We start from the raw sequence: 144,179 nt of genomic DNA, 5'->3' as shown, positions 1-144,179 counted from the left end.
TGCATTTTGTCCTGATGATGGCTGTGTAGGGGCAGCGATGACATTGTTGGAAAATTTTAAAACTAAAATGCCTGACCAGGTTCAGAGACATTACCTAGATGTGTTTGTTGTGCTTTCTATGATATGTTCATTTCTTTTATTTTCAAAAACGATAAGACAGAAAGAGCAACTTTTTGTTTTCTATCCTCTACTGTCCCAAATCCTCAGACTCCATCAAAGCACACCTTGAGCTCCACCTCCCACATCGTGTTCCCCACTGGTGCCAATCTTCCAGCTAACTCCATTTCCCCTTTGTAAACGCTCGATGTGCTGACCTATTTAAAAATATAACTCAGGTGCCTGGCGAACCATGATGCCTGCCAGCTCTTCAGATAAAGAGGATCCACTTATTAATCTGCTCTGTCTCCATCTGCCTGCTCAATTGGGATTGACTGCTTGCTGTCCAGACTGATACTGAAGAAATCTGATTGAGGACAAGAATCTCTTTGTACGTTTCCCCCACTGATATGGCACAACAGGTCTGTTGCAGCCAGGGAGTTAAGCTGATGTGACATGATGTCAGATGGCCTGCCATTGTACGTCAGAAATTAAAAAGAAAATATTCTTTCAAACCGGAATTCCTTATGTGATTTTTATTTCCTTGGGCTTTGAGCAGATTGAGTATTGAATTGCTTGACTGGAGCCCATGGATAATTTAATACCTGCAACATTCGTCCCCAGGTGAATTTCAGCCACATTTGACTTGTTCAGCATGGCATCTCGGTTCTAACCATTTCATGGAAATCTTGTAAATATTGATTGATGAAATCCCAAAGAAATACTTTTTCTAACTCTGATTCTGAAATGCTCCAGAAGGAAAGACTTGATCTCTGTTTTTGCCCTCTCTATTCCACATCTAGTAGTGTGAGAAACTAAATAAAAATTGTGGACCTTCTTTTTTACATCTCAAATTAGAACAGTCAATTAATATAACTTAAAAAAATTAAAGTGATATAATTTGATCCACTAAACTAAGACTGAATAAAAATAAACAAATGAATAGCAAACAAGTAAGCAAATAACAAATAAACAAATAAGCTCAAATCATATCAGTGGGATCAAAATATTATTTCTTGAGAAGTTTTTTGAGTCTCTTGATTTGAGGTATTGGCTGCATAATGTTAATTATCCAGAAGAATGTAAACCTAGTGTATATATACATGGTTCTTGAGCACTAAATAGTTAGAATCCCATGTGTAAAGTATTCATATTTTAGTATGTGGTTGTGCTTTTATTGAAAATACAGAGAGAACTACTCTAGGTCTCATCTACAATCAAAACTGAATGACTTACAAAATTTCTAAAAAGTATTTATTAATAAAAAATAAAGAGGATCCACCTGAGAGAAAAGAGACACACAAATAAGAGTTAAGGATCTTACAGGAATTCATGTTCGGTAATAAGGAAAAAAATATTATCCTTTTTTTAATATTCAGCTTTTACTCTTTAGTCGAGGCTAATCATTTGTTAATTTCTATAAACTCAATGCTTGAAAATTTACATGTGAATGAGATGTGCGGCTGATCCTCACTCTTTATTACAATATTAAATAGTATGCAATGTAAATACTATTGGAGAAAATAAAAGCTCATTCATTTAACATAAATAACACTGAATAAATTAATAAATTGACTGCCCTCTCTTTGATAACCACTGTGATGAGAGTGTATGTGTATAATTGTGTGTGTTTGTGTGGGACTGTGTGTATGTGAACACATAAGGTATTTGAAGCACTGAAGAGAAAAAGAACTTGCTTAAACAGATGAGAGTACCTTGCTACAACAAAAATGACATACATAAAGAATATTTTTTAAAAATATAGAAATTTTCTGAACAAGTAATAATTGTATTGTAGAATATTTGTCCAAGATATGTACAGAAAATTTTTACTATAAATATTTAAAGACTACAATATAGGAAAATAAAGTCACAAGAAGATTAATGAGAGAAAACAATTCTTTTTTCTTTTTTTATGAGGTATAATTGACATAACATTGTATTAGTTTCAGATGTACAATGCAATGACTCAATATCTGTATATATTGCAAAATGATCACCACAATAAGTCCATTTAATATTCGTCACCAGATATAGTTACAAATTTTTTCTTGTGATGAAAAGTTTTAAGATCCACTCTCCTAACTACTTTCAAATATGAAATTTTCTGTTATTAACTATAGTCACCATACTGTACATGACATGCCCATGACTTATTCATTTTATAACTTGAAATTTGTACCTTTTGACAGCCTTCACTCATTTTATCCACCCTCAGCCCCCGACCTTAGGCAACTACCAATCTGTTCCCTATATCATGAGCTTAGTTGTGTGTGTGTGTGTGTGTGTGTGTGTGTGTGTGTGTTGGGTTTTTTGTTTGTTTGTTTTTTTTAGAATTCACATATAAGGGAGATCATAAAGTATTTGTCTTCTTCTGTATGACGTATTTCATTTAGCATAATGCTGTCAGGGTCCATTCATGTTGTCACACATAGCAATATTGCATTCTTTTTTATGGCTGAAAAATATTTTATATGCAACACACATTTCTTTTATTCATTCATTCATCGATGAACATTTAGGTAGTTTTCATGTCTTGGCTATTATAAATAATGCTATAATGATAACATTGCAATGAACATGGGGATGCATATATTTTTTCAAATTAGTATTTTCATTTCCTTTCAATAAATACCCAGAAGTGAAACTGCTGGATCATATGGTAGTTCTACTTTTAATTTTTTGAGGAACCTCCATTCTTTTTTCCATATTGTCTGGCTGTACCAATTTACATTTACAACAAGAGTACACCAGGGTTCCCTTTCTTCACATCCTTGCCAACACTTGTTATTTCTTGTCTTTTTGATAATAGACATTCTAATAGTATGAGGTGATATCTCAATGTAGGTTTGATTTGTATTTGCCTATTTTAATCTTTTCATATTGATGGAAAATTTATTTGAATGTTGAGTGTTCCTTATGGCCATGGACTCCATTTCCATTTTCCCTTAATCTAGAGTAGAAAAAGGTAGTTTGCACAAAGCATATTCTTTATACTACTCAGAAGTTGGGTTATGCACTTCTGAACCTTGATGAACTGAGCTGAACAGAGGAAACATGGGAGGAAATGATCTTTAAACTGCTCCCTAGAGTCACATACCCAAAGTCCACTCCAAGCATGCAGCTCCTTGTTTATTCTCCTCTGAAGACTGGAATCAAGGGAAAATTCCCAGTGAAAACAATCTCAAACCCCAATGAGAAAAAAAATGACAAAAATAAGAGCAGTGGGAGAGGTCATATCACTGGAATTATGAAATCCTATAAGTTCTTAGGGAAAACAAAGATGTCCATGAGCTATAAATAGCATTCAGAATGATCTAGAACAAAAGAATTGATGCTATAAACTATGAAAATGCCCCCAAATCCATAGGATGCAAGACAATTAGCTTGTATTTTGTAGGATGAAGTTAAAATACAATTGATTGTTTAATTGCATCATCAAAAGTAAAAAAATCCTGTCTGTTCCATCTTGTTTACAAAACAAAATATGTACCTTGATACTCGATAAATATGAATCAAAGTCTAGCATGAAGGAATCAAAGTGACAAGTTTCTTTTTGAAGGCAGTGACATACCTATCTAAACTTAGTAAATGAAACTTAATTTTTTAAATACATCTAAAGAGAAAATTACTTTGCAGACCTGAAAAAATAAAATCATTGAAAACAAGTAAATGTTATTTTCTGGAGAGGGAGTGGAAGAGAGAGAAATGAGAAAATAAAGTTTGCTCATTAGTAATTTGCCATTTGATTCAAGCAGGCAAAGTTGCTAATATCTTTAACTGAATATTTTTCACATCCACATAATATTCTAATCGTCTTTTTTTTTTTTGAATTATGTTTTCTCCTGATCAAAACACTTTCCTGAAGCCAATCAAGGTGGCTATCAGAGGTTGATAAGGAGGCCATTATAACTCAAAAGGAAGATATAAAACAACTCATTTCAAAGAGCAGGGACTATTTCCTATGAACATTTGCAATGTAATTGATCATTTAGCAGCTCTTCTTCCCCTTTTCCTCTATTTCTGTCCCCGAAGTGTTCTGTAGTAGAAAACTTCGACCTTGCTGAGCGACATAATAACACAACAAATCTGCACCGTCTGTGTGATTAATATCACCCTCTGAAAGCAGCACCTCAACTGGCAAAATACAACTAAAATGCATGAACACACCAAGGAGCTGCTCTTTGCCTTGTTCACCTTCTCTCTAAATAATTCATCAGTTTAATGATAATGACATTCAAATATCATAATTACAGCCTACTCTTTAAAAAACATCAATTTCAGGACCAAATTGGAGTAACCAGCCCCCACTCCTTTTCTCATCATTAGCTGTTAATGCCAAAATATGATCTTTATTCATTTCACTGACATAATATAAAACCAATGTAGATTTCCCATTTTTCATAAAATTTTCATCTGCACTATTAGTTTCACTGATAGCAGACTGCAAAATGTTGTTAAGCTACAAGATGGAAGACACTGCAAAAACCTCAGCATGTTAAGAAGCCATAAAATTTTATTCAGTTCATTTACTGCTACAGTCCAGTAACCCTATAGTAAGAGTGTGCTATTTTTATTGTGTATTTATTTAAAGGTTGAATATTTTGTTCCCCGGACTCGACATCTAACTGAGTTAATCTGGATTCCTAATACACTGAGTTGTATTCTACTTTGGGGTTTATCATTTTCTTGAAAGTGTTTTTATAATTTGGTTGTGTGGAAGAGATGATAACAGAATATTGCAAACAAAAGCTTGGCTGTGCATAGGTGGCTCATTTGTGCTCAGAATTAAATCCCCAGTGTATTGGCCTTACATGCTGCTAAGGAAAAAGACTCCCTTTCCCCTCCTCTCCTTCCATCTTATGTCTCTTCCAAAGCCAATCTCGGGGCACAGTGCAATGAAACACAATGTAACAGACCTTGTATCGGATGATCTGGCACTTGGCAGAAGTAAGCCACATTTTGCATTATTGCTTTGTCAGTATATCTTAGCATTTTGACATAAATAGGTAAGATTTTTTAAAATAGCATGCAGTAGAACCTGTTTTAGGTCTACTCATGTAACCATGGACATCTAGAGTTAGCTTGTCTGTTTTCATACCAAGATATTCTATTCTATTCTGTTATATTATATTATGAAAGTTGCAGCATCAGTTTTGCCAGTATATGGAACATATCTAAATATCCCAAGAAACTTTCACAGATTTCCCTACCCATGGAGCAATGACAATTACACAAGTGGTAACTCCACTATGAAATAAAAAAATTGTCAAGTAAAGCCAGAAAAGCACAAAGAAGGAGACTAGAAGGGGCAGTTGTTCTGCTGGTATCTGAGCTCTCTCACTTAGGACAAGGGTGTTGCTTTCACTCGGCAGAGCAAACTCCCAGGCTGTGCATATTTCTTAGGCCTCAGGAGTGACTGTTCCCTGCTCAGTCCCAATTAAAGGCCACATGGAAACTCCAGGTGCAGTAAATAGATAAACTAGCAACAAAAACTACAATAGCAAACAGGCCAGACAAATGATCTACAATATCCGTAATACATTCATTCCTTCTGTGTCTGTGACTCGCTAGGAACCTAGAAGACAAGCCTGTTCCTACTTGGTCCCCTCATCTATAATACAGGCTGATAAGAGAACCTATGCCTGTTCCAGTGTTTTCTCTTGAAAGTGCAAAATATGGAGCTGATAAAAGCAAAGTGTGCATTTTTAAAGGCACATGAGAGAAAGATTTAAATCACCAGAGATAGTCTGTATTTATTCATTCCAAAGAGGTACAAAGGCTCTGTCTGGGTAGCATTAAAGAGTAAAGGTTCAAAAGGAATATGTGAGCATCCCCAGGAGACGGGAAACATAAGAATGCATTAAAATGAGATGGAGAATGTGTCCCAAAATAGCCAAATAATGACTATTCGTAGTTACTATCTTGTTAGCATCGATTGTGGAATATTTGAGTGCCTGGGAGAATCAATGTATACGGTAAACAATCACCTCTTAAACTGAAATGTCAGAGATACGATACAGAATAATGAATATAAAATCTGGACAAAACTAATGAACAAACAAGATAAACAAATTAAAGCAGATAAGCCAGGAAGGGTGAGTGACTAACGACTAAGTTAGGCGTAATCCCAGTGAAGATCTGTCCATTTAAACAGCCTTGGCTGCATAGTGTCAACGGGGGCTGACAGCTGAGCCCCACGTGCCTCCTTTTAGCTTCTGTGATATAAAATCTGGGCTGTGGATGTGAGATGCAGGAGCCAGGTATTCAGGCAGTGTTGGGGAAAACCATTTCCAGATTTTACAATTTCACGATCATCCATTTATCATTTCCAGAGATGAAAGGTTATGTCTTTCGCTTACTCTGCACCTGGTACTGGATCTTGTGCTCAGAGAACCACACCCCCCACCATCCCCCCAAAAAATTCCAAACAATTTTTTTCTTTTCCTTCTTTTTTTTTTTGATTTGCTTTAATTTTTTAAAAGAGTGCCAGAAGGCTTACATGATAACTCTCAATTCTCTGCTATTTTGTGCATCTTTCCTGTTTTTCTATTTTGAATTGATTTGGGAACTTCTTTTTGTAGTTAATGAGTCAGCAGAGATGGGATGTTGATGGATCTCCTTGGACCTGGGTCAACATTGTTCTAAAATAAAAGGAGCCAGTATGCTTTAATGGTACACTCCATCACAGAAAAGTCTCTGCTTCCGGGTGGCAGTCGTTTACAATTCCTCGCATCCTGAAAGAGCATTATTAGGCAAAACTGAGATTTTGACACAATCTGATCTCTACAATGTTTTTCCTTTATTTTTTGCCCTGGTTGGGGGAGGCGAGTGTGGACTTATCTCTTGATACCTTGTATCTTTAAACTGTAACTTTCGCTATCCTCCTCCTCAACCCATACAGTCCTCCATTTTCATATTTACCCCATTAGACTTTTCTCTCTTTAGTATACTCTCTTCGAAACTTATCTCTTGTGGGCCTCATTTCATAAGAAGTTTCTTTTAAATAGGTGCTGTCACAGTGGAAAAGATCTCATATTAACTGAAAATATGTGGATAATAAACACTGACTAAGAGCATTTCTCTTATTAAGGATATTTATGTGGAGCAGGAATCACTCCTTTATATAAATAGATATAAACAATATATATGTATGTATATTGTTTATGTGCATATATACACATATGTAGATATAAACACATTTATATCTAATGGTGGGAATTTCAGACACAACGGCAGGCAAGTGACAGGAATTTATTTAGATCAGAACTGCTTATCTGCACACATAATGGGAAAATACCTATTCTGTCTGCAAATAAGACTTGCCCAATTTGATGTTTTGTTAACATTCATTCTCACTTTTTTTTTTTTAATAAAGGGGCTAGGGATTACAAAATAGTAAGACTTTTACTTAGCAGCCTTGGCAGAAGAAAACCTTAAATTATAACATTTAGTGAAATACATAATATATAATATTTTAGTTTGGCATTGCTATAGCAATTTTATAATCAGATGAATCTCATATTTGGTTATAAAATTGTAACCAATAGTTAGAGAATTATCTTTTGTCTTGTTATTTATGTGTATCTTTGGCCTTATGAGGCATTCAGATCACCCTCAACTCATAGGCCATTTTTGTGGATGATAGGACTGCCAACACGTGCTCCTTGCAGGCCAAGGTAGAATCTGTGCAACCACTAAAACAACCTGCTGTGCCTGCATTAACACCTTGGGCCAAGTGGAAAAGTCAATACAGAAATGTAAGGAGAAAGCCACCTGACTTTCTAAGGTAGACTAATGGTTTGATCTTTGATCAGTTGACTGGGATCAAGAACCTGGGGATATGGTTGAGATCAAATATTACAGGTTGATACTATCCTGTTGTTTCTAATCCTGTTGGATTCCTTAATTAAATGCTATATGAGATAAATTGAAAATTTGGTCCCAGATTAATCGAAGTGGTTGGTGGAGTGGCTTACTCTTGGGAGATTTTTTCAGAAACCAAGATGGTGTAAAAACAATGAGTACTTATTCGAGGGAGACTTATTTTCTCCATGGGTCTCACATATTTCTGCATGTGTTAGGAGCAAGCACACTAATTGTCTTTGTTCTGGGTTATCTTTTCGAAGATGTTTGTATAGTGAGCTGCTTTAAAAAAAAAAAAGCAAGTTTGCTTTCTGCCATGGAAGACAGAGATAGCATCTCCCTCCAGAGCAAAGACAGTCATGCTTCCTGCCTAGTGTAATAAAAATAATGACCCCCTATGGGGCTAAGGGCAACCTTGCTTATTGTCCATTATAAAAGACTTGGCTTCCCTAAGCTAAGGGTTTTTCTCCTAAAATGCAACCCATTGCATGTGTAGGGGCCATTTGACCCTCTTTCCATCACCCTGTGGAAATTGGGGCTTCAGGAACCAGCACAAAAAATGTTGATATTCTCACCATTCCTCTTGCTGTGAGTAATAAAGCCTTTTGTCTCTGACTCAGGAGTGTCATGTCTTCTGCCCACATCCATGAAACGGGCAGGCTAATTTGTTAGCTGGCAAATGGGGGGAAATCATGTCCCATTCACAATTCTTGACAGTCCTTGATGGAATAATATAGGACTGTCTTCTTCCAGACAACCACAGACATTTTGAGGCTCAAGTATTATTATTCCTTATAAAGTATGTCTCTTATACATGCTATCAGGGGAAATTCAGTCTGGATGTGATCTTAGAGAACATCCCTCATTCTACAGATGAGAAAAATTGAGGTTCAGGTTTGTTTACCTAAAATAAGATTGCTATTTAGAAGCAGAATTTGACCAGGTGCCAGTTTTTCTTATTTCCTGTTTAATATTCTTCCCAGTACATTTCATTAACTATAATAAAAATTTAACTCCAAAGTTTACTTTAGTTTCAAATAGATATCTGATAGAAAATTTTTCATGAATAAAATATGAAAATGGTGAAAGAATACTGTCTATCCCGTATCGCGAGAAAGGATTGGGTTCACTTACATCCTAGGTTGGCACGGGCCTCGGGTTGGATCTAGCAGTGATTTTCAAATCATGGATGAGAACACTTTCGACAAGGCACATTTTCCTCTTGGCTAGCTACAGCAACATTTGCAAATGCTCTGAAGTATTTGTTGGACCTTAAATATGTCATATGCATGGACAACAGGAATTGGCGCTCTCTGCATTCATCCAAAATACAGGATTAGTTTCAGCCATCTTTTACACTCGTGGGGAAATCTTCCTTGAAGTGACAATAATTTAACCTCATTTTTCATTTTCTTTTGAGCCTCTACACTCTTATCTGTGAAAACCAATAGCTTATTTTATGTTTTCTCTTCTTGGTTACTATACTCTACAGAATAGGCTGTTATGTACTATGTAACAAACAACCTCCATATCTCAGAGTCTTAAAACGAATTTTATTTTTGCTCATTTTACATTTCTACCACAAATCTTCAGGAGGTTTTGCCCTGCTTTATCTTCACTCTGGGACCCAGGCTGACTGAACCTCCAACATCTTAAACGTTGTAGATTATCATGGCATCAGCTCTTGAACCATTTGTCTTTAAATAATATTACTGCCACTCTTATTTTCCCTGCCTACACATGCACTGATGGTCACACCAGCTTAAGGTGAGAGGGAAACTCAACATTATTATGTGCCAGAGAGAAGAAGTAGGACTATACAGTGAGCGGTACTGATGACAACGCAGCTATATTGACTTGGACTCTAATGTTTGCTTAATGTTTTAACTGAATGTCCCCTCTCTTTCCAGGGCTTCAACTCTTATTTTGGCTGTTCTCATAACTTATGTTAATGATCTCTTCCTTGTTGCAAAACATTTCAATGTATTGCCATGAGGAATGATTGTATGAAGATGTTATACAAGAAAAGTTTGGCTGAAGATTTCTAAAAGAGTGAAATTAGAGGCGGAAGGAAAGTTAGAAAGAGGACTGAAGAAAAGCAAAGGGAAAGAGTGATTGAAAAGAAGACTTAGAGAGGAGAGGGGATGAAAAGAAGGAAATGGAAAGAAAGAGGAAAGGCTTTGAGACTAGAAAATGTTGAAAAGAAAGAAAGCCAGTGGGAAATGAATACTGAGAGCAAAACTTGCACATTTCAACATGCTTAGAACTCCCTGGGAAAAAAAGGTATGAAAACCTATAAGACATTATTTAAATCTTATGATGTTGTGCCCCAGGGCTGAAACCAAGTCCTGGGCTCATCATCTCCAGTTCCCTGCTGACTTAAAGAGAAAAAAAATTTTATATATATATATATATATATATTAAAGTAGCAATAGAATAGAAGCTCTGAATCTCAAAGCAACTAATGAAAACACACAAACTCCTCAGATTTCCTCTTCCCCAGGGCTCACTTTTTCTTAGAAGGAAAAAATGTAAGAACCCAACTGAGATCTGAATTTTTTCCCCAACTCTACAGAAAAAGAGGTAGAACATTGTTGGCCCCAAACTTCAAATACCAGGAGACTAAAATGACACTTCAATAAGTAGAGAACTTCTTGAATATATTCTTTGGTTGCAAGGTTTTCTTCTCTATGCATATCTTTCTTTCTGATGAATAGATGTATGTGAGAGAGAGAGAGAGAGAATGAGAATGAGGGAGTTAGTTATACACTGGAGCCTGTTTGTACATACTCACACAAGCCAAATTAGCCATGATGGGAGTATTTCCACCATGAAAATCAGCAATGCTGCAAACACAAATCAAATTGGTTGGTTGGTTGGTTTTTCAGAATGTTGGCTGCTGTATTACCAGCACACCCCTGAGAGAAATAAACTATTAGATAAAAAGAAAAGGGGGAGGGAAGAACATGTGAAGAAAGAGAAAAGGGAACTTTAAGAGGGAGAAAAATAAGGTGGGTTTGGATTTAGAAGAAGAAGAAAGTTGAGCTGTCCTAAATTCCAACCTATGGAAGTCTTCCTTTTATTAAGAGTTGTTTTGTTTATTTGTTTGGTCTGAAAGTTTTACATTTCCTTCCTTCCTTCCTTCCTTCTTTCCTTCCTTCCTTCTTCCTTCCTTCCTTCCTTCCTTCCTTCCTTCCTTCCTTCCTTCCTTCCTTCCTTCCTTCCTTCTTTCTTTCTTTCTTTTCTTTCTTTCTTTCTTTCTTTCTTTCTTTCTTTCTTTCTTTCTTTCTTTCTTTCTTTCTTTCTTTTCATTTTGCTTCTCTTTTCTTTTTAACCAGTAATAGGCAAGTGAGCATCAAAGAACTAATAAGCACGTGCCTTCCTGGGAGGCAAACCCAGCCCTCTGCTAGTACAGAATGAGTCTCTAAGGATGAAAACTAGGCAAAAACTCTGCTCTGGATACTTGTGCCTGGTCTGACCGAGCATTAGGAGCATTAATCCTTCCACTTGAAGGACAAGCGGATTGCCCCCCTGGTCTGGTTTCAGAAAACACTAGAGCACAATTCAGTGATGTTTATAATGCCACCGTGAGAGCACTGGTTCTTTCAGGATGATTTGATCTCTGTATTTAAAATGCAAAATCATCTCTTACTTATTAATGCTTTAAACATACATACTTGTGTGTGTGTGTGTGTGTGTGTGTGTGTGTGTGTGTGTGTGTGAGTGTTTAAATAAGCTGCTGATATTTTTTAGATTGGGGGAAAAATGATGACTGAAAGATCCAAATGCCAAATTTGACAATTTTATTATTTTTCCCTAGGTCATTCAGTTGCCCCACTTATAAAAATTGAGGGGAAGCAGAGCTTGCCACCCTAGGATGGAATATAAGCCTAAACTGCCCAGTGTGTCCTCGGGTCCTGTATTCTTAGAGAACTTCCATATGTGCATACATAATAAATTCTGTCTTTTTCTCCTGTTAATCTGTCTCATTTTAATTTATCAGTCCAGCCAGAAAATCTTAGAAGAGTAAAAGAAGAATAATTTGTTACTCCCCACAATATCAAAAGATAACAAAACAAAAGGAGAGGAAATATAATTTTTGATTGCAGTGCCTTAGAATTACACGCGGAGACCTTAAAAGTTCCATTTCCTTGCCTCCAAGCTAAGCAGGTGAGCATTAAACAAACAAACAAAAAAGAATAGACTCTCTATCTTCCTCAGCTAACACATATCAATGTTTAATGATTTCCATATACATTTTTACATTTTCTTTTCTGTTTCCTTCTTATTGCAAAAGCATAACGCTCAGGTTTTCTTTGTCATCCTTTGGAGAGGTGCAGAGACCTGAGAATTCTCAGTGTACATTGGATGTGTGTGTGTGTGGTGTGTGTGTGTGCGTGTGTGCGTGTGTGTGCCGCATACTAAACAATTGAACCTGAACTCTGCTCCTGGCGGGCTGCTTGGATTGCTTTGATGGTTTCTTGATCATTCAGAGCTTGGTAGCCATCTCCATGTCCCCTCCCTGTCCAGGCTCCCTCTACATCGCCTCCATCCATATAGGTACATACATAAAACATGCTTGCCTCTCTCATCCCTAACCATTCCTAAAGGTCTCCTTTAGTCCCTATTGCATAATTGAAGCTCCTGTTCCTAAGTATTCTGTCTTCCTCTGAACACATCTGCAGTACATTCTCTTCTTAGAACTAATTGGCCACCTATATTCTGCCTCAAGCTACAATTTGACTCTGTTTTCATGTGGGTCTTATTTATTTTATGAGAACTGCAGGAATATACACCACAGTTTGTTCATCTTTGTACCCCCACAGTTCCTAGCACAGCCCTGTATATAAAGTAGGTGTGCAACGAACATTTGATAAAAGAATGAAAGAAAGAATCAATTCATCACTCAAATAATTGGGTCTTTAACTCAGTGGCACAGGGTTACTGTTTCAAAGATGTAATAATTGTCTTTCACACATTCTTTTTGTGGAGAGAATACACAATCTCTGTGTGATTAGGAAAGTATTTCTACCACTTGATTACCTATTTTTGAGTGAAATTTACATAATTTCTTGAGGTCTCCTTCTCAGATTAGAGCAAATTCAATTGGCACCTTGATTTACACTCCTATTAGGCTGTTGCTCAGTGCTAGATATTATGTATATAAAGAAAAATGCCGCAAGTTTTTGCCCTCAATGAACTCACGTTGTAATATGGAAGATAGGAAATAAATTATTGCAGTACTACAAAGATGCTTTTATTTTATTTTAATTAAGTTTATTGGGGTAACATTGGTTAATATAATTATATAATTTTTAGGTGTACATTATCATTTGACATCTGTATATTCTATTGTGTGTTTATCACCCAAAGTCCAGTTTCCTTCAGCTACCATATATTTGATCCCCTTTACCCGCTTCTCCCTCCCCCTAAACTCTATATTTAACTCTCTTTACCCTGTCCACCTTCCCCCTCCTCTCCCATCCCACCAGTAATCACTAGTCTATAGTCCATGTCCATGAGTCTCTGTTTGTTTGTCCTGTTCATTTTGCTTTTAGGTTTATATCCCACATATCAGTAATATCATGTGATTTTCAACTTTTTCTATTTGGCTTATTTCACTTAGCATGATTATCTCGAGTTCCATCCATGTTGTCACAAATGGCAGTATTTCATCTCTTCTTATGGCTGAGTAATATTCCATTGTATATATGTACCACAGCTTCTTTATTCAATCATCTATCATAGGGCACTTCAGTTGCTTCCATGTCGTGGCCACTGTGAATAATGTCGCTATGAATATCGGTGTGCAAATATCTTTTTGGATATGGGTTTTCAAGTCTTTGGGGTAAATACCCAGTAGAAGGACTGCTGGATCATATTGTAGATCAATTATCAGTTTTTTGAGGAACCTCCATACTGTTTTCCATAGTGGCCATACCAGTTTGCAGTCCCACCAGCAGTAAGATACTTTTAAAAAGGCATGTGAAACGAGATGTTGGGAACAGAGAAAGGAACGCACCCTAGGCTTCGCCTTGGAATGGGAAAGGAAGGGACTCACAGAAAAAGGTTAATCATTTAGTTTATCTTCTTTCCTTCCATATAAATGGCACCTAGGAAAAAATCGGTCCATCGATCCACACCTATCAAATAAGTAAGTGTATTATTTAATGAAAGTTCTAAAATTCTGTAGTCTTGACTGGTGATTATCTCATTTTTATTTTTCAAATATGTAGCCCAATGTGTAAAATAGTGAAAGTGGAAATGCTCTGGTTAGATTAGGAGGAAGGGACTCATTCCCCCATCCTTCCTGTTTTTTGCCTTGACCCTGACAAGAGAGCTAGAAGCACAACTTAAAACTCATTGATCAAAGACTTAGAGTAAATAGTTAAATATTCTGTTAAATCATGAAGACTGAATAGTTGAAGTTAGAGCATGTCCATGTAATAATGAAGTACACAATTTGGAAAATAAATGACCCTCCCTCAGTTATTATGAGATCAAAATAAAGCTTAAAATTAATAAAATATATAGAGATCTCTTTGATTATTAGAAAGTAGGGATAGATCTCATAGTCGCAAAAGGTAATAGAAAGTAAATAGTAAATATATAATCAATTAGGATAGCTTAAGATAACACTAAAATAGATCATCAAGAAACATCTCCATAAGAACACCTCTCCAGGTGTTGAAGTTGATGCCAAGCATAACAATCAGTTCCCAAAACAAGAGTATGACACTCGAGAGAGTCATAACCCAAGTTTGAATGAGCTATAGCGCTCACTTGGGGTCATTTTCTATGTTTCTAATTACTCAGAAATTGAGAAATTAATATTGCCATGGGTACAAACATTGCCACAGCGTTTTTACTCCCAACTGCTGTTTCCTCCTTTCCTGCATGATACTAATTTAAATGAAGTTGCCTTTTCCTATCGAGGTCACTATGTACAGAGTCAGTCTAAATCACACATTAGTTTCCATTCTTGTCCTCTCAAACTCTCCCTGGGTCACAAAAGTTTTAGATTAAGACTCCAAGTTTAGTTTGGCATGTGCACAATTCATAAGGTTCCAAAGGAATAACAGTCAGCTACTTTCCTAAAACCGTGAGACTTGTCATATTCATCTGAAGGAGGTGTGTGTCTGAGATTTTCTTTCATTATGCTGTGATTAATAACTCAAGGGAAAAGGCACGAAGATGTTGGACTGAAACTGCAAATTCCTAGGAACAATTTCCTGTTTTATTTTCAGCTGTTTACAAATTGTGTGGAGAAAAAAAACAAAACAAAAAAAACTATAACGACCTATATGGAATCTTGAAAAAAGAAACAGAAGGACTGAGGAGAGCTTTGTTCCTTATTTTACAAAGCATTCAAAGGCTCTGAAAGTGAGAGAACTTGGATTTTTTTTTTTTTCTGTTTTGTTTGTTTTTGTGTTTTTCCCTTCGGGCCATCTGCAAGTGAACCAGTCTAAATTGGTTTAATCAATCAATAGGAATTTGCAATTCTATGCTAAGTGCAGTGAGAGATAGTAAAAGACTATAAAAGACAAAAAGGTATTCTGTGAAATTGGGTTGTAGGAGAGGCAGGATTCAACTGATCCTTTGATCAAGCTCTCACACATCCTCTACCTTGGGAGGCTGGTAACCAGACTCCCCACATCTAAACATTAACTGCCACAGGGGAGAGCTTACACATCTGGTCAGTAATTATAAGCTCAGTCTTTAGATTCATAGACTAAGTGATAAAGGTCCACATAAAGTGATAATGGTCCACAAAAGTTATCTATAATATGCAGCAAACAAACAAACAAACAAATAAACCTTTTTTAGGTAACTAAGAAAAGTCTGCTCACATTTAGATCAAGCATAAGTTTTCATTGCCTTGAGTGAAATAACATCAACTCATTGCAGCAACCCTGGTTGAAGTAAGTTTTCTTATGCTAATCAGAAACTTTGGCAAGTAACTACCTATGATTAGTAAAAATGTCAAAAAGCACATTGTTAAATAAAATTAAAACATGGAGACTTCAGGGGAAAAATTGTGTGTGTGTGTGTGTGTGTGTGTGTGTGTGTGTGTGTGTAGACCAGAACCACAACCTTAAGTGCATCATATTAAGCTCTTCACATAATTTCCCCAAACACTCTAGCTCAGATATGAATTTAAAGTTTCTCCCATCCTGAGCCTGTATTTGTAGACCATATTCCTAGATTCAGTATGACTGATCAATAAAGATCACTCAGACTCTGATCACAAAAATTCATATAAGTAGATGGGAACATCTATCTGTGAAAACGTATTAAGGAAATAGTCTATTACAAGAGATGATGGGTAAATATGGCAAATATTAGGATGTATCCATCCTCTTATCTGGAAGATTAAGCATGTATGTCACAAATATGAATGTTACATTGATATTAACCAACAATATTGAGACTGGTCTCTCCTCTACATCCAAGCAACTGATTTTGATGCATGACATCCTGGGTGGTATGGAGCAGACTTCTAGATAGTACGTAAAACCAGAAATTTTTCTTTAAGCGTCAGCATATCCCATTATCTGATGGGGAATAATTTTATATCAACGTAGATCGCTATGGAGAGAAATAAAAAATGCACGGTGTTTTAAAATTTAACACAAGACTTCAAAAATCTAAGTACTTATATCCAATTGCTCAAGTCCAAATGCCTGAATCCATAACAGTGCATGTTGTCTCTCCTCTAACTTTAAGCTCACAGTATCGTTTATTGATTACTGTGTGCCAGTCACATGCCTAATCTCTCCACACATTCATTATTTTACTTAATTCTCACAACAATCCTGGGAGATGGTAGCATTACTTCCATTTTCCAGGTGTGGAAACTCATAAACATGTTAAGTAAGTTACCTGAAGTCACTAGTGATGTACAGTATTGAGATTTAAAACCAGGTTTGTTTAAATGGAAAGTACTTTTCTTGGTAAAATTAATTAATTTAAGAACCTGAGAATTACTGCTCAACTCACTGCAACAAAAATCAGGTGGCTATATGTCCTGAAATCTAGATTTAGAGCCATCATTACCAATTTTAACATCTTGACAGAGTTGTGTGTTGGTGGACAACTAGTTGAGGATGATATACCAGGGTAAGTTCTCATTTTCAAGTGACAAACAAGAATTCTGGCTGTTAAAACATTTTCTTATAATTTTGATTATTGTCAATCAATATGTCAATCAATAACCGTAAATCAAACAAAATGATTAATTTAAATCATGTAATCCTAGGGACTAAGGACAAGACTTGTACTCATGTTAACTCCAGTGAAAATACAAGAAAAATAACTTTTTGTTTGACTTAACCAACCTCTTTGCATGTTCTTGGGTTGAAGGGTTTCATTGCTTTTATAAGTGAATGTAGGTCATTGTCCCTTCCCAATATACACCCTCCTGCATCCCCCAATTTCATCTAGTTTCTTTGCATTAAAAAACATCTACATACTATTATTCCTAAATCTATATATTCCATTTTTCCCTTTCCAAAACACCAAATGTGAACATCTCACTTCATCCTTGGTCTCTCCACATATAATCTAATAATCATCTATTATGAACTGAATATTTGTGTCCCTTCAATTCAAATGTTGAATCTTTAACCCCCAATGTGATGATATTTGGAGGTGACTTCAGGACGTAATTAAGTATAAATGAAGTCATGACCGTGGGCCCCTAAAGTGGGATTATTGTCTTCGTAAGAAGAAGAGAATGGAGCTCTCTTTGTCTGCCGTGTGAGGATATGGTAAGAAAATGGCCATCTGCAAGCCAAGAAAAGGGATCTTATGGGAACCTGGTCATGCTGGTGCCTCTATCTCAGACTTTCAGCTTCCAGAACTTTGGAGAAGTATCTTTGTTGTTGTTGTTGTTGTTGTTGTTGTTATTTAAGCCCCTCAGTCTGTGGTATATTGTTATAGCAACTGAGCTGACTAATCTATGCTGAGTGTAGCCAAAACAAGACTCTTAATAACAGCTCTCCCTTGATCTCTCCCTTCTTCTACATCTCCATTTAAACTATTCTAACTTAAGATTCTTACCCAAGCTGTTCCATCTGCCTGAAAAGTTTTTCCTAATATTTGCATGACTGATTTCTTCTTAGTACTGTCAAGGAATGATTGAGATATTTAGCTCAAATGTACTTGAACACTTAGTCGTGTCTGAAGGAGAACAATCCTATTGTCTCTCCAAACACAAAAGTTAAGTTTATGAAAGTAAAACTGAAGACCCTCTGTGGAAAACAGTCCTGTGTTTGTTAGTCTGTTTTCATTTTTGTTTTTTAACCCTTTGGATAAGCTGATTGGATGATGGTCATCAACAGGGCAGTTTGCCCTTGAGTAGGCTTGACAGAGTTGTCAAGGAATGGCAGATTTATTTTTTCTTTGGTTTGTTTATCAGAGTGTTCTGAGAAGCCTTGAGATTTCAGCTGTTGTGTTACATTCCTGTGTATGGGTGACCTACTGTATTTTGTTTTCCTCCATGATGATTTTATCATGCTTATTATCATAACTGGTGTCACCTTTTCAGAAAGGCATTCCCAATCAGCAATGTTAGCCTCACGTTTTATCTTCTTTGCATCCTCTTATTTAATTTTCTTCATAGAATATAACTTTATCCAATTTAAAATTTTATTTCATTTCTAATTTACATATTGTACACTCTCCCCAAGTGGAATGCATGTCCCAAGAAATTTCAGCTGTTTTCCCCCAAAAAAATACCTGTGACAGAGTCAATGTTCAAACAAATTCATCATTTGTTGAAAAATGATGAATCATTTTATGAATGGGTATAAGCCCCTGTTTATTTATCTTAGTCAATGAGTTCCCAAACTTAATTTCATATCAATTGTTAAACTTGAGTGCCAATTCTGTTACCACAACATCCGACTACCACTCCCTCCCTAATGGAATCCCAGCCACTATGCTTTTCTCACCATGCCCATAGTGCTGTGTAGACATCCAGTCCCTGCTACCTTGTTGAAACTGTCCACCTGGACTATAAACCATAACTAATTGTTTTTCTTATATCAGGAACATATAGATTGGTTGATATTTTATTGTAAAAATCTCAATAGCTGAAGGTGTACATAGGGCCTACTTGAAGTGTCTTCTCACTCGAACACCGAAATCGCACAGATCTTATTAGAGGAAAGTACTATTAACAATCTAGCTTTCATTCTTCCAGTCTTTTCTTCAGTGAAAGGTTTATTTTTCCATCAGTATTTATCCCATACAAGTTTCTCTTCCCAAGAAAATGTCCTTAATCTCCAGAGTTCAGAACGGTGTCTCTCACACTTGATTGAATATATCTTTTCCTCTATGCTATTCTTTTGTCACCGAAAGGCATACAACCTTGAACTGGAAATTAACTTTTTATATAAAAAAGTTGTTTCATCCCAACAAGTATGCAAACCTCACTAGAGGTAAAACAATCTCATCCACTCTGAATTTCCCACTGTCCTGGGCACAGTGATTTTACATAAAGGAAGTTGATGATTTGGACTGCCTGTGAGATTTTTACAGAGGAAAACTGAAAGTATGAAATAGAATCTGGAAATCACAAAGAACGCATCGACTAAGCCCACACCTATTATGTGCTTTTATTATCAACGATTGCTTTAGACTCTGTGGGCCACTTTTATCTGAAAAAGAGGCGATAAAGAATGTTTTTATATTCCCACCAATACATGTTTAATCAACACATTCTTTAAAAAGTGAGACTGAAGTAAAAATGCATCTTTAGAAAGTTTAAGACTTTTTGTAATCAAACCATTTCTATTCGACTTTCAGACTAAAGTCTCTGAATAGCTGTTTTAGTACAGCTTATATTATAGGCATTGATTTCGTTAATTTTTTCTCTTAGAGAAAATATGGTTAGTTTATTGTTGTTGTCTTTTTATTTTATTATTCTATTATTGGCTAAATCATCAGAGAAAATCCGTGAGTGCACGAGAGAACTGGAGATTTATTCAATTTAATCAAAGTCTAAGTAACTTGGAAGTTGGGGAGTATACACATACATGACATTTAAGACTTTATATGTCTATATTTATTCATACATACAGGCTGTCATGTGTGGTAGATTTGAGTAGTGAAAAGAGGAACCAACATTTGAAAGTTCTGTTGTCTCATTCTAGTGCTTGTATTCACTGGTCTTGTGACCATGGACAGCATCTCTCTCTGAGATCCTCATCTGTATAATAGGAAAGATAGGACACCAGTTGGTGAGGTAGCTAACTTTGCCCCCACAAATATTCAGTATAAGTGTAAGCATATCAGTATGAATTATCCTGGTTTCTGAAAACACACTTATGGAGCACAGATTTTGACTGAAGGTACTGTTGTTACCTGACTTCTGCAAAATCCTAGGCTTGATATTTTTATATCACTTCTTTCAAAACTAGAAAAATAACCTTTTTTTCCCTCTTTGACTTTTGGCAAGACTACTGGCTACAACTCACTGCTGAAGTGCTTGAGTAAATAGAGAATAAGAGATTTCTTAAACAAGTGAATTATTTAAATCTGCATATGCAATGAGACCTGTTAGGCAAAACTTCTGCTCAGTAAGACCCCCAGGCTCTTAGGAAGATATTTGATATGTAATTTCCTAAACTGCTTACTGTAGTTTTTGCTTCTTATTGTTTATTTTGCACGAAATTGTATTGTCAGTAGGAAGGTTCCCAGAGAGAGTTTTGATTGAAATATGCTTGGATGAGCATTAGGCTTTATTTTTTTGTGCATGTAATAATATTAAATTTTCAAGTTATTGCAAGTTGGATATTTGCCAAGATTCAAATCAGAATGGTTTCTTTTTTTTTTTTTATGTCATCATTCAGTTTGGTTTTTAAAAATAATACACATTTTCTCCTTAGTTAAGCAAAAAAGATGTAAAGGTAAATAACATGTATTTAATTAGTAATCACCGCTTTTTCTAACACATGCTTGCTCCATTTTGGGGATAAGAAGGAGTTCTCTAATTTCCTTTGTCCTCACAGTTTCAGCATCATTTGTCTCTGGGTTTTCCTTTCAAGTTTGTGGTTCCTGGCCTCAAAGTCAACTCATTTTGGTCTAAAGGAGAGCTTACACTGACCCTGTGTATTCAAGGCAATAGGTTAGCAGGTACCAAGCATAGGCAATGGGGCCAGAATTGTGTTTGTCATTATAGTGAAACCAAAAGACATATGACCCTGCTACTCCTGTTATATAGCAAGCAGAAAAGGTTTTTCTTCATGGTACCAATTTTTAAACGCAACCAGCTGTTGGAGAGAACAAAGTTCCTTCTAGTTCCGTTCTAGATTCTTTGACTGGACTAATAATTAAATTGACAAAATCAGGTTAACATAATCAGGTTAACATTTTTGATTTTGTATGTACAGGAGCCCTATAAAAATATGACGCCCAAGGGCAAGACAGGCAGTTGAGGCTTATATGTCATCCTGAGCTAAGGAGAGAAAGAAAGGCCTGGGGCTTCAAAGGGGAGGAGGATAATTCACAGGACAATAAGAAAAACAGATGTTTGGTAATTAGACGTTTGGCCTATGATACTGCTAGGTCATTCAGATAAAAGTTATCTCTGGTAATAGCTCTCTCTCTGATCTAGGACCCGTATTTAAATTATTTTAGGGAGATAATGGAGAGGAAAAAGTTTTTTCTTGAGTCTGCTGGGTCTTGACTACCTTCAGCTCAAAATAACCTGCAAGTCAAAGTGGCACATTTGGCGATGACATATTCTGCTCCTCTTCAGTCAATCATAGTTGTAAAACCAAGCACACATAAGGGGAGAGATCAGTTAGAGAACTTCCAACACATACATAAGGCACACACACAAACATATACACACACAAACTCACAAACACACAGAATGTACTTCTAAAACATAAAAATTCACACATAAAAAAACAAATATTTCAAATATCCTAACTTTTCCTTCTTTTTAATTTTTTATTTTGGTTTGATTTTCTCCTCTCCTTTGATTTTCCTCCTTTCTTGTCATCTCTTTTTTCTCTCATTACTTCCATGTTTCTCCCTTTCTCTGTGCTTTTCTATCTGCTTCTTTTTTCTCTTCGTTTATAGAAGTTTTCGAAATCTACAGCTTTATTAAAATTCTAACTATCTGGTGCCTTTCTACCCAATTTCTTGATTGATGAGAACTAAATTTTAGATGATGTATCCTATAAAAGACTAATATGTATCCTAAAAAAGACTAATATAATAAAATACAGTCACTGGTGAGATGATGGTGCATGAGATTATGGCCCAGATGGTTTTCAAGTAGACTAAAAACTTGGTGCCCATTTTTGTAGGTTTGCAGGGAAAGTACAAGGTGAGAGCAGAGTCTTTGCTGCAATGCAAAGAATTTCATATCAAGTCGAGTTCAGTTTCAGTATTTTTAGCTTCTCTATCTATGTGATTTATCTCTCTATGCGCTTCCTTATTATTTGATAATCTACAGCTCATACTAAGGCACTTAACTAGGCTATGATTTGTCAAGTGTCTTAGTATTAAACTCACCCACCCCCACAATGGAATATGTATTTTTTCAGAAATGGAATGATACCATGACTTGCTTGGATAATGACTAGGCCACATTTAGGAGCCTAGTAAGAACTCATTAAATATTTTCTCAGTGATTAAGTGAGTCGTTAGTTCACTAATGTCCTAATTATGAAGGTTTTAATGATATGGGTAGTATAAGGAACAAATAGACTCAGCCAAAGTTACTTAATCCTATGCTATAGAGTCCTGAGCCCATAAGTAATTTCTTAAGAAAAAGAAAACTCCTCTCTCTGCCTTTAAAAAAAAAAAAAAAAAAATTTGACAATGCAATGGCTTCTTTGTTCCTCCACCAGAAAGAGATAAAAAATAATAACCATATTTATTTTAGTATGGACCTCCAAGTCCCTCACAGTCACATTTCCTCTCTGAGACAAGTCAGTTTTCTAGATGACTTGCAGTAAGAAAAACAACTTAAACAAAAAAATCTGCCTCTACTCTGTAGAGACTGGAGAGTTTTAAAAATTATTTAAGGAAAAGTATACTCAGTTGGCTCTTGGAATGAAAGCCTTAATAAATAGAATGCATTGTGACTTAATTTGAATACTATGCTGATTAGCTTTAGGTTTGGGTTATTCTTGATAAGGCTCGTCCCCATTACCCTAGTAATTGAACACTGGTTCCGGTAGTAAAGCTAGGCCAACAAGGCAGGTGAGAATTAAGCACTTGGCAAATATGTTGCACCTTAGAAAGTATGAGTCTTACATTTTGGGGGAGAGGCTAATTTCTTCAAATTAGGAACCCATGGCAATTTTTGCTGTGTGTTTTTCTTTCACCGTGAGTTTTAAGACTGCGCTAGTGAGCTGTTTCAATGTTCTCATCTCCTGATCCCTCATTACTTTGAGCCAAAGATTTATTGTTCACTACTTTGGAGGGTGTTCCTTGTATGCAATTATGTTGGCTTAATTGTAGCTCATTCTTCCTCATATATTGTTGTGTGACCTCATGCTCACTTTATTGTGGGCTGTCGCTGTCAAGCCTAATCCCTGGAAAGATGTAAGTACATTAGAATTCATTACAAAAAGAAAGAAAACACAAATTGGGGTGAAAGAAAACTCACAAATGGGGAGGCAGCTTAAACTGCCGCTACGGCCTTTAGAGACAGAAAAACAAAAACCCAGGATAAAATGGTCCCCGGTGCAGCCCTAATCCAGGTCTGCAACCCATTAGTCACCAGTGTGAAGTTCTATCATGGAAAAGACTAGTTAGCTAGAACCAAGCTAGAAAAAATGATAACGTATTTGTCTTCCTTCCATCTCAAGCATTTTTGTTCTTTTGTCTCTGGACTCCTTCACACTATCTACATCTCCCACTCCATCTCACCTCACTCACCTTCTGTCACTCTTAACTCTAAGCATTGGAAGCTTTTATTCTAGCCCTTCTTCCATGACATCAAAATATGATTTCAGGAAAACATCAAACATCAGAAACTCATTAACTCTTAGGTGATTATCTGAATCTACATATGGGGTAAGCCTACAGTGGAACTGCCGTGACGGTCAGTGTTTCTTAAACGTGAGCATGAATTAGAATCACCTGAAAGGCTTGTTGAAACATATTATTAGGCCCCAATTCCAGGATTTCACGTTCAGTATTTGTGAGGTAGGGCCTAAGAATTTGCATTTCTACCAAGTTCTGAAGTAATGCTGAATCCATAGATCTAGGGTGCCACACTTCGAGAACTAGTGAGCTAATGCTCTGACTGCCATCCTAATGCTAACCTTGTGGAAAACAAGCTGACCTCGCAGCATAGCCTCATCCAAACCTGGCCTTTCCTTTCTTTGTCCCTTACTGTAAGGTTGTGAGCTCACCATGCGTGAGGGTAGCTGTCTAATAACCTAATCCATATCTCCAAAAGTCACTTCCAGCAGCTTGCTGCTCCTCCTAGAAATACCAGTGTTTGCAAGGGAAGTGACTATGGTGGGCCCTGATACAGGAAAAGAATGAATGTCTTGGGGTACAATTCAGTAGCAGATGAAGATAGGAGATGTTTCTGGACAAAGAAGACCTGACAAATAGCCTTTCCATCCCAAGCCTGGACTCATTCAATAATACCTGTCTTTCTGAGGCTTTCCACACCACTGCCTCATTGCACAGGAGAATAGATACATACCTCTATGCTTCTGGAAAGGACTGGAGTATGGTGGGATATTGTGTCTAAAATTTTATGTGATTATCACTCAGATATTACAGATACACACTTAATATAGATATGCTCTTTAAAAAATATAAAACAATACTTTGAATTTCTCATCATTGCATAAAACTACATTTCATGAATGTGTTTATCCTTGTTGCCAATCTCTTTGAAGAAGGTTTATTCTTATTTTAAAGCTTAGACTTATTCCTTCTATACTTTGTGCATGTACTTCCTGCATTTATTTGCATGAAGTTGCTGCACTGACTCCTCAAGACTTTGTGTGTCTCTACTATACCCTTCTCCCTTCAGAGTTAAATTTGTGCTGTTCCTCCCTTTGTTTCAGGTATAGTCAACTCACACTGGTCAATTGAACTTGTTACTGTTGTTAAACTACCAGTGTTCTAGACATGTAGTCAAGATAAGAGAAATTGAGGAAATAATGCATTGTAGTCTGATTTCAGAGGAGAGTAAAGGGCTTGATATCGCTATCCTCCAAACTCACATTTCTTAACTAATATCTGGAATTCCAGTTTGCCATTTATAGCTTCTATTGATATGTAACAATAAAATCTAGCCTAGTGCTTGGCATGTAGAAGGTATTCAATACATGACTGAATAATACATAAATGAGAGGATTTATTTATCACAAAGCTCTGAGTCCAAAGAAATTGCCTGGTGTTCTTAGACTGCTGGCACCTAATGCTAGTTTCACTTTCATGTCAATGTGAAGGCTTTAAGAGCCAGTCTTCCTATACAATTGTGCCTTGGTATACAAGGTAGGAGAAGTGGGAAAGGCAGAGGTACAGACACAGAGACCCTGGAGTTTGCCCTTAGGCCTACCTCTCCAGCTGTTCCTACCTGTTATAATCCTGCTCTGGTTTTCTGCCTCAGACTTGAACCTGAGACTATGCCAGATAGCCTCTGGTTTCTGTCTATGCTTGCTGAGAATATAATTACTAAGAAGACTAATTAAATGCTGAATAGAAGTTCTATCTGAAATTGAAATTACATGTGAAATAGAAATTATATGTGAAATTCACAGCACAGCATCTGATCTACAAGTAGACACACTTGATTCATTTGAATGAAAGCACCATCCTCCTTACATTGTTGCCAATTCTCTTTCCTTGGCTTCGTTTTTGTTAATAGTCTTACTTCCAATCTAATTTGTGATCTTCTCTGGGGAAATTCCCAGGATTCAGCATGAAGAGGGTAGTAGGGTAAAGGAAGGTGGGGGCCTAATGCAGTGAGGTCCAGCAGCTACCCAGAATGTTGCTGGGCATCACTGATCAACAAGTAAAAAGCAAGTATATCTTTTGGGCTAAGCTCATAATGAGGGGTGGGACTGTGGGAACTCCTGCCTCATCTTCAGGGAGCTTAAGTGGGAAGATGACACTTACCCTGTGTTGTTCTTAAATACTAAAGAAAATAACTTTTATGCACCTTCTCATCTCATCTATCTGTCTCCTTTACCTTCCCACCCCTACTTCTGTCATCTCACAAGCTCAAGTCCCACTCAGTCTCATTACTTTAAAAATCAAGCAATTTTATTCTCCCATTTTCTCCTGCCCTAGGTTATATAAGTTGTCTGACTCAAATGCTTCTTTATTTTTCCCTCAAATGGATCACATACAGATTCCATGCTCCCTTTCTCCTCTGTAGTTTACCATTAATTGTTCAGGTATTCCCCCATCAAACAGCTTATCACAACGTAAACACATTCACTTCGGTTTTATTTTTTCCTACTCTATTTTTAAAAACTCTTTCCCAGTAAGCACAATATATTTTCTCTCTCCCTTTTTTCTTACTCATTAACTTTTTTATGCTCACCCTTATTATTGCAATCATGATTTGAACAATGGACTAATCATAGCTTGAAATTTTGAAATATTATTAGTGATACACATGTATTAAGGCAAGGGCATCATACAGTTTGAAGTGGCAATTAAGAATAATTAAGATCCACTGCCAATAACATATAAACCCTTGAAAATGCACATAAGTTCCTTTCAAAATATCTGCAAAATCTTTACCTACCTTCTCATTCTTCTCTAATTAGAAAGGCTTGCCTTAGTATTAGCTTAAAATATACATAACAAATATATGGTTTGAATTTCAGGATTTTTTGTTATATTGAACTACTAGGTGTTATATTGAGCTAAAGATGTTGTATTTTATTTTATATTGTTTTATTTTATATTGTTTCATTTTGAACATACAGCTTAATGAGTTGATTAGGCATTCAAATACTCTCCCAGAAATCTCAATCAGTATGATATTGTCCCAAAGGAGAAATATAAAAGATTTTCGAACAACTGATTTATAGAGAAATTTTTAGAAAATAACCTATCAGCAATTGTATTCTGCTGAGCACATAAAGTTAACTTCCTTGACATTCCTTTTGGATTTGATTGCTGAAAGATTTTTTTTTCTAAAAAATAAGATTATATTGTATGTTATAGAAACAGTAAATGATTTTTGAACAAGTTGAGTATTAAAAATACAATAAAAGCAAATAAATTATTGAGCAGAAAATGTCTTTTGACTTCTTAGCTCCAGAAGATATAAACCTATAGTTGGAATTTCTGCTCTAGCTAGAAACAGGGAAGACAAAGTCAGCATCAGTAATGGATGTATAACTGTATAGAGGAAAACTGAAGGCAGGTTTTTAATTGACAGTCTAACTCAGAATAAAAAATATGATATTTGTTTCCAAATGAAGTCTGCAGAATATCTGTATAAATACCATTTATCAAATAATTCTGTATCAGTTTGAGTTTAAATGTGCCCACCATACTCGTTTTATCCAATGAAGTATAAACAGAAAAGATGGGTGTCACTCCTAAGTGGTGGTTTTAAGAGCTAGTGAGAAGTTCAGCATATTTTCTTTTTTCCAATTAAGGTGAATGTTAACATTTCTGCCTTGGTCCTAGAGAAGAGCCTCTAGCTGACCTGTGCTGTATATTTTGTCAAGAAGAAAATCAACTTTGATTGTTCAAAGCCCATAAGATTTGAAGTTTTGTTTGTTATTGCAGTGGAACCTAATCTGTTCTAACAAAAACGTTCATTTAAAGTATAGATTTCTGGGCCATATCTCTTGAATCAGAATCTGGAGCAGGTAAAGCCTAGAATTCTCTATTTTGCAAGATCCTAAAATGCTAGGCTTCCTAAATTTTTAGAACTAATGATGTATAGCGATGTTAGTTTTTAAAAAAATTTGAAACTATATACCAGATCCAAATTATGAAAGGTCTTAAGTGCTAGACTCGGGACTCTGGCTTCTGTCCTGAGGACAGGAGAAAGACTGCATATAATTGAGCAAAAGACATTTGTGCTCATGAGGTACTACGGAAGAGAGAGTTTAGGTGCAAAAAACCAAAACTAAACAAACAAGCAAAAAACAACAAAAACACAGTACCGCAATTTGAAGATATTGCCACAACTCAGGATAGAATGCCACGAATGTAGACATTTTAACTCTGTACTTGATTATGAGTCTTTGAATACAGAATAGCCTCTTAAGTATGCATGTATATTGAAGGTGTGTGAGAAGAGTGATAACTTATTGGCAATTAGACTGAAAAGTTAAGATATAAGTTTTTTGTTTTTGTTTTTTTAATCTCATGTAGTGAAATATAATATTGAAAATTTCTTAAATAACCAATCACTAGAACCTGGGACAATCGATACTCAGAAAAGCAGAATTAACTTTTAGTTTTGACTTTGCCTTTAGTCTGAGAACTATTTCCTTAGGATCGTAAAGGCCAAGTTTCTGAGACATAAGGAATAGATAGATTAGATAGATAGATAGATAGATAGATAGATAGATAGATAGATAGATAGATAGATAGATAGGTGATAGATAAAAGATAGACACATAGATACTTAAATATACTTTGGTTTATATGTTTCTGTATCTTGGTTCTTCCAAGTATGTAGAGTGAAATTAATGTAAATTAATGATAAAATAAGGCATTCCACTGTATCCATTATGCAGACTATGCATAATCATGTATAGTCTGTAACAAGTCTCTTCTTTCTTATTAAACTCTCCTCTCCAAAACTCTGTTCATGTTGGATGGAGCTAACCCCTTTTCTCTCTCATCCTTACCACGTCTACCACATTGACACTTGACTCAGGTCTGGCTAGTGAGGGTGTTCCATTCCCTTTCCAAAATGATAAATTCGGATTGGACATAGAATCCACACGGAATCACCATGACTCATGCTCATGACTTTACTAAAGCCATCAAGAAAAAAGAATTCTTTTCACTGCACTACAGGATTGTTTATGTATTTTTTCCTTCTTTCTAATATGGTGTCTTTCTAATATGGTGTCTTCTTTCTAATATGGTGTCTTTCTTTGCTGCACTTATGCATTTCTGTCATCTAGGAAAGGAGAGGGTATTATGTAAAAGAAATTCATCTCAGAAAAGAAAGGGGAATGAAAAAGGCCTTAGATTCTTGGAGGAAGACATGAAATAAAAAGCGCATGGTCATTGCTTTCTACTCATCCAGTGGGATTTGAAGCAAGGAAGAAAGTACTTTACAAAATATTGAGGAAAAAATCCAAAACAGGGAGTCCTGCCTCTCATTTGGAATTGGTGGAGGAGATTGACTCACCCAGTGCTTGGAACCAGCCTTGGGTGGAACAAGCAGTAGTAGCACAATGGAAGAACGTCTCTGGTGAGAAGGAGCTGTCTCAGGACTTCATGTGTCCGTTCCCCTTGCCTGTCCATAATGTGGAGTAAGCTTTGGTGAGTGAGGCAGGAGGGAGCTGGAAGTTAAGCACCAGCAGCCTTGGTCAAGCAGGCAAGGAAAATCCCCACAAAGGTCAATGAAAGTAGCAAGCAAACTAGCCACCTCTACCAATCTCCATAAGGATGTGTGAGCTTTCTCTACACCCAGTCACCATTTGGGATAGAAGGAAATAGATGGGCCCACCTCTGAGTTGAGAAAAAATATTTGAACTTTGAATCGATAAAAATATTTTTTGTAACATCTTGAAATATGCTAAAATAGGCTGGTTTAAAGTGGCAGAGACCGTGGTATTTTTAATGTGTTGATAAGGTGGGGGAAAGTGCCAACTTCAGCATTAATAGAGACTCCAGAGCAAAATTAGAGCAGTCATACATGCAACACACTTTTATTTCTTTGCATCTCTGAGATTATGTAATGTCTATCTCTACAGATATAACCTAGGATGCTAGTGATTATCATGTAGGAATCTTTGCCTTGAAAATGAGGACCACAGAGATGGAGAAAAGAGACTGAATCCAATGATATATTTGCCATACTGAGGGTACATCTACTTGCTAGCTAGTTAATCTCAAGCAAATTACTTATATTTTTGAATCTCAGTTTTCTTATCTGTAGAAGCACCTCACAATGTTTCTGTAACACTTAATAGAGATAATCCATGTAAATTAGCACATTGCCTCACTCAATTTGTAGTAGTTTTATTACTACTAATGATAATTCTTAGTCGTGTAGCAAGGCGAATCTTGAGAAAAATATAACCTTCTTTGTATTTTTCTGCCAAACACACATAACTTTTAGAAATATTCACTGTTTACTTTCTATATAGAAACAATCACTTTCTAAATAACTATATGGATGATAACGATATGGCTAAAATGCTGTTTTTTCTCTAATTTCTAGGTCAACAAAACTTTCTGGTTATCATTCCTGAGACATTCCTGTTGGCTAAAAAGACATTCGTGTTTTCTTGAGAGCTCAATGTTTTTTTTCATATCACTGAAATCTGAAGTGCGGAAAAAAACACAGTTTAAATTATTTTTTCTGGCTTCTCACTGCAGTAAAACATAATTTGGCTGAAATAATGAGATTCAATTGCTCATAAGTAAACTGCAGCTTAAACAATGACAGTTGGGCAGTATTTGTTGTTGAGCCTCCTGTTTCAGAGGCAAGCTTTGTTATTGACTCATTTTCGACATATTTTCTACAGATTAAGAATTTGGGAAATGGGGCCAAGAAAAAGCTACCAGAGTGCTAAACTGAATTCTTATGAAGTGCAAACGCTTGTACATTAAGTTCTGATTTTCTCTTCAAGTACTTCTCGACTTCAATTTACTGACACCAACTAACAATGTTTTTTCTACCATTTATTTTCCAGTTATGCATTTCCAACACTCAAATATTTTGATCAGCACAAATTCCAATTAAGTCTGATTATGTTTCTTTGGAAGAGTTAATTAAATTATTTATTTTAGTGGTCTGGAAGGCAAACGCCAGCCATGTGGATTGCAAAAGACTTTTAGAACACTTAGAGATTCGCAATACATGTGACACACCCATTTCTTGACATTCCCCCTCCCTGCTCTCTTTGAGGCATAGAAAGAGCAAGTAGATTTCACTCGAGTGACACTTCTAAGAAGGCAAAGATCATTTTCATCATCTCCAGCATTCTTTTGTAAACCCATCTCTATGTTACTAAATGTCCTTATAATCTTGTCATTTAATAGCCATTCCTCTGGCATGGTTATAAAAGTCAGAATTGAGAGTTCTGTTCCAGAGCATCTTTCTAGGGGGAAAAATAAAAAAGCAAAAACCTGTAAACTTGGGTAGACAAATGAGGATTAAGGACCAAATAGCTGTTTAAAGGAGCCAGCCATGTATCTGGATTCTTGGAGTCTTCTCTTGCCTCCCTGATGGGAAGAGGAGACTCTGCTTCTGTTCATTACTTGTTGCTTATACGCTTCTTTGGTGGTGGTGGCTGGTGGTAGATGAGATAATCACTCCTTTAGGAAATGCTGACCTTTGAAGGTAAGAGAACTGAGTGTGTTACCAGGGAGGCAGAGAGAGTGAGGACCAACCTGCTGGCATGCTACTCACTTCAGTCTACTGTGGCCCTGGCTCTTGACCTTGCCCTTTCAGTCATCTGCCAAGGTAAAGCTTAACTGTATATTTTGTTTAGTCTCTCAGAATTCAGCACTTTTCTCAGTGAAAGCTAGCTAGTATTACCAACTAGTACATTCTGATAAAGTAAAATATGTTTTTTCATTCAGATAATAGATGCTAATAGTCTGTCCACACTTCATAGCCTAACCTTCTCTGACTAGTCAATATAATGTGACTCCCATCCCTCCCTAGACTTCTGTAAGGCTTATGATTTTCCATCTCTCTCACATGCTGCTTGATATTGTTACTTAATATTTTTGTGAATTAAATATGCTATCTCACTATTTTTTTGTCACATCAGAACTTATACCTTCGAAAAACTTTTGTCCCTTGGGCAATTATACAATTATTTTAGTGATGCTGCTATAGCTCAGAATTCTGTTTGAACTCTTCTTTTTGGAATTTTCTTCAAAGCCTATACCACTTTTTTTTTTAAAGATCTCAATAGTGGTAAATCTTTGTCTCTTACAGATGGATTTGATTTCTGGAAATAGCTAAAAGTCATTCAGAGCCAAGTCTAGTGAATAAGATGAGTGATCAAGCTGGTGATGCAGTTTTTGGTTGAAAACAAGATTTGACTATCACCTAATGAGACTGATATTTTTGTGTTGCTCATAAATTGACACTTAGAGGAATTCCAAAACAGAGGTCTAGAACTGAACCATAGCCTTTCATGATGACTAGGCTTATACTGGATGCACAGAAATTGGAAACTGAAACTTTCGTTTTATGGATGAGAACACTGAGACTCAAGAAGGTGGACTCGCTTGCCTATGTTCATCGACTAAGAAAACAATGTCTAACAATTGCAACGATCCAATAATGAAATAAGGTATCTTTGGAAGTGGTGAATAATCACTTCCGAGTGTATCGAATAATAAGAAAGAGAGATTATATATGTTGCAGTATGTCAGGTACGCTTTATAACTAATGGGAATGCTAAGACTTTGATTGGGATATAATTTGAAGAGCTCCAAAAACATTCTATACTCACAAATCATGGAGCTAGCATCTAATTCCAAGAGTTGACATGACTCTTGTCACCTGGAGTTTGATCTGTTTTGCTATTGAGGATCACATTAATATTTTCTCTATTATAAACTTTCTAAGAATGGACAACTCAATATATTGAGATATCCAATTGTAGTTTCATTTATTAAAATTTTCTTTCCTACATTAAGCTGAAATTGCTGTATTGTTTAGGTGTGGTTCTTACTTCTGACCACTTTGTGACCATAAGATACATTCAGAATAAATCTAATCACTCTTCTATAGAGTTGAAGATAACCATCAAAAATTCCTAAGTCCTCTCTTCTTAAAGTTAAATACTTCATTATCCTCAAACATCCTTCACATTCAGCAATTTCAAAACCTCATTCCCGTATGAGCGGCTTTTATAACTTGAAATTCTTTTAGGATTTCGATACATTAAAATTGTTCTGGCCTTCCTCAGGGCAAAAAACAGTTTTTCCATTTCTCTCTTGAAATGCGTGATCCCGAAGTATGCATACCGTAAGAGGAATTTGGCTATCCAGAATGAAACTAGACTGGATTTTTCTTAAATGGGGATTGCGGCCTCTGTCAATGCAAAGCATTCCGAAGTAGTCTAAAGGAATCAGAATCTTTTTGAAAATTTTGCCACATGTGTCAGCATTTCATATTTGATAATACTGAAGGCCAACCAAATCCTGACACTGGCCTCTATTTCATAATCTTTTCTCTGGATTCATATTGTGTCCCATCCCAAACACTTTGTTATTTTCGAAAGACTTCATAATTCTAAAATTCCTTTATTTACAATTTTTAAAAGAATTTTTAAATTAATTAATTAATTTTTTATGGTGACATAGGTTAACGAAATCCATTAAGTTTCAGCTGTACACTTTAACAGTAAGATATATATATTTACACTGTGTGTTCATCACCCATAGTTAGATCTCTTTCTGTCACCACATATTTGACCCCCTTTACCCCATCTACCTCCCTTCTTCCCCCTCTCCCCTACCCTCTGGTACACACTAGTCTATAGATCATGTCCATAACTCTCTGTTTATTTATCCCGTTCATTTGTGGCTTTTAGGTTTATATCCCACGTATCAGTGATATGTGATTTTCAACTTTTTCTATCTGGTTTATTTTGCTGAGCATGATTATCTTGAGGTCCATTCATGTTGTCACAAATGGCAGTATTTCATCTCTTCTTATGGCTGAGTAATATTCCATTGCATATATGTGCCACAACTTCTTTATCTAATCATCTATTGTAAGACACTTCGGTTGCTTCCATGTCCTGGCCACTGTGAATAATGCTGCTATGAATATCGGTTTGCAAATATCTTTTTAGATATGGGTTTTCAAGTCTTTGGGGTGAATACTGAGTAGACGGATTGCTGGATCCTATGGCAGATCAATTCTTAGTTTTTCATTTGCAATTTTATTTCATTCTATTGCATAAGGAAAATGAAGCATTATTATCTTTTGTTTTTAATGGGTAAACTGTATAAGAGTTGTGAAAGCTATCAGTGGTTCAATAAATTATATATTTTATACATGTTCTTTAGTAGACACTTAGAGAAAAGAAGGCAATAGGAATAGCAGTTTAAATCAAAGAGCTGTTTTTGTTTGTTTTTATTGAGGTAACATTGGCTTATAACATAAACCAATATAAGTTTCAGGTATATAACACAATTTAATATACTTATACAGTATAGTGTGCTCACCACCAAAAGTCTAGTTTTTATTTGTCACCATACATTTGACCCCCTTTACCTATTTTGTTCTTTCATATAGTTACCACCAATCTGTCATTCATTTCTGAGTTTATTTTTGTTTTGTTTGTTACTTCTTTTAATGCACGTGCGAGTGGAATTGTATGGGTTTGTCCCTTTCCTTCTGATTTATTTCATTTAGCATAATACCCTCAAGGTTTATCTATGTTATCACAAATGGCAATACTCCATATTTTTTATGGCTAAATAGTATACCATTGTGTGTGTGTGCACGCATGCGTGTGTGTGTGTGTGTGTGCGCGCGCTCACGCGCATGTGTGTGTATACCACATCTTTATCCATTTACTGGCCAATGGACTATTACATTGTTTCCATAATTATACTAGAAAGCTATATTCATCAAAACAGCATGGTACTGGCAGAAAAACAGACACACTGGCCAATGGAACAGAATTGAGAGCCCAGAAATGAAATCACACATATATGGACAACTAATTTACAACAAAAGAGCCAAGACTATACAATAAAAAAGGAAAGTCTCATCAGTAAGTAGTGTTGAGACAGCCACATGCAAAAGAATGAAACTAAACTACTATCTTATACCATACATGAAAATTAACTCAAAATGGATTAAAGCCTTGAACTTAAGACCTGAAACTATAAAATACATAAAAGAAAACATAAGTACTAAGCTTCTGGTCATTAGTCTCAGCAATGTTTTTGTAGATTTGACTCCAATGGCAAGGGAAACAAAAACAAAAAATAAACAAACGAGATTACATCACACCAAAAATCTTCACATCAAAGAAAACCATCAACAAACTGAAAGAGAACCAACCAAATGGGAGAAGATATTCGCAAATAATACTTCAATAACGGGTTAATATCCAAAAATATATAAAGAACTCATACAATTCAACAAGAACAACAAAACAGACAACCAAACCAATTAAAAATTGGCACAGGACCTGAATAGACATTTTTCTAAGGAAGACATATAGATGGCCAACAGGCACATGAAGAGATGTTTAACATCATTAATTACTAGGAAATGCAAATGAAAACCACAATGAGCCTTACACCTGTTAGAAATAACAAGTGTTGGAGAGCATGTGGAGAGAAAGGAAAATTAGTGCAGCCACTGTGAAAACAATATGAAGGGTCCTCAAAAACATTTAAGAATAGAGCTACCATATGATTCAGCAATTCCTTTTCTGAATATTTACCTGAAGACTTTCAATTGTATAATTCCATATCTTGCCTTGTGGACTTTAAACAAGTTTTGTCATATATATGAATTTTATATATGCTTTAAATCTATACTATTATTTTTGCTTTAACCAGTTCAGCATATTTTAAAGAGATTCAAGTAATAAGAAGTGTCTCTATTTATCCAACTAATTTTTAATATTCTTAATTTCTTTTTCTTTTTGTATATCTAGATTTTTCTTCCGCATACAGGGCTTCCTTTAATATTTCTTATAATGTAGATATTCTGGTGAATGGGTCTTTCAGTTTTATATAACTGTAAAGGTCTTTATTTCTCTTTCATTTATAAAGGAAATTTTTACTGGATAAATATTCCTAGATTTATTTTTTAAAAAATATTGTAAAGATAGTGTTCTCTCTTCCCTCTTGCATGGTTCCAACAAGAAACTGTCATCCTTATCTTTGTTCTCTGTCATAACATCCCTTCCACTTCCACACCCCTTGCCAGCTACTCTAAATTATGATTTCAAGCAATTCAATTATGATGTGACTTGCTAGCTTTCTTCAATTTCGGTGGTTTGCAGGGCATTGAAATATTTGGATTGTGTGTTTTTGGTTTTCATCAAATTTGGAAAATGTATGACTATTATTTCTCTAAGTATTTGTTTATTTTGGACTTCTTCAAACATTCTAAGTATTGCTCATTTATCCCCACTTTATTTTTTTTTATATAATTCTCAGTCTCTCTCTCTCTCTCTCTCTCTCTCTCTCTCCCTGCTTTCCTTTTGGAAAGTTTCTATTTTAATAACTGTAAATTCACTTTCTTCTGCAACGTTAAAGCTACTATTTATACCATCTAGTATATTTTTTATTGTGGACTTTGTACTTTTCATCTCTCAAGTTCCATTTAGGTTGTGTTTATATCTTTTATGGCTCTGTTAACATTTTCAATATTTCCTTCCACTTCTTGAACTTATGAGATGCAGTTATAACTGTTTTTGTGTCCTGTTCTACTAATTCTATCATCTGTGTAATTTCTGGGTTAGTTTTCTTTAATTGCTTTTTCTCTTCACTGTGAATTTTATTTATTTATTTTTTGCTCCTTTGCATGCTTGATAATTTAAAAATAATTTTTAAATTTTTAAATTACATTTGGCATATGATATTATATTAGTTTCATGTGTACAACATAGAGATTAGACATTTATATAACTTACAACATGATCACCTGAAAAATCAAGTACTCATCAGACACCATACATAGTTATTACAATATTATTGACTATATTTCTTATGCTATCCCCATAACTATTTTGTAACTACCAATTTATACTTCTTAATCTCTTTACTTTTTTTACCCAACCTCCAAACACCTCTCTAGATGGCAACCATCAAAATGTACTCTGAGTCTATGAGTTTGTTTCTGTTTTCTTTGTTTGTTTATTTTGTTTTTTGGATTCCACAGGTGAATGAAATCATATGACATTTGTCTTTCTCTGTGTAACTTACTCCACTCAGAACAACTTCCTCTAGGTCCATCCATGTTGTTGCAGATTGCAAGATCTCATTGTTTTTTTTTTTATGGCTGAGTAATATTCTAGTGTATATATGAACCACCTCTTTATTCATTCATCCATTGATGGACCCCCAGATAGTCTCCATATCTTGACTACCGAAAATAATACTGCAATGAACATGTGGATTCACATGTCCCTTCAAAGTAGTGTTTTGGGTTCCTTTGGATCAATACTAGGATTACTGGGCCCTTCTTTGTCTTTTGTTACAGGCTTTGTTTTAGAGTCTGTTTTGTCTGGTATAAGTATTGCTACCCCAGCTTTTTAGTTTGTTTCCATTTTCATGAAACATCTTTTCCATCTCTTTACTTTTAGTTTATACAAGTCTTTTGATCTGAACTGAATCTCTTGTAGGAAGCATATGTTAAGGATTTTGGTTCCTTATCTATTCAAGCACCCTATCTTTTGATTAGAACATTTGACCCATTTACATTTAAAGCAATTGTTGATAGATAAGTAGTTATTGCCATTTTAATGTTCATAATTTTTATCTTTTTTCTTCTTCTTAAAGAAGTCTCTCCAACATTTCTTGTAATAGTAGCTTGGTGGTGATGAACTCCTTTAGCTTTTTCTGTCTAAGAAGTTCTTTATCTGTCCTTCAATTCTAAATGATAGCATTTCTGAGTAGAGTAATCTTGGTCGTTGGTCCTGACTTTTCATCATTTTGAATATTTCCCGCCAATCCCTTCTGTTCTGCAAAGCTTCTGTTGAGAAATCAGCTGACAGTCTCATGGGAGCTCCCTTGTAGGTAACTAACTGCTTTTCATTTGCTGCTTTTAAGGTTCTTTCTTTGTCTTTAACCTTTGGCATTTGAATTATGATGTGTCTTGGTGTGGGCCTCTTTGGGTTCATCTTCTTTGAAACTCTCTGTGCTTCCTAGGCTTGTATGTCTATTTTCTTCACCAGGTTAGGGAAGTTTTCCATCATTATTTCTTGAAATAGGTTTTTAATTCCTTGCTCTCTCTCCTCTCTTTCTAGTATCCTATGATGTAAATGTTCATATGCTTGAGGTTCTCCTAGAGGCCCCTTAAACTAGTCTTATTTTTTTTTTTTGCATTTTTTCTTATTGCTTTTCTAACTTGTGTTTTCTGTTACCTTATCTTCTAAATAGCTGATTTGATCCTCTGCTTCATCTAATCTGTTGATTCTTCCTAATGTATTCTTCATTTCAATTATTGTATTCTTCATTTCTGATTGATTCTTTATAGTCTCTATCTCAATTTTAATGATTTTTTTAATCTCTTTGTTAAAGTTTTCACTCAGTTCACCTACTCTTCCCTGAAGTTCTTTGAGTCACCATATAACCAGCATTTTGAACTCTGCATCTAGTAGACTGCTTGTCTCTATTTATTTACTTCTTTTTCTGGAGCTTTGTTCTATTCTTTCATCTGGGACATGTTTCTTTGTCTCCTCATTTTGGATGCCTCCCTGCGTTTGTTTCTATGTATTAGGTAGGGCTGCTATACCTTGCTCTTCCAGGGGGAACTCCAAAGTGAAACATCCCTCCAGATTCTCAACCACCACACACAGGTTCTGCATCAGCCTGTTCTGCATCTTTTCCTCTCCTTCTAGTCTCAAGGTGTCCTCTTCTGTGTGTCCCCAGTTGTAGGAATTCTGTTCAGCTAGACTTCAGGCAACTCTCAATGATGGCTTTTCTGTAGATGTTGTAATTTTGATGTAGTTGTGAGAGGAGATGAGCACAGCATTAACTTACTACACCATCTTGCTTGGAAGCTTCTACATACTTAATAGTTTTGATCCTATGCCAGATAGTGTAGATTTTAACTTGTTGGGTACTGAATATTTTGTATTCCTATATTCTTATGAATATTATCAAGTTTTGTTCTAGGATACAGTTAAGTCACTTGGAAACATTTTGATCCTTTCAGGTCTTGCTTTTAGGGTTTTTAAGTAGACCAAAAACAACATTTGTTCTAGCGTTAATTATTCTCTACTACTAAGGCAAAGCTCTTCTCCACCTGATGCCCTGGGAATTACAAAGAATTTCACTCAAGTTGGTGGATACACAAACTATTTCTGTCCCTGTGTGAGCTCTAAAGGTTGTTCCCTCTAATCTTTTGGAGCAGTTTTTTTCCAGCTTTAGGATGTTCCCTCACATTCATGTGCTGCTGATCAGTACTCAGCTGAATACTCAAAGTAGCTCCCTCTGCTGAACTCCATAGTTGTCCTTCTGTGTAGTTCTCTCCTCTCAAATATTTTTTCTCTGCAAACTTTAGCCATCTGGCTCCTCTGGACTTCTACATCCTCTTCTCAACTAAAGAAGTCCACTGAGCTCCTTCTGAGTTCTCACTCTGTGCATTGCACCCCAGAAGTTCTCTCTCAGCAGTAAATAGGGACAATCAAAGGGCTCATCTCATTTGATTCCCATATACAGGAATCACTTTCCTTCATTATTTCCTTCAGCATGTTGAGAACCATTATTTCATATATTCCATGTATATGTTAAGTTGTTTCAGGTGGAAGTATAAATATAGCCATTACTAGCTAGATGGGAAGCTACCAAGATCAGTATTTTTGACATGACTTCTTGATAATCCACACCCCACCTGGATCACAAAATCAACCAAATATTTATTTGATTTGCTAATAAGTTGCTGTATTTGCCATCAATTTGTTGAAGTATTTCTTGAGAGTCTACTAGACTGCCTGATGTTTGTTGAAAACAAGCTTTCCTTCCTTCCTTCCTTCCTTCATTAAATAAAATTTGAACATAAAGTCAATGTAAAAATTCTTTTTAATGAATGGTTAATGCTGTATTATCCAACTGAAAAAAATCTTTAATATTCTAGGAAAATTAAGAAATTGGCCAGACAAGTTCACATTTTAGAGACAAAGGGGAGCTATGAGATGGAGAGTTTAGATTGTGAGAGGCCTAGGAAAGTGAGAAAGATGGACTCCATATGGCATAGTGTGAGTGACAGACTTCAATATTGCTAGGTACACAGAACTTAAAACTTGACCTACATTATTAAAAAAATTATAGTGCAGTGAAGTACTTTGTAGGAGGATTTACCCCTATATATATTTCAAATTTGCCAAGTTATAAGTTCCTGTAAAGTATGGATGCAATCCAAAAAAAAAGGGAGTGTATTAAATTGGTTTTGATCTGTGCTGGGAACTCTTTTCAAACTTAAAATCTCTCCAAAGTAATGACTCTCCAGCTCTTATTAAAATAGTGCCTTGAAAAGTAAGCAAGGGACAAGTCATTCACCCTTGGCCCTTTGTTCTTGGGAAATCTGAAAAGCTCCTAGTTCTTGTTCCTTCTTCCTTTTGCATCATGCGAGGTCAAAGTACTTCTTGTTCTAACATTGTTCCCACCCCTTGCCAATATTGTATATTTTATGGTTGTCAAGATGTGTGTTCAAATTCAGTGGCAGGAGATATGTGGAAATGATGTGTTGTGAGCCCTAGTGTTTCTCGTCTTGGCTTGGTTGAACGGCTACCCTGGGCAAGCTGAGGATCACCGCCCTCAAGGTGGTTTACTGGGCTCCCTGGAATACTGTTATTGTGTCCCCAGTAGATGAGACTCCTGAGATCAGCTTGGGGGAGTAATGGAAATCATGGCAGTTTATTGTATTTCATTCATCATGTCATGCTTGTTAGCATGCTGTTTTATAGCCATATTGCTCCACAGTAGAACTGTTTTAGTGTGCAAACTCTACATTTTTACTTTAATTTGCAACAGATATGATATAAAGATAAACGAGTTTGTTTCTCATTCACCAACAGGAATTGTCCCCAGTAGTTTACAGGTGATCAATCAAGATGAGACAGGAATCCTCCCCAATGCATATTAAATATGATATTTTCAAAGAGGGAAATGAACTAATGAGCAAGCACTACTAACAAATGTTCAATTTCATTCAACTTTATAATTTCCAGAGAGATATGTCTGAAAAGTCACGGACAGATACTGAAACTTCAAAGAATAATCGCTGCTTGGTTTCTTGGACAGTCAGTGAGGACGGGGCACACCACTTTCTAAAAAATGCCTTCTGTGTCATATGATTCCTGGTCAAGGCCCAAGTGAAACCTTTCCATGCTCTTCCTAAATGGCTGCATATTTTTGTGAATTTCAAGTAAACTGATACTGATAGATCATTCTCTCTCCCTGTATTTTTTAAAACATGAAGAAAGAGGACAGCTTAGGTACCTGCTATTCACTTTCGCAATTGTTTTCAAAACCATTACGTCAATCTAAAAATATTTATTGAGTATCTGAAGTGTGTGCATTCCAGTAGTACAGGCAATGTAAACTAAAAGTGAAGTAATATACATTGTGACTCTGATCTTAAACAATATTAAAGTTAAACATAGTTAAATGTTTTAGTAATGAGTAACAATGTTAACAATTTATTGAATACATATCATTGCCAGACATTACATTAGATATTTAAAATTTATCTCTAATCTTCATGGTAACTTTTTAGAGTATATATAACAATCCTTATCTTATAAATGAAGAAACTAATTAGTAGAGATAGTTAAGTAACTTGCTTTATTACACAGTCATGGAATAGAAGAGCTAGAATGCAAACTCCTGTCTTTCTACTGCTCAGGTATAAATTCACCACACCACATTAAATCTTTGTATTAGTTTCTTAGGGTTGTTATAGCAAGATACCAAGACTTGGTTGCTGAAAACAACAGAAATTAATTTTCTTATATTTCTGGAGACTGGATGTCTGAAATCAAGGTGTCAGCAGGACTGATTCTCCCTAGAAGTCTGAGAGAAAAATCTATTCCATGCTCTTCTAACTTCTAGTGGTTGCAGGTAATCCTTGGTATGCCTTGACTCCTAATGCATAACTCCAATCACTGTCTCTGCCTTCACATGGCATTCTCTGCTTTGCTAGTGTCTGTGTCTCTTTTCCTCTTCTTATAAGGACACCAATCATATTGGATTAGGGCCCACCTTAATCCAGTATGACCTAGATTTGACTTAATTACATCCACAAAGACCCTATTTTGAAATACGGTCACATTATAAGTACTGAAGATTAGGATTACAACATATCTCTTTGAGGGACACCATTCAACTCACAATATTCTTCATATCTGCTCTATACTGTATTCTTCAAATTTATGATTAAATTGAAAAAAAAAGTTGGAGCTCTTTAAAACCCAGAATCTTGCACGTAATAGACACTCAAAAAATTCCTGATGCACATCATTATTCTCATTAACACAACAACTTCATGCAATAAAAGTTGAAATTATTCCCAGCATAGCTCCTGAATCTATGACTATGAAGGAAGATCAAAGGGTTTTCTGCTGAGGAAAAAAATTAGCTTATACTCCTGTGATTCAATACCATAACATTGCATTAATTTTTCAAAAATAAATGAACAATTCCAGACTAGACTCTGGCCATATGGAACTTATAATGAGACATTTAACAAATAGGTGCACATATAGTTGTACTGTTATGAGAATGACAAATGCTATAAAGAAAAAACACATTGCACTGGTTATAATGAATAAAAGTGCTGGGTCACAAACATATTTAATTTGAACAATAAACTTTGGCATGAGGGAATACAAGAAATTAAATATATATATGGATTTGAAAGTATTCTCTTTAGAATACCTCAGAAGTTTATCATTGTAATTAAATGAATTTTATGAAATGTATCTCCTGACATATTTTTGATGATTTGTAACAAACTGAACTATTATGACTTCACCAAAGCCTCATATTTATTGCTTGCTTATGCAACTAAATATCATCTAAAGATTTTTTTTTCCTAAAGATTGATTGTGTCTGAAAATAAAATGTGATAGTTAGCAATGTGAATGTAAGCCCATGTTGGACTTTTAACATCCTGAAATTAAGCAAAATTAGGAGAAAAGACAGAAAATAGGAGTCTACATATTATCTATGGTTAAATAGAAAGGACTCTGGATTAAAAGTAATATTCAGCGAGGCCAAAATCACTTTGATCTTATTTTGTGACTCTAAAAATGAAAGTGGTTGAAAGAGATAATCACTAAAGATTCTTTCAGCTTAAATATTCCATGATTAAAGTTTAATTATTCAAATTAAAGGACATACTATTTATCTCATTGGTATTACTTTTATTTGAGAGACTAAAAGAGAGTGGGGGAACTGGACAGTTAGAATATGCAAGGTATTCAAATTACGAGAAAAAGGAGAGAGCCCATCAGCTACAGCCAGGAGAATGCAGAGCAACCGAGGTCTCAGTCTAGTCAAAGTCTGAAAAGGCAGGCTCTACTTCAGGTAAATCATAAAAATAAAAGTGTTTTGGTTGTTGTGATTTTGTTTTAAACCTACAACAGATGTTCGGCTACACTTTTCTGTTAGTATGTCTGAATAAAAAGAATGGATTCTTTTTCTTTCGCTATCTCAATTTCAGAAGTCTTAATTAGGACACTGGAGTAGAAGGTTATTTTCTATGTTTGAGGTTCAATTATCATGGAACCATTCCCAGAGGTCCTCATCCTTGCCCCAGCTGCTAAGGAACACTTATGCCCAATACACACCGTTCATTGTGACACGAAGGCCATAATTTCATTCCCTGGCAGAGGAGGTGTCGAGCCATGAGGTTTTGTTTGAGTAGTTTAAGTCATTTTCCTAAAAGCCGCTGAAATCTCCGGCCATATATATGATCATAATAGAAACATAATATGAAAAGTGGTTCCTTTAATGTCTTAGTCTGCCAGTGATTGGTTTACATTGCATTCACTTCATAGAAATAGTTAAACGTAGAACACAGTGAGCAAGTCCAACACCAGAAATGTCTAATTCAAAGACTATGCATATATCTCATTAGCTGATTACATGTGTAAATGGCTCAGTGCATCACATAAGGTAGGAATTTGGGAATTTGTGTCACTAACTTAGGTACTCTAAGTCTGCATTTTCCCATTTGTAATATGGAAAGACTCAAATTACAATACTGTGAAATCAGTCTCAGGAATAGAGAACTATTCAATAAGGCTAGCTCTCTCAGAATCTATTTCAGTTATTCCTCATTCAACCCAACGGTACTGTAAACGTGGAATGTTTCAAACATTATTCTTATACTGTGGAGACAATGGAATCAGTATGATTATAATCATTGGTGTATCACAATTTTCCAGCAATTCATCTTTGTTTATAGCACTCAGTTTGTTTTCTGCTAGTGTTGATTGGATGAAACTATAAGTCTGACAGGCTGTAGTTTTTACAGTACATTGCCTTGACTGTATGGACTCAAAAAAGGATATGCTAGTTTTATACTCTCTAAGAGGAGTTACACCCCTGCACATTGCTGCCTTGTGTTGCCAAATTCTAAACACGGTTTTAATCTTCAAGAATCAGGAAGCCTCAGGAATCCCTAAAATCATAAAATTCTATATTTTTATAATAATTTACTTACATATTTTAGAATTGTAGTGAGCCACAACAATAATAAACAAAGAATCATTTTTCCGTGACAGAGTTACATAAAAATTTACAGGATTATCTGTTAAAAAAGATATAATAATGCATATTTTTATATTATGATGAAACAATACATTGTGACAAAATTATATATTTCAGTAACACGTAAAAATGATGGCTAGCTGATATTGTCATTTGATAGCAGAAGTCATTAATAGCAGCAACTTTTTCCAGTAACTCTTTACACGAAGTGAAGATCAAATAAAATAATTTAAAATAGTGAAAGACATAAAACAAATGTTTAAAAGTCACTCAAAATAAAAATTTTAAAACATGGGAAGTGTTAATCACACTGTTCTATATTCTTGATCTTTGCATTGTGACAAATATTGCCAATGTGGAAAATTTTATTTCATTTTTCATTGTGGTTAAACTATTAAGAGTGAATCCAAAGCCTCTTCAAGTTGTATACAAACTCTGAATTTGTTTCCTATTGCTGTTTTAATGAATTACCACAAAATTACTGACTTAAAACAACACATTTTATTATCTTACAGTTGGTAAGTCAGAAGTATCACTGGGCTAAAATTAAGATGTCAGCAGTACTTTTTTTTTTCCTGGAAACTCTATGGGAATCCATTTCTTTGCCTTTTCCATCTTCTAGAGGCCACCTGCATTCCTTAGCTAATGGTCCCTTTCATTATCTTCAAAGCCAGCAATGTAGCATTTTAAAATATTTTGTTTCTCTGGCCATCTGCCTCCTTCTACCTTTGTTTCAGGACTCCTATGATTATATTGGGCCCACTTGGATCATACAGGATAATCTTCCCCTCTCAAGATATTTAATTTAATCACTCCTGCAATGTCCTTTTTGCCTTATTAAGTAATATAGTCACAAGTTTTAGGGATTAGGATCCAGGCATCTTTGGGGATGCCATTATACTACCTACCACAAGCTCCTTCCCTTTTTCAATGATGAAAGTATTGCGTCTTCTTTCCAAAGAACTGTAGCTTATAGCAAACATTCAAACACCAGCAAACATCAGTGGACAACATTCGATAACACAACATACAGATGTCTTAGCATTATTAAGAATACCACACAAAGTTACCTGTTGAAATTGCCAATTAATTTTTGGAATGTCACTCATTGGATGTGTATAATATATGTGATGTATGTAAATTTCTTAATATATTTTATTTGCAAGAATGACATGCCTTATAATACAGTATTAGCTACAAGCAAGAAGACTGATTTTAATGTGACCACTTCTCTCCTGACTCTCAGGAATGGCAATAGTATCCTTCCACCGGCGAGTCTTCCTTCTTGCACTTGCTTCTACTTGACATTAGTAGATTCTTTTGAATAAGTAAGGTCTCAGTGCTGGTTGTTCAATTTTAAATTTCACACAAATTCTTAACTGATATTTCTCAGAATATAGAAAGTCATATAAATTTTCTGAGAAATGTCAGGCTGGCTTCCCACACAGAAACACTGATTACCAGAGCAACCAGATCCCTGGATGACTGGCTGCAGAGTTCTTCAGACTTCACGGTCCACAGTAAATTATTAATTCCTTTGTAAGAGAATCTTCATTCGCTTGAACTAGATATTTGGATATCTCTCCTTTGTTAAATTTCTGGGGTGATGGAAATACTATTGTAGAGGTGTTTCTGGATCAGCTAGAAATATGTTCATATTACCTCACTGAAACATTTTATCCATTCAGCACAGTGTATTTTAATAATTAAGAGCATGGGCACTGGAGTCAGATAGCTTTAGTTAGGATCCCTGCTTTACCCCTAATTACTTGTGCAGTTGTAGGGCAGTTACTTCATACCTCTGGACTTTAGTTTCCTCTCTGTAGAAAGAGGGCAATAGTATATTATTCACTTTCCAGAGATTTCATTTTTTAGATTTATTTTATAAGTAAAAAATAGAGTAGTTATATTTGGCTCCCTCCCCTGAGGTAACTGCCTTCTTAAAATTGTTATGTAACCTTCCCAAGCATTTTCTGTGTATATTTACTATGTATTTGTAGCCACAAAATACATATTTGGTGTCTTTTAAAATATTATGTAAATATTATCTTATTTGTTATTCTGCAGCTTGCTCTTTTTACTCAAAGCATTATTTTTATTAAAATTGACACAAGTAGATCCCATTTATTCTTTTTAATTGCTATATAGTGTTTCCTTATTTGGATACAATTCAACTCTCACATTATCTCTGGTTTACCTGTACAAATGTTTCTTTAGGATTTAGACTAGAAATGAAATTGCTAGTTTCTAAGTATATAATCTTCACATTTATCATGTATTAGTAAATCACTGTGGCTTTCCATTTACATGTATTCTCACCAATGCTTGATATTTAATGTTAGGTTTTTATTTTCCAACCTGATGGGTATGAAATAGCATCTCATTGCTGTTTTAATTTTCATTGTCTGATTCCCGGCAAGGTTAAGCAGGTTTTTATAGGTTTATTGATGATTCAACATTTCTCTTTAGGGATTGTTTATAGACTTAGGCCATTTTTTATGTTGTTTTCTTTCTTCTTAATTTTATTCAGGAATTCTTTTTTTACAAATAGTTGCCCTGAAGTTTAATTTTGGCTTCAGTATTCAGAAAAACTATGATATCTGGTTTCAGCCTCAGCCTCAGACTTTGAAAGACAGAGTAACCAAATACCTACTTTATTTCTAGCTCTGATAATCTGCTTGCTAAGTGGGGGCGTGCTCACACACCCTCCCATCATCTCTAATCTGCACAGCGATGCCAGGGATATGAACACCGTGTGGCTGCTGAATTGATTGCTAATATCTGATATTGATTAATATTCATTTTCAAATTTAAGTGTACTTCTTCAGGCAATTGAATCATAAGCATATTTATTTATTACAATAATAAAATATTAAAATAATGCTGATTTTGAAAGCTATTAATTCAGTATACAGAAATTATTAAGAATTTTGAAAGAGTTAAACAATAATAGCAGTTATTATGAATAAGAGAGTGCATTAATTAGATAACATTAACAAAAACATAATATCCGTTTTGAGCCAGCACGATTATAAAAATGTAAATGCTAATAAAATGGCAGAATAATAGAAATTAGATTATATCACAATGCAAATCTTTAGAAGCATTAAGAGCTATATTTAATTTTTAGTTATTTGATTCAGCAGAGGCCAAATATTTTTCAAGAAAAAAAGTCCTCTTTGAGGAGTCTTTATATCTCATGAGAATGAATAAAAGAAGCATTTCACCTTGCTACCTCTAAATATCATGATGAGGGAAAAGTGCAAAATTATGTGTAACAATATCCATGATAAATCACTTTTTTTCTCAACATAGTGAAGAATATAAAGCATATAAACACTAGAAGAAAGAGTGGAAGGAAAGTAAAATAGCCCAGACAAATTTTCTTCTCACCTATACAACTTCGAAATATCATCCTTTAAAAGTACACTTTAAGAAGACAATTTCTTATCCCTTTGAGTCTATGGAAGCCAAAATTTTTAGCATCGTTGAAATAATTTTTAGAGACTTCTGTTTTCAATATCTGCAGAATTTTTGAGATGTGTCTAAGCTTTAAAAAATTCCTCTAGAAATGTTACTGATTTTTTCCCCTTGAATTTTTTTGGGTGTGTGTAAATATATTAGTGATGTTATGACATGTCTATTGCAAATGAACTTTGCTTTTAGTGCATTAATGTGAATGTAGGCCCTATTAATAGTCAATAGTGCAGAGAAATTACAGTTCCTGCAACATAATGTCAAACTTTTGAATTTGACCATTCAAATTCTCAATAATCACCACAGTTATTTATTTTTGAAAAAAAATTACATTTAATCTTGTACCTAAGAAATTGATTCTATGGTATTCACATTCAAAGCTGGTCAAATATTTGTTACTTAACTACAATGTGTATTTGGTAAACTTCTATCCATTTATTTCCTTTTCAAATATCTTCTCTAGTCTGTTAGCTTACTTTAAGATTTTGTTTATATCATCTTTGTGGTAAACCTCGGCATTGATGTTTCGATTCCATTTTCTTCTGTTATAGCTACAGAAACTTCGGTTGTCAGTCTAATTTTATTTCCATTATAGATAATCCAGAATCAATTCACAATCAGGCCTTATGTTGGTAGTTCAGGGTTCCTGAACCCTAGGCATATTGTAGTAGTAATGAAAGTCGGTCATGTTGTTTATTTTTCTCATTATTCATACAGGGGTCCAGCATTGCCTTACTACTCCCAGAATTCCTGGGCCCCTTTGGTGTGCTTCTTCTTGCTGACCCTGTGCATATCATGATATGTCTGCAATGCTCTAGGTACAAATGCTGTCCATTGCATAAGTGAATAAGACAGGAGCACCGTCCTCCATATCAGATAGCCCCATTGGAGCAATAAATGACATGTAACAGTTAGAAATCAACATGTTTCCTTTAAAGTAAGTGTAGATGTAGATAATTATGATAATTTTCCTATGTATGTCAATACAGAATCTTATTCCTGATTGGGAAAATTAGCCATTCTTGGTACTGGGTCTAATTCATAAATACCTGTCTTTGAAAGTTTTAAAAATCTCTGAGCAGTTTGAGATTTTGCAAGCGCTAGGATTACCCATTGCATCATTTACAATTGTAATACCTCCCAGCTCATTGTCCCTGTGAAATCTCCAAACTTGCAGCCAAGGTCTGCGAAGGCATCCTACTTCAGGGAAATGGCCCTCTGATGCTCACTCTCCGATAGCAAACTCTGGGATTGTTTTTGCACCACTCCGCTGCCCATGGTGAGCAGGATCACCGTTACAGCGTTTCTACAGCAGCCAGGGAGTAGGGGGTGGGGCTTTATAAACCTTTAGTGAAAATAACAAGCACAAACTTCTTGCGCCTGACTGACTTCTCACTCACTGCAGTGGTAGCAGCAGCATCTCAGTGTCCTTATGGGAAATTCTAGGGCTCCCAGAAAACATGTTCCTCCCCCCTGGGATTATGCTTCTTCTTTGACTTAGCTTCTCCATATCCTTTAACTTGATTTCTTGGTGTCTTTCCATCAGTCATCTCAATGTCCCATTTCTGCTACCACTATATACTATAGCTAAATATTATTTACCTAATATGGTCCCTAGAAGATAATAGAACCTTAATAAGTACTGTGGAAATAAATATACAGTTATTAGTATAATCAAAATCTTCATCATTGTTAGATATGAAAAGAACCTTAGACATGCTGCAATAAAATTCCATCTGGACAGTGGGTCATTCACTTGAGGACTCTGCTTCCCTAAGCAGCATGTTTTAATTTTGTCCAGCTTTTACTGTTTAGAACATTCTTCTTGTTATTCAACCAAAATCTTCCTCCTTACCATTCAACCACCAAATCCCATTTTTCTGTGTGTATGTTTTCAGAGTAAATCTAACTTTTCTTTCTTCCCTACATAAGTCCTTCAAATATTTAAAATATAATCATCTTTATCTCTTCTTTATTTCTCTTTTTTTATCATTTTATTACAGGATTCATTTTCCATACTGTTTAATTCCATCAGGCCCCCTTCAGAGTACATGATAATTTCCAAGTTCTTTTCATAATATGTTATTTAGAATCTAACAGCATCCTTCATCCTTCTTCTGCTCTGACTGCCTGAGGACTGTGGGATTGCCAGCATCCTTCTTTCCCAACACTTTGCATCCTGGAATCAACTTCTGTTTCCAAGGACCCCTGATTCATTATAATTTGCCTACTGGTGACTAATACTGAGCTTTTGCTTTTGCCTAGCATTTTGAACTTGCCACTGTTTTCTGCTCTTTATACTGTACACCAGTCCTTAGTCTAAATAGCAGTGTGTGAGATCCTTGAGGAGAGAGGCAACACGTTTATCACCTGTAAATTTCTAGTATCTAGCACAGTGAGAGGCACCAGTCTGTTTATCATGCATGCTTAATGAGTGTATGAAAAATAAATGAATCAATGAAAGACATGTTTTTTTATATGAACAATTTCCAACATGTTTATGACTATTCTGTATATGCAACTCCATTTTTGCTTCTATGACAGAATTTTATCATTGAGTTAATCATGCTCTACAGTTAATGGCACACCATTGTCATTGACCAAGGTCAGACTTTTCATTTGTTCCTGTCAAATTTTAGCATGGTTTCTTGCATCCATTACTCCTGATAATTGTACTTTGCACTTTCTCTGTTTAGCCATCTCACACAGCTTTATATCATTTGCAATTTTGTTAAGCAGAGTAAGAGGATTAAAATACAAGAAACAACAACAAATAATAGATGATATATTAAGCGGTGAATTGTAAGCTACAGACGTTAAGTGCTCTAAGAATTTGGCAGAGAAGTAGAGCTTGAGCATGTGAACTAGATAAGAAAAGAGCAGAGTCACCTAGATGTGAGCTGGATCAAGAATCTGAGTGGGGCTTGAAAAGAGAAGAACCTGTGAGCAAAGGGAAAATAACACCCTCGTATGTTTGCCAGATGAAATGGAGTAGGATGTGTGAAGGAAAGTGGTAGGATATTCATTTGGAGAATTTGAATCCAGATTTCTCTTTCTTCTTCTCTTTTCTCTATTAAGGCAGATGAAGGGAGAGACACTATGAAGATGGAGACTGCATCTTCTCAGGGCTGTCCAATAGACAATACTTTGGAATGTTTGGATTTGTTTTAGAAAGAATACAGAGAGAAAAAAGAGGGCAAGTAGCACACAGAGTAGTAGAAATGATCTCTGTGTCGCTTGTTGCTGCCTGCCCCTTCCCTCCCTTCCAGGCGACGCAGTTTTCAGGAGAAGACCTCATTTCTACTTTTAATCCTAATTCATGCAGTAGGTCTGAGGACTCTTCTAGTTGCTACCAAAAGAGAAGCCACGCAGGCGGCTACCGTCTACGGAATCTGGAATCTTGTAAATCCCATATTTAGCTGGGAGTGTGGAGACCATAACTTGATATTGGATCTTTCCCTACCAAACACTGTGACATGGTGAGACTTATAGGTGCTGGACTTCCATCAGCTCTGCTTCTAACACAGTAGATTTTCTAAGTAACATGGACTTGTTTTTCACTTCACATTAACTGATAAAATATATAAAACTAGGTTTGTTCCTATTTATCATCAATGTTGATTTGATATCATCATATAATTCACTTTTTAGCTGTATTACCTACATTTCTTAGACCTCACCCTTGTTTTACTTTTACCGTATTATTTCATCATGATGTGATCCCCTAATCCACCTTGACATCTTGGACATCCTATCTGAGAACCACTGATCTAAATAATTTTGTCTAAAATATGGGCATCGATCAAATGACTTGTGGCTAAAATAAATAAGAATTGACTAATCAAATTATAGATATTAAACTTTTATTAACATCAAGTTTTAAAGCTCAGCTTCCTTTATTGCATTGTATTTGCATTGTATCACATTGTATTAATAATTTGCAAATGATAAATTAATAAAGTTACTAAAGAGCTACTGTATGGTTTTGTGTATACACATGGAAATATTCTAAAGTACTAAAACAATAAAGATAAGAAAGAATTTGGCATGATATTTCTTTTCAGCTTATACTACTTCCTTAACTATAATCAAACCAAGGTTCTGGAGTTTAGTTCATGAATTATGTGATAGTGACATTTCAGAAACAGATGACTCACATCCAGATTTCTGATTCTCTTAGGGTGCTGTTGGAGATTTTCAATAACAAAAGCACGTTGTAATAGTCAGTTTTCTTTCATCAAAAAGTCCACACAGAGTTTAGATACACACAGTCTATTTACTCCAATCTATGAAATACACTTTTTGAGGATGTCCTGAACTTTTAGAGCTTGAAATAAAAACACAGATGATAAAATATTCTAATTTCTGTATCTTTCTTTGACATCTGAAGTAGCTATTCAATATTTGTGACTTCAAAAAACCACACAGTAGTTTGATTGTTTCCAAGTAATGTAAATTCTACCTTCCCAGTTACAAAACTATAATAAAAATAAATAAATAAAGCTGTATTTTCTGGCTTCTTCACAGCTGGGGTAACGCCAACTTTAGGTTCTATCAATGAGATACCTTTAAAAAACTGATTTGTAATTGAATTATGTGGGGAAAGTACAATTGTGCAGAGAATTCATTTTGCTAGTGTGTATCAAAGCAAAGTTGGTGGGGTAAGAAGCAGCCTTTATCCAAGCTTTCTGATTCAGTAATCATGGGCTCATGGCAGAGGTAAAGTGCCCCACTATGATTCTGGAAACTAAAGTGTCTTTCTTTCTATCTAAACTAGCAGGAACAAATTCTGTTATTTACAAAAAGAACCCTGCCCTCTTACAAGCTTAAACCGTGGATCTATCACACCGGAATTTGTTTGCCAGTTTTATCGCTATTGGGATTTAATTTCTGATGTTTCCTACTAGACATGTAAGTACATGATTGTTTTCTCACCATAATGCCCTCAGAACTTAATGAAACATACAGAATAATTTACACATTTAGAACCATAAAATACAGACTAAATTAAATAATTAAAAATATATATATATATATACATATATATATTTGAAGAGTATTTTCGATGTACGTATACTTTGCTTCTATTACTCTACAATTACAACCTAATCTTCACATTTTACATTTTTAAATATCACCATTCTCTACAAACAATAATTATTACATGCACAAGTGGGCATAGTTATATGAGGTCATTAGACTATACTAAAACAATCTATAAATTAATCAATAATCATTTATGGAACACTATTGTGCAGCAATCTTGGCCATATACAAGTAGTTCAATACATCATCTACTTTACATTCCAACTGAAAGATTCAGTACACATGAAACCACAGTTCTGGCAGCACCACTATAAAAGGAGAAGCAACTATCCATACTAGAAGAGAAGAATAAGGTTCTATGCCTGGCTGCATCACTTACTAATGCCATATTTTGGAGATAGTATTCTGAATCTAAATCATGACATTTCGAACTGAGAGAGATATGATATAATATTTGGAATATACCATTGTGTTCTAAAATGGCTTTCCCCCAGCTCACTCACCTGCAGATACTTCGAATTGCAGTTCTAGCCCAATCCATTTTTTGAGCCAATCTTGGCCCCCCAAACTAAGAACATTATAACATCATCATGAAGACACAATGGGGAGTGGGATCGTCCTCAATTGCCAATGGCCCAGTACTTGGTGTATGTAGAGTGAACGTCAGACATCTGTTTACCAAGCCACAGCCTTCCCCTAAGCACCACTGTATTCGCTTTGGATTTCTATTCAGCATTTTATTACCATCCCCTGGGGGCTGGACCCCATCAGCTCAATTTTCAGCCATGGATATGACCCTTTGCCAAAATACCATCTGGAGCCATAGTGCTGCCATCCACCTGATTGTCATTATTGTCTCTGCCTGAAGCCTGCTGTATGCCCCAGCAGGCAGGGCTAGACACCCTTGGATATGGACATTGGCTTAAATCAAGCCTGATATAACAATACATCTTAGAGCATTGCAATGGATGCTGCTTGTTGCACTCTTCAGGGTCCAATCCAACAAAACCGCTAATATTTTTAAGTATATGCCAAGCACCATTTTAAATACTTTATGTACATCATTTCACTTAATTTTTATAATGACCCATGAACTAGATACTATAATCATTACTTTTTTTTTTTTCACATAAGTAAATCTGACCAAACATGCTTAGGTAATTTCCCCCCAAAATGGTGAGCCATGTTTTGAGCAAACTCTTAATGACTGGGCTGCACCAATTAATACCTCATCTCCTGCCCTGTGTGGTCTTGGCTGCGGCCACATTCTTCCCCACAGGTTGGTGGCTGAGTTTTCAGAATTCCATGCGTTTTATGAAAGATACTGATTGCTATTATAATAGTATTAAACAAGGCAACAGCATGTATATAGTACAGTACAAATACTCTTCCTTTAAAAAATGGAAACCAATATTTATTCATACTGAAAGGACTTCAGTCGTACATTGTATAACTGAGATTACTCTTTTAAGTATCAAAATATTTTGAACCATTTTCACTTGAAAATTTTCTGAACTATACCATAAGCTTTCCAACATTGAAAAAAAATGCTATAATGAATGGAATGCATTATTTTCTGATCTCTGAGTAAATGAAGTAAATAGACCTTAAGAAGAGGTACTTTGTGAGGGTATGAGATTTCATGTATTTACAGTGTATTGATTACTCAGAAGTTGTCCTGACTCTTTTCCTGGTTCTTTGGTCTTTTCTTGGAATTGAGGTGCCACGTGAAGTAGGAGAGACATCAGTGGCCATGCCAGTACCAAATGTGTACCTTGAGGGAAATGTCACAAGAGTTTGGGTAAAGCACAATGTCCCTTTATTCTTCTCCCTTTATCCTCTTTCTACTAATCCATCCTTTCTTGCCTACTTACACATGCAGCCTTCTTTTGCAACAGAAAGATTCTGATATGCATTAACAAGTAAATTAATCTTTAAGTGTCCCAAATAACCAAAATCAAGTAAACATTTTAATATGAATAATAAGGTGAATATGAACAGAATCCAACAGGAGCAAATTTCTTCTTTTATCTTTAATTCTTTGTGCATTGTGTTTTTCTTCTACAATGATTTTTTTCCCCCCTTTCATCTCATGACATAAATATGCTACAGTGGATCCTGGGGTATCTTCCGCATTAGGATACCCTAGCCTTTTGGATGCCAGAAGGGATGAGTTTTTTGGGGTGAGAGCATTCAGTAAACCCCTAAGCCTAATGTTAGTTTAGTTCAAAAAGCAAATAATGTCCTCAAGGTCCTACTCAATACAAGAAAATAAAAGTTTAACTTCAGTTTGGAGGCTAATATCACAGCTGGTAATAATATATGATTGCCTAAAGTATTCTTTTTTTGCATATCTCTCCTAAAATATAAAGATGGATTGCAAAAGAAGATAGGTAGCTTAGGATTCAAATTCTGGTCATCTTTCCACTTTGTAAAATAATGATATGAAAATTATATTTAATACATGTCTCTGCCAAAGGCTTACTACAAGCTCATGTAGCAATTGGGTGACTCCTGGAATCCTGATAGATTTTTAAAAATTAAACAAAAGACCCAACAGACATGTGCCATGAAACTTTCTGGCTTATTGGAACATGAACATGAGCCAGAAGATTATTGTACTAGGGGAAATTTAAATTGAGTACAAGAAGCACTAGCTAATAGTCCAAACCAAGTTTATGATCCAAACCGATGAACATGGTGAAAATGGAAGAAGCAAAAGAGAGGAACAAGAGACAGAGAGTGCGTGTGGATTGTGACAGTCAGACAGGAAAGCAGGGAGTTTGAAGAGTATCTGGCAGCATGAGGACCCAGCTGTATTAGGACCCAGCAGGAAAAAAAAATAAAAAATCAGCATTTTCTGAGTAGACTGGATTTCTGATGTGCCCCTCCTCTCATACTACCAGAGGAATTAGAGGATGTTTCCTGGCTATCTTAGCACCTCCCACATTTTTAAAAATCACACCTTTATTTATCTGCCTGCCAAATTACACACCACTGGACGAGAAATGTGTCTATAGGTCCAGCTGTATACTTATGCCTGGAGCAGGGTAGATATACAATGAATCTTTGAATAAAAAATAAATTGAATTCTAACGTTCAAACAGTGTTGATTCCTTGGGAGCCAGTGAGGATTTGTCCGTTTCTAATTTCTCCTGGAGCACAAGTGGCCTCAGAATCTGAGGCAGAGTTAAAACTATAAATGTGGAAAATGATCCTTACTATAAAGTTTCAGAGTCCCAGAAAACATTCCCTCCCTCCATGGAGAATATATACCATGCAGATACACAACAAATGATTAGAAGAGACCTTCATGAGACTAGAACACAGTCTGGATTTAAAGAAGATGGCTTTGAATACTAAGCACTCAAATAAATATTTGTTAAATGAATGGACAACCCTATACAAAGGGGTTAGGCACTGGAATGCTCAGAGGAAATCTCAGCAGGCCCTTGAAGGAAAGACAGGATTTGAAGAGGTGGAGAGAAGGGTGTGGGGGGTATGCTAGACAGGAGAGTGCTAGACGGGATCAAAGCCAAAGTTTTTCATTCAGCATGACATATTGTAAATGTCCTCTCTGCTAAGAGGCATATGACTATATGGGCAAATTCAGTTCTGATAACTTTTTTCAAAACTTCTGTTACCTTATGTTGAAGTTTTATTCTAACTCTGCCCTCTATGTTATACTGTGGGGATGTCTTAAAGATATGATTGTCTTATTAAAATTCTGCTTCGGATTTTGGGACTTTCACACCTTTGGATGGGGATCTAAATAAGACATGAACTAATCATAAAGTAATATGATTTCTTTTCATCCACTTTCTTTTAAACCCAGAAAATTTATTGTTATTGTTGCTCTTTGATAAACAAGGAGATTAAACCTAGTACTGGTAAGGAATCCGAAAGTAGCTCTTTTGAGGCAGGCAATAAAGAACAGTGTTTTGGACACACCTCACTCAAACTCTTTCTGTCTTTTGGCATCCCACCAAAACAAAACTTTCTCCATTGAGCCATTAGTTGTCACTCCATCTGAAAAAGACCATTCTCTTCCAATATTGTGTTACTTTGTTTCTAACATAGAGACTACATTCTTATAATAAGATGGAAACGAACTTAACCAGTGTGAAACAAGGAGAGTTCTAGAAAACATGTAGCAATAACTTGCATAAGGTTTTGAACAACAGCACCAAGAAATTCTTTGAATTCACTGTGTGTTGCAATGTAAGTTGTTTTTTCACAATGCCTTGAAATGACATGTAGGATGAAGAATCTATTTTTAAAAAGAGAGACAGTTCTAATCTCCTGATCAAGGCACCCTTTGCTGCAAATTTTCTTAACACATTTCCCTCTGAGAAGTTTGCAAACAAAGGCAGAGACAGACAAAGAACATATGCTAAATTGATCATTTTTGTGTCTGAATATTCACTATTTGAGAGACAAGAAACTGTTCAATCTGATCTGGGGTATGATTATACTGTAGTCCAAATTGAAGTGTCTGTGGAAATGGATTGGGCGAGCTTCTCGGTTGTCAGTCATATCACTTATTCCGTGCAGAGTGAGATGAGGGCACTCATGGGAAACAGTAGAAGTGGTTCTGCGTTACACCTAGACAGATGGGTGTTCCTTTCCTGTGAGGAGGCCCTCGCTGCCTCTGCTCCCGCTGGGGAGGAAGAGCAGGGAGAGCCCTCTCCAGCACTGCCACTCACCGGCTCCTTGCTCAGGGAGAGCTCTCAGGCTCATTCCAAGAGCTGATTCTGGATCAAGTGCCCTTCTCCAATCAAATCAGCAAATGTGTGTCTGAAAGAACTGGGCTGGAGGTGGGGGGTGGGTGGGTTGTGCATGACACAGCAATATGGTTAGAGAGATAAGGATGTAAACGTAAAAATTTAAATAACGAAAGATTCCAGTCGCAGCTTAAGATGACAAAAGAAAATCAAAATAAATATTTGCTGCATCAAAGAGTGCTGTGCAGAAAAGGAGGAATTTCTGTGAAAAATGATATTTTTGAAATCTATCCTCACATTACCAAAAACAATTTAAATAATATCTGTTACTTTTAGCGAGAGATGTAAGGACATAGGTTTATTTGCTCGCAGGGCAGTGGATGGAAGAGTTCCTCTTTGCTTCTCCCTTCCCTCTTGGTTCTCTAGAGAAACAGAACCAATAAGAGAGAGAGAGAGATGGTAGATAAGTACATAAGTAGATAGGTGGGTAGGTAGGTAGGTAGATGATAGATAGACAGGCAGACAGACAGATGATAGATAAATAGATCGATGATAGAATTTAAGGAATTAGCTCATGTAATTATGGGACTAGCAAGGGTGAAGTATGTAGAGCAGGCCAACAGGTTGGAAACTGAGGCAGTATTTGTATTTTACAATCTTGAGGCAGAATTACTTCTCTGGGAAACCTTAGTTTTTTACTCTTAAGGCATTCAGCTGATTGGATGAAGCCCACAGACATTATCGAGGGTAATTTCTTTTACTTCAAGTCAACGGATTATAAATGCTTATCACACCTGCAAAATACCTTCACAGCAATATCTAGGCTCCTGTCTAATGAAACAGTGGGGCATCACAGGCTAGCCAAGTTGATATGTAAAAGAAACCATCACGACCCCCATAAAGAGTACACACACGCACGGGGGCACACACGCACACACACACACTCGCGTGCACACACACACTCAGCAGGCTATGATGTAATGTAAGTCCCTTAATAGATATTTCAGTTTTTCCTTCTTCATACCATTCTTATCGTTATTCTTTGCTGTGGTTAAATATTTAATAATCACTTCCGCCTCTTTCATCACATTATTTTTTCTTCATGAAACTGGTGAGGGTTCTTCCCATTCCTTTCTCGATAACATCCTCAGGTTCTCCACAGTCTGAGCCCACCCAGCCTCTCAGTTTCCTGCCTGCTGTCCACTTCTCTACCTCATAGCACCCTCTGATGAGGCTCTTCCTGCATTGCTGTTTTGGATTTCTCCACTTAGAGGACCTTCATCTTGTTTTCGTCGTTCACCATGGATTCTTTCCTGATTTGCTAAGTACACACTTGTTACTTTATGAAGCCCTGGTGAGTGATTTTCTAATTATTTTTGCCATCTCCTGACTGGTATATAATTATTCATGGGTGTATCCATTTCCTTATTTTTTGAGCAGTAAGAATCATGAACTATTAACAACTTTCCATCTTTCAGAGTCTCTCACTCAGAGGCCTTCAGGATGTACTTTTAGAATAAATAAAAGGGAGGAAGGAAGGAAGGGAGGAAGAGAAAGAAAAATTAAATGGATAACTGAATATCAGAGAGCAAACACTGAATCTTGAAATTTCAGAATTTTAAAGATGAGAAAAGGTCTTTAGTGATCATCTAGGTTTCTTTTATCTTTTAATAAAGAAGGAAAATAAAACTCAGAGATTTAAAATAACTTGTCTAAACAGAAGATTAATGTCTTGGGTAAAGTTAGCAGAGGTGGAAGATACCTGACCCAGAGTGCTTTCTATGACACCATGCTGCCAAACAAATAAGAGACGAACATCAATGAACCACTAAATTACCTCTTCTAATAACCTTCCAAATCTGCAGACATTTCATCATTAGTTTTCCCTTTTATAGGGTGTGGTAGTTTAGTCATAGCACTGTCCACAAATATTCCAGTCCCTCTTCTTCCTGAAAATGGAAGCCCTCCTTGGAATTGGGCCTGGCCAGGTGACTTACTTTGGCCAGTGTAATGGAAGAGAAAGTGATATGCCAAATATCACTTTGGTACCTTGTCTTTCCTTCACCGGAGCACCTCCCAGTGTTTTAAATGGTAGAGGTTCTGTAAGTTGTTATTCGAGTAAATATCACATAGAACAGAGCTTCAGACTGACCTATGAAGAGATCCATACAGCATTCAAGAAATAAACATTTTGTTTTTAAATTATCTATTAAGAGTTTGAATTTGTCATTACTGAGACTTTGCTCATCCTGTCTGATACGGTGAACATGTTGAAGGTGAGCATACTAATTTGGTATGGCTGCCATAAAAAAATACCACAGACTAATTGATTTAAGCAACAGAAATGTACTTTTTCACATTTCTGAAGGCCAATAGTCTAAGATCAAGGTGTTGGTGGAATTGGCTTCTTCTTAAATCTTTCTCCTTGATTAGCAGTTGGCCGCCTTCTTGCTGTGTCCATACCTGTACTTTCCCCTTGGCACACATGCCCTTGGTTTTTCTTTAAATGTACAAATTTCTTCTTTCTAAAAGGACTCCAGTCAGAGTGGATTAGGACTCACTCCACTCATTTTAACTTGATCACGTCTTTAAAGTCCCTATGTCAAAATACATTCACATTCTGAAATACTGGGGTTTAGAGTTTTAGCGTACGAAAATGGGACAAACACATTTCAACTTATAGTGATGAAAAATATCATAATCTCTTTAAAATGTTAAGAAACACATTAGCTTATGAAAGCAATGCAAGCAATACATTGATTTGATTGCCTGCCCTGGCCTCCACTAAAAAAATATAGCTAAATTTCATTTTAATTTGATAGGATTCGTTTTAGTGTTACTTCCTGCTCAGCTCTGTTTTAGCAGAGGCTGGAGATAAAGCATGAGGCATAGATAGGTACTACTCACTAAATATTTGTAAATTCTCCCACATTTTCCAGCCTCCTTATGATTAGATGCAGCCACGTGACTACTTCCTGTCAAAAAACTGTGAAGGAAAGCAATAAATCTCCCTTCTAGCAGCCCTGCAGCCTCTTTTCCTGTTCAGAGTGACTGTGGGGCAATGTGTCAGGATGGCAGAAGAAAAGATGGAGGCTGCCTTAGTTTCTCAGTTAGCCCTTGGAGGATAGTTGTTTTGCAGAGTTGTTGGACTTAGGACAGATTCGTGTGAGCTAAAAATATTTTATGGATGAAGCAACTGAAATCTGGAGTTCTTTGTTACAACAGCATATGCCTAATCCAATTCTTACCCCATAAAGGAGCAGAAGGGACATGTGCAATTGTTGGGTTGTGTGTGCAATAGCAACTATGGGCAACAAAAATAGAATGAGGACACTTATCACTTAGCAGGAGTGAACTTCCTTTATTTTTGTTCTTTTCTTTTTCATTTAGGATTGAAAGATACCAAGAAAAATCTTGATCTGCTTCACTATTTCACCTAGGGTTGGTCTAGAATACCAACGTAACAGAACCATCGTTTCTCTCTGGACAATTTGCACTTCAGAACAGCATTTGGAACTAAGTTTTCATAAGGTAGAAAGTAATTTAATGTTGAAAAGGTAAAGCCAACCATACATGAATAAATGCATATCCATTGCATATTAATAATGCAATATAATAATCTACCTTCTCACTTTTAGAAGACTCCTCTGAGCTTTTTCCCAATGTTAAGATGACTCTGAGCTCCAGGCCAATTCTGACTTTTTTCTCCTTGTTTCTAAGAAGTGTTCAAGAGAGTTACAAGCAGACTCCAGGAAATCCATTTGAAATGGAACACTGACAAAGTTCTTCGGGACCAGAGGATGATGAATTAAACTGTGTATATCTATGTCATACCTGAAATATTTTAATGCACAAAGGTTATTTATTCTAGATAAGAAAGAACTTAGAAAGGGCATGATTACTATTTTTAATTATCTCAGAGAGTGTCATGGATATGATTGTAATGAAGAAATTACAAAATAATTTGAATTCATCGTTTGTTTTGTAGCAGTAGCAAACCGAATACCATCAGGATTTAAAGTAAAGGAGAAATGACTGTCTCTCAAGGCTCATAAAAGAAATTTCTGCATTTGAAACTACATGTTTGGTTCAATGTAAGAGTTGCCCTCTACTCTTTAGGATCTTTGGCTCTTTTCATTATTCATTCAACAAACATATGATCAGTATTGAGTTCAGTGCTCTATTTATAAAAATCAAACAAGTTTTACCCCCTGATCTCAAATAGCTTAAGTAGCTTATATTCTAGTAGAAGAAACAGGTGGATGCCCAAAAGTTCTATAATGGAGGGAGAGATAATGTATTCTGGCACATAAGGAAAGAACCACAAATTTTATTGGGTGCTGCTGGAAGGTACCTTTGAGAAGGTAGCACTTAGGGTAGGACTTCTAAGAATGGCAAGGTCAAGAACAGACCATTGCAGGAAAAGTAAAAAAAATGTATTTAGTAACAGAGAATATGAAAATATGTATTCGATGTGTCATGATTAGAGAAATGTGAGAAATGCTGCATAGCTAGAGCCTTCACATGGTACAAGATGAGGCTGAGATGGTAGAGAATCCAAGATGTGGAAGCCTTGAGTGCTTTGGTTTGCTGTGGTGTGGTGTGGTGTGATGTGGTGTGATGTGGTGTGGTGTGGTATGGTGTGGTGTGGTGTGGCTTTATTATATAGGCAATGAGAAGCCATGGGAAGATCTGAAACCCATGAGAAGTTTAAACAACTTTGTACAACCTCATCCATTCCCAGAGTTCATGATTCTAAGAAATAATGAACTATTACTTCCTTTTAACTTCCACAGCTCCTGCTATATATATCTCAATAGTATATATTTTCCTGCCATAAAAACCTTCAAGTATCTTCTTTTTGATCTAATTTTACTACTCTAACAATACATAAGTGTCTTTAAGACAAGGACTGTGTCCTCTTATTCTTGATATTTCTTATGGTGCCTGGCATATGCTTGACAAAAGGATGTTGCTAAGGCTCTGCCTTAGGCCTTATAGAGATCAACTTATGTCATGGGGACAATGTCAGAAAAGAGATATGAAACTCCCATAGCAAAGTTTGAGAGTACAGCAGGTATTCAATGAGCATGTAGTTTAAGGTCGAACATCGAGATCAAGATTAAGCCATGCCACTTGCCAGCTAAATTATTTACCAAATCTATGACTCAATGCCCTCTTATGTAAAATGGTCATTGTAATATACTATTTATCTCACAAGGCTTTTGCGAGAATCAGAGAAGATAATATAAGTAAAAGTGTTGCAGAAATTGTGAAATAGTATAAAATTGCTAGCAGTGTTAACGAAGACAATGACAGCAATGATGAAGAAATGACAATGAGTTTGCAAGCGATAAGACATGCAGAAGTGTTCTCCACTCATATAAATTACATATAAGCCCTTTAAAAATAAGCAAGTCTTTCTTCATCACGTTAAGCAAAGAAATATTCACTCTCTAAACCATAGTCTGAATTGGGCCAGTGGTACTCTCTCCCAATGTAGTTTCCATTTGGAAAGTCATATCGGATATTGAAGAAAACAGAATGGGGAGTCAGAATCTTTAGGTGCTGGTCCTGGCTCCACCCTAAACCATCTTTTTGGCTTTCACAGTCATGAAATGGACAGTAATATAATTTTGGCCTCCTCTACTGGATTAAATTTCTGGTCAAATTAAAAGATGTCAAAAATGCACCATCTTGTTTATGCAAAGGACTATACTCTTCTTGTATATATAGAACTGCTTAGTATACATGAAACTCATTCAGTGACTTCTGTGGACATACTTAGGCCAAGAGTGGTGAAGCTGGGCAACTCACAGTTATGACCATTAACCACATCATCTATATCCACCTACTCTAAGCAACACTTGTACACACAGAAACTTTATGCATAAAAATATTTTTCCCAATCACCAGGATTGTAGGAGCGAGGTTATTGCAGCTGTATGGGCACATAAAAAGGACAGGAAATGAAATGTCAACAGTGAGTGTAATACTTTTCTAATATATGTCCTTCAATTATTGAGACAGTTAGCAGGCTGTTCTTGAAAGAAGAACGATTTGTTTATAAACCAGATACATTATTTCAGCTCTTTAGAGGAGGAAAAATGTCTTCATCATATTTTTCTCTCTCCATATCATCCAAGAATATATTTCCTACATTTCTTTGAATACACATTTATTTATTTATTCATTCACAACTAATTTCTGGGCACCTACTATGTGCAAGTTATATATGGGAGTATCAAGACTAATTCAGTTTTCCTTGCTCTCAAGTACCTTTTAAATTTGTGAGGAAAGTCAGTCATGTAAACAAATAAGAGCAATAAAACATTATAGTTGTTATGATAGAAATATATGCAGCATACACAGGTAGACACAAAAGAGAATGTTTAATTTTGCCTGGGGAGAAAGAAAAGACTTTATGAAGGAGGTGGCATTTGATGTAATTCTTAAAATATGAGTGATTTTATAGGCAAACAACAAGGAGAATAGCTTCATTAGCCAAAGAGAATGGGGAACTTAAAGTAGCTCAGTGTAGAATGGGTCAGAGGAGGGGATGATCAACTTACTGAGTAATTCATGAAGCTAGGCTGCACAGGGCAGATCATGAAAGAGTTTTGGGACCATCTGGAGAATTTAGACTTTATCATGTGAGCAATGAGAAAGCCATTGAAGATTTTAAGCCAGAGAATGACATAAGCAGCTTTCCATTTTAGAAAAGGACTATGGTGAGATAAGGAATGGGAGTAGACACTAGGACACCTGATAAGAGCCCCTTACTGTGGTGCACATAAGTGAGGATGGTCTCCTGGACCAAGGCAGTGTGAATGGGTAGGGGACCACATTCTGCTGACTTAATCCCAATTTTATTTCTACATCTCTAGCCTCTGTTTTGGTTCTAATATATCAGCATTTAAAGAGGCTTAAGGACTTCTCATCTTAAATACAAAACAAACTTTCAGCCACCCACACCATTCTATCTTCCCTTCATTGCTAAACTTCTTCAAAGTATTATCTTTTCTCAAAGTCTTCATCACCAATTAACCTTTCCAGGCAATTGGAAACTCTCAGAAGTCCTCAGGCTTCTGCAGGGGCAGGGCACAATGCAATAGTTAAAAGCTCAGGTTCTACACCAAAAAGCTCAAATATGGTTCCTGGCTCTACTGCATCACATCTAACTTTACAAGTGGGGACAACCTATTTTTATCTCTCTGTACCTCTATTTCCTTATCTGTAAAATGGGGATAATGATATCTCTTTAGAGTATTGTTGAGGTTTTTAAAGTTTAGATACATTGAAAGTGTTTAAAACAGTGCTTGGTACTTGGTAAGTGCTTAATAAATGTTTGCTAATTTGGGGACTGGCTCCCAAGAAGGACAGTTGACAGCATAAATCTGTGTGTATCCAGAAAAAGAGAGAATAGGGTGGGCTACTGTTGTTTTTAAAGTTTTCCTAGAAAAAGGGGCTATGATAAGTCCTTAAATAATAACAAAAATACTAGGCGAGACAGCAAAACAAAGCAAATCACTCATATTTTAAGAATCACATCAAATGCCACCTCCTTCATAAAGTCTTTTCTTTCTCCCCAGGCAGAATTAAACATTCTCTTTTGTGTCTACCTGTGTATGCTGCATATATTTCTATCATAACAAATACTAGGAGAGACATCAAATCAGTCTCTAATGTTGACTGAGTAAACATATATAGAATATTACTCAGATGTATAGCACTGTGCTAGACCCTGTGACAAATGGAGAAATAACACAGACACAGAGTCTGCTGTCCACAGTATGTCGCTCACCCAGGAGGATAAATCTCAGTAAAAAAAAAAAAAATTTAAATAAATTCAAAAGTCATATGTGGAGGCATAGCCATAGTCAAATATCTAAAGACGGGCACAGCATGCAGGAATGTACATCACAGTGGCCCACCTCTGACTCTGGCGCTGAGCGTCGAGGGCAGACATCAGTCTCCCAGACTACAGCCATAGTTCCTGGTTCTGTAATTGGAGAACAGTGACTTAGTTAATTCAGTCATTAGATATGGTTGTTGGCCCACTTGTTTCTGCCATCAGTGGCAGACATAGACACTGGTTCTTTATTGAAGAGGGGTCTGTCCTTCTCTAGGGCATGTGCCTCTGTTTAGCTGGTATCACAAAGTTTGCATTCAGGTAGATAAAGTCATCATTTCTGGAACAAAAATAGGATCACACATGGCAGTCTTTTTGAATGGTTGGAAGGCAGTGTTGCACTGTGGTTAAGGGCACAGAAGCAACCAACAGGCAGCTTATATTCAAGCTCTAGGTGTCAAAGGTAAGATCCTTCACCTGCCTCTGCCTTAATTTGTCTATAAATAATAGTAGATATATTGTCTATAGATAATAATAGTACCTACCTTATACAATTGCTATAAGATATCTAGCTGTGGTAAAAATAAACTTTTGTCATTATTATGAGTCTTATCAGGTAAAGACAGTGAGATCTTTGTCCCTAGTGCATGGGTGGCCAAGTCAAAGCTGTTGTTTATGGAGACCACACGTACACCACTCTGCCTAACCACTTCAACCAATGTATCATCAAGACTACCTATGAGAAAGTGATGTGAACTTCCCTGAATGGTTAGTTTAGGGTTTTATCAAAATGTTTTGATTTTCATGCACTTAGAGGTAAAAGGAAGTGGCCTGGTTAAAGCATTTTTAAATGATTATTAAAAAAAAAAATCCACACTCTTCATGACATTAAATTACTTAAAATTCACATATAAAAGTAGTGACCTTTCTTCCATAAATAAATAAAAAAATCCCAGCATGGAAATGCATTAGCTAAAATAAGTGTTTGATCCTTTCAACCAAAGCCCATTTCCTTCTTCCATCCAGAAAGCCTTGAAGTGTGAGTATTACACTACTTGCAGATTTCTACGTAGGCAGGGGATAAATAGTCTGCTTCTGTAATTAATAACTATTAAAGCTGTTTGACTGATCATATCTTTGGGCTTCTGAAATCTCTTCTGTGCAGGTGTGCATTAATGGAATCCATTAAATTCATATATTTCAACAGATAGTAATTTATGATCTTTTATAAGATCTGTCAGGAGCCGCAGCAGGAGATACAGGACTGTCTCAGGGCATTACAGAACAAACCAGGCTCCCTCCCTCAGAAACAACTCGCCTTTGAGTACTAAATATGAATGTCAATGCACCGGGCAGTCACATTAGGTGTGTTCTCTACCATTCGCTGTCTGGGAATATGCAGAATAAGCTTTTTATCACTGGTGAAGCCTTGAACAGGGCTGAACAATTTTCAGAGATGCTGAAGGAAAAGTGTGTGGGAGTGCTAACCACTTTATATTTGCCATAAAAAAAGGAGAAATTGGGAATATAGCAGGGCTCCGGGAAAGTAATGGGTTTTCCTAGAGGTGCGTCACCCTCCCAAAGCCAAGTGTATCTGCAAGTTCGCTTAATGGGGTTGCCTCCCTGTTCTGACTAATGTTTCCAACGGAAATCAAATTCAGCCTTTACATCTGCTGGGTCACGCCCTCTGGCTCAGCCCAGAGAAGCTCTGTCGTCTCAGATGGGGCACCCTCTCGGCAGAGCCAGATTTCTGAATAGTCAGTGTAGCCAGCTACCTTTGTGGGGTTGTGGGGGGACATTTCACAAATGGCAGTGCCATATTTACAACTTAAAATTCTACTTAAGGGGTTTTCATAATCAACTGAAAGCTGAAAGAAAGCCTGAGAGAACCAGTAAAGATATTATGTAAGTATCAAGTGGCCTCTGAGGAGATGGTTAGGGGTCAGTGAGCTTTGAGCTGAGGATGGGTGAATGGGGACTGCAGGGATAGGAAGTTGCTTCGAGCCACAATGGGCAGAACAATGAGAACAAGTTGCAAAAGAAGGCAGCTACTTAAAAGTTCCCTTTCATATTGTTTATAAATAAATTGAAACTGTTTTCTAGTGATTTCGAAAGGGGAGACAGTCAAGTTGAGGTCAAAAGCCTATACGATTGCAATGAATCTCTCCTATTTATGGAGCGCTTTTACCATTCAAAGAATTCTCTAAGACAATTAGCTGAGGTTGATGGGACCCATTTTAAAGGAGATACTGAGCCTTATCCCTACTCTGTCTTCCAGGACACAGTGGTGGTATGTAGAATTTACCCTTTCCTGGAGATTCCTGAGGACACACAGATAGAGGTGTCTGCTTTCAGGGCCCACCTAACAAATCAGCAACACTACAACCACCACCATCAAACTGAACCCAATGCATGAGCAGTGAATGCCCTTGGGAGGCGTGGGAGAGGGTATTTATAAAATTTTTGTTTTGTGTCTTTGTTCAAGATTACATATATGTGTGAGTCTCTTTATTTTATGGAAACTTACTATTTACTGAATAAGCTGATTAGAAGAGTTATTTACTTTTTAGAAATTCTTTGTTTTGTAAACCAACCTACCATAGAGATATTTGTAGATAATCCACCTCACACTTTTCCACGCCCAATCATTAAAAATGGGGTTGTACGAAATATAACTCTTGCATGAATATAGAATAAAATTATGATGTAAATCTAAGTAAACTAATAGGTTCTGGCTAGGTTATAGTCAGAATTTCTTTAATTAACCTCCTTATTGCATTCAAATACCTCCAGACATATTACAGGCAAAATTAATCAGTGTTAACTACTTATATTAATGATTCAGGTTAAATCCTTCAAACAATAATTTGTCAAATAAATATTCCAAGATACTTGTTAAGTGCTAAGTTTATAAAGAAAAGTAAAGCATAGTCCCTGCTTTTGAGAAACTTATCATTTAGTGAGATAATCTAAAAGCCAATTTGCAACACAACACGATAACCATTAATAAGGTATATAAACCAGTGCTATGGGGTTGTATCAGTCAAGGATTTTAGTAAGGGTAGAGCTGGGGCTTCAGAGTCCTGAGGACATTTGATCTGAGTCTTGAAGAGGTCTTTAATTCACTCAACATGTATTTGTTGTGTCAATTATGTTCAGATGTTAAGTGAATGGAATTGAATTTTGTAAGAAGGGAGAGGGAAAGTCAAAGCAGGAAGGGTGTATCCAATCTGGAGCCGACAAATTGACAGTGAAAGGGAAAGAAATTAATATTTGCTGCATATGTATTATCTACCAGATGTTTGAGCCTCCCAGCAAGTCTATTTGAAGCCTTTTTATTCCCATATTACAGATGAGGAACCTGAGTTTCAGAGTGGTTAATTTGCTTGCCCAGGCTCATAGAAGTGGTACAATACAGAGCTGGAGTATAAAGGCAGCTGGTCTCTTTGCAGAGCCATGATCTTCCCATTCCCATAGCAGATGCCTTCTTGTACATAGAAACAAAAGAAAATGAAGAGAGGGTGAGAGATGGCACCAGAGTCAATGCGATTTCGGTAACTGAGGTACTTTATGCTTCAGCTGAGGACGGAAGCCTCAGAGGAGGTAGAACATAATGGAAAAAAACATCGACTTTAGAATCAGAATCAACGGGGTTCATATCCTGGCCCTGCACTGACTGTTACGTTGTCAGTGATTTTCAGCCTAATCAGATGTGGAATGAAATAATAATATCTACAGCATCACTGTGTAATAACATCGTGTTAATTTTAAGTAAATATAACATAGTAGTTGCTAAACTAATATTCTTTCAACTTTTCTTTCTGCTTACCTTTATTACTTTCACGATATCACCAATAATTCCCTACAGTTGCATTTAGACTGTTATTTCTCACTATTTTGGATAAGGTTTGGCCGACCTGAGTCTGCTTGAGAAACTTTCACTTACTCCCTGGCCTTACAATGCTTGAGAGAGATTGATTCAGTGACCTTAGCCATAGCTGAGAGCACCCATCAGTTCCACAGGAGCAATAATCAGAAGTGGTTTCTGACATTGAACAATGTCATGCAATGGCTATATTGGAGCATTGAGACAATTATCTTACAATCAGATCGGGTCCCTGAACTAAAGGAAGAAAAAAAAAGATTTTTAAATTGTTGGATGGCTATGTATAATCAGAGTAAGTATCACTTTTTGCATAACCCATCGAAAGACTAAAGGACAGAGGCCTCACAAATGCACCTGTTACATAATTGAAAGTGTGACTTGACAGAGAACTTCTTTTAAGGTCAGGCTAGAAAGTAGAGCAAAAATGAACTAAGTAGTATTTCTAAGAGATTGGCTCGAGTTGAAAAGCTGGTAGAATCAAAATCAAAAGAGTAGAACCATCCAATCGGAGAATTTTTTGAATGAGATATCATCTCTTAGGTGATGGTTAAACCAAGACTGGACGTGGCAGTAGCAAAATGCACTCTAAGGAACAATTCTGGCGGTAGGAACAAGTTGGCCTTATTGCCTTAATGGATCATTCCTTTCTCTATCTGCTGTGATATGAGAGATCCTGCCCGAGGCTGCGGGACTGTCTCAGCACAGACTGTCTCTCCATTCACAGGAGTAAACACTTTATTGGGAGATTTAAAGTGAAATTTAGAATTACAGGAAAGTGTCTAGGAAACGGATAATTTTTTCTTCAGTGAACTCTTAAGAGGGCTTGTCAGTAAAGTTCAAGCAAGCAGGTGTGCTGAAAATTGCTTTAAAACCAAAGAGACAGTAGGAGGCATGCATATGCCAAAAATCATAGCCCCCGTGAGAGAGACAGCCCATTTTTCAGCAGGAGCAGCTGTTGGTGCATCTGCAGACAGGTTGTTGTCAGGACTGTTGAGCAGAGAAATTTCAGGAGAAAGGCACTCATGGGGAAGGAAGAAGCTCAAAGTCTCTAGTGTATGAGATTCAGCAAGGAAACTTGGGTGTTGGGCTGTCCTGGGCTGGCATTGTTAGAATTTCATCTGAGATTGGGAGACTGGCAGAAATTGGTACTGAGACTTTAGATTGGAGTTTGTTAAATCCTGAGCAATAAAAATTGCAGTTCACTCTAATGAAACTTCCTGGGAACACTATTAGTATTAAACAGGGCAACTCTCCCCCCAGAAATAATGCTAAATCACAGTCACAAATAATTCCAAGTCCAGTTCTGCACAAGGCAGAACATGATTGCACTTTTTAAATTAAATTCACTCTTATTGCTTTGGAGGCTGCTTTTTTTCTGAAATTAATAGGAATTGCACACATGGGCCAGAGGACCAAGTGTGGCCATGCTGTATAGAGGGCATGAAGGTACAGATGACAGAGGTGGGTGGAGGCCAGGATAGCTTTATTAGGCATTTACTGTAAGAGAGTAGATAGGTTAAAATGTCTGTTAGAATTATAGAATCAAAACCATTGTTTTTAAGGCTCAAAATAACATTCTGTGTTATAGTATATGAAAATTTAACTGAGCATCTTGTGAACCAAAATTATCTTATATTCTTTACGTGGCCCATAGATGGTGGCATATTATTGTCCACCAGGTAGGTGCTCACTCCATAATTTTAAATTAAATAGTAGTATTAAAAATAAGTCTTATGGGATTCTAATTAATAGTAAACATCTTTATTCCACAAGCCTCAATGTGAATCATTTACTGAAATTCAATAAGTGAAACACTTATTTATGAGTTTAGCAAATATTTGTTGAGCCTTCTCACTATGCACTAGGTGGTTATTTTTCCGATACAGAGATTAACAGCACATGGTTCCTATCCTGAAGGAGTTCATTTTAGAATAAATGAAAGAGATAACAAAATGAGCGATCAAAATCAGGAGGATAAGTGCAATAGTATCTTTATTCATCCAAGGACAGGGAGTCTAACCTCAGCCTGGGGACCGGGATTGAGAATCACTCCTGGGAGGAGGACACGTTAGCTGCTCCTGCTGGCTTGAGGAGATGACTGAAGACCAGCCAAATGGATGGTGCTGGGCAGGGTGTTCTAAATGGCAACAGCATGGACACAAGCACAGAGGAGAGAGAAAATACAAACAATTAAGGAATTGAATAGAGACCAGGAGAACCAAAAAGAGGGGTAAGTGGAAACTCAATGACTGGGAGAAGTCTGAAGAAATGAGTTGGGGACAGAAGCTGAAGTAGATTATGTTAAGGTGTGTGAAAGTAATTAAAAGGAATTAGAAGAATTTGAATAGTAGCGATGTGAACAGATTTGTAGTTTAGAAAGGAATTTTGGTGGTGCTGTAGAGAATGGATTAGAATAAAATGAAGCTAAGGGCACATAGGCCATTTAGGAAATTATTACAATAGTATAGATGATCAGTAACCAAAAACTGAGTTAAGGAAGCAGCAAGGTAGATAGCAGGGTGTGATTTGAGATACTTGGAAAATAATGTTAATAAGACTTGGAAAGTGATAGGATGGAGGCATGTGGGGACAGGGAGAATAGTTCCAGGAAGCATTCGTTTAAGCACGTTGAAAATATCAACCTATTTAATATCATTAGGAGTCCAATTAATTAGGTACTAAAATGATACCCATATTACATATGAGGAAATGGAGCAAACCCAGGCAGGTTAATTCATTACACAGATGAACTGAGTATATTGTTGCGGATTGGAGTATTCCAATGCATCAAATAAAAGAATCAGAATCAAAACCAGCGTGTATGTTCTTTCAAGTACACCATCCGAGACGTAGCAATTAGAAACAGATGAAGTAAAGGAATTAAAGGAAGTAAAGGATTCCATATAAACCTTGTTGCACTAACCAGAAGATGAAAGAACAATACTATAGAGAAAAATATAGACTCTAATCCAGATGACAAGTCCATGCTTACCTTACATACTATACATATCACTGCCATGTGTTAATTGCAAGAGACAATCTTGGAACATAGTTACTTAGAAGAGTTATCAAAAATAAGATTAAGGAGAATAAAAACAAGCAATGTCCAAAGCAAAGTGGCTGAATTTTTTTTCAAATGGAAGAATTTCAATTTCAAGTATAAAAATGGAGAGTTTTAGAAAAGCTTGTTTTTTGGGGGGGTGGGGTGGGGGGTGGGTCTCCATTTCCTTATCCGTAATATGGACATAACATTAGTACTCAAGTAAGACTCATGATATTAAATAGGTCAATATTTCAATGTGATTGAAAGAGTATTTGCTGGACCTATCCTCCACCTTCCCACATATCTATCTTATTACTCTCCAAGTCTTATAAATGAGATATGCAAAAAAAGAATTCACCTCTAGACAGAGAACAGTAAAAATGACAAATATCAACATTTAGAAAAACTAAGGAGAGAAAGATATGTTACAAACAAAGAGACAGCAGTTAGACTGAGAGTAGGCTTGTCATTGCCACTGGTAGCTGTTACTAAAGAATATGGGTAATGATGTCTAATTGATGAGTGAAAAATTAATCAGTCTAGAATTTTATATATAGCATTATGGAAAAGTGAGCTATATAGCTATATCCTGAGTTAACTACCCACAGGTATTCAAAGAAAGCTCAAGTAAAGGATGAACTTTATCAAGGGTTGAAGTAGGATTCAAGAAAAATGGCAAATATTGAAATAGATAAGATATATTAGTGCATTATTTAACTATTAAATGTAAAAAGTAAGTAATAACTATTTTGTGTTTTTTAAAAGGCAGAACTAAAATTCTAAAAAAATAAGTAATAATAATGTTTGGTAGGCTGTTTTCAGTCTGTAATTAAAATATAACATTTTCCTTGTCACATTCTGAAAGAGAAACCATGGAATACTTTGTATTTTAATAAAGGATTATGATATATATGCTTACAAATAGGTGTATATACACCTATATAAAATAGATATGATTAAACTTTTAAAAGAACAGAAATATAAAATAGCACTTCCAAACCAGAAGGAAGAAAAATAAAGGAAATAAAAATAAATTCTGGTAAACAAAACTTGGAGAATAAAAATTTGGTGGCAAAGAAAAATATTATAAACAGAAAAAACACTAAATATGATAGAAATCTGATAAATATATCAATAAGTGTAATAATTTTAAACAGATTAAACTTTCTTTTTAATATCAGAAAATGTAATACAGTTTTTTAAATCCATTCTGCTACTTATAAAACATACACTACAACAAAATGACATAAAACGATTAAAAAATTAGAGAGAGAGATAATACGGAAGGCAAAAGTAACCAAAGGAATGCTTTATAATAATAGAATAATATTAAAGTCATACAACATATATCATATAGCAAAAGGTATCTAATTGAGAGAAGTAATATAGTGATAATAAGCAATCTTCATAATATATAACAGTCATAAGCATGTATATCCCTAAAGTAATAATGTCAAAATATATAAAGCAAAATCTAATGTAATCAGAAAAATCAAAAGTTGTTATACAGAAGATTCTAACATTAAACTATCAGACACTGAAAGATCGAGCAGACAAAAAAAGGCCAAATGATTAGAATAAATATATCAAGAAATTGTAATATATGTCTCTAAGTCTGTGTATTTCTACTTATTTTATAATTATTAAGTTATGCTTAAATATTAAACTATTTTCAAATCTATATAAAGCATTTATTTTATTTTAAATTTGACTATATTCTCAAAAACAGAAAAGTTTCTATACATTTTTAAAAATCAATGTCATATCAGTCATATTTTCTAATAAATTTTAATAAATTTAGACAATATTTTAATAAATTTAGATTAAATAATAAAAGAGTTTGGGTTTTTAAAAAAATTGTATACACCTATATGTAAGTCCTGAATGAATGGAAAAATAGAAATAAAATAATATTTAGAAGTGAATAGCAAGTTAATCATTAAATATTAAACTTCATGAAGTAAAATGGTATTTAAATTTAAATTTAAATAAAAATATGTAGATGGCTCTAAATTATCTATTTAAAAAATAAAGATTAACAAATTGAGTAAATTTTCAACTGATAAAGCTAAGAAAATAATATAATTAATATAACATTTTCTCACTTGTAAAAGTTGTTTCTTAAAAAAGATTAATGAAAAAAAGATTAACAATCTTGAGCTAAGATTGCTCAAAAAATAAAAATAGCACAATAAACACTATTATGAACAAAAGGTGAATATAACTGCAAAAATAATATTTAAAACATCGTAGTAGGCATACGTAATGAAAGTATAATACTAAAAATATGAATATGCTCATCAGGTTAAAAAATATTCATTACCCCGGGGAAGGGAAAGAGCAAAATGGGTTAGGATGGTAAAGGTCATTTCAACTGAATTTGTAACAATTTCACTTTTGATAAATCTGGATAATAGGACACACTTCATGTTTTAAAATTTTCATGATATATAATAAAAAAGAAATAATAAATCTGTAGAGTATAATAGATGGACCCTATTTCTCAAGTCAGAAACAGCAACACGCAAAGACTCTCACGATGCATGGGAATTTGCTAGCATGTTCCAAAAACTTTTTCTGATTAGTCTATGATATTAGCTTAAACCATCAATTATTGATGATTATTGATTGTATTTACTGATTACATATAATAATTCTGCTCCGCTTTGTGACCACTATTTTACCTATCTCACATTGCATCCCCAAAACACAAAGTTTAAAGAGTTCTTACTGTTTGTTAGATTCAGCCATCTAACCAAACTGAGGGTACACCTGCACCATTCTGAATGCTTCTCATTCTGTCTTTTGTTAAGGTGCTGAGATCACAAGAAATATCTAAGAAACTCCCTGGAGGAAGTTGCATGTTGGAAATGACTCTAATTCAGCCTCTTGTTTAAGAAAAGGATGTCTTTGTTAGATTGAAAGCAGGTCTAAAGTAGTTATAATTTAAGTCTTTCAGGTCCTTATCTATCTGACTTAACTAGCAAAAAAGTCAACCCTGGGGCCTGGGCATCTAGAAGTGATGTGAGCAATGCAGGAGATTCTGGAATTGTGATAAGGCACCTGCCAGCAGAAACTGGAAAAATACATAGGGCCCCTCGACTAGTTACGGAAGAAGAGAAGCCTAAAAGTCAGATTTCTATTTCTTTAAGATGGGAAATTGGGCTGAGACTCCCTTCATTGTGGCCAAGTGTTCAGTGATTGAACTCAGAGCAACTGGATACAGTTATGAGAAAAGAGCCATCAAAGGATCATCAAGGCAGAGGCCTACTCATTTCATTTCTTCCTTTCCTTCCGCAATATATGTTTTTACATATATTGTAAAGTAGCACATTCACAGGCATGACAAAACCCTCCTCTAAAATCATCTATCAATTTGAAGTGGTTTCTGCTTTACAATCTCAATCCACCCACTTCTGTCTCTTTAGAGAGAAAATACAATAGAAATGCAAAGAACTAATAACATATACATCCTCATCCCTTTCACAAGGGTATTGTAAAGACTAATGAGTTATTGTTCGAAAAGACCTTAGCGGCCTTCTGATGAAAGGTGGAATATACATAGAGTTTCGAAGGTTTTATTTTGTAGTCTTTGTTCTTAGCATAAAAACAATAGTTGTATAGCCTGTGAGGCATACTGTCAGCCAAGCATCTCCTTTCTCCTTCCTTGCTTATGCTTGAAAAGTAAGCCTGTTGTACCCTACAGGCCTTGGTTGTGTTAATCACCTTTAACTCTGCTGTCAGATACTGTGGACCAAATTCTAGATTACTTAGCTGAAAAGTCAAACTGAACATTTTGAAAAATTCTCTGACCTTCATTATATTCCTCTTTTCTCTTCCCACCCCTAAAAAATATCTCCTCAAGTGTACTAGACTGCTTATTTTGATAATTTGTTTAATTGGCTGCATTTACTTAGGGAGCTCTGTGGAGCCATGTTAAGCCTCAGAGGAAGGTTTATTCTGCCCTCCTTACAAAATGGAAGCTAGCCCTCTTTACAGATCTCTAATAAGGTATATAGGAGCTCAAAACATCACTCACGGGTAGCTGGGCATAGGCCTTTGTTTAACCGAGAGCTGATTTCTCTAGATCTTCTTTGACTCTGGGTTCTTGGGGGGCTGTTTTGCATTTGCTGAACAAGTACACCTTTTCCCTGCTGTCCGCTTCTCTTGTTATGTATGGGCTGTCTGTATAAAATCCCTTATGCTGATTTTCCAGACACATTTATTTATGTTCACTCACTAATTGAAAATCTCATATTCAAAGTTATTATTCTGATTGATGTCTGTCATTTTGATCAAGCAGTAGCTCACAGATGCTTTGTTAGAACCATTTTACAAGTGAGTTTATCATCATGCCTTTCTCTCCTGACCTTCTCTATGGCTGGTAGCAAGAAAACTCAGTAGAGGCTCTGAAAGAAAATTTGGCAAGCCTCCCAAATTCAAGTTTTATTTTGTCTTCACAACTAAAAACAATTCTTCTATTTTAGACATTCTTGACAGTTATTGAGGAGAGACATAGCAATCAGACTCAATGCAGGGGTTTAAAAACAAGTGGCATAGTAACCTCTGCCCACCAATTAGAACTACCTCTCTTTGTCCCCAAGTCAAGCTCACCTTCTCACTCTCATACACAGATAATCTTGTGGTGTAGGGGTAAAGGGGCAGACTCAGTAGTGTTTGATATTAAAAGATGCATTGCGTCACACTCATCTGAAGTGCCCTGAGACAGTCCATGCAGCTTAATCAGCAGATGCAACCCCATATACTGATGCTACAGTGTTTGGTGATGCCCCATGGGGATTTCATGGTGTTGAACATAAGGGCAATGATATTTACATTCAAGATCTGGTACCATCTTTAGTAGTTCTGAGACAAGAGCAAGCCATTTTCTCCCTCTCAGCCTTAATTTTCTCCTCTGCAAAGTAAAGATTATCAAGTCTCCACTGTTTATCTCTAGGGTTAACGATTCAATCACTTAGAATTTTATTTAAAAATACAGAAATGTGAGTTTTTTCAAATTACTATTTAAGTTCTTTTAAAACAATGTTGTTATTACATGGAATGATATCAAAAATGTATTTTAGGTTATCTTTAAAAATGAAAACATTGAAAAATGTTTGTCAGATCATTTTCCATGACATTTAAGTTCAGAGAAGCTTGAAATTCTGAGTTACTTTAGATGGGAGGGCACTGGAAGGCAAACAGGGACCCCAAAGAGGGAGGTGTAAGATAGAGGAAGCAACTTTTCGAACACTTTACACATCTGTTAAGTCCCACCAACTTACTTGTTTTGTGAGGAAAAAGTGTTTCTCAAAGTATGTAAGTTGCTCTATAACCAAACATATTCATATTCAAATAAATCTGGTTAATGCTACAAACAATATTCCTGTTATGAAGATTAACAATACCTATTCACATTGTTAAAGTTCATTCTATCAAGAAGCTTATTTTAATTCATTTAATTCAAATTTCTGAAATGTATTTGAGTCACAACTTTTTATTTATCACAAAGATTCAGGATCAAGAAACTATTACTTTCTGAAACAGTTTTAAAAACCCTGTATTAGACTATAGGCCCCCTGTGATTAGGTACTTTTGTCTATAGAATTATGAACCATTAATCTTTGACGGACTTTGAGCTTCTTTGGTCTAACCCTGTGTCTAACGCATACATTTTTTTCTTCAGGAGGAATTCAGCCTATCACTTGAGCACAAACTCTGCTTGAGTATCTTCAAAAATCCTGCATCATGAGGTCAGAAGGAAGACATCTTAAATTTTTGGAGAGTAATTCAGACTAAATGAAAATTTTGATTTCTGATCATTTTTAGACAATGATGACAATTTCTCTTAGAACTCATCTCTTCATTCTTTTACTTGATTATTTTTTAAAAATAATGAAGGTCTTTTACGTGACAGACACTATTCTAGACACAGGATATTTCAGTGAACATGTCTGAGAAAGCCTCTGTCCTCACTGAGCTTACGTTCTATGTAGGAAAACAAACAGGCAGTAAGCAATAATATTAATAAATAATATAACATCATGGAGTGACAAATGGTATGAAAAAAATTAAGCAATTTTAGAGATAGAGAAAAAATCGGGGACAGAGAGAGCCTATTTTAAGTAGTCTGGTTAGGGAAGTCCTCTCTGAGCAGGAGATAGTTGAATAGACATGTAAAGGAAATGAGAAGAGAGTTAATATTGCAGCAGAAATGAAGAGCAAAGTCCCAAGGGCATGGATAAGTGGAAGAGTTGGAGCAGTAGTGGAAAGGCCCTTAGTGAAAAAGGAAGCAGAGGAAGGTGAGGATGGACAATTGTCAGAGGCCATATTATAGGAGTGTGGATTGTGTTCAAGGTGGTATGGAAGCCACTATAGGATCTGGAACAGACAGATGGTATTATTAACATTAAGTTTTTAAAGAGATCACTCTTTGTGGGGAATAGACTCTAAGGGCAAGAGCAGAAGCAAGGAGACAAGTACAGACACCACTGCCATGGGTGTATATGCTCCAGACCCCTCATCCTTTACAATCTGTTGCCCATCCTCTGGGCCCATGTTCCTCTGTTTATTTTTCTACTGTAGCTCCAGTCATTTTCAGTGGGCTTGGTTGTTTACAAGGCTGTTCTCACCACTCCTGATAGACCATCGACTCTGCAGAGGCAAGTGCCATGACTACCTTTTCTTCCTCTCCCTAGAACCCAGTCCAGTGTTGGATACAGTTGGGCAGAATTTCTTATTCCTTCTTGCAAGTGTCAGACCTTAAAAGTCTGCATTTGAAGACGACCATGTTAATATCTTTATCTAAAAAGTCACTTTAGTTCTGTCTCCCCGTTTCCATGTACCAGGTAAGGTATACCCTCTCTTATGAGATCATCCATACCTTACCTGTGTTATCTGTGTTTCTAAAGCCTTTTCCTACCTTGTTTACAGTTCGTTGTATCAGTAATCATTATTCTTTTACTGCTCGTTTCCAGAGTTTGTGGCCATAGAAAGCACATATGTGATATATACACATATCACTTTATCCTCAGATCATAGTGACTAACCCAAATAAGTAATTAAGTTGCCAAGGTCGAGAAATTTAGCACTATGCACAATTTAGATTATCAGGGATCAGGGTTCTTTAGTTTAATAAAGAATTCTTCTATTTTGGGAGATCTAATAACATTACAATATTTTACAGTAGCTATAAGAACTTGTATTATGAAAAAAATGGGGGAGCGTGATCAATCAAGCTAGATGAGAAAGCAAAAGTATAGCATGAGTTTTGTCATATAACTAAGGTGGGGTTATGAAGAGAGGAAACACATTGTGAAATAGTTCATAAATTTGATATAGCTTTGAAAAAATTCCTTTCAAACACAGCCATATTGGACTTAGTGGAGAATAGTTACAGAATAAGAGAATTATTTGACCCAGATAAATAGGAGTGTGACAAATGAGATCTAAAGTAATAACAGAAATTACAAATAGTGTTTCATATTTTGAGAACTCTAAATCAGAATTAAAAATTGGTAAAAAGAAAAAACCTCTTAAAACATAGGTTTAAAAATCATTCATTCAGTAACAGCTTTATGAAATTTTTGAGATTTGGTTCAAAAACTAGAAGTTTTGCACAGGAAAGGGATCATGTAAGAAAAAAATGTAGATAAAACATTTATCAATAATATTTGTGGCTGTATTTAACTAGATTCCAAATCCACTGGCCGATGAAATCCAACTGTTTTTTTGATTTCTCAGAGTAGAAACCAGCTGAGCTTTTAAGCCAGTCAGGGGAAAGTATATTATTTCCATTCTCTTTTTAAACACTCTATAAAGAACTCTCTCGTTCATAATAGCTTTGTTTACTGCGTAGTACAGCATGTTCTAATTATCACCCTTGCCTCACTAACCACACGGCTTATGTTCCCACACTCATCAGTTATTTTTATGCCTCCTGCAGAAATGAAGAGAACATTAATAAGAATAATACTTGAGGAATAACATTTTTGAAAAAAATAGAAAAAAAACACGTGCCTGATAATACAGGAAATCAGAGCATTTCGGTTAAATCGAAATGACCTGTTATCAACAGCATATTTTCTTTTCTGTTTTTATTTTGATATGCTATCAATCCTTAATCTTATTCTTCCCTCTTTTTCTCTAATAATTTATTCAGTTATTCTTTGATTTTTGCTGCTTATTTTTCCCTGTCACTGAGTTCACTTCACTCTTTTTCCATCTCTAACTTGAGAATTTCTTCCATCTTTCTTGCTCTTTCCATATTTTGAAATTCTTGCTCACTTCCAATTTCTTTTGCTTTATATTCTTCTCATTTTCTTCTTTGCTCTTTTTTATCTCTTTCCTTTCCCCCTCTCCTTCTATCTCCTACTTATAATAACTTTTCTAATGTATGCACAAAAAATATCATTTTATACCCTTGACTGGCAAGAATGTATATACATATATATTGATATGGGAATTAATGCATTTTCAGCACAAGAAATGGGACCAGCGGGAATGTCAAATGGAACATTAAAACATTTTTAAATCACCACATAAGCTGAGTAAGGCTTAAATAATATTTGCATGGAAGAGTCTAAATAAAGGAGCAAGAACAACTAAGTAATAGAAAGGGAAAACGGCTATAAAAATGATTATTTCAAAAAGTAATATATTAACACAGAATACCAAGAATCTTTCCAATCTGTAAAAGGTGGAGTCAATATGCTTTTTTTTGACACAATTTTTTCTAACATTTAAAAATATGTGTGCACAAATATTTCTTATGAGCTGAGGACGCAACAGGTCTTACCTCATCGAGAGTCACGTTTGCTGTGCTGTTGATTTCATCATTCAAATAGTGGTTACTGTTTGTAGGAATCTTTTCTAGGATAGAAACCTTAAATGAATGGGAAAGAAAAAACACACACGCACAAGAGAGGAAGATTGCTAATTAAAAGGGAAATAAACAGCAAGGCGAGATACAGCAGTCTGTGGATACAGACATTTTCAGCGATGACTCAGGAACACGTTTGGAAAGATTACGTCAACTCTTCCCTCAATAGTTGAATATAATCATGCCTGTGAATTGATTGAAGGTTGAAAAAATAGCAGCTAAGACTTCTTTCACATGCTTATAATCAGCTCCTGGAAATGTTCCACTTTAGATAAAATGGTTACCAAAAGAACCTTGGTATGATGCAGACATATTTCAGTTGAATACATATGGATTAACTGCATTTAGGGCCGAACTCCCCCAGAAGCCACTTATTCCAGTTTTTAAAGGGGGGACCACTTTGCTGGGGTGACAATCATAGCCTAGTGGTGTCTCTAGAGGTCTTTTATACTCACTGTCAAGTCCAGCACCAATTCTAGTTCTGCTTCTCAAGGCCCACAGTATCTCTAGCCTTTTCCCTTCTTCATCTCAAGGGAGCATCTCTTGAACAAGGTTATTGTGGTACAGATTTTTTTAAAAAGTGAGCAGCCTCTTCCTTCCTCCCAGGATATCCCTAGCCTAAGAAAGCTATCATCCTTCTTTGCTTCCCCATGGTATACGTCTCAGAGGACACCTACTGTGGAGGCGAAGGATGTGCAGTTTGGAGGGACAGGCCACAGACTGACAGCAGCCTCCTCCCTCAGTGCCAACAGCAGGCAGTTAGATTTGGGAAACAAAACCAAACAAACGCCATTTTGAGCTTTGTTTTACTTTCTGTGTTCTCTAGGACAAAAGCATTGTGGTGTCATGGCCATGGTGATCTGAGGAAATAAGAGGGGGCCCAGATCCTCAGAAAGCCCACTCGCCAGGCTACTGGCCTGACTTGGCTTCCAGGCAAGGACAACTGTACCCACAGTACCCGTGGCAGGGAAAAATCTCAGACCTTGCTTCCAAACACACATTCTACACACAGCAAAACCATGTAATAGCCAACATTCAGGAAACAAGAAGAGATGGTCACCATCCTGCTGCATTCATGCCTTGCCAGATATCTGTGGAGGTAGAGAATCACCCAGTTCAGGAAAGGGACAAGTTCAATTCAATGTTGGGAAGGGTAGTTTAAGAAACTTGGGTGGGGCTAGGAGAGTGTAGAATAGATGTAAAGTCAGTCTCATAGCTGAGGACAAAATAGAGTAAATGGTTAATAATGACAGGTGAATATGATGAACAAATAATGAACAATGATTTACATGTTCTCAGGGTTCCCATGGAATCAGAACGCTAAGTCTGGGTGTCACAAAGGAGAACTGAGATATGTTTGCTTGGGGGAGAGGGACATTACAATGTTGGGAAGTGTAAAGGAGCAAGGAGTTGGATCTAGGACCTTGGCTTTTGCGTCCAGGGCTGGGAGTATAATTCCAAGTTCCACTGGATTTAAGTCAGTGTAGAAGAATGGGAAGCCATGGAACCATTAGAACTATTTTCGAACATTACTCAGAATTTACTCTTTGCCGATGGATGACAAAGACAAGGAAAAAAATGCAAAAGCTGTCTAAAGTCCACCTTTGTAACATGGTTGAAAAGGGGAACTTACATACCGTAGCCATAGCTTCCCCTTCCCACCCCAGCTTGAAACAGGAGTTCCTAGCAGGTCCCATGCTATCTCCCCTGCCTTCTCCCAAATTAAGACACTAGAGAAAAAGTTTCTTGTTGCCATGGTTACACAAAAGCTAGTGCATCCGCCATGCAGTCATATCCCTTTGAAAACATCCTCAACCTTGACTCATCGGACTGGTTTGCAAAGCTATAACATCTTTAAGGACATTTAGAGAGAAGAAAATGTTTGTGTGTTTGGCTGGTGATGGAGTGCTGCTTTGCTCCACTTTGTGTTGGCACAAAAACCATTTCCTGGTTGTGTACACAGAAATGGAACGTTTACCTTGTTATAAAATCCAAGCGTTTGTCCAGCAGAGCTGAGCACCTTGGGCAGTGGATGATATGTTCAGAGAACATACTTCCTAAACTAAATCTGCTTTTTCCTGCCCTTCTCCATGGTGATGATTAATGACATCACTGCCTTCCTTCCCTACTTTCCACCCAATAATAATCATGTTTTGACCTATGAGAAAATATCTCCCACTCCTTGCTAATGCTAGGACAAGCAATACTCCTGCTAAAAAGTCAAAGGATAATTCATTCTGGTATCTTAAATTAAAGAGCTTATCAGGAGACATTTTCGGGGTTTATTTTCAAAAGGAAATAAATGCATCCTCTGTAATTTCATACACTTTATACAAATACACAGAATAACCTTCAGTTCACTCCATCCATATGCAAAAATAGTCATTTGTAAAAAAAAAAAAAAATATTTTTTCTCCTTTGTTAAATAGAATTCAGTTGCTTTAGGTTTTTACCCTTTCTCTCCTCGGGTCTTGCTGTCAGCTGTTCTATCGGCAATGATTAAACATAAGCAAGCATTGTGATTCATCACTGATAGACTCATCACTGATGTAAACATCCTTTAGTACCAAGGTCATATCAGGTAGAGAGTCAGGATAACTTCATACAGATCCGCGAAGCTGAATTTATGTAAAATCATTTATTTTTATATCATTACCAAACTGCATACACACACATGCATCTAAACCATCATTTTATGAAATATTGAGGCTTGAGGAGGAATTATTATTCAGTTAGGTATAAAAAATATTTGTATTCTAACCTCTTGGAACTTCAAACAAAAAGACTGAGAAATTCATAGAGTAATTCAGCCTACTAGCTCACTATCTTTCTGGAGCTCATATGGAAATATTCCAGAGAAAACACCACAGTATTATATGCATATGAAATACATAGAAAAATATTTTCTCTTAAACATCAGAGAACAAAGAGAGTTGACCTTGAGACTATATATTGGAAAGTTCAAACTTCTTTTGGCTCTGACAAAAGAAGGTTGTTATATCTAACAACCTTCACCCTTCTGTATCTAGAATTTTCAATGTGAGGGAGAATTTCTGTGAACTTTTCAATACTGGGCATTCTTTTGAAATTCTCTCCTCCCTCAATTTCTATGACTCATTTAACACTCCTGATTCACTCTCTTACTCATTTTTCTCAGGCTCTTCTTTTCTTCCTATTGTCTCCACCTATATATATTTTATATATACCCTGTGTGATAGGCTCCTATTGCTGCTATAAAATTTACCACAAATTTAATGGCTTAAAATAATAGAAATTTATTATCTTATAGTTCTGGAGGCCAGATATTCAAGGTATAGATAGTGCTAGTTCTTTCTGGAGGTTCTGGGAGAGAGTCTATTCTTTGATTCTTTCATGATTCAGAGGCAGCCAGATTTCCCTGGCTTGAGGCTGCATCATTCCAATCTTTGCTTCCATTTTCATGTAGCCTTTCCTTCTGCTGTAGTCAAATCTCCTCTGCCTCCCTTTTATAAGGACACTTGTGATTATAGTTAAAGCTCACCGGGGGAGCTTCCCCTTCGCAAGAGCCTTAACTTAATCAAACATGTAAAGTCCTTTTGCCATAGAAAGTAACATTCATGGGTTCCAAAGATTAGGGCATGGATATCTTTGGGAGCCATTATTCAGCCTTCTATATCCTGTGTTCTTTGTTCTTTTGTTTTTACTCTCTTGTGGTTATATCTTCTCTACCTGATGGCCTTCTTTATTTAGGTGACTTCTATTCTAAATCTCTAGAAATGTTTGCTTTAACATCCAAACTAGACTTGCCAAGTGTCTGTTGTCCACTTCCATTCAGATGGTGTGCTCAGAGCAAACTGAAAATGCTTGAAATTTAACTCGAAGACTATGTCCTCTCTCCTCTACAAAGATAAATATGTGTTCTTTGTTCTCATTATTACTCATATTTGAACCTGGAATAAAATCAACTTAGACCTTTTCTTTCTGCCCAATGAGTCTCTCGCCTATAGCCTAGAGAGTCTTCCCTTCATTTGAATTTATGCTCTCCCTCTTGTCTTTCTGATGTTTACCATAGTTGTAATCCCTATTGCACTATTCTTTATATTGTTTTTAAAAATCTCTCTCTTTTTAGAGTCAAAAGGAAAGTTTACTAGAAAAGGAGTAACACTCCATAGACAGAGTGTGGTCTCCTCTCAGAGGCAGAAAGTGAGAGGGGCCTAAAAATCTCTTAATGAACTTCCCTGCCCCCAGTCTTTCTCCTTTCCACTTTACCATGTATTTTGTTTGCAGTAGAGCCATCTTTCCAAACTATTCTGCGTAGTGTCATGATCTCCCTCAAAACATTCAATAGGCTTTGCAGTGTCCCCAGTCCAAAACGTTAAGTCTGTATCAAGCTAAAGTAGACCCAACTTTTTTCAGATGCACACTATTTTCTCTTATATGATAATCTCTGTGTATTAGAATATTAGTCTCCCTTCAATGGATTTACTGATGCAATTCTTTCACCTTGAAATGTCCTCTCATACATTCTCCTTTTGAGTCTACCTCAAATGCCTCCTCATTCATGATGCCACATCTCGTCGCTCGAGTCACCTTCCTCTTTTCTTAAAGTCAAAATTATTTCATAACAGACTCTCTGATATCCATTTATATGACTATCAGGTATTCGGAACATACTTTTTAAATAGATAACCAACTTTTGCATAGAGGAAAGAAACAAGTAAGGTATGATTCACAAAATTTTTACTATTTCAAAATTTGCCATGTGTATCTTTTTGAAAAAGCCAGCTATAATGTTCCTACAAGAGTATTTTTAAACTTTCTCATATGACTTTTTAAATTATATATTCATTTTCTTTGGCATCAGTTTCTCAACTTGGTCCTGCATTTCAGAAGCAGGACAGAAACTTCAAAAAAATTAAAGTTTTGTCTTTCTTTTCTTCTGCACACCATTTGAGTTTGATGGATACCAAGAGACATATATCAGATCTTGAACAGGATCCCATTGAGAGTTCCCACGGCACTTCAGTCACTTAGTCATGATCTATGCTCTCAACAGTTGAAGATAATGACTTCAGGAACGATCTTTCATGGGTTTCATATTAAATGAGACGAAAGTGCAGGCACGGCATTAAAGCACCTTGTTATTTGCAGAGTACTTAGAGTAACCTTAAATATGGAGATGATCAAATTTCATGACCTTTAGTTTTAATTCTTCCATCGTACCTTCTTGTGCAATTCCTATTTTTAATAAAGATGTGTGTGTGCATGTTTCTGCCTAAATTAACTCAGATGCTTAATTAAACATTAACACTTTGGAGTTAAATACAGAAGTCAGGAAATGACAATATAAATATGCTTATTTCTATTGTAAGCTTATGTATTTTACTTTCCTAACTATATAATTTTAAGACTATTGTTTTTAAAGTCTGCTAGGGGCACATTATAATGTCAAGAGCCTCCACCTTTGTTTTCTTTCTACTGACTTTCACGTTTCAATTTATAATAAAATGCAGAGCTCATTAAGGTCTATTTTTGACAAGATTTTTGTTTTTAACATTAGTCACTAATAGAAAACTCTCCCATGACAACAATGGAATAATTTTCTTCAGAGTATAAAACAGTTCCCCCCAAATGTGGAAGAATTTGAAAATAATAGAGCCTAGGGGAGTGAATATATGTGCATATTTGCCCAGAAAGAACATATGCCCCTGTTAAAATCCATAAAAAACACATAGCAAATAAGTGCTTATTACTTCTGATAAACTAATGTACATAGGTCCACTTAGAATCAACAGGACAAAGTATCATGCTGTGCATCTGAGGAAAATACTTCTCAAGCCCCATTGTCAATGAAAACTGGGAAATGTGAACTTCCCAGGAAGGTACCAGAATAAGTAACATTTTATATTTGAAGACCCTTCTGACTAAATCCACCTATCTCATAGAACTCATATACTGCCTGCTGCAGATGGGCCCTGCAATAGCACTGTAGTTTGTAGAAAGTGTCTATGAATTAAAAAAAGAGAGAAGCAGGGAGAGAGAACAGTAAACCTGAGTTGACCTAAATAATAGGTATAATATTTTTAATCCTCTTGAAGTGGAAACTGGTTTGGCTGCCTTCTTGACTTTTAAATAAGATTCAAGCAAAGCTCCCAAAGGTCAAATGTCTCATGATTTTTGTGTAATGTGGCTCGTTGTTTTTCCTTTCTAGTTTGCACTATCAGAGATAACCTGATATATTTGTTTTATTACCAGGCTTCCTGTAAGTAAATTAATGGTAGGAGAGCATGGGCTGTCTGCATTCATGAAGAGCTGATTGTTCTGAGAGAGACATTCCAATCCACACTTGGTTGTATGTGGACCCTAACAACACTGTTATCAGTTTCCCTCAGCAGTTTGCTCTTGAATTTTTCATATTATTGATATATTTTTCTCAGTGTTTTTATGTTTCTTTCATATTTGTTTTCTTGTTTGGCTATTAAAAAATGTAAGTTCCTTAAGGGAAATCATCGTATCCTGCATTTCTTTTGTTATTTTGGGGTTTATCAATAGAGGGTAGAACAAATATATCATTTGCATGCAATGCATGTTGTTGACTGACTGGCAAGCATTTATTTTCTGAATAAAAATGTCACACTCAGAAACAGATTTTTGAAAGACTCTGAAGATTACTCCAAAACTTGGCAACTCCTCCACGCGAATGCAGGCACTTCTACAGGACTGTAGGTACACAGCTATTAAACTGCCCAACTTGTATGCTTCGATTTAAAGATCTTCCGAAGACTGGTTCTCTTTGGGTCACCACACTTGCCAGTTTGGACTTTTGAAACCTACTAATATGGGCTGACATAACAAATTAGCAACAAGGAAAGTTCACGAAGGACAAGTGTGAGAAAGTGTGCCAAATATATTAGCATTCGTTTTGCAACCTTGTCTCCAGTTTGTGTGAAGTGATGGTTGGAGGTTACGCTTTCATTAAAAATTGACAACATTTTAAATGCTAATCAAAACTGCTTGTCCTTTCTACTTCTATTTATCTTAGAAAGGGAAAAAAGAGAAAGAAAAAAAAAAGAGATGGCTTGCTTTGAACTACAACAAACACTCCCTCTATTGTCCCCAGACCCCTTTGCCTCCTCCTGTGTAGGACAATTAAGGGCTATGCAGGCTGAGTATGAGGACCTCCACCTGAAGTGTGAGGGAGCTGCAACATGAGTTAGAGATGCGGGTCTCCGGGGAAGGAGAGAGGAATTTTGTGTGTGAATGCACGTGTGTGTGTGTGTGTGTGTGTGTGTAGGGGTGGATATTTCATATGAATTTTTTAATGAAAGTTAGGAACGAATTTGTGGAGGTATAGTTGGTTTCAGGTGGGTAAGAAAGAAAAGAAATACATTTTTAGAAAAGAAGGGCCATATGCTAACATGAAGAAACAATAATAAGAAATAAAAGTAAAAAGAAAAAAATTCGTTTAAAGCAGATAACAATACTCGATCATTGATGAACCTTCAGAGAGAGTATACTTCCTTTCGGAATGTTCTTAGGAAGGGCAGAAGAAGGTAAAGGAAAAAGCCTGGCTCAACTTTGTTTTCCTCCAGCTTTATTGAGATATAATTGCCATATAATGTTATATAAGTTTAGGGTGTACAATGTATTGATTTGAAACATTTATATATTGCAAAATGATTACCCCTATAGCCTTAGCTAACACCTCCATTACATTACATAATTACTATTTATTTTTTGGTGGTGAGTACATTTAAGATCTATTCTCTTAGCAACATTCAAGTATACAATACAGTATTATTAGCTATAATTGCCATGCTCTAAATTAGATCTCTAGAATTTGTTAATCTTATAACTAGAATTTGTACCCTTTGACCAATATCTCCCTGTTTCCCCCAACCCCAGGTCCTGGTAACTGTCATTCTCTCTCTGTTTCTCTGAGGTCAGCTTTTTTTAGATTTCACATATAAGTGATATTTGTCTTTCTCTCTGGGAGACATGTCAATTAACATAATGCCCTCAAGTTTCATCCAAATTGTCACAAATGATGGTTTTTCTTTCTTTCTTGTGGCTGAATAACATTTAATCTTTTTTAAAAAAAAGATATATATAAAACTAGACATAAATAAAACTCTATCATCCTAGACAGACACTTGTATATTTCCTTATCTTGGCTTCTGAGAATAACACAGCAATGAACATGACCGTGCAGATATAAGTTGAGTGTGCACAGAGATATGTTTTCCAGTGGTTGATGTGGATTGTTTCCACTCATTGGAGGAGGGTAAACACACAATTCAAATATCTTAGTGTTTAGCATATTTTGAAAGCTAGCATATATTTACAAGCAAAAATTAATCAGTTTAGTTAAGTTCCCTGGTCAAATAAACTTACAAACCTATGTATTTAATTTATTACTAAATTGAAGATTCATCGGACCAAAGAGTTGAAGTATGTGTAAATGTGTGTGTGTCCACATGTGTCTGTGTATACATGTACACATGTGCTTATGTGTGTACGTCAGTAGAGGTTAGTAACCTATAATTAAAGGGATTTGTATAAAATAGTTTTCCTCAGTGCAGTCTATGGTCTAAATCTGTGTTTCTCAAATAAGGCACTATTTGTTTCCTGAACAGTATAAATCTTTGTTGGGTAGGACTGTTCTGCAGATGTCAGAAAGATTCTGTTCAAGATTTAGCTGGGAATGGCAGTGCATCAACCTGGACAGATTCTTCCTCCTTCTCTTTCTCCTCCGTCTTCTTTTCTTCCCTCAGGTCTTCCTTCCCTTTCCTTTCTCCATTGCCTCCTTCTCCTCTTTCATCTTTGTCTTCATCATCTCCTTCATCTTCATCATCATCACGTGCTACTATGAAGTTAACGTGCCTCATCTCAATCACTCCCACATCTAAAATGTTAATATTATTATTAGCTCTATGGCACAAAGCAAACTGGGGTCTTGAAGGTTAAGTTGTCTCTTCGGTAAGGGCTGTACTTGAACTTAAAACCAGACATGGATGATAATAATGTAAAGGCTTCCAACTATTAAACTAAACCTGAACCTTCGTTAGGAACCCATTACTGATCTCTATTCGAAAACGAATTTTTGTCTGGATCTATTTATATTTTTAATGAATAGCAATAGTTGGGATAATGAGTTCCATAAGTTTATCCCCCACTGTGTTAAAAAAATAGTTCTTTCCATTTATCCTAAATCCTCCTTTTTCAAGCTTCAAAGTGGGCCCTTTGTTCTGGAATTTGATGAATAAGTCCATCTCAATCCTCTCTCTCTATTCTTTTCAGTTTTATAGACTTGTAGACTTTGAGTCTATTCAGCTTTGATTTTTACAGACTGGAGAGCCTGATTATACATTGCCCCTAAAGAAAATATTTTCATTCATTTGGTCACTTTCATTGCTGTATTCCCTAAACTTTCTCTAACTATCTTTGAAACAAAAGTAACACAACCAAGCAAAGCATGGCTAATTCATGAAGCAGAGCCTGGCCAAGTGGACTTGGCTGAGTTTCTATCTAACCTTTCTAATGATGCAATATAATAGCTGATCTAACACATGAGGCTCAGTTCCTGACTGCATAGAGAGAATGATTGTAAATGAATGAGAATTAGCCAGGGCTCAATTCTTTTTCCTCAGATTTTGAAATCTGGTCTAAAAGTTGTTCATCTGTTTTAAAACACAAATCGCCCAAGAGAAAGGCAATGTATTGCTTTTTTTGTTGTTGTTATTTTTCTTCTTTTAAATCATCAAAATCACAATATTATTTCAGGTTTCTGAAACTAGTGCCCTGAATCGTAACATAGCATGGAGAGGGGGCAATATATTAGGAGCTTTTGGCCCTGCCTGGGAAAACCGAATGGGAAAAAAGTCTCCTCTGGCATTTTTGGAAATAAGATGGTGGTACAAAGCTGTTAAATATGACGGGCAGTGGAAGGTGTGCTGGGGGTAAGGTACAAGCCAGTGAAAGTAAGGATAGAGTTCACCCAAGATTAACATTTCTTTCCGGGGCAGCTGATGATGCACATATTCCTTTTAGATTTGCTTCCATCCTTGTATGCTGCTATGCACTGTGCTTAAAATCTTCCATGCTTGAGTTTTCTTAGCTCAAAGACCATCTGATACCTGGATTTGTGTGACAATCAAACAGCTTGGAAAAATTACTGGGAGGTGCTTTGCATCAATAAATGCAATTTATATGCTAAATAATCACATCAAATAGATAAAACTTCCACTTTCTCAATTCTGTTATAATGTTTAAATTTCAGGACCAAAATATAGTGAAATACACCTTTTAGTGTTTGTTAAAGAAGAGGCTTTGGAAGCATTACATGGATTTTTTTTTTTCCTGACATTATAATTGGAACAACAAGCCTATGCTGTTATAATCACCTTTTACCCTTCTCAATGACATGGTATGTGCCATCATTTCATTAATATAATTTTATAGAGGGAGAAATTCAGGATACTGAGAGGTGCAGCCATTTCTCCAAGGTCACACTGTCAGTGCTGGGAGTAGTGCTAAGCAAAGACAACTAATTCTTCATTCAAAGAATACTATCTAAGCTGATGAGATATTCCTGTGATCAATAAAATGGGAGCCCAGGCAAAATGTGGACAACCAGAATGTCATGCCAAGATATAAGTGAGAGACACAGCAGCAGAAATATCCTGCTGCTTATGAAAATAATGGAGAGCAAGATCAGCGTATTCTGTAACTGGAAACTGTTCAATTAAGTATTCATTTCATTTCACAGTCATTTTTTGAAAAATAAATCTGTGTTCCTTTATACCTTTAAGCTCAGTAGTTTTATGCATTAGGTTGATATGCATAACAAAATGTGGACTATTTTTTAAATTGCCAGATAAGAGCTAGTACACCATTACTATTTGTATATTGAAGTTGTAACAATCATGTGCTTTTAATTCATTTCACCTTCAAAGATCCGAATGTTTCCAGTTTATAATATATGGCAGGGTGTATTAGGTACACTGAGTCTGTCTGATTCACAGCTTTCTAATCGGCTATTTAGAGTTTACACCAAGCAGAAAATCAATGTATTCAAAATGTAGTAGCTCTCTTGTTAACTTTAGTCATTTGCTTAAAGAGTAATGTCAAGCTGATAATTGAAATATGGCTTAAACCATGCATTTTTAATTCAAAAGAAAATATGTTGAAATATTACTCATTTGATCTTTCCCTACTCTAACCCCAAAGGGCATATTTTGCTTGTCTAGCTCAATGATCCCACTGAGGAATAGCTAGTCATTACACAATGCCTGCCTATGCCAGTGGTGGGACTTTACTCTTATCTCAGGGATGATATGGCCTTGCCTAAAAGCTGCGAAGCTTCTAGAACAACTATTGGTTTGCCTCTTGGAAACTCTAGTTTATACTGTTCGTGGGTGGAGAAGTTGCTGCACTGACTTTATGGAGGTGGGTCCCATGCTCTGCAAGTATGCTTGGTTGCCTTGCTATATTAGGGAACACGGGGTCATTTGCTGTCAGATAGAAACTATGGTGTTGTGTTTGAATTTGAACATTCTACATTTAGAAACTTAACATGGTCTTTGAAGTCCAGCCTACGTGTGGGGCACTGAGTCGTGTCATTTGACAAACAATTGGGGTCAGAAAAGATTTTAACCTATAAAAATATTTAGGATAAGAACATCACAACAATTATATTCTAATGTATTTACAATAATCTATATAAAGGATTTGACTTATTCTAAGAGGTCTAATATATATTTAAAAAAGTTGGAAAGTTTTCAGAGAGAACTGTCATACTAGAGAAAAAGTAATTAAAATGATATAAAGGTAAAATGAGATAGCTTAGTGATAACACCTTCATTGATGTAATGTTTTCCTTGATAAAATGGATGCTCAGAGATTGTTTTAAAGACTTGATCCAAATACAGTGTGTGGAAGTACAGGGATAGCTGATGTTTGAGGTCTCTTTCAATCTCTAGATAAGGGTAGATGGTGCCTGTGCTTGCTAGTCTCTTACTGTCTTGTGGTTGTTCTGAATCTAACCCTCGCAATCTCTTATTGAAATTTGTGTGCCTAGTGTAGTGCTTTGTATACAGTCCGAGATTTCATTATCTACCTTTAGATAAGCCATTGCAACTCTTATAATAGACATATCTAAGCAAACTTGCTAATTGCTAGACTCTGCCCAGATTTGTGTCAATTCTTTCAAATGCTGAATGCCAGCTTTATCTATAATCAAACAGGAAGCTACTTAATGTTTTGAAAATGTGAGTTGGAGCTGAGAAGCAAAAGGAAAACAAAAGTATCCTATTGAATTTTCAGGAAGAAAACCAAGATGATAGAATATAATTATCACATATGGATTATAGTCAAAATGTTGAAGTGGAAATTTCCACTCCTGTTCGGAAGATCACTGGATCTGCACACTGTAATAAAGATAAAATGAAAAATAAACTATCTTTCTGGCCCTCTCTCAGCTTTAAGTATATCTCTTCCCAAAATTTACATTTCTGTTAGGAGAGAAAAAGGACATAACAAAGAAGCAATGTGAGCCAATGAAGAAAAGAGCACTTCTTACAGAAAAGAGCTATTCTTGACAACCATTTAAAATGGTTCTCACAAGGGGTGGTGTTGCCTCCAGGAGATATTGGCAATATCAAGACATATCATTAATTGTTAAGGCTGGGATGGGTGTGGTACCGATATCTAATTCACAGAGGTCAGGAATGCTATTTAAGATCATATAATTCATAGGATAGCTCCTTTCAACACAAAATCATCCAGCATAAAATGTCAATGGTGTTGAGGTTGAGAAACTCTGGATTATAACTATGAATGTATTTTACATAGCGAGGAAGCAGACAAGAAACTAAGTAATTGAAGTAGCCAAATTACTTAAAAAAAAAAAAATACAAGTAAGTTAACTAAGGGATTTTTGGCTTTATAGTACCTGAGTGTGTGTCCTAATTTGATTTTCACTCCTTTTTGATTCTGAAAATGAAGAAACTAAAAGCGAAATAAAAGAAGGAAGGGGTAAAGGTCATAAGAGAGAAGTGAACAAAGCAAGAGAGAGTGAGAGAGGAGTATATAAAGGAGGAAGGGAGAAGCAAAAGGAGTGGAAAAAGGAGAAGAAAGAGTGAAAGAAAGAAGTGGAGGAGGTAGGCTTACAATATAAATCAGAATTCTATTTTTGTTATAATGAACATCATAAGTAATCTTTAATTATTTGAAGAGCACTCTCTCCTTTTCTCTCACTTCTATGGATCCTTCAGAGGAAACAGCACCTCTGTCAAGAGGAATGAGAACAGATCTCCTTATATTGAGATGTAATTCACGTCAGACAGTTCATCCGTTTAAAGTGTGCGATTCAATAGTTTTTAGTACATCACAGATATGTATAACCATTACCACAGCCATTTTAGAATATTCTCACCATCTCTAAAAGAAACCCTGTACCCTTCAGCTAGCTACCACCTCCTATCTCCCCATTCTCCTCTCTCTAGCCCTAAGCAACCACTAATCTACTTTGTCTAGATAGAATTGCATTTGGACATTATCTTTTGAAAGTTTTATAGTTTAGCTCTTACATTTAGGTCTTCTATTTATTTAGAGGGTTTTTTTTGCTTATAATGTGAGGGAAGTGTTCAACTTCATTCTTTCAAATATGTCTTTCCAATTGTCTCAGCATCATTTACTGAAAAAACTGTTTATCTCTCCACTGAATTGTCTTGGCACACCTACTAAAATCAGTTAACCATAGATACATGGGTTTATATCTGGACTCAATTACATTTCATTGATCTATGTGTTTATTATTATGCTAGTTCAACTTTGCCTTGACTACTATTGCTTTGTAGTAATATTTAAAGTCAAGAAGTGTGAGTTCTCCAATTCCGTTTTGTTTGTTTGTTTTTCAAGATTATTTTGGCCATTATGAGGCCCTTGTAAAGCCACACGAATTTTAGAATCAATTTGTCAATTTCTACAAAAAAGCCAGTTGGGATTCTGATAGGAATCACATTAAATCTGTAGATTAATTTTGGGAGTATTGCTACCTTAACAATATTAAGTCTTAAGATCCATAAATATGGGATGTTTTCCCACTTATTTGATCTTTACATTCTTTCAACAATATTTTGTAGTTTTAAGAGTATAAGTTTTACACTGCTATTATTAAATTTATTCTTTTTGATGTCTTTATAAATGGAAGTATTTTCTTAATTTAAGACTTATATACTTGTTGCTACTCTATAGAAATACAACCAAGTTTTGTATATTGATCTCATCTTGGAATCTTGCTGAATTCATTTAGTAGTTATAGTGTCTTAGTGTTTTATATTTTTATATATAAGATCATATATATAAGAGCAAATAGAAATAGTTTTACTTTTTTCTAATTGGAATGCCTTTTATTTATATTTCTTGCAAAACTGCTATTTTTAGCATCATGTTGAATAGACATGGTGAGAGCAAACATCTTTGTATATTCCTGATCTTAGGGAGAAAGTACTTAGTCTTTCATCATTGAGTATGATGTTATCTGAATTATTTTTTAGATCCATTTTAAATTTAGTTTGAAGAAGTTCCCCTCTGTCCTAGTTTGTTGCATGTTTTTATTATAAAAGTTGTTGGATTTTTGTGAATTCTTTTTCCGCATCTATTGAGACAATCATTTTTTAAAATAAATGTATTGTAATAGTGTATTACATTAATGTGTTTTTTGATGTAAGCCAACCTTGCATTCCTGGATTGAACATACTGTATAATTATTTTAATATGTTACTGGTATAAGTTTGCTAGTATTTTGATAAGGATTTTGGAGTCCATATTTATTAGATAATTGACTGTAGTTTTATTTTTTTGTGATGCCTTTGCCTGCTTTTGTATCAGGGTTAAACTAGCTTCATAGAGTGAATTGAAAAATGTTTTCTCTATACTACTTTTTGGAAGAGTTCTTGGAGAATTATTATTATTTCTTCTTAAATATTGAGTAGAATTTGTCTGTGAAGTCATCTGGGCCTGAGTTTTCTTTTATTGCTAATCTAATTCATCTCATTATGTGGTATTGGCCTATCCAGTTCTACTTCTTAAGTTTCAGTAGTTTGCATCTTTCCTAGAAACCTGTTAATTTTAACTATGTCATTTAATTTATTAGCATACAATTATTTAAATTCCTTTATAATACTTTTATTTCTGTAAGGTTAGTAGTTATGTGCCCTTTCTTTTATTTCCGATTCTAGTATCTAAGTCTTGTTATGTTTTTGATCGGTCTAGCTAAATATTTGTAAATTTTGTTGATATTTTCAAAGAACTAGCTTTTGGTTTTATTGATTTTTTTCCTATTATTTTTCTATTCTCTATTCTATTAATGTCCACTCTAACTGTTAGTATTTTCTTCCATCTGAGTTTTTAAGTTTAGTTTTCTCTCTTTTTTTTTTTAGTGTGGTAAAGTGGAAAGATAGTTTTTTTAACATAGGCACTTGTAGCTATAAATTTTCTTGTGTGTACTGCTTTAGTTTTGGTATTTTGTGACTTCATTTTTAATCACTTAAAGATATTTTCAGATTAATGTGATTCACCACCTAAACAAATTTAAAAAATAAGAATCATATGATCATATTAATAGATACAGAAAAAGCCTTTGACAAACAGCATCCATTTATGGTCAAAACACTTAACAAAATCAGTATAGAAAGAAAGTAACTTAACATAATAGAGGCCATATATGATGAACCCTCAGCCAACATCATACTTAATGGTGAAAAACTAAAAACCTTCCGTCTAAGATTAGGAATGAGGCAAGGCTGTCCACTATTGCCACTGTTATTCAATATAACATTGGAGGTCCTAGCAAGTGCAATCAGGCATGAGAAAGATATAAAAGGCATCCAAGCAGGAAACGAAGAAGCCAAACTGTCACTATTTGTGGATGATATGATTCTTTATAAAGAAAACACTAAAGACTCCACAAGAACACTACTGGAAACAATAAGCAAATATAGTAAAGTTTCTAGATACAAAATCAATGTTCAAAAATCAAATTGTTAGAGTATAGGAATATCTAACAATGAAGTGTCAGAAAAAGAAGTGGAAAAGATAATTCCTTTTGCAATTGCACCAAAAAGAATAAAATACCTAGGAATAAATCTAACGAAACATGTGGAAGACCTATATAATGAAAACTATAAGACCCTATTAAAAGTAATCAAAGAAGATAAAAAGAAATGGAAAGATATTCCATGTTCTTGGAGTGGAAGAATCAACATAGTTAAAATGACCATATTACCTAAAACATTATGCAGATGTAATGCAATCCTCATCAAAATCTCATTGGCATTTTTTAAAGAAATAGAACAAAATATCATCAGATTTGTATGGAAGCACAAAATACATAGAATTGCCAAAGCCATCCTGAAAAACAAGAACGAGGCTGGAAGCATCACTCTGCCCAACTTCAAATTATACTACAAAGCAACAGTAATCAAAACAGCATGATATTGCCAGAAAAACAGACACACAGATCAGTGGAACAGAGTCGAGAGTCCAGAAGTAAACCCATTTTTATATGGGCAAATAATTTTCGACCAAAAAACCCCCAAAAACATACAATGGAGAAAGGAAAGCCTCTTCAATAAATGGTGCTGGGAAAACTGGAAAGTCACCTGCAAAAGAATGAAACTAGACACCAAACTAGACACCACACACCAAAATTAACTCAAAATGGATTAAAGACCTGAATATAAGACCAGAATCAATAAAATGCATAGAAGAAAACATAGGAACTAAACTCAAGGACCTTAGACTTAAAGAGGATTTTATGAATTTGGCCTCGAAGGCAAGGGACGTAAAAGCTAAAATAAATGAATGGGACTACATTAAACTAAAAAGTCTCCTCAGCAAAAGAAATCATCAGCAAGGTAAAGAGACAATCATATGAATGGGAAAATATACTTGCAAGCAATGCCTCTGATAAGGGCCTAATATCCAAAATATACAAAGAACTCATACAACTTAATAACAACAAAAAAAACAAACAATCCAATCCAACAATGGGCAGAGGACAGACACTTCTCCCTAGAGGATATACCAATGGCCAACAAATATTGAAAAGACGCTCAACATCGCTAGCTATTAGGGAAATGCAAATCAAAACCACAATGAGATACCATCTCACACCTGTTAGAATAGCTATAATCAACAGGACAAGTAATAAAAATGTTGGAGGGGATGCAGAGAAAAAAGAACCCTCATACACTGCTGGTGGGACTGCAAATTGGTACAGCCACTATGGAAAACAGTATGGAGGTTCCTCAGAAAACTAAGAATTGATCTACCATATGATCCAGCAATTCTTCTACTGGGTATTTACCCCAAAGACTTGAAAACCCATATCTGTAAAGATATTTACACACTGATGTTCATAGCAGCATTATTCACAGTGGCCAGCACACGGAAGCAACCGAAGTGTCCTATGATAGATGATTGGCTAAAGAAGTTGTGGTACATATATACAATGGGATGTTACTCAGCCATAAGAGGAGATAAAATGCTGCCATTTGTGACAACACAGATGAACCTCGAGATAAATATGCTAAGTGAAATAAGCCAGACAGAAAAAGTAGAAAATCACATGATATCACTGATATGGGGGATATAAATCTAAAAGCAACAAATGGACAAGACAAACAAAGACTCATGGACATGGACTATAGACTAGCGGTTACCAGAGGGTAAGGAGTGGGGGGAGAGAGGAAGTAGATGTGGTAAAGGGGGTCAAATATGTGGTGACAGAAAAATATAACTATGGGAGGTGAACACACAATGTAAACATATATATGTCTTACTATTAAAGTATACAGATGAAACTTAATGGATTTCGTTAACCAATGTCACTATAAAAAATAAATTCAAAAAATGATATTTCCAAATGTATTTGATTTTTTCCCTTTGACCGTTAGTTTTTTTAGGAATGCATTATTTAATTTCTACATATCTGTGAATTTCCCAAATTTCATTCTGATAATGATTTCTATTTTTATTCCGTTGTGGCCAGAGGACATATTTTGTACTATTTTTATTTTTTAAGTGCATTGAGGTTTGCTTTATGGCCAATGTTGGCAGATATTTCATGTGTACTTGAGTAGAGTATATTCTACTATTGTTTGACAAAGTATACTGTGAAGGTCTGTTACGTCTAGTTGGCTCTAGTATTGCTCAAGTTATCTATTTCTTTGATGATTTTCTACTGACTTGTTCTATCTTTTACAAATCCATTACTGTTGAATTGCCTATTTTTCCATTTATTTCTGTCAGTTTTGTTTGGGCCTTTTTAATTGATCTTTAATTGTCTTCTCTATGAGGCAAATAATTTATATTCTTAGTACCTAGAATAATGTACGTCACATAGTAGGTCATCATTAAGTAATCAATACATTAATATTTTATTAATTATATTGCATACCTTATAAATGAAAGAAGGAATAAAGGAAAATTTGAGTTCAATTTTGATTTTTTACACCAACATTTAACCACAAACTGACTAATCAAACTTTGGCCATCAATCTCCTCGATGAATGTTATTGACCATAAAGTGAGCAAGTACAAGAGAGTGGAATGCTTCACATCATTTATTCTGAGTAGAAGAAACAAGAAACCTATAGGGGCATTTGTTAGGGATTTCTGTGGTAGTAAGAATAGCATAGATTTCAGTGTAAACCTTGAGTGTCATTGGAAATTCTGAGAAGACAGTTAAGAACCAGGAGCTTGTTTTTGAGACTATATGATAACAAATGTCCCAAAATAAGGCATAAAAACTTCAAATTTGCTTAATTGTACAATATTATACCACAAGGGGAGATTTCTTTCTGACCTCAGCTGGTGATCAGTTTATGCCCTGATGTATGCAGTTTAACGGTCTGTATCATTTTTATCATGTCACTGCAGATGTTTTTCTTACTCATATAAATACTTAATCCTCTTGTTAGATACTTATCCCTGCTAATTATTTCTACTGTGTCTAAAGCAAGCCACTTATATAGCCAAAGCTTAAGAATGAGAGTGCCTACTCCCTGGAGCCAAAACAAAAACAAACAAACAAACAAACAAACAAACCTACTTCAAAGTTTATGGTAAAATATACTTTAGTTTATATGTATATTGTGATGTAGCTTTATTAAAAGAAGACATTCTCCTTATTTATTTTTATGTCACCTTGTTTACATCACACTCGAGAGAGATAAACCACAATTTAATTTTTCAACAAATTGAAAAATAAAGATACCCACATATCACTTCCTAGGATGGTCAACAAACCTATTAAATGCCCACTCATACACACTTACCCTACGAACCTTTACATGTGGAATGCAAAGAATAGAGTACTAAGGATAGATGAGACCAGGCAGAAAAAAAATAGCAATTTAAATATTCAACACATGCCTGTAGAGCCTAGAGATAACCCAACATTGTGCTAGCTCTTTATATATCAATATGAAGTGATGATTCCATGTTCTGTCAGTAAGTTTGTAAAAACCTGGGATAGTTACTCCACCACTACAGGTCTCAGAGGCCCCTCAATTGTAGAAAAAGGAAATTTAGTTCAATTTCAGGGCCTGTGTATCTGGCATGATTGTAGCCACAGGAAAAACAAAGTGAATGAGATGTACTTCCAGTCCTTAAGGAGATTTAAGTTAGTGGATCAGACCAAATTTTATCAAATGTCTCCTCTTCCTCTAGATGTCAAGGGAACCATAGAATCTCATATATGAAGGGAAGTTTGAACTCATCTAGTTCGAAGTTTTCACTTATTTATGAGTCTCTATTCTAATATTCTTGGAAATAGATTGAGGTATCCTGAAAAATCTCCTTAGAAGTAGTGAATTTTCTATTTCACTAGACAGGTCTTTCTAACATCCCCAAACACCATCAGTGGAACCTGCTCTTAAAAATGACATTCAGGAACAAACAAACCTGAAACATAATCTTGGTGAAATGAGGAGCAGCAGCTGAGATCCAGTGGGAAGCAGACAGGGTCACATGTTGGAAAACACAGATTCTACAGGAAAGTGAGCAAATTAACACATTTTAAGGTTTCCTGGGTGCCAGACAGCATAGTAGGTGTTTCACTGAGAACGGGCCAGTGAGGCAGATAGGACTTGTCCATTTTACATATAAGAAAACTAAGCCCTAGAGGTAGGATAATTTGACCATGTTACAGGATTGTAGGTAGCAAAGGCAAAGTTCAATTTCTTGGCTCTTTGAATCTCCTGAGCATAGTACACAATGCTGCCTCCCTCTGCTTTGTGTAGCCATCTGTTTGCCTAACTTTGCTGTGCAGTTTGAGGCCATTCATTTAACTCATGGGGCCTAATTATTCTCTAGTTCAAAAACTGGTGATATTTCCCTAGCACAAAATTATTATACATTCAGTAATCCTCAAGTTTTTTAGTGATACAGTAGTTACCACCTCAGGAGTCTATTTCTCATTGGAAGCACCCAATTGTCCTGATGTAATTCTCATTCTGGGCAGGAATGATTTCCCATGGCTTAGTAATGTGTGGCCAAGATATAACCACAGATAATCATAGATGATGTATACTGGCATGAGAGATACAAAGTGAATGATGCCTATCATTTATTTAATACCAGTGGCCAGTTCATCATGCTTTAATATTAACGCTAAAGTAAAATAAAAAGTGGTAAGTGTAAATTTGAGATCAGTTATCACATAATATAGTAATCTCCACTCTGACATGTTTAAACGATCTTCATGAGGTCTGCTTCTGTGGTTTTTGAAGCATATGACACAACTAATAAAACTGTTTTACAAAAATGAGCTTTACTACCAAACTTCAGTAATTAAATATGTTTATTATAATAGGGATATAATTTACTGGATCTCTGAAAGCTAGTTTGTATAATTAATAATGAAACATGTTTTAATGAACATTTTTTAGCAGTATGAAATATAAATATCTTGTCGATCAGCTACCATCTAAGAAAACTTCATTTATTCCCTGAGATTAAAAAGCCCTGTATTACCGCTATGGGTATTGTGGTCTTGACAGCACAACAGTCTGCTCTGTAAAAACTCATTAATTTGGACCCCCACCAATGTGGACACTGGGCTAACTCAGAAGGTAGTGGGACTGAAGTTTGCCCTTGTACTATCTATGAAAGAGCTTGTTAAATAAATTAATCGTGTAAACAAGATTATGTAAAGGTCTGTTTAACCACTTAAAAGAATTTTCTTTCAAAAATTTAGTACCATTATATATATATATAATTAATACGGCAATTACAAATGAATCCTATTTATTCATTCAAAGGGACTCAGTCCTTTGCTTACCAAAAACTGACTGAATAAATGTTGAGAATGTACAAAGTATAAGGTGATGTATTAAGAATTTGAATAGAGACAAAGAAATCTAGGAAATAAACAATTCTCTTGAGAAGGTTGTATTTAAATGCAGTGGTTCCTAACACTGGCTCCATATCAGAAACTCTGGGAATATTTTTTAAAATGTTATACTTAGCCTCCACCCTTAAGAGTTCTGATTTAATGAACCTGGGTTGGGGCCCAGGCAAACATTAGAAAGTGAATACTTGGAGTTTATGCATTACAGTTCTTCAAATAGAATCTTAAAATGCAAAAGCTCCTGTGAGTATTAATATATTAAGTTGCTGTCAGACTTCTTCTCTTCCTGATACGTACCGTTATCAAAGCTGCTTTCTTGGTTCTGTGGCCAGCAAGGACTTATAGGTGTGGCCTATATTACCCTCAGAGTTTGCATATGCCCTTGGTGGCCCAGGACAGTTCTCATATATGCCTGTCATTTTGACATAATTATTAGTGGTGTACTCTCCTGCATTCTCGAAACTGTCTTGGTTTGGACATTAAACTATATGTCACCCAAACTCTCCTATCAATTTCTAAGGCCCTCTTAATCATCTCTTGAACCCATCTCTTCCTGTCCATCCACATGAATTCTCTTCTACCCCAGGATTATTTTATCTCCTGCATCCACTCCTGTCCTTTCTCAACACCTCACATGAGATTCTCTCCTTGTAATTGGTCAAGTTGTCACCATTGCCATTAAAATAAACCTTAAACTACTTAGCATGGTAAGTCAGGTCTTCTAAGGACTTGTTCCCTGCCCATTTAAGACCTCATCCTAGCTCCTCTGCCCTTCCACAGTCCAATAAATCTCTCTTTTTGTTCCTCTGTGCTTCCAGGCATGCTATATTCTCTGCCAAGCTTCACTTTTCTTCCTTCCTCAAGTAGCAGCCCCATAACACATGCAGCACTAAACACAAGAATCACATTCTTGAAGCATTCACTGACATTCCAGGGAACAAAGCATTAAACACAAGAATCACATTCTTGAAGCATTCACTGACATTCCAGGGAACAGCCACTGTGGGGTGATTTCTTTCTACACATCTCCCTTATGGTTGTGACCGCATTGCTCTGTATTTGTTGCTTTGGTTGTTTTTGTTTATTTTTGTATGCCTGTATTGACAATCTATATCAAAGAGTAGAATTCATATTTTTGTTTCCCCAGCCTCTGCCTCAGGGTCTCTACTTAGTAAAAATATCCCTTTATTGGATATAAATTCAAAATACTAATCTAACATGATGGAATGTGCTGAGCTAACCTGGGTCTGACAGTGTGTAAATTTCTAACATTTTGCAATGACTTTCAGTAAATAACTTGTCCAGCATCCAAGTTTAAATAACTATAAAATAGATATTTTAATGTGGCTTATGTTCCTCTACAGCGCAATGAGGGGTATATTCATTATACACTATCTTGAAGATGATTAGTTCTATAGGTATGATTATTATAAATATTGTAAGAAATATAACCATTATTTCTAATTCTCATAAGATCCTAAATAAAACAGTAAAAATTAAATAAAAGATATAGCTTTTAACATACTTATGCAAATCACAGCTCTCATTCCAAAATACACACTGATTGCTGAAAATGAGATATGTCTTCCAGCCAATATATTTAAACTTTCATTCTGACTGATGGCCTGTCCTGAGATTTGTCAAAAATATTTTTATTGAAATAATTATGAGGAGACCAATTCTGTTAAAACCAGAAGTAACCTTGGCTTCAAGTCAAGAAATTCCAAGCTCAAAAGTTGAAAAAGTTAAAATTTAATTGACTTTATTTGACTGACTTTATTTGATGACTAACTTGTCAGGAGCCTTTTCATTCAGATTTACTGTGTCTACTTAGAGCCAACTTTTCAATGAAAAGTGATTTCCAAAAATAAATAAAAAAATAAATACAGGTTTGTGGTAATTATTTAAATTTTGTATATTACTTTCTTTTATAAAAGATGTTGTACGTGAGAAAAGAAGGGAGGGAGAGAGAGGAGAGGGGGCGAGAGAGAGAGAGAGAGAGAGAGAGAGAGAGAGAGAGAGAAGAAAGGAGAGATTGATTCAGAAATAATGAAAATTTCATTTCCAAATATAAGATACCTTATACGACATTGTAGGCTGAAAAATGACAAAAATGGTTTCATAAGATCCATTGTGGATCTGCAAGCTTTTACTTAGCTATTATAAAGATATTAATAACTAAAAATTTTGATAATCACTAATGTTTGAAGCACAAATTGTCCTATGAAACTATGTAGGCCTAACAAGAATCTGAAATTTGGCAAGGAGCAGAGGAAGCACTCATTTAGTAATTATTGTACTTGGAGAACACAAATACTGATGGTTGTTAATTGCGCATGTCTAAGAGGAAACAAGTAGGTGACTTCATTGTGAATACAGGATAGTGAAGTAGAGTCTCCAAATTCTGTCTATAGTTTAGACCTAAAATATATAGATCATCATAAAATTTCAAATTAAAACACTTGAGGAAACTGGCAGGTGGTTGCTAATTTGTGCAACAATCATCTTAAGGGCTCATATTTCTCCATCTTCATACTGTGAGACAAATTTACTTTCTTGGCTAAGCATTATCAGAATGCATTGATAATGAGACAGAAGATAAAAGTTATGAACCAAAAGCGGGTAAACATATCCTGAACTGAAGAAGCAAATTTTATACAAAGTTTATTGACCACTCTAGGATGTGATTTCAGGGGTACTGAGAATATTTCTTCTACATCACTCTCTTGTTTCTTATGCCTGAACATTCCCTCCTTTAAAACATAAGCTCTCCAAGACGAATGTGCTGCTTGATCTTTTATCAGCCTCAGAAAATTGAATATAATTAAAGAATTAGAGAAAAGATGGCAAAAGAAGGGAGTGGGATGGAGAGAGGAAAATGTCACATAACTACCTGAAATAGGGAAGAGAAAGACCTGTGAGCTAGAGAAAGGACACACATTGGTGAATAGAGCAGAAAGACAATTTTGGCAACTTCAGAATTTTGATGTGTAAATAAACTAGATGGATAATGCTCTTAACCAGAGGCTTTGTTTAAAATACATAAATACGCTCCTTCAAGATCTATCAAATTGCAAAGCATAATAAATTAGGAGAACTACCGTTTTGTTCTAGAATTGACTTTACAAGTAGCAAACATTCCTTGGTTTATTCGTGTCTGGACAGATGACAGTGCAGCTGTGATTGTGGGAGACAAGCACTATTTCCCAAATCGCCAACTCTATCCCCTCAAAGCACTCAAAGACTTTCGAACAAACCAAACTTTAGCTTTCATATATGGACTGTTCCATTTCTAGTGAAAAGGGGAGGTGTAAACCCCAAAGATGACCATCCTTCAAAATGTAAAAGTAGGTAAATTTCCACAGGCCTATTCCATCAACGAGTCATTAAATTAGGGGACCTAGCCCTTCTAAATCTCTAATTAATAACCCTAGATGACTAACTTCAAAGACTGTCTAGATAATTCATTACCTTGAAGTACAGTCCAAAATTAAAGGTTCTGTGGACCACAAAAAGATAATGTAAGCTGTGGACCACACAGCCATAGATATAGTGTTTATTCAATGCTCATAATGAAAATGCCTATCTGTATGCCTTTGCCCGTAAAGAGGCCATTTGTTTTGTGGGTTTAAAAAAAAGCTTTTGCAGAATTGAACACATATTTTAAAGCTAGTAAACTGCCAATCTGTTTATACAGAAATTATCTATAGCATAGCCACACTTACAATCATCAAAAGTAACATTGCAGGAAGCAATTTAAGTTAACAGAAAGAAAATCAGCCCACATTATATTTTCAGATTACAGATGGCAACAGATAGCACCAAGAAACTATGATCTGGGGCCAAACACCAACTCTAGAGTGGGAACAGAGAGCTTTTCTCTCCCCATGTACATGATACCTCAGTCATGTCTTTGGCCACATGTCCTGCTCCTTACGTGGTTCTATCAATTTTATCTCTGGCAATTCCTCATTAATGCTCTTTTCAAAGGTAACTGAAATCCCTCTTGAAAATACAAATAGTCCTTGCATTCAACCTCCTCCCCTGAGATTCTCTGGCAGGTTCACCTCTAGCTCTCTGCAACATGATTCTCAGTTCTGCCCAGAAAAATGGAGTTGGATGCTGCTTGGTCATACATGCAAATCCAGCAATGGCAGGCAAAATTTATTATTCCTGCACAAATCCCTATAGAAGAAAGTAAGGGTAAAATTCCTGCCCCCTGGAGCAACTCACTTCACAATTTTAATGTAATTTTCTCTACTAAGGTATTTACTAATTAAAAAAAAAAAACATTAACACTTCTAGCTGTCAAATGATTATAATTCTGCCACTGTGTTCAATACTTTTGAACTTTTATCATTCAAAGAGTGTGAACAAGGCCTAATTTGAAGCACAGCTATGTCCAAATCCATACCCAGTTTCTAAGTTATTTCTGACCTAGGAGTCCTTTTTTTCTTAGATATATTTCACTGTGGTTCTGAAATTGGCTCTGCTATTGCAAATCCTGGACCTGTCATGGGCTTGTAATTAACATCCACAAAATCTTCTCCAGAATCCCAGAAGTTGACTCCTACATTTGCCAGGCTCCATCCAATAAGGTCAGTTGACTTATCCAGCCTCCTTTAGAGATGAGGGTGACCATGTCCTCAAAGTAAGGAAAAGGTAGAGACAGGCCACTGAGTGGGCAGGCAGTGGTGCTTGACACAGACGCTGGACGTCAATGAGGTATGCTTTGGTTTGATTTTTTTACATGATGGGGATGTCACATAGATCCTCATTTTATCACGTAGAGTACTAAATTTATTGTCCTGACAAGGCACTGAATGTCTACTCCTGCTCTACATTCACTCTCATCTATACCCCAACCTGAGAGGGAATCGGCACCGAGATTTTCTCAAAGAAAGACTTTTAGTGAGCTTAAACCAAAGACGAGGTATCCTGCAGAAAATGTGAACACAACAGTCATTTTCTCTATCCACAACTGACATCAATTCTGTCAACTTAAACACATTTTAGATTCAAAGACTTTCAGTCACGTAAGGAAATAGTTACAGATCCAGTTGGTAATTTATCTGTTACCCTGTATACTGCACTCACGTCGTTAGCAGGTCTCCAGTCTTCTGCTTTTCCTGAGAGTCTTTGCAGGAGACGTGGCTGTCTGTTTCTTTGCTGTAAACTAGTCAGTTTAAAAGCAGTCCTAAGAATGGGACCTGTTCAGGAAAGAATGGATTTTATGCCCTGCTTATTGCCTTCCAAATGCCAGGAGCTTTTCAGAGTAATAGCGACTGGTGTAAAAAGAGAATTTGAAATAAAAGAAGCTTTTATTGCCCCAGAAAGAGGCTGCCCATAAACTTTCCACCTGCCTTAACCACTGGGGAATGTGTATGTGTGTATATATATCAACAGTTTCTGGCCAATGAGAATTTACTTTTCCTATTAGCCTCATATCCTCTAAAATAATGTACATGATAAAAACGGAGCAAGAAAACAGGATCGAACCTCTTTAATTCCAGTTGTCAGATGCATTCCAGCCTAACCCTTCCTGCGTTCCGTCATCAAGAGGACATTTTACTGCTGGTGCTGATGCTTTACCCTTATGCAAAACCTTTCATCTTGGAATATCAAAGATTTCTGCAAATACTGATTCATTAATTAAGCCTCTCGTTGACTGTTCAGAGAAAGAGAAAAGAAAAATGTCTTTCAAAAGGAAAGAGATTTAACATTCGAGTTGTTTGGGTGGCAGCTTCAGTGAACAAAGAATGCCATTTCACTCATGTCATTGTGACCCTCCGCAAATCAGTCACTGAATCCAGAACAGACCTTTCTATGAAGATGCAAACATTTTTCAGGTCAATGTTTCCTAGGTTCGTCTTTAGTTTCTAATGAACCTTCTTCGTGCCACTCGGTCACATCATTTGTCTCTAATTCTGTTGTTCCTTTGTTCTTCTTTTCTAATAGAATGTGAAACCTTGTGAACTTGCTGAGATTTATCAGTTCGTTTCTGAGTTGCAGTAGAAAACTGTGACACTAAAATTCCACTCCTAGGGAGAGGCAAACCTGCCTTGGATCTAAGCCAGGTTTTCAAGAAACTATCCTCAAATGCTAAGCCAATAAGATATATGACTGTTTTGGTCTTCATTAGTTGAAATGCTGAAACTCAAAATAAATCAAAATAAAACATTATCACCCCCAAATCAATATATAAATAAAAGAGCCTGGAGAACATTTTCTATTCTTTCTACCACCCAACAAGTATAATTTAAGTAGAATCAGAGCCAATCCAGAATCAGTATGTGGCTATTTCTTAGGATTTTTTGAAATCAAGCTTATTTTAATACAGGCCCTTATCTGCTTTGGAAGAAAAGATTATGAGGTGGTATAGGGAAAAGGTACTAGAAATGTGTGCCCAGAATCACACAGTCCCCCCACCCGCCAACTGAAATTAGACACATGTGAGTCTAATCATCACAATGTGTGAACCCATCTAAATGCATCTGAGGGTTACCAATATCATCTCTGGTAATGTTAGAAAAAAATTAATTAATTGGCCACGGCCACCCTAGGAAGTAGTTTGTAAACCCACACTTAGAGCCACTATGACTAAGCCACTTAACCAATATTTAGTAAGTACATGTAAGGTACAAGTACTCTGTTGGTGTCACATTTGATTCTTTCAGTGTTCTTAGAAACCAAAACCTGTGTCTACAAAACCTACACTATGGTTTAATTATTTCTATTAATAAATTAATTTTCTAATTCTCTCTCCCTCTCGCTCTGTCTCTCAACTCTCTTTCAACAATGTAACAGAGTGGTTGAAAGTGAAGCAAGACAGCAAAGATGTGAATCTCAGCTTTGTCTCATACTACGTGACCTTGGGAAAATTTACTTAATTTCTCTAAAATTCACTTTCCTAATCTACAAAATGGAAGCAATCCCAGTAATTACTTTGTTGAGTGGCACACAGTAGGCACCCAATACATATTATTTATGTGCGAATATAGAAACTCACATTCACATACGTCCTGTTTCTTAGAGTAGATCATACTTATCACATTGTGTGAAGATTTGAAACTTTCATGAAAGAGAGGACTGTACCTGGAGTCCAGCCACAAGTACATTATGCGAAACATATTCTTACATCAAAACATGCTAAATATATAGATAGATAGATAGATATACATATATATATGTATATCTATATAAAACAAGGGACAAAATTTATATATATATAAAACGAGGGACAAAATTTAAACAACGCTCAACAAGCAGCGCTATCTTTTTTGAAAATGAGCAGAATAGATAATCCAGAAACAATGCTCAGAATCACACTCTCTGTGTGTAATGCCTTCTGCAGTCCAGAGCTTAAGGCACAGATTAAATCATCCTGAATAGAGAGAAGACCTCAGAAATCTATGACAATGCCCCTTGAAGTTTAAGACCCAACTCTGGGTTTCTCCTAGCCATAGTGATAGACAAATCTTTTCCATTTTTTGTTACCATTTATCATGCTTTCATTGAGTGGTTTTTGTTTGCTTTTTATTTCATGAAAACATGTTTAGGAAATTCAAAAAAGGAAGATCCCTTCCTTCAAACATTTTATGTCTAGTTGGGCTGCCAAAGTATATATTTGTGAAAAGCTCCATTATAATACAGAACTACGTGCAATTAATCTTAAAGTGAATTGACTGTTTTGGCTATGAAAATTCAGAAAAGAGAATGAAATACTGTGAGCTAGTCTGATCAGGAAATATAACATGATAGAAATGAATGATATGAGTTTTTCCAGTAAAGCCAGAAGAGATAGAATCTGAAGGAAACAATTTGGGTATATAAACAAGAGTAAATCACACAAACAATCAAGGAACTAAATGACCAATGAATGTAAAGTGTGAAAAATGAGAGGAGGCTCTGCTAGGCAGAATGGATAAGCAAAATGCATTTGGGTTCCTTTGAACTTTATATCACGTAAAATTAGTGCATTCTGGTGAAGAGATTTGCAAGATTTACATGAGATAATTAGAAAAATAGTAAAAGACAGTTTGACTGCAAGATAATATGAATCAATGATGAGGTATGGGGCTATTTAAAGACTAAAAAAATTTGAGTTACATTAATAGACATATAGTGACTTGAAAGCTTAAGAGTAATAGACCATGGTTAAAGAACTGCACTTAATTCCAGATGTCACATTTTAGTTACAAACTAAATCCATCAAAAATGAATTCAGGCAAGACATTGAACTAGCAACTAGTTTTATAATTAAACTACTAGAAATTCTATCTTACGAGGAACAGTTGAAGTGCTTACAGAAAACGGGTGTCTGAAAATATGTTGAGAGTTGTATGTGGAAGAGGAGTATATATAGTGAGTACTGTCAAAGAGAGTAGGCATGCACTGCAGGAATCTATCGAACTTCTCAAATCAAAATAACTTTTATTACTTAGAGCTACATAAAGTGAGAGACGAAGATGACGCTATCACGAGAAATATCACAGCTGAATTAAATGACCCTATTTATCCATTCCAAACAAGGATTTCATATTAGCTTGGAAATTGCACTATGAGAACCCAAAGGTTTTTCTGAGAATACAATTTTATTAATATTTTAATTCCAACCATCTTATTTTGCTCAGACAAATGACAATCCTATGTACAATTTTAGTCAAGTGCTAAATCGTGTGGCTGTTTTCCACAACAGACACTTGCTACAGGAATATTCAAGAACTATCCATTAGAAATCTTCTATTTATAGTGGAGGACATTTTCCATGTTTTCTCTACTTGGAAAGGAAGATGATTTCTGAATTTAAAGCTAGATTAATATAGTTAAGTTTTTAATCATGCTGTCTGGTATTTGTTTTCAAAGAAGGTAGAAATTTGAAATCTACAACTACCTCTCTGTCTTTGCATTTTTATGAAAATGAGATTGCACAATGGAGTTCTATGTCAGCTTTTTATAACTAAAATATTTCCTTTTATCTCATTCATAAGACTTCCTAATTATTGTTGGACTTGTTAGCTTAACTCTAGCATCTTCAAAGTCAAATGGTTTTATTATCATTATTAAAAACAGAAACACCTATTTGTGAATTGGATGATCAAATAGTGGCTATATGTGATAATGAAGCTATTGCATTAATATAAAGTCATTAATGTAAATGCAAATGACCCAGGGCTGCAAGTCTGCATTTAATAAAGCAGCAGAATAAACCCATCTAGTCTGGGGATGTTTGAATTTCACTCATGCACAGATTGGGATTTCCATCCATCTATCATACATGGCTTCTGGTTACTCAATTCTGCATGCCACTCTACAGGTAAAATGTTCCTCCTTCTATTTCCTTTGCCTTTACTTTCTTTATGCACGTGTTGGCTTATGTTTCTGTGAATTAAGTTGTACTGGTTCTCTTCCGGCTCATACAGTGACTTGTAAAAAGAAAATAGTTGAGTTATTTGCATGACCTTTTATATTCATTTCGCATGAAATGAAATCATGTGCTTTTCTTCTAAAAGATACTAATGCCACTCCGCAGCCTATAGGGTTAATTGTTATTTTAATGAGAGTGATATGCAGCACTGGGTAAGAATATGATTTTAAAAGCTACAAACTATAAAGGTCACATATCAGTAAAGTGGTAAGTTTTTGTGGCATATTGCTAGGAACCTAGTCCATTCTGTGCTCACAATGATGTTATCCTTCGCCTAGTGCAGGCCATATGCTTTGACAGCATACTAGAAATTTTTATTAGAAAACATTGTGTTTTAAAATCTTTCCAAATAACTCAGTGTCTAACCATGGGATTATGTGGTTGGAACAACCTTAGATGCAGACAGCATATCAAAGATTAGTGGTTAAACTAATAAAGTTATAACCCAGTGGTTGAAGTTCAGAACAGATTTCATTAAATATCTACAGAACTAATGTCATTGGTTAAAAAATCATTGTCTGTGTGTTCACAATTCCAAATAGCACTGAGTGCTACAAAGATCGTACATAGGAATATGTCACAGGTAGCGACACTTAAATGGATGCTTATAGAAGGCCTCCCCGAAGACAGAGCATTTGAACTAAAACTTCCATAGTACTGAGGAGCCAAAAAAAGCTTAAGCAGGCAGAGGGAATAGCAAGTATGAAGCCCAAGAATGAAACTAAAGTTCTGTTGGGAAAAAAAAAAAAATGTAAACAAGGCCATGAAGAGTAGAATATAATAGAAAAGACAGGGAGTTGCTCATCATGGGGCCTGGGAGGCCACCAGCACATGGAATATGGAGTTAGATTGTGTTCTAAAGAAAATAAGAAGTCATCGGTCAGGTTCAGAATGGAGGTGACATAATTCTAAGTAGCTGCTGCCATGAAGAAAGGATAGTAGCTTGGCAAGAGGAGGGAGATCAATTAAAAGGGTTTTGATACTGTCCAGCTGAGAGGTAATGGTATCTGAATTGAGCATCAGTGGAGGTGAAGAGAAGTAGACAGATCTGGAGTAAATTCTGTGGATAGAGTAGAAAGAACAGTAGCTGCATCGCCTGAATCATACAGAATTGCACCCCTTACAAAATGAAATTCAGTCTTTCTGTCGGTCATTCGGCTCCTTTGACCTCTTGCACAAACTTTTTGGAGAGGAAAAGATGTGATTAAGAATCATTTTCCCTGGTATTTTCAAACGGAATACAAAGATAGATATTTTGTGCCAAGAGTGAGTTTGCTTTGGGAATCTGTTTTCACAGGAACCATGGTTTTAAAAGTCTCACTTCCATAAATTTTAAATTAACAGTTGGTGAGCTTAATGATCACTGGAATTTATACTTGAAAATCTTTGGAGAGATGAGTTTTGTGGAAACTAACCTAGGAATTGACATACATTCTGCTGTAACTGATAGAATATAAAAACCAGAGGTAGTTTAGACAACGCTGATAAGATTAAAAAGGGGCCTTAGGTGAGGGGACTCTTCCCTCATTTGCAATAGGTCAGGAGTTCAGAGGAGTCACCTGGTTTTGCACAGTGACTAAAAGAGATTTAGATTTGAAATCAGACTAAAAGACATCAGAACCATGAGAAAAGACTGATTGAGGCTCAGGCAATTGGTATAAAATTCCTAGCTGCTTGTTATATAAGGATAATTTCATCTGCTTTTAGGCAATAAAGGAGAAAATCAGTCTCTGCTTTCGTGATTTGCCAGTCTTTCTTCTGCACAGCCTGCTTAGCCATTGTCTGGTGACAGAAGTCCGAAGCATGTGAAAAAAATCGGCCCATTGCCGGTCCTTTCTGGATAGTGACCTTATCTTCTCCACACAGGGGCTGTCATAGGCATCTAATAGAGCCCTGTGGATGGTGGAGATAGGAGGCTATTGGGCCAGGGAACTTGTTTCTTTTTAATTCTTTCCTTTTACAAATGATTAAAGATAAGTTACCTTTTTCTTTAAGAGACAGAATTCAGAGAATTTCTAAAATATACATCTGACACTTTTTCTTATTTTTCCCCCATCTTTTTCCTGAATTCTTAACATCATGTGTTATATTTTTCCTATACTTTACCAATAGTGCTATTAGTAATATCCTTTTCAAATCATGGATTATCAAACTCGTCTGAGAGCTTACAAATAGTAAGTGATGAGACTCAGTAGAAGTCCATTGACATCTCCATTCTCAAAGACCATACACAAGGTTTAGGAAGAAGAATAACTTCTGTGCATCCCCACTGGTCTTTTGTCTCAGCTTGAAATTCTGAGAAAGAAAAAAACATCTTCCAGGGCTAAAGTAAGAGCTGAATATGTCATTTAGCTCAACTGATGCTGCTCAACTGATGCTGCTCGCAAGAAGCCGCTACGATAAACAGCCTATTGGACCAGGTACCAAAGCTTTTCCTTATGTCACTACTGTAGCTCAATTCTCTGACAATATTCCTTCAGCAATTGAGTAAGAAGCTGTCATGAGGAACAAATGATGTGGTCAAACACATGGTTCCCACTTCATTAGTAGAGTACTTGACAATACTACCCTTATCCACATGGTTAGGGAGTTATGGGTTGAGGAGTCACGTATAGGCTTAAACTGAAAAATAAATAAATGGCATAAGATCAGATAAAATCGATCAACTACTGAGTCAGAAGAAAGTAATTGTTTCTCCCAAGAATAGGGACTGGTCTTCTGTTCAGAGCTGGAACGCATGGCCTCAGTCTCTTTGGGTGCTGGCATACTCACCGTCGTAGAGATGTCTATTTCTAGAGATCATCTTTTTCACAGAGAAGGCTTGGCACAGGCTACTTTATTCGACTTTTCCTCTGTATGAACCAGAGGAAGTCCAGTGACTTTTGTAATGAGCCTTGCTTAGATACTTAAGGTACATGTTGGAGCCAAATGGTCATGAGAAAAAAGCTAGAAGATATGTTTACACACATACCTATGCATACTCAAATACACATATGTATAAACATAAATGCGCACATGAAGAAGCACATGCAGATATGTATCAACATAGGCATGCAAAAGCTTCAGCATCTGGAGCCCTTACTACAAGCTGCAGGTCCAAGGCAGGGACACAAATAGGAAACAAAAATAGAGGAACATCTTTAATCCCAACATAGTCAAGTTGGTGTCATGGAATTCACCTGGATAATTGTAATAATATCCAGACTGAAATATGGATTGACTTCTTCAGGTGGTTATTTTTCCTGTGGAAATTTGCCACAACATGTGTGTTTATAATGGATGGTTCTAGCTCCTGCAGGCATTGTGACATCACTGTGTGTATTTCTGATTCCTTGCCATCAATGTTGACTGTCTTTTTTTCTGCTTATAGGCCTTCATGGGCCTATTTCAGGAAATAAAGCTCTGTTCAGGGAATGAGGAGAGGTCAGAGATGGAGAAGACTCTCTTGGCTCTCAGAGTTTGGTTAGTTAGATTTTCCTTCTTCTTTATAGTAGTACCCTGTGTCTTCCATCATCATAGCACTGACCTCAAATTATTGTAATATGTGTCTCTCTCACCACTAGTTTGGAAGTTACAGGAAGGCAGAGAGTTTCTCATATTTAGTACCTAATAAAGCTTTGCACGGTGCCTGGCACATAGTAGGCTCTCAATAGTTGCTAAATAAAGCACATGTCAAACATACTATGTAATGCTTTCATTCAATGTGAATTCTTATTCTTAAAGATGTATTCATTTATTCACCAAAAATTATTAACACATGCCATTACGCTTGGTGAGTCAGAAGGGAAAAAAAAGAAAAGGAAAACAAATGCATGGTCTTCAAAGGTTTATTTACAAAGTCTGTGTGCATGACACTGGGAGAATAGGGTTAGATGGGGCTTTAACTAATTGCTAAGATTTTATGCATTTCTCGATGTAATAAAATTTATAAAATAATTTAATCTATTTTAATTTGAATAATGTGCTCTATTCTAGACTCTGATTTTGATCATCACCTCCCCAAAAGATTCTCATAATATTTTTTTTTGTAATAGAACTTTATTATTTCATTTTGGGGTGGAAGTCAGAAGGAATATACATAAAACTGATTTGGATCTTTTTAAAAGAGTGCTACCTAGTCATGGATTTGTTTGTGTTTTCTTATTTTATGCGTTTTGCTCATCCCTGGTCCCTGTGGGCAGCCAGAATGAAAGGTCAGGTTACTGTCAACTGTGAGGAAGGCTGTTTCAGAAATGATTCCTGCTGAGATCTCCCAGGAGATGTCACACCTTGACATGTGGAATAAGGTCTTAGGGAAATGCCTTTAAAATTCATATGTAAATATACCATGTGTTTATGTGCATGTGGGGGTTATGTTTGCATGAATATGTAGAAGTATGCATGTGCTATGTATGTGAGAGCATGTAAATGTGTACGTTATGTATGTGTTGCATATGCACATGTGTGTTGTAAGTAGCATGTGTTTATGTATGTTGTATTGTGTGTATTGTGTGTGCATTGCATGTACATGTATATATTTTGTTGCACATTTATTGTGCATGTAGGTGTGTATATGTTGCATGTGTGTGTGTGTGTATGGCAGTTTTCCGTTTTTTTTCCAAATATATACTCAGGAAGTGAAAGAGAAAATGTGTCATTATCTGTGGAGAATACAGCCACAAATTAAATAGATTAAAAACAACCTTTCCTAGGTTGTCAGAGAAAATGTTGAAGGGCTTTCAAAAAGGAAAAGAAATCTCTTGGGCAACTGTCTATATTTGCAACTGTCTATATTTGCATTGCTTGTTTCAGAGTAAAGACAAAAAAACCCAAACACATCCACGCCATACACTCGACACAGAGTCATATTTTGAAAAATGCTGGTTGGTAGCACCTCCGTGATGTGCCTGCCTATGACATTTTAAGATCACAAATTGCTGCTAGGAAATACTCCCTCTTTTTATATTTACACTTAAAAAACCTTTTCTTCTTAATGGTTAATTAGGTCACTAATCAAAAGAAGCTCTTAAGAGGAAAATGAAATGTTGACATTTTGCAATTATTTGCTACTGTGAATAATCCATAAACATACTACTTATGGAGAAAGTGGCTTTCAGCCTCTTTTTCTGCCATGAAAACTCCTGCTGATAGCACAATCCTTGTGCCTTCGGTCACAGACTGCCACACCACCTCCTTCCTTTCTTACATTCAGTTTGGGTCACTTACATGTCATTATACTGTGCTTTTCCAAAATGTACGATCAGTGATAAAGTTTGTATGTGTGTGCATGTGTGTGTGTGTGTGAAGTATATTGTTCTTATCTACTTCCTGCTACGTCATGAGTGTTAACACACTGGTATAGCACTAATTACATGAAGTGAAACTCCTGTAAAAATCGGTTTAATCAGAAATAGATAATATTCTAATAATTCTAATATTTTAGTCTGCTGCAAGCACTTCTGAGGTTTTTCTTTAGTACTAGGATTGTGATAAGCACAAGGAACATTAAGATGGCCAGGACAGTGTCTGTTCATAAGGGGCTGAGGGGGAGATGACATACAGCACCCAGTCACATCCAGGGACTCTCTTAGAAGCATATATAAAATGTTTAGCTTCTCATTTCATTTTTCCTCTATACTTCAAATGAAATTTTCTTCCAGCTCACCTCGATCATGTAATACCACGGTCAAAACCACCACCAATAAATTTAGCCCTCTAAAATCTTGACTTCGAGCATTTCTTTATGTAGACTCAACTTTCTATCATTGCAGCTTACTCTTCCCCAGGACCTGACAGGAGCATATCGTAAAGTCAGTGCCCCACCCTTTCACTGTCTCCACCACTACCCAGCTGGAATCCATTCATCATCATTTTTTTTTTTTCTGGATTACTATGTAGTCTCATCTCTGGCTCCCTGGTCTCCAACTTTATTTTCTTATTGTTTCATGGTCTTCTAAAAATATAAATTAGGTCATATCAGTTACCTGAACTAATGATTGTGGAAGGAAGGAATAAATTCCTCAAGTCTATTCATTTGTGTTGTCTGCTTTGCCCCAAGCTAGTCTAGGCTAACATCATCAGATGGCACGGTGCAAAGGCCTCAGGCTCTTAGTGGCTGTGTTAGGTTCCTAGGGCTGCTATAATAATATACCAGAAACTCTGTGGCTTAAAACAGCAGAAATGTATTCTATCATAGTTCTGGAGGCCAGAAGTCTGAAATCAAGGTGTCAGCAGAACACACTCTCTTTGAAGCCTTCTAAGAAAGAACCCTCCATTGCCTCCTTCTATCTTCAGGTGGATGCCAGAAATCCTAGGTGTTCTTTGGCTTGTAGCTACATGATTCTAATCTCTGCCACTGTCATCACAGGGTCTTCTTACTCGTGTGTCTATGTGTCTGTGTCTCTTTACCTCTTGTTATAAGGAAGTAGTTATTAGATTTAGGAGCCCACCCTTATCCAGTGTGACCTCTTCTTAACTAAACTAATTATACCTGTAAAAACTCTATTTCCAAAGAAAGTCACATTATTAACTTCCAAGTGGAAATGAAATTTACTGGAACACTATTCAATTCACTACAGTAGTGACTGAGTCCTGAGGAAGAAAAATGCATTTGCAAACATGAGCTCATTCAAACTTTCAAAGGCTAAGTGGTCTCATCTTCAAAAGGGGTTTGTACTTGTCCATCTTCCTTGCTGAGTGGTTGTAAACTTTCATTTGACACATTTTGAGGGAGCATAGTTGCACACTACCAGGATCTATACACATACATCGAACACTTTTATTATATAGAAAGCATATTGAAATACATAATTTAGGGAATATATTCCTTTATGCATAAGTACAAAGTGAAAAAAATATTCCTGCATGTAAAATTTGGAGTACAATTCATTATCCTAAATAGCACATTCAATTTCTAGTGTATTTTCAAATATATGTTAATTAATTACCAGTGTTTTGTATATATAGAAGAGTTTTGAAAATTATCTCTTATGCTCCCACATTTTAATGATTGAGCAACTGAGTCTAGAGAAATTTATATGTCCACGTTTGTCCAGGCCGTTGGTTGCAGAATGAGAACATACTTTTTCTTACTTGCAAGTGACATAAACAGCTAATACATGAAGTCAAATCATTTAATTGGCTCATGATCCTCACTCTCTCCTTCTTGCACACATTCTTCTGGGAATGATGCCTTTAATATAGGAGGCAGCAAATAGACACTGGGTTTTAAAAGGCTGATTTAAATTCAACTGAAATATTGACTAGTCACTTAATATTGTTCATGTTTCTTAAATCACTCTCAGATTTGGTTTCCTGAGCTGTAAAATGAGAACAATATTTATGCATAGATTTAGTGTAAATATTATTGTTTAAAGTGACTAAATTACATTTATTAACTATACATACATATATAGACTAAAAGAGATTAACTATGCATAAATACATACATAAACACATACACACATATGAGATAGTGTGGCAAAAAGTCACTCTGAACAAAAGAGGTGATGAGGAGGAGGAGGAGGATGAAGAAGATGATGAAGATGATGAAGAAGAAGAAAATAGGGCCAAAATAACAGAGAAATGACCATGTTTTGAGGAAACAAATATAGCACTTTTTCTTAAGAGATTAATAGAAGGCACCATAGTTTGACCATGATTGATCCTTTGTTTATGTCATTTTATAAAATATTCTCAACAAAACTAGACAATAAAGATCATAGATTTACAAATGAGAAAATTAAGGATCAAAACATTTAAGTAAGTTGCCCAAAACCACCAACTTAATATGTGCTAAAGATGAATTTCAAATAGGTATCTGTCCAAGAGCAAAGGTTAGGATCTGTTTTGGAGCTGATATACACAGGCTGTGAAATATTTAGGGATGCCGAAACTAGAATTAGCATATTAACCAAAGAAGTTATTTAGAAAGCCCTATTGACACCCAGGCACTGATGGACGAGTCAGTAAATGCATGCTTTTGCACCTGGCATTTTTCAGACACCTTCCAAGCTCAGCTTCTGCCTCTGCTCTGCCTCTCGGGATGACTGCTTGATTAATGAGCTTCCATTCATAAAGCTTTCTGATGAGAAATGTGTGCCATTACTGTAAGTGTTTGGATTGGCATTGAGACATGCCGGCAAAATCTCTACCCCTGTGGCTAGGGAAATGGAGGGATAATATAATCATGTCTGTGGATTCATACTTAGCAAGTCTGTAGGCTTATTGTAGGGCCCACTTTGAGTAAAATTCAGTCGGATTCCTGGCTAGATGTTATGTATTCCAGTTCCCATGTTTATTAAGTATTTTCAAGATTTTATCTTAACCTAATCCTTTCTGAGTCTTTGGAATGTATTCTAGTTTAGCTCACAGATGAATGAAACAGCAGAAGTTAAAGAAAATGCCAGTGCACTGGTTTTCTCTGAATATTTTTGATTTGTAGCAGAATCTAGGTAAGAAGAAGAAATTTAAAATATCATTGAGAGATAGAGAGGAAAAGATATAAAAATTTAGGCGTAACTTCTTGTGTGTGAGCCTCAGTGAGAACTTAGGAAGAAATGTATATTTGCTAGGCTTTCAGCATCTCAGGATATAGAGTGCACTTAGTTTTTATTTCCCTGCCTATCTGTCTGAAATCTCTGAGTGTGTCTACACAACAGTGAGATAACGAATTTATTTTTTAAAAAGTGTTAGTCAATGGTTTTTATTTTTTGTAGGATGCTAGATAACTTGTTTGATTTTTTAAAATAAACTTTTATTTTAAAATACGGTAGACATAGCCCAAATGAAAGTTGGCTTATTGACCCCTTCGAGGTTTATATTTCTATGAGTCAATATTTTTAATTATTCAGGAGTTTTTTTAATAACCCTCAGCTTGTGCAAAACATATAGTTGCCAAAGAAATAGTTAGAAGTATTTTTGCAAAACATAGTATACTAACTTGCAAGGTCATTCTTAAAATCTGCCAATACATTCATTCACTCATTCGTTTAAAAAATATTTATGAAGCAACTATTATAAATGAGTGATGGTTGTAGGACTAGTGGGACCACTAGAGATAAAAATCCACAGAATATTCAGTTTCTTTAGAGCCGTATGGTGACATGCAGGTATGTTCTCATTTCATTGTCTTACAGGCTGCATATAACAGGTGCCACATGAATAGGGTTCACAAAACATACACTTAAAGAAATTTAAGTAATTCACTAAATGATGTCATGGTTCAATATTTTAATCCTCTTGTTTCTTGTATATCACCTGTCTCAGTTTGTGAAATACCACCATAAGCGAATTGTTATTTCTTTAATCTTAAAAGAGATCTAATGTACAGTATAATTTTCAGTTAAGGTGTAAATACTTTCTTTACAAAGTAAAATAAGCAAACGCTAAGCTCTCTTCACCACACCAAACCCTGGAGACATACATATAAGCACATATACATAATCCCTAAGAATGTATTAATGTATTTATCTAAAATACACAATACTTAGTAAATACAAAGGGAAGAAAAGTAATAACACATTGGAGTAGCCTGTTAGACACTCTGATAATCAAGTGATCAAAGTGAACGCCATCGGTAATGGGACAAACTCCCAGCTTGCACGTGGAAGGATGCAATGAGAAGCACCCAGTACATGCATTTATCCATGAGAGTCGTGCCAAGGATGCATGACTTGCATCTACATACAAGGAAGCATCAAAAAAAATCCAAACCAATGGTCATTTTACACAGTGATTGGCCCGTAATCTTTAAGTGTCACGGTCATGAAAGTCAAGGAAAGGCTTTCATGAACCATTTCATATTGAAAGTGACTAAAGAGATGTGGCAACTAAAGGGACACAATATTCTCAACTGAATCCTTGAAGAACATTACTGGGCAACTGTAGACACTTGATTGGGGTCTGAGAATTACATGTTATAGCAATGTTGCATATATTATAGCAATTTTAATTTCCTAGTTTTGATGATTGTCTTAGGATTACATAGAAGAAGTGGCAAGCAAACTTTCCCCATTAAGATCAAGAAAGTACATCTTTTGGATAGATGGTCTCTGTTACAACTACTCAATTCTACCATTATAGGAGGGAAGCAAGCATATAGAATATATAAACAAGTGTGGCCATGTCCCAATAAAACTTCATTTATAAAAATAAGCAACAGATGGGAGTTGGCACATGAGCTATCCTTTGCTGACTCCTGATTTCTTCATAGGAAATAGGCAAGAAAGTTTACAGTGGCTTTGGGGTGTTGAATCAACAAAAGTTACTATCAAGTAATTCAGGAAGGACAAGATTTTGTACAGTGCTTGCAAAGATTAGAGAGTGTTGCAAAATAAAAATACATATGTACAACAAGTGTTTATCTGAAACATACTAGACATCCATTAAGATGATAAGCCTCAAGGAGTTTAAGTATCCAATGATTTAATATGTAGCTCTAGTGAAAGAGATAACAATAATGTCAAAAGGCCAGGAGTAGTTTAAATAAAAATGTTTCATACAATTTGAGAATGAAAAACTGTAATATTTTCAAAATAAACACATTTTAAAACATGTAACATTAAGTGCACATATAATACTAAGTTTTAATCAATTAAACAGTTTTAAGTAGATATTTGAATATTTCGGCTACAACCCTAAATGTTATATTCAATTATTCAAGTTGGGAAAAATGTTTTTTTTTCCTTGTGAAAATAGGAATTATGATCATATTTAGGTTTGTCTAATATCAGTGTACATAGATGTATTTCCCATTCTTCTTTCTATAGAGTTCTATCCTTTATACTGAGGAAATCTAGTGGAGGAGAAAGGTCAAGTTTTGTGACTAAGCAACTTACCTAAGCGCTCTGAGTTTTAGTTTCTTCAGATATAAAATTCAATTATTATGTATATGTAACTAAATGGTCATTTTTTCCTGGCACATAGTAAGTGCTCAGTTAATATTAGCTTCCTTCTATTTCTCTCACACTATTTATATTTAATTTAATGCCCCCATCAGTATCAATACACTAAAAATGTTATAGGTTTTTGAAGAGAAGAAACTTTATTGTTTCTATTCCTAGCAGACTTCATGGTACAAAGTGTAGAGTGGGCAACTGATAAATATTTGATGACAGATTGACCCAGTGAATTTCTCTCAGATTTTTTTCATTATCCTTTTATATCATCCTTTTAAATATGTGGTTTTGTAATGCTGTCATTATCCCATCCTACATATTTGACAATTTCAGGAGAGTACTAGGTAGGCAGAATCGATTTATGTTATTTTAATAAGTTGACTTTATTTTATTGTCATTATGTCTGAGGTATTGGAGTATAGCACGATAATAAAATCATGACCTCTTCTTAGGAATGTGTCTTTGCCAAAATTCATACCAACCTCCCCACAGCATCATACACACAATAACTTTTATATAGCTATTTCTAAATAAAATAAAACACAGGTCAATTTTATAAACACAGACACACATACAGTGGAAAAAAGCTATGCCTATTGAAACACATCAATTCTATAAATTATGTAGCTTACTATCTCATAGTTATAAATATAATTAAGTTCTTAATTCTGTCCCTTACAATAGAACATTGCCTATTACTTCTATTGAAATAACCAGACCATTTTTATTGGGAAGATTTTCTTAAAGGAGAATATCAAATCATTCAAATTATTTAAGATATGGTAGCAACGACCTTCAATAGCCACAAATTGATTAATTGATTGACATTTTCATTAAAACTATTAGCTTTTAAAGGAGCTATATGAAATACTGATGGCATTTCCCAAAGTGAGTGCTCCCAAAATAATGCACCATTAAAAATTAATTTAGCAAATCTTTAGCTCATCATACAACTTTTATGTGGTCAAATATGGAGGTCCAGTTAGTTCTATAAAGAAATTATAGCTGCCTTCAAAGAACATGCAGGCCACTAGCTGAGGTAAGGTATACAGAAGTGACGAACACAAAAGCAGCATTGACAGAAAGTAATCCGTGATCAAGGTTTTAAGAATGGCACAGAGTATTCAAGGACTTCAGAGGATGGAGATTATCCTTGTTGAATGAGGAAGATGGCCTCTGAGTAGGAATGAGAAGCAGAGTAGGATTTCAAAAAAGGAGTGTCAAGAACAATGGCCTATGTAAGTCTGCAGATTTGATTTTATGCTGATTTCCTGCCAATAATTCATTTGATTTTTTTTTGGAATGTGAGAATTATACAACAGACTTGCCCATATTCTTGAGTATAGATTTTGTTTGGGGGGCTATCTCGTAGCAAATCAAAGATGCTAGCTTTTCACCCTCCAATACAATGTTAGAAATAATCCTAGGAGAGTGATTCTAGGTGTCTCCGTTCAAGTCCACATAGAGCTAAACAACAATACTCTGGATAAAATTTTTAAAAATGTTTTCCAGATTGCAAAAAAATTATACACACACCTATAATTTTATTCTGCCTTTTCTGGGGCTATTTGGAGGTAATTAAAGTAACACCAATCAATGCATACTTTCACAATCTCTCTCTCGCTCACTAGCTATTTGTATAAACTTAACCTATAATGTTACATTCACAGACCAATTTAGGATAAGGTAAACACTGAGTTAAGGCAAGCTACAGTTTGGAATGACGTCAAGGACTGATGCCACCTTACCTATTCAATCAAATAATTCTAAATGTACAATAAAACTGCAAAATCTAGAGAGAACTCATCTAGACCACCTGAAGGGAAAGAATGTGAACATAGGCCTTCCAAGGATATAAATAAAAGCAAGCAGGCCTGTGTTCACCAGAGGTAACTGGGGAAATCCAGGGTTCTGAGTATCTTCCCTAGGGAAAGGGGTAAAGCTAAATACAAAAGTGTTGGGTTTGAGTCTCAGATTTACCATTTATTAATCCTTTCACCTTCCTGAGCCTTAGTCTGGGAATAACAAGACACAAATTTCAGGGGCTTATTATAAGAAACAAAATAGGTAGTGTATATGAAAACACATTTTAAACATGAAAATACTATCAATATGTTAAAATTGCATTCTAAAATATAATAATATACCCATCTAAAATCATACTCAGTAGAGGAGCTTTTAGAATTGCTTGTCTGTTTTTCCAATACTTAAGATATATTTTAATTTCCTGTTTATTGAGGGCAGGTACAAGCAGCTGTTGATTACTGAAAATTATACTAGACCACAATTTAGAGAGTTTTAATTCTGTTGTAACCAATGGCAGACAACTATGTGACTTTGGACAAACCACACGACCTCACTAAGATTATGACCCTAAGTGTCTCACTAAGATTATGACCCTAAGTGTCTAACAAACCACACGACCTCACTAAGATTATGACCCCAGCTCTAATATTCTATGAACCTGTAGGTCTATTTCTGAGTGAGGCCACTATATTTTTTTGTCTGTTGTCAGCTCAGTTTTAAGGCAAATTATATCCAGGAATTTATTCATTCAAAGTAAAAGACTGAGTTTTAAGGGAAAATTTGGAAAATGGATTGTATTTCCTAAATACAAATTATAAAATTATAGGTCACAAAAAATTAGTTTTTGCTCTACTTCTCAAGCACATGAAAGCACTCACTACCAGAATGGTTGCAACAGCTTGTCAGTAACAGCTGCCCTGGAAAAGAAAAATTAGAGAAATGAGTCATTCTTAATGACTTTTGTCAGTGAAGTATTAATTCAAAATATAGCTAGGGCAGGGCGAGAAAATTTTCCCTTGGTTGGAAAGTTTTCAGTGGCCTAGAGAAAGGAACAATTGGAACTCCAGGAGTTAAAACTCCACAAGATAAAACACAATTTTTCATCTAACATCAAAAGCTAGTTAGTGAACAACAGCAACACACACACACACATACACATCAACAAATAGTTACTAAACAAAATTTTATGCAGTGGATGTTCCAGATGTACAGGGTGCTGGGGGTAATAGATTTCTGAGATAACCTCCCTTTTCGACAAGTTTATGATCTAGGTGAGAATAGAGAGATGAACATAGATATTATGAATCAGATAGGAGAGCCTTGACCTCTTTCATTATTACTTGGCTTGATGCTGCCAGATCTCTGACCTAGATGTGGTAGATGTTCATCTGGCAGGTCTTGATTATTCCAGAGTTGCCTCACTTTTTGACCCCCTGCACGTACGCAGTCAGCCAAACTGAGCTGATCCAGCCACCAAAGAGCCCCCATGGAGTCTTCTGCCTGTCTCTGCTTGGGTCATGCTTTATTTTCATACAGTCTTAGGATTCCTGCTTTGGGGCAAGCGGCTGGGTTGTGGAAAGAAGAGAGAGCTGGAGGAACAAAGAGAAATGGGTCCCAATTATCTCCTTGTTGTCCTTTTCTTTGACATTGTCTTTTTTCCCTGACCACACCCTTGTTCTGCCAGATATGCTTCATTTTCTGCATGACTGCATCTGGATGGGCATTTCAGGCTCTGATTTCCAAGTCTGATCTCCCATTGTAGACTCTGCCACTATCGAAAAAGAGGATTTAAAGTTCAAAGTGAGTTAGAACAATCAATGTCTTAAAAGTTTGCATCTTTCCGATTCTTCTCTGCCATTGACTGCTTCATCAAGTATTAAATTACTGTACATTGTATAGCAAATATCTCCAATGGGCATTCTTTTAAAACGCACCCAGGAAGTCAGTCTTCCAGCTCAGGGATTTGATGGTGAAAACTTTTGTTGTTGATGTGAGACACTCATTCTGTGAGAACTGCGGCAACACACATTTCTGCCACATGGCTCCCACCTCAATGTTCTTGTCCTCAAATAAGTGACTGAGGTGAATTAATTGTTTCTAGATTATTCGAGGTAACAATTGGACTGTTATATCCATATGCACTGCATTTCCCACCACTCCCAGCTACCAAAATGCCCCCACGATGCTTTTGTATGCCCTCCCTATTCACTCTTAGGCAAGTCTTTAGAGCAAATGAACAACTAAATCTTTTTAAACAAAATATACATATTCATCAGCTCTTGCTCTTCCAGAATTCTAATGAGAAACCATTCTTGAGGGAGTAGTCAGTGTCTCTGGATCTGAGCTAAATAAGCAAGTGCTAAATTCCTACATAAATATTTTTATATAATTTGGTGAACAATGATTTTCTACCCTTTTAGGGCTCTAAAAATCAGACCCAAAGAGTTTTGAAAATACATGCAAAAAAAGAAAGTATTTGATTAATTATATAAGATTAAAAAACTACTTAGTTTTATAACTTTCATTATTTAAATAAAGTGTGCTGCATTGGATATAATTTATAACCAACTTAAACATGAAATATCATATTATGATTTGCACATAAAGTTAAGTTCCCTAATTGGAAAAAGAACATATTTCATAAATGCTGATATTATAAATTGATATAAGCAAAAGCAAACAAATAAAAAAGTAAAAATAAATTAAAAATAAAAATATTCCTAATATAGATATGCCAAGGAATTGCATTAATGTGGACCTAACATATTTTAAACACATGATTACATAGACACTAATGAGGCTGAAATTAGTCGTTGCAATATCTAACTATAAGGCCATGTATTCTTGAATGCAGTTAAAATAAATAATGCTGCTAAAGTGAAGGGAAAATGGGTGCCTCTTCAAAAGTGAATTGTTCATATTAGAAAATCATTAGTACCTTTATTTTTGAATGTTGGTACAAGTAAATGTTAATTATAAATAATTCTTATCTACCTTTAAAGTAGATTCTTCAAGAACCTCTTGGCAATCACAAAAGCATACTGACTTATGGAAAAATTAGTTCAATGTTCTATGGTGATCTGAACTAAGTAAATTATTTAGTTATTTTGATTTAGTCCCAACTACATTAATAAATACATTAAACAATAGTTGAGAACACTAAGTGTTCCTCTGTTGTTTTGGAGAAATTAACTTAGCTGTTTTGTTTTTCGTTTTGTTTTGTTTTTAATGTTTTATTTTTTGCATTAATAGCACATTATTCAGAGTCTCACCTCCTCCCCACCCCCAGGTAAACTGCACCCTGGCAATAACTTTTGTAAATATCAAGTAAACTTTATAACCCTGTTTCAATGTTTATGCTGAAGAAATTTGCTCTCATTTTAATATTTTCTTTAATAAAACATTACTTATTTTTTTCTTGCTGTGGACTTATTTGCAAATGAATAAAAAAAATTCCCCTTCTTCCTAGTATTTACAACAAAGTACTAGTTTCCCTTCCATCTACCAAGTATAATCATGTTTTGAGTTCCTTCATCCCAGAGGAAAATTCACATCTTTTTTGTATTTTTGAGTCATAGGAATAAAAAAAGTTGCAAACAGGTGTGAAAATTATCAAAATGGCATTCATTGATTTTTAGGCATGCTTGAAATAATACTGTTGGATTATCTTCAGGGAGATGGGATCGGGTGTTTCTATGGGAAGATGCTGATACCAGACTGGGAGAAAGTTGGTTCTCAGAGCCTGAAAAGACAAAAAAGGGTGGTGGGGTCTATGATTAGCCATGATGCTCACGCAGGATAGAACAAGCTCCCCGTCATAGCAAGGCCTAGGCATAAATGCTTGGGCACTGAGCATTAAGCGTCATGGCCTTGGAAGCCATGGTGAAAGAGATGGATGCCTCTACTTTCTAATGGACCATGGGAGCTAGGAGAAAAGAAAAAAAAAATGCTCCTACGAGAGGTCTCAGAGATGGATATGATTTCATTCAGGAAGATAGAGAAATGTGACATTTCTTTTATTCTGTCTACAGTGATGAAAAAACTGGCCTGTTATAAACATATTATAAAATAAGTATCTGAAATATAAAAGTTTTCTTCTTTAGAAAATATATACCAGTATATTTCTTCTTTAGAAAATATATACCAGACCCTTAAGTTATTTTAAAAGTTACTATTGATTTATTAAGGAGGATATTAGTACATGGAAAGTATTACAGTTTTTTGAAATGCTGACTTGACCCAGGTTTGAGGCCATGGTTAGAAGCTGGTTAGTTCCCCTTCTTAAGTAGCCCTTTAAATCTACAGCCCTAATCACTTCCCATGTAGGGCTCTCATAATCTGGGCCACTACACACTCACCCTAATCACCCCAGGGCAGCCCCTGCACCCCAAAGCCTTCTAAAATTATTGAAATTGCCTATCCTAAACTTGCTGAGCCTGACTCACCCATTTCTTCCCACAGACACCACAATGAATGTATTTGTCCGCAGTAACTCCTCTCCCTCTGCTTCATGACTGGTGCTTCTCCTGAGTGGCCCTGAGTGCTATGGTCTTGCCAGGGATTTCCAAGTAATGAAATAGTAAAATTCTCTCTCTCTTTCTCTCAAAGGGCATCTGACTTCCCCCGAGGTAATGAGTTTAGAACGCATTTCTCATGCCCGCTACCATTCACCACCAGAGCCCATTTCTGTGCATCTGAGGTTGAAATGTGGGGTCAATAGCCTTTTTGTTGGGTCCTAGTACAACTTCCAAATTATTACTTCTTCCTTCTCTTCTGAAGCTCTTGTCATTTGAATTGACTATCCTAATCCTACCTTATTTAATCAAGACATTGAATCCAGTTGTGCTCTTGCTTATTATCTGTATTCCAAGTCCTGATGTCATGCTGGTTGACTTCAGCTCTAGCACCCATTTGTCTGTGTATTACATACTGTAGCATATTCCTTCATATGTGTTCTTTGATCTGATTTTGTTTCTTGATCTTCACCTTTATGCATCTTCAAAACCACTTCTAAACTTAGTTTTGAAGGTCAGAAGTCCAAAATCACTCTCCCTGAGCTAAAGTCAAAGTGTCAGTAGTGAACTAAAGGCCTCTTTTTATAAAATCAATAAAATTAATAAACAATTAGCCACACTAAAAATAAAAAAAGAAAAGCTATAAATCATCAATATCAAAAAATAAAGTGGGATATCACTAGAGATTAGTAGATATTAAAATGATAACAAGGGAAAATGGCAAATAAGTATGACAACTTAGATAAAGTGTACCAAATTTTTTGAAAATCATAAATTATCAAATTTCACCCAAGAAGAAATAGATAACATGAATAGTCCTACTCATTAAAAAAATTGAATTTATTATTAAAAACCTTTGGAAAAAAGAAATCTTTAGCCCTAGATGGTTTCACTGGCGAATTCTACCAAACATTTAAAGAGCAAAGATCAACAAGCATATACAATTTTTTCCAGGGAATATAAGGAAGAACACTTATCAAGTAATTTTATAAGACGAGAATTACCCTAACAGCAAGATTAAATACAAACAGTACAAACAAACAAACAAACAAAAGAACAAACAAAAACAAACAAAAATCCTACAGATCAAGTTCTCTCATAAACATAGACTCAAAAATCTTTAATAAAATACTAAAAATTTAACCCAGCAATATATAAAAAGAATAGTACACCATGGCCAAGTGGGATTCACCTTGGGAATGCAAGGCTAGTTCATATCTTGAAAATCAATCTGTGTAATCTACTATATTACAGACCAAAGGTGAAAAAGCCATGTGATTGTGTCAGTTGATGCTCAAAAAGTATTTGACAAAATTCAACCTACATATATGACATGAGAAAAACACACTCAGAAAATTAGGAATTGGAGGGAACTTCCTCAACATAAAAGAGGTCATCTACAGGAAAACTACAGCTGACAATATTTCAGTTGATAAAAAAATGAGTTATTTCTCCCAAAGATAAGAATAAGGCCAGGATGTCAACTCCTACCACTCCTACATATCATACTGAATTTCTTAGTCAATGCAATGAGTTAATAAAATTAATCTATATAGATTGCGAAGGAAAAAATAAAACTATTCACAAATTACTCTATCGTTTATATAAGAAAATATTGTTAGAAGAATGAAAAGACAAGTTATAGATAGGAAGAAAATATTTGCAAATACATATCTAACAACACACATTCAGAATGTATAAAAAATTATTGACACGTATCTAAACTTTGTATAGTAATATACTGAAAAGAAATACATAAAATTATTAACTGACAAAATGATCAAATCTCAATAGTAATGAAATAAACAGTCTTGTTAAAAATAGGCAAAATGAGAAGTCACTTGTAAACAGGGCATATAGAAGGCAAATGAGAACATGAAAAGATGTGCAATATCAATAGTTATTAGGGAAAGGCAAATTAAAACCATGGTAAGATGCTGCTACACATCTGCTGGGACAGTTACAAAGAAAAGCAAAAAAAAAAAAAAAAAAAGCCCTTGTATTTATACTAGTGCTGGCCAGGATGTGAAACAACTAGAACGCTCATATATTCCTGATGGATTCAAAGTTACAACCATCCTAGAAAACTGTTGACAGCTTCTTATAAAGTGAAACATACACTTGTTATATGTCACTGTCATTTACCCTAGGTAAAAACGCATTCATACAAATAACTGTACATGAATGTGTATAGCAGATCTAGTCATAATTGACCCAACCTGGAAACAACCCAAGTATTCTTTCTTCTTCGAATGAATGGATAAACAAACTGTGGTAAATCTATACACTAGAATAGTACTAATACTAATATTAATGCTAATAAAAATAAACTGGTAGATGTGGCAGCATCAACACATCTCAAAGGAGTTATGTTGAGTAAAGAAGCCAGTCTCTCAAGGTGACGTACTATATCCCATTTATAGGACACTCTGGGAAAAGGCAAAACTAGAGTAAAGAACATATGAGTGTTTATTATGCTTTAGGGACAGCTCATAGGAGGTTTTGAGGAGGCTGAAACTCTTCTGTATCCTGACTGTGGTGGTGGTTACCCGAATCTGTATATATATACATTAAAATTCAGAATGATGCACCATAAAAGAGCCAATTTTACTGTGTGTTAATTTAACAAGTAAAATTTTGGAAAATAGTCCATGGAGGAGAAACAGCTCCCAGCATTTTACTCACTTGCCAGGCACATTTAATATTTTTGAAATTATTTTGTTCATATCTCATATCACGTGGGGATGTAGGAGAGTGAACAACAGTTGTCTTAAGATCAAGGCTCAAAGACTAAGTCAATACTTCTGTATCAGGATTTCAAGGGCATGGTGAACAGAGCTGCCATGTTTCACCCTGGTTTGCAGGGAGGGTGGCATTTTCATGTCCATTAATACCACAGCAATGTTGCCCCTTGGAGTCGCCCTGACTATGAATGCCTTGCCATCACAAAACAATATCCCCTACCTCTACCCTTCACCCACAAAATCGCATATAATATTTCAAATGTCATGAGTTGTGGAATTTCATTTATTTACCTTAAGACTCTAATGCATATTTGAAATTCCAATTTTGGGAGAGGTCACACTCATTTTAAATTACTATACTGGTATGCACATCAAGTAATGCCTGTACCTTTTAGAATATTTATTTTATTTTTGAATGTGGGAAAGAATGAAGACCTTTACATAGGGAGAGTCAAGTGGGTTGTTTTAACTATAATAGTGTCTTATAGAAGTTAGAAGCTTATAGTAGCTTAGAAGTCTAAGTAACCCTTGTTTTTTTTATTCGTAAAATGGCAATAGCAGTACCAACTTTATGGGGATGTCAAGGGTTACGTTAGTAGGAAAAGGTACCTTATGTGAATAGGCTTTCAACAAATAGAAAATATTTTAGTTGAAAGGAAGAGGCACAGGAACACTGGAGGAATTCACAATTTTTACTATTTCATTTTGCCTAGGGCTAGAGCAGTAAATCTAAACTAATCCAATTGTAAGGAGAGCTCTATACTCCATAGCCTGAGGTAACGATTGTCAGACCTACTCTCTGTTCTCTTTAGTGGGCTGGTGGCTATTTGCAAAGCTATCTAAGTATTATTGGATCCTAAAAAAAAAATAAAAGAAAATAAACATAAAATGTTTCTTCCTGTCTTTTTAATCCTTCAAGTTGTGAAATCCTACGCAGTCTAATCCTGAAAGCAATTCCCATGGTGTGGTACACACTAGAGGAATTAACTGATTACTGCTGTTCAGAAAATGTAGTCTTGGGTATGGTAATAGCCACCTCCTCCCAGCAAGACCCAGTCTTGTTTATCATTATTGGTTTGGACTCTTCTGAGAATCTTTGACGCATATAACAAGGTTCATTTCCAAGCCAATTTGAATTAATTTTTCTCATGATTCCATGAAGCACTGGCAAATGCTTTCCCCAAATTAGAATCCTTTACATTTTCCTCTCTTTCTCTTGCTTCTTTTCCCATTGATATTACCCAGAATTAAATATCCATATTGACCAGAAAATAGCTCCATTATTTTACACAGTTATGGATGGTTTACTTAAACATTATTAGGTAGAATAACACAGTCATAGTTTTAAAGCTGAAAGTGATGAAGCAAATTATGGTTTTATTCTTAGATTAGAAATAACGGCCATTTTTTAAGTCTATTTTCTAGTAACAATCACACGTAATTTCTTCTACTTCTCAGTCAATACACCTTGCTTAAGGCATCTTCCACCTTATTCTTCCAAATACAAGGTATTAGCAATAGTATCCAGATCTCTAGTCTCTTCAGTGTTTCCTCATGCAATTATGCAGGTGTTCTTGACAACTCCCTAAGCTTTGAAAAGAGTAAGACCTCTTTTACCTACCCAGCCTTATAGTAGCTTGTCCAGCTCTGGTCTTTGGTCAACATCACCCAACTGGCCCAATTGTATATATCTCTCCACTCCTCAGTTAGATGATAAAGCCTATAGGCAGGCAGCATAATGGTGCAAAATGACACTTTCGTTAAGAGAACATTTATTTTGTCATTCACTCATTGCTCTGCCCCACTCTAAGAGTATAAACTTAGATGAATTACATACTTTCTTACAACCTTTATTTACCCATTTATAAAATGAGAAGAAACTATAGGTGGTTAAGACCCCTGATAACAGTGGATATACATAGTCATGTTTGTTTCCTCTTCCTATGTTAATATCCTCACAAGTAGAAATTTCATTCTTAATATTGGCTAACATACCATGTCTAACATTATGTGTTTGAATGCTTTTAGAGCAGGCATACCCATTTACTTTCTCACTGTTCCTACCACTCTTCGCTGTATATATGTAGCTACCATATAGTTATGCTACTCGCCCACTACTTGGAGGCACTTGCATTTGCTAAAATCCTTAGATCGAGTGTTTCATATCCAAATACAAAGTTCAATACATAATTAATAATTGGTAAAGAAGAACCACTTTCTCCAGTGATGTATGTTTCTGTTGGTGTGTAGGGCCACATTTTTTAACCACTGAAGCAACAGCTAGTCCAGGACAGTCACTGATTTCATTTGTCACTTTATTGTCAGAGTCAGAGGAGTGAATTAAAGCCAGAGCTGTCATTGTCATTTTTTGAGAACATTTCTTTTCCAAGCCCAGTTTATAGTTTGCTGTTTCACTGGATAGAAAAGCGTTTCTTAGGAGAAAATGTGGTCTTTGCCTTTCCTCATGACCTTCCTTTTTCCCGAAACATCAAAATATGTTTTCCATAAATGGAGCCCTCCAAAAGTCACAATTCCAGGACCAGACCATGTACACCAGGCAAAATATAAAATCATCATTTATACATGACACCTGTGTTCAGTTGGAAGCGAGAATGGATCAAAGACCAAAGGAATTTGTTGTGTGTTGACCTAGCTGCCAGGAACAGAAAGTTCTTCTTGATGTTCAGGAAGTCCTAATAACATGGAAGTATGTTTAGCAAGGCCATTGCTAGTTTAAAAGGTACCTTATGTGAATTAGAAAAAAAATTCCCTTCTCGACAGACAAAGCATGGCTTGGTAAGTTAAGGTGTGGTTCGGTTTTAGGTCACACTCATCCTCTTGGTCAGTGGCCAGTTTATCGTTAACAATCTACAGAAGTATTTATGTATATTACATATGATATACCTAGTGATGAACTTATATTTTTTTCACTTTCATGTCTTTTTTATGCCTTTTTATATTTTCCCTTTTCCTTTTATTTCCCTTTTTTTTTTTCTTCTGTCTCTGTGTTCAGGGAAGAAAGCGCAAATAACTGCTGGGATAAAGGGAGATGAATTCCCATCCCAGCACCTCCAATCTTAAGGCTTGAAGAAGAATCTCCCTGTTTGAAGGAGTCATAAGGAGAAAGAGATATAATGGAGTGAGGCAGGGATAAGAGAACTGAGCAGGATGTGATTAGGTTCCAAAGGGAAGGTTTCTGACCTTCCTGGGCAGATCCATAGGAAGACAGAAAACAAAACAAAACAAAAGTCAAAGAAAGAATGGCTGTGACTAGAGAAGAAAGGCCATTTACAGCCTCTCAAACACCCAGGCTCTTATTGGTACAATAACAGCAGAGATTCCTAAACCCACAAATGGGATCTGAAAACCACAGAGAGTAGCCAAGTAGGCAAAAATAAAGAACTTCTCAGCGGTGACCTCTGGGTTAATATTTAAGAATAAACTGACCTCTAGGTTAATATCTAAGAATAAACCACTCCCCTCCTCCAACCAAAAAATGTTTTCTGTGCTAAGATTCACTGAAACCTTGCTCAGTCCTCGGAAGTGAGGATCATAGCAGGTGAATCCCAAAGACTAGAGCTGATGTTTTTACCAGCCCATCAGATGGTATATAAAATATAAGAAAATGTGAGTTATTTGAAAATAAAATGATATTCAGGCAAATCTTAGTCTTTGGATGATGCTCACTACCTCTAGACAATCTAGATTAGAAGATGATTACCAATGTCAACTGAGAGGGAGCAGTACCTGTCATAGTTCCTGGTTGTATCACAGTAGGACCCTCTCAAATTGTGGGCATTTAGTTCCCAGATGGTAGGAACTTTAAAGAAAGTGAGATGTAATAATTTCTTGCCTTTTCTCTTCCTTCGGAGAGATATGGTTTCAGTACTACTTAAAATCAAAGGAAAGACTCACTAAATATAGGCAATAGGTCCTCGGCCAGACTGTGGCAGAGATGTGTTTGGGTCAGATGGTATTTCAGATGCCACTCGCATACCACTTTTTAAAAAAATACATTTTTTATGGTTAGAACACTTAACATGAGGTCTACCCACAACAAATTTTTAAGTGTCCAATACAGTGTTGTTAACTACAGCCACCGTGTTTTATAGCAGCTCTCTAGAACTTACTCATCTTGCATAATTGAGATTTTAAGCCAGTTGATTAGCAACTCTTTATTTTTTTCTGCCCTCAGGCTGTGTTTACTCATGCCTTCTCCTCTTCTGCTCAGAAAGTTCTGGCTCTAGCTTCAAAAGATAAACCCCATTTCAGTTGTCCTTGGTCCTGTCCTCTGTCACCATGCCTTGACATCGGCACATCTTTCTGACTGAAAAGGTCTAAGACGTCTTGACATGACTGCCTGCCACACTGTTGGCATTGTAGAACTTGGAATTCTGGGAGAGAAAATTACAACGTATATACATATCCAAACTTCTCTTACAAGGAGAGAAAAGATTTTGTCACCTCTTAAAGTGTCAGCCATCTCAGGAAACCCCACTGACCTACTCATGAAAAGCATGCGCCTGGAGGCCAGAGAGAATTCATTAAGTGGCATATTCTCTGCATAAAGCTGGAGGTGGACTTGGGTGACAGTAATAAATGCTGGGCTAGGTAACCACCTGGAAAATACGTGAAAACAAAGTGAAAATCTTTCTCTCTCTCTTTACACTTCCTAGAAGGAAGAGAAAAAAAGGTTGACTTTCACTATCTCAGCCTATATTTACCAAACTAGTTTGAGGGATTGCATCCACTCACAGCATGAAAACAGATCGTCTGGACCAAAGTAATTTAATTCCATCCAAATTTGAGTGAGGGTTCTGTCTGATGAGATTTTAGCCTCTGTCCAAGGAGGAAGTGACAGGTGAAGGAAGTGACCAGGTACTCAGCTGAATCACCACATTTCCATAAGCATGGATATGGCTTAGTGATATACAGAGCACCAGAACCTTGCCTTAAAGATCCCAGGAATAAATATGCAACAAAAACTGTGTAAACAGATAGGGAGAGAAAAGAATAATCCCTCTGCCCTGCACCCTGCCTGGGTGAGGGGAGAGTCTGTTTGCATGCAGGTGGTGTGATATGGACACTTTGCGTGCTGAGCTCTTTGTTGCCCTACACCAAGAGGCAGGTAAAGCTAAGTTGTTGAAGACAACAGCACATTTTACTAGATCTGTGAAACCTATCATTGTTTGTAATGTCATACTGTGAAAAAATTGAAAAAGCAGAACAAATGCAGACTTTCCTAATAAGATGGCTACTGCTCCCCAAAAGCAAATGCATAGCTTAGGTTGTTCTGTTTTAAAGAAATGTAAAAATTCACAGGCAAACTTAGAGCCCTTAAATATAGCCAGCAGTACTCAATATTTGCAAGCAAACTGAATGTCCTGATTAATTTAGCACTCTCTACCCTTCTTTTTGTCTTTTCTCTCAGTTCTTTTTAAGGTCACATCTTATGATCTGAGGAAAAAAAGCAAAGTTTATGTTTTTCCGAAGCATTGTATGTGGCACTTTGATTTTGAGAAAAAGATGATGGGAGGAGAGGGTGAAGAAAAAGTCTTTTGTTGTCATGGAAGTATACGCATTGAATAAGCCATCCTAGAGTCATATTGCCAAGCCTAACATATATATTCCAACATGACTCAAAGTCCACAGCTATTTCCAGTATATTATATGGCAAAAATGTGTTTCCCTTATGTTCTAAAAGTTGCAAATACCACAAAGTTCTGTGTTAGAGGAAATGTGTGAAAAAGATAAGGTCCTTTTGTGACCAAATCCTGTGTTGTGCTCCACTATAGACAGATTTTGTTTGTTAAAACTGTAATTCCTGGCAAATACTACCAGAAGCCTGTTTCTCTGGAGGATATGAAGTCAAATATGGATACCACCAACTGGAAAATATTTAGTAAAAAGTTACATATTCTTGGGAGTCCGCTGAAGTATTTCTCATTTGTGTAAACTTCGGACTTTAGTCCATGGGGGTCACATGTGAATTTGCAAGAAAAATGTAAAAAGTGTAGACAGGAGAAGGTGGGAGGTGGAATTATTACAGGATGTAACACCTTCGTGAGTGGAGAAACAAGGAAAGAATATCTTACTGGGGAGGATAGTTATTCTTCTGAGGAAGAGAAAAACATCTGTCTTTGGGTTTAGATCATAAATAACTTTCATCTAGTTACTTATTTGCTCTTTAGTTCTTGAGTATTTTGATGATATCATTCAGTATCTGTTGTTTAGTTATGGGATTCAGAGCCTAAATAATTGCTTCTTTTTTCCTCCATCACCCTTGTTTTTCTTAAAATTATGTATTTCATATTTAAACTAAATGTTCTTTGTTCCTGAATATTGTGCCATTTATCATAGCATACTTAATTAAAAAGAAAAAATGTGATAGCTTTTGGTAGTGAATACTGAGGACTCGAAATTCCTAAAATATGCAGCACCTGGTTTGTGAATTATGACAAGAAAAAAATTCTGAGATGTTCTAAATTAAAGTTATAGTGGCCAGAGAATGAGAGAAAGAGACAGAACAGTTAGTCTGTGAATAGCTGTGGACCAGCTCTGACAGAAGACTGATCACATCCCTGTGAATCTGTTGGAATTTAGGGTTAATTTCCAGGTGGGTATTTTTGCGATTATCCAAAATAGAGAAGCCAGGCGCCATGGAATCTCAGGAGTCTCTGTTTCTAATATACAAACGAGCTTTCTGGACACTGCTGTGGACGCTGCTGCAGACTCTGCTGCACCGATCCCAGAACTAGCCTGCTTTACCTGCCCCATACCGTTTATCTATAGCTTATGTAAATCCTTTCTGAATGTCTTGCAAAACTCCTGGATGTTGGACATGTTGTCTTTTTTACTTAGCCATGCTGCTGGTGGTTTAGACTCCATGCCCCAAGACTAGTCTTCTCCTGCTCCTGCGCCTCCTCCTTCTCCTTCTCTTTCCTCTTCCTCCTCCCCCTCGCCCTTCTCCTCTCCCTTTTCTTCTTCTTCTTTGGCTAGCAATGGCCTAATAAAACCATTTCTTTTAAAAAGACTTTTAACAGCAAAAGTTAAATTTTTTTGTTTGTTTATTTAACACTTGTGTGATCTCAGACAGCACTAGTCTGAGAATGGAGTGGGAATGGAGCGCCCTATAGTTGTGCAATGTGGTGGCCCTGGCCATCCTTAACATGGGTCATCCATGACCATAGATTTGAGTCACTAAAGTAGCACAGGGTCAGTGAGGATGAATAAGCACTCCGCTACCTGATGTCTCTTCCCATACATTAGTTTCTGCTTCAGGGCCAGTGGCCCAAATAATCCAGAAGGAATAAAGGAGCCCCTTTATCTGCTAGCTTGTACCTCTGGGTCTCCTCAGACTAATCTTAGGTGGAAACTCTCAGAGAGAAGAAAACCTTATTCAGCAGAAGAGGCTTGCTGAGTGGCTCAGGGTTAGCGTTCCCAAGTCAAATTTGCCTGCCCAGCTCCTGTCTTTCCTGGGGCACGGATTCATGAACGTTTTTTAGCCTGGGGGTTCTGCATATCTGCCAAGAAAGAGGTCACTACTTATAGAAGTTTCAAATTATTTAAATCAAAGTCATCACCTCTGGCCTAGTCGAACTGAAGAGTCTTATCTGAACGTTGCGTTCTCATGGTTGCTATGATTTTTTGATTTCACGGAAACACTGAGAAGGCACGGAGTGACTGGGTGCCTCCGGTCAAGCTGGTTAAGCTCTTCTGCAATTAGTCACCTAGATTTAACATGCATATAGGCCCTTTCAGTGTCTTAAATTTTATGGCTTAAGGAGGAGAAATACTTTTTAGATCTTTACCTCATTCAAGCTGTCAAAGTCAGTGAGGAGACACAGGTTGGTAATGGCACAGAAACAATATTAAGCATGACTTTCTCAGCTTCATTTGTGAAAACCAGGCAAACGTAAATATAGCATCGTAATAGGGATTCTTTTTTTTTTTTTAATAGAAGAATTTAATGTTGTCGAATAATGGGATAGCGGGTTGTTTTAAATTTTCTCTATTTTCTCATACATTTTTTAATCTTTTATAATTATTTTTTAAGATATAAAAAGGCAACAATATGAGAGAAACAAGGAGTAGATATCATGGATATTAAGATCTCTGAGATATTAAGCAACTTCGAAAAAGTAACTCTTTATTGGGTAACTATAAATGATTATAATCACATTGTTACTTTTCATGATACATACACACGATTTCTAGATGTGACCTGGAAGATATAAGTCCAAGAGATTAGCTGCTCCTGAAGAGCCTCTGGAGATAGTACTGTGATTATTTAATTAACCATATTTTTTTTTTTTAAGGAAATTGAGCCTTTTGATAGACAATATAACCCAGAGAATCAAAGGGTAGCTGTCTGTACTTTTTTATAAGATTATAAGAAATTCAGTGAATTGAATTCTCTATGTCACTGAGGATCACATTTTTCACTTTCAAAATTTGGTTTGAAAAATCTTACTATGATGTGTAAGTTTACTTCCATGTTCTAATATGGAAAATCTTAGAAACATCATTTTCCTTTTCCTTTTCCTTTTCCTTTTCTTTTTTATTTTCTTTTCTTGTTTCCCTCCCTCCTTCCATATCTTTCTTTCCTCCTCCTCCTCCTCCTCCTTCTTTTTTAAATTATTTGGCCAGTATAAGACATTGTAAGACCTCTGTGCATAATTCTGAATCTGATTTTATAAGATCAGGGAAAAAATGTAAAAAGTAGCTCAGTGGGTCCTTATCCCCAGTAGAGCCTAGAGACAATTTTTCTTATGTTTAAGTTCAGCAATCACCACACCTCCCTTTGTCTCCTTATCCTTCTTATCTTTATTTTTTCTTTTTTATTAATCAAAACGCAAATTCAAAATAAAAATAAATCTAGTCGATTGGCAGTTTTAATTGAGTTTTGCAAATGATTGAGATTTAATTACAAAATACATTTTTATGAACTAGAGATTTTGTGTGTGTGTGTGTGTGTGTGTGTGTGTGTGTGTGTGTGTGTGTGTGTGTTTTCCTTTTTGTGTAGGTGATTTTAAGTATAGAATAAATCAAGCTACAGTAATGGCACAGAAACAATATTAAGCATAAATCAAGCAAAATTTTCCAGTCCTGGCATGGAGGTGGCACCTGGGGAGAGGGATAGAGAATAGATCTCTATCTCAGAGCAGCAAGGCCCCACCTGAAGCACAGCTGGACTAAGTTGGCATTGTGGGGTGATCGAAGCCCCACCCCACCCCGATACATCCTCAATTTCAAATTTCCTCTTTCTACAACTTTCTATGATTAGAACCATTCTCCTTTGTCTTAGATACAATTTGTATCTTTATCTTAGATGCCATTTTAGATACAAATGTGACCAGAAAGGAACACAGATTAAGCCATAGGGAGTTCACATTCATATATTCACTACTATCCTAAGATATTCGTTCCTGACAGCAAATTTTTAAAAGTTTAGAAGGAAATATGAAGACACATATTTTTAAAGTCTGAACAAGATTGGGTGAGAGGGTAGATTATTAGTAAAAAGAAAGATATTGATTTCATATATGCATTTATGAAAATTCATAGTATGGGTAGCCTTGAGCATAATCACAAAATGAGTGAAACTTGTGTTTAACACCCTCTACTTCTTTCAGCATCTTCTCCTACCATGAAATTCAAGACAAACCAGTCCCCAGAAAAATCACACAGACCCCTTGGTGTTCCACTCTCTCTCCTCTCCCATCCTGGTCTCCCCTACCATCACAGGTCCCACATAATATGAGACCCCCCACCCCACATTCCCATCCACTGATATGCTTAGCTAGCTGATAGGCTAAATGGGTCTAGTAATAGACCCAAATAGAAAACAGAATAAAAATTTCTTCCCCCAAATATTTCTATTTGGTTTAACACATGAGATCACCTCTACAGTGACAGGATGGAGCTGTGCTATCTTTAGGCAGATGGAGGCTCTTTGTCTTCCAACAAAACACACCCAGTAGTTAAGTGGCTACTTCTTTCAGTTCTATGCAAAGTTCACTGGTGCTGATACACCCTGAACAATAAAATATGGTGACACATGAAGTCACTGGAGATGATGGTTGGAGAGTAAGCATATTCATCAGTGATTTACTTCAGGCCAGCTCCAGATAAATACCTCAAATTTTGCCTGCTAAAAATTTCATCTAGTTTTATTAAAACAGTCTTCCAGTTTGTAAACGTTTGTAAGTTGTTCAATTAACAAAAGCCCACTGTGAATTTAGGAATCTCTTGCATGTTCTCCCGCCCCCTCTTTCATTAACAGTGGCCTTGAGCATATCAACTAACTTCTCAGTCTGCAGATTCTGTAGGGGGCTTTAGAAATCTATTTTCCCCACTGCAGTTTCCTTTAAAGCTAAAAATGCCTCTGCTTATTACTATTCCAGGCCCTTCTCATATTCTCTTATCTAGGTCTAAATGCAGTATGCATTTTCATGGAAGGTTTTGTTTTCTATGAATGTAAGAGCAGTGGTTCTTAAGGAGGTACTCTGTGACAACCAGATCTGGACCCATGCTTATTGCAAAAAGTCAGTCATCTAGAAATGGTTCCTGACATTTGCATGTGCTTCTATATTTGTTCCACTTCTCCAACCCTCTGTTTTGAACCAAATATTTCATCTAAAGAGTTGATCTAATAGGATGGTTTAGTTCTCATCCAATACAGAAAGGCCACTTCAGTAGTCTCTAGCCTCTTTATGGTGGCCAATATATAAATGTCTTTGGCTGGGGCTTTGTCACTGGTTGCAGCCAAGGCACTTGGGTCATTTAACACAGACATAGGCTCTTTATAGGAGGCATTATCTGCAGACTTCTTTCTTAAAATGTGCTTGCAGGAATGACAACATAAGATTCTTACCAGCACATTCCTTTTCCTAACTTACAGTGTTTATTTAAATTATTGGGCTACTTGCCTTATCTCTGTGACTAGTCAGTAATTTCTTTGGGTGATATTCCAATATTCCAGTGCTTAGTGTAGTACCTTTCAGATAGAACAGGCTTGATAAACACTGAGGCAACTAAATTTAATAAATTGAGAGAGCCACTCATTTGGGTTTCTAATGTAAAATGGCCTTGGCTATTCTGTTTTAAAATATTTAGCAGTTCAGTTAAAAACGCCCCTGTGAATCTTTTATGACATCATTTATCTTTCTATTTCTTTTCAGCTTTAAATTGTACAGCCAGATTTATTTGCTGTGGTATTAGGTTTCCGTGTCTACTCAGTTCTAGTCTAGCTCGTCTAATGCAATTCAGCCTTTTTACTGCAAGACTCAGATTCAAATATTAAATCAACATTTGCCATTAAGACTCCACATTTGTCTATGGGATGATGATTGGATTCATCTTTTGGAAAGGAATCTATATAAATACATCTTTTCTAATAATTTCCAAAGATAATCCACCCCACCTCATATTTCTTAAAATGTGAACTCCAGGACTCTGAGTTTCTTTCCTCTGGGCTGCCATAACATCTACTGTCATTTCATTACCTTCACCTTGTGATTTTCTGATGTGTGCTGCCAAATAAATTGTTTCAGAGCAATGCTGCATGGTTTGCCATTTTTATTAAAAGCAAAATCTGATCAACAGTATTCCAATTATAATGGTAAAAAGAGGAAAAGATAATCAGACTCCGAATTAAATTGCATCTGGACAGGCCTGTATTTGAGGGCACTAATATATTGCATATGTATTTGTGCAGAGCATGCCAGAAGTGAATTCCACATCATTAACAAAGTTCTCCATCGATCGCCCACAATCTGGCAGCTGTAACCAGCAAGGTGCAGAATCAAGCCTTCCTCGCTACTGAATATGTATTATCATGGCCCAAGCAAGTCCCTTCTCTGCCTACGGGGTCTGCCAGCCTCACATCTGCTTGGAGAGCAGAACGAGGGTTTGCATTAAGGCTCTTCAAGTCATTTCTCTCCC

This window comes from Pteropus medius, unplaced genomic scaffold (assembly GCF_902729225.1).
Source record: "Pteropus medius unplaced genomic scaffold, Ma_sr-lr_union100, whole genome shotgun sequence".
Classification (NCBI taxonomy): domain Eukaryota; kingdom Metazoa; phylum Chordata; class Mammalia; order Chiroptera; family Pteropodidae; genus Pteropus; species Pteropus medius.
Note: the sequence above shows the minus strand (reverse complement) of the source record.